Source organism: Ipomoea nil, unplaced genomic scaffold (genome assembly GCF_001879475.1).
Source record: "Ipomoea nil cultivar Tokyo-kokei standard unplaced genomic scaffold, Asagao_1.1 scaffold1421, whole genome shotgun sequence".
In the NCBI taxonomy this organism is placed as follows: domain Eukaryota; kingdom Viridiplantae; phylum Streptophyta; class Magnoliopsida; order Solanales; family Convolvulaceae; genus Ipomoea; species Ipomoea nil.
The window spans coordinates 4,898,767-5,035,439 of NW_017617849.1; the positions used below are offsets into that span (position 1 = coordinate 4,898,767).

Genomic DNA, 136,673 nt, shown 5'->3' on the forward strand with positions numbered 1-136,673 from the left:
AATGCCTCCCCTCAAACCTATCACCTCCCACATAAGAGAACAACATAGTACCATTGGACTACAAGTTCCTTGGTTATTATGGCTTATTTTACAGTACAACTATAAATTAGGGATTACAAATAGCGTTTCCACCTACAAGAACTAATTTCCAGTATAATTAAAAAAGAAAAACAGAAATGCGGTGGAAGTACTATTATTTGATATATGATTCCAAGTTTATTTGTGCTTGCGTGCCTAAAAAAAAAAAAAGCATATGACAATTAGTCAACCGGACTAACTCTCAAAAAAAAAAAAAAAAAAAAGTCAACCGGACTAATGATAATTGACGCAATCTGATCTTTTGCTCTAACATCAGGATCACTATGAGCGTCTCCATACTGGTACTGGCACAAAGCAATTCGAGCAAGATTTATAGCAGTTTCTGTGAAGGATTTCTCAAATGGTGAAGTTGAAGCCGCTATCAGCTGTTTGTTCATCTTCTTAAAGGACTCGTCAATTAGTTTACTAATGTGTTCCCGAGCTTGCTCCTCCGACAATCCAGTTTCGTTCATGTAGCAGGTAATCGAATTCACTGTTTCACCTCTCTCTATTTCAGCCTGCAGCAAATCATTCAAATCTTATCTTATTGATATTATATATTTTACATTACATATATGATATATATACCAAACCCAGAATATAATCTACCTTAGAGGAGCTCAAGTCGTTAGCCAGGCGGAAAACTATGGACGGCAATATTAAAAGGTCATGGTAGTTTTCCAAGGAATGAATTGCTTCCTTTGTGATGTTGTGGGTGGTGGAGAAGTAGGAGTGAACTAACATGACACAACCAGACACAGAAAAACGTGCATTGTTGAGGTATTCATCAAATGTAGGAGTGTATTTGTTATTCATCCATTCTGCTTCTTGCAAGAATGCTTTCAATAAATCTGCCCACTGCAGAAATCATCAATAATAAAATGCATGAATCCTCAGCTCAGATCAGATTTAATATTCAAGTTGACACACGTATAGTATACATGCACGTACCACTTTCTTCATGATAGGAATGACATTTTCTCCTTTGTCCTTTAAGGTATCATATGCTAAGTCATTGACAGTGTTGAAAAGAGAAAGATAGCACAACTTCATGTAGTCCGGAAGGTCTTTTATTGCATCAACATCCCATCTGAATTAGAATACTAAATTATTGATGAGGAACTGAAAACTTAATGGATTCCCAATTTGTTGCGTGGAGACCTGAAGGGCCAAGTCCAGCACAGGTGGCTAGATGACTGTTGGACTGTTACGTGGTCTGAATGATCAAGGCCAGTACCCTCACTAGTACAGAAATACACATCCGCTACCCTTGTAAATGACTATCCGCTACCCTTGTACAAGAGTAGCGGATGTTAGGGTCGCAGAAAGTCCTGGGCTTTCCGCTACCCTTTAAAAGGGTAGCGGAAAGTTGAGTATCCACTACCCTTCTAACTGTAGAAGGGTAGGGCATATTATTATTATTCTTTTTTTTTTCGTAATCTTCCACTACCCTTTCTGGGAAGAAAGGGTAGCGGATGGTTTACTTTTTTACAAAAAAAAAAATTATTTATTATTTTTAAAATTCCCAATTATTTTAAAAATCTTGTACACCGAATTCATAAACTACATATCAATACAATATTATGAACACAATATTATCAATGCACTTTCAATATAATACTATCAATACAATATTTTATATCAATCAATCTCAATACTTTCATCACAATAATAAATTATAAACACAAGATAATATTTAATCTAAAATAAAAGTTAAAAATAGACTCCACAAGACATTTTGATCACAACTGTGATGTCTGCTACTACCTGAAGTGTTCGCATATTATGCGAGCTTAAGGTAGTCTTAAAGGCACTTGAAAGAACATGTAAGGTTTTGATCATTTCAGGTTTCTTCTTCACATACATCCTTTTCAAGAAGTTAGCAGCAAAGCTCATGGCATATCTGCAGCAAAAGAACAGTGTTGATAAGCAATTTTCACTTAGAAGAGCAAGAAAAAGTCATAACAAAAACAGTGGTATGGCGAGGGCTTAGTTAGTTATTAACAACATCGGTTAACCAAGTATAGAATCAAAATTGTGACATAAAACGTGACACAAGTAGAAAGGAAAGGGCAATGAGGAGAAATGCAGACACAGCTACTTACGTCTTTGCAAGAAGAGGGAGTAGTTGTCTTTGATGGCTGGGGTAATCAAGCAATAAAACTTCAGGTCCATTTGGTGTGACTGAAAATGCTCCCATTGTCAATGAGTATCTTATTGCAATTGCTATGCCCACCTGATGAATATCCAAGTCTTATTACATAACAGTTCTAATTTTATACTTATAAATCTTTCAGAAATACTAAATCAGAGAAGAGTAATGTGTTTTACTTTTGCTGAGTAAGTTACAATGGATGGTATGCTTACATGCCCGGTCCAGTTGGTTCAATTCTCGCGGGAATATATAATGCATTCGATTCAATGGTGTCGGAACAATAATGCATTCAATTCAATATAATAAAAATGAAAAATGCAGATTGATGGTCAATAATTACCTCAGAAATTCGAAGAGCTGTTTGAACAACATAATTGGCATGTGGGTCCTGAAGCAGCTGCTCAAAGTGAGTTGCAGAGACCAGTTCATGGATTATCTTTGACTGGACCTTATAGTCGCATACGATAAGGCATTTTTAAACGACATGGTTGCTGAACTTCTGTGTTAAGAGATGCACAAAGTTACCCTCAAAGTGAGATATTAACTTGGATATCACAGATGGTATCTTAAGCTCCAATATGAACTGAACAACATAATTTCTGCACAGAAACAGATAAACAAAAAGTCTTAGTTAAGCCAGAAATGATGAACTAACAAATTAAAATATAATCCTCTGTCACAGTGATGAACATGGGTGCATCTATAAGACTAACAATGAAAAAAAAAAAAAGAAGAAGCTTTGATGGCTCAACTCTCAGAAGGTGGGTGGATCTCATCAGATGAATAATCTTATATATCAAGGACAAAGGTTGTATGAAAATGAATCTGTGAAATTGAAGTGTTCAGACGGTATCATGCATTAAGGAGAGCCAAAATAGTTGTAAAAAATATAGAATAAAAGGTGAGAGGCACGATATTCTAAACAAGCCCTTGATGGCAAATACATAGAAATTTAGAACTCAGCCCTCCATAGCATTTAAGATGTATACTACTGGTATAAAGAATCTTATATGTTATGCAAAAAAAAGGTTTGTCTTGAGTCTTTTCCATTGTGATTTATTACCCAAATACATCCTGAGCTAGAAGAAGTCCATTGGCAGAAATTTCTGCAACCAGGTTTTCCCGATATTCTCTAGTAGCATGGGCGATGCATCTTTGAATAACACAACACCCATGTTGATGTGTTGCAATATCAACGCAGTACTTTGCAGCTGCAACAAATATGAACTGCCAAATTTGGAATGAATTAGACAAGACAAACTAGGAACTAATTTTGTTATTCTCGAAGGAATAATTCTGATCATATAATAAGCCATCAATAATTATGAACTGTCATCTTCTAGGACATTTTTATGAAAATATTCAATTCTTTTCTTATTATAAAATTATAACTATGTTCAAAAAGACTAAGGGATACAGTAAACTATTTTATTTAGGCAATAAATGATGCAATCTGCAGCACAGAACTAAAGCATACCTTACTGTCTCCATTGGTAAGATACTGTAAGCATCTCTGGATAACATGATTACCATTAATATTATGTATATCAGAATCAATTAGTACAGGTATAAAAATATGGTCTCGCAAGAAACCATCCATGATCTTATCATAAAAGCTAAGAGCATTGTTATTCTGTGAAACATTGAGAAATCTATAATATGAGATACGGCATGTGTTAGAGAAGAATAAGGCATTGATCAGAAAGTTTTATTCTATAAGCAAGGACTACAAATAATTTGCAAAAAATATATTATAAAAAGTGGCTACAAAGTTGAAAATGAGAAAAATTAATATGCTAACTATTAAAGTTCTCTTATAATAAAACAGTTGAAATCGTGTAATAAGATAGATAAGAATACATAGGAGAGTAATGTTTTGGAAAAGGGAAAGAATCCATTCAAAAACCGGGTAAAGAGTAAGAGGAATAAGGCACAAAAGTGTTAATTTTTAATTTTCAACTCTGGGTGAAAGCATTCATAAACCTGTAAGGATACAACTACATTTCTGGCAGCTAATTTTGCAAGGTAGCAGAGTTCCCGCATTCTTCATTGGAGTCATTTGACTGGTGATTGAGAACTTCCTCCTCAATCACTTCTGTTTCACTTGTGATAACTGAAACATACTGATGTAGCTGCAACGGACTCAACTCAATTTCTTGAACTTGAATCAGTAATCTTGCAATGATGCTCCAAAGTGCACTTCTTGCTTCTGCATCAGCAGAAGCAAAAGGGAATAGACTAAATAGACCATGTAACAACAAAAGGTCTGAAGATCTCTGTGTTACCAAAAATTATCCTAGGTGGAGCAACTGAAGTCTAAACATGGAAAACTGATGACAAATATCATTTCTTTTAGCAGTAAATCAACTCACCTTGAAATATTTCTAATGCTAGATCATCTGCATCAGTTAGAATATTTGCTAGCAAACAGCAGCAGTAACTCAAGAATCAGCAACTTGTAGGAGATACATCATTTATGGAAAACTGCATCATCTGAGTTTTAAAATGTTTTGCAGCTTTCATATATCCTATTTTCTTATTCATTCCATCAACAGAGATATTTGCACACAATTTATTTACATAATCATGATGCTCATTTGTGTTGTAACAAGAAAATTTTGACAACAGATGAAATTATAGGACTAGTAGCAAAGTTTTGGGCCAAATCACGTGTTTAGAATGACAAGGACTAGTACAAGTTCAACATATGGTTGGCTTTTCCATTTTCAGTTTTTGTTATTTTCTTTAACTAATCTGTGGTAAGTTACATGCTATAACCTTGACTCACTAAGCAAAATTTTCAAAATCTACTGCATACCTCAACCTTTTCAGGAAGTTTGATTAGGTCAGTAATTTTAACAAAAAAAATAAAAAATTACCTGCACGTACAGTTCGGCGGACCAGCTGCTGGCGGTGGAAGTTGCAGAAGCAGCCGCGGCGGCGGCTGAGGAGAACTGTGGCGGTGGAGACGGTGGTGGCGGCGTCGTGGTTGGTTGATGAGAGAGGCGTTGGAGTCCTTATCTTGGTGGTGGCGGCGTTTGATCGAGGCTGAGGGAGTCGTGGTGAGAGAGGCGATGTCAGCGGCGTCGTGGGTGGCGGTGTCGACGGCGGAGTCGTGGTCTATGGTGAGGAGCGACGGTGGAGGTCTGTGATGAGGCGTTGAGGAGAGGTGAGATCTGAGAGCGAGTTGAGATCTGAGAGCTGAGATCTGAGAGCGAGATCTGTTTTTTTTTTTTTTGATCCACGAGTTTTTATTTATTTATTTATTTAGGATTTTCAGATCTAATTTTCGCTGCCTTTTCTTTTAGAAAGGGTAGTAGAGAGTTTTATTAATTAAAAATTAATATAATATCCGCTACCCTTTCTACAAGCAAAGGTAGCGGACAATATATCCGTTTTTTTTAAATAAAAAAACAGCTACCCTTTTTTCTAAAAGGGTAGTGGTTTCTTATCCATTTATTTACAATAATGCCACCGCCCTTTTTATTTTTAACAATACACTACCCTTGTTTAAAGAAGGGTAGTCTAAAGTCATAATTCTTTGCTCCATTTTGTACTAGTGCCTGTCTTTCAAAATGTAGCTAGCTTTGGGTTGCTGGATGCTTAAACATAAGAAATTTCTTATAATCGTGTCTTCTCTACTAACTATAACTTTTGACGTAGTAGTAAGCTAATAAGTGCTTTATTCTAATGCAATTAATTAAATCAAAACAAACCTTTCAGCAGCTGTAGTGAATTTCTCAAGTTCATCGAGAGAACCATACACATCGTACACATCATCGAGTACTGTGACAAGCTTGAATGTTTTTGTCACCGCTTCTCTACTTTTACTATGTTGAGGATCATAAGACATTCCAATTGCCCAAAATAAGCTCTCCATTAGCCTGTTCCTAGCAAAGCTCAACTTGTCTGCTAACGCTGTATCTTTCCACCACCTAGTATAGAATCCATCCATTATATATATTGCACACAAAATTATTAATAATTAAGAAAAAATAATCAATGGTTTGGATGTTAAACATATATACTTTGCAAGATGTTGTAGATCTGTTTGATACACAGCTTGAACGGTGTTGAAATCAATCTTTGCGAGTGCTAACAAGGCTTGATTTAGCTCTCCCGATTTGGAGTAGGATTGGATGTTCCTCCTTGCCTCTACCCTTTCCACTCTTCGGTGAAATGGAAGCTCCAATGCATGCTTCACTTCTTCTGCACTTCTTGGATCAATCCTATCCTTAATAATGCAGCTGTTTAGATGCATACTTGTCACTTCTCTCGCCTCTTCTAATATCTTCTCCCCTTCATATCCCAGAAACGAAGCTTCGTACAAACTCAACAACCCACGGACGTCTTCTTCACCAATGTTGTCCATGAATTGTTCAAAAACATCTGCCCAGAAATATATATTATTATGATGTAGTTTAAGATCGAATTTCCATACACTTATTATACCTAATAATTATTATACCTGGAGAAATGTCAAAACCATGCTCTCTCAGCAATCTAAAATACAAAGAACAAGAATGGAGGTTCATGTTTGTAGCTTCTTGTCCTTGAGACATCCTTAATTTAGTCAGTGCTCTACTGCAACTTTCTTTGAATTTGTAGCCTAGCCCTAAACGACGAATATCATCAATCAACTCAAGCAAGGTAACCACTTCCAGTTTCCCCTCATCAAGCACGTATCTCACTTCTCCCTCCAACTTCTTTCTAACCTCCTCTTCAACTCCCAACTAAAAAGATAATAATATACACAGAATTATTTTTACTTTCGAATACATTAAACGCCATTATATTATTTAATACCTTGTATGCACAAACACAAATATATATAATAGTACCTGTTTTAATGTATGGGAAATGCTAAGTATAGTTGTAGGGAATTATACTTCTATTACTCATCATCGATTGGATTGGATGAGGGAAAACAACAACAAAAAAAAGTTGTTTAGCAAACACTCATATTAATTGTTTGACTAGTCAAACAAGTTAAAGTTTGTTAAACATGCTAGGTTTTGGCGGATAATAAGTCATATTTCAAACACCCAATAGGAAATAAAATTAAGAAAACATAGGATAAAATTAAACTGTCTACCTCCAAATCATTGGTTGTGATGTTCACCAAATCATCGTAATTCCAAGAACTAGGTTGGTAGTTTGCGGAACGTCTAGTAATTTTGTGACTTTGTACATTACTTGTTTGACATCGAACTTGTCTGGCCAAGTTAACACCGTAACGAGTAAGAAGTAATGTTTTTGGCTTAGAATCTTTAGGGGGATTGTATTGAGTTAAGAAGCAACAACCCAAGTTTAGAAACTCAAGATGATTAGCCATTGGTTGAGTGTAGCAAATTGAGCAAAGGGCAGCTTTGTGTTTTTTTTTTGAAACCGGCAGCTTTGTGTTACTTGTGAACAATTTCATAATTGGAGATTTCTATCTATTTATGGATATCCCTGCTTATAGTAGTTTGGGGAGTCATGGGTATCCATTCGTTTTGACTTAGTGTGCTTTTTTGTTTGGTTTTGCTTTTATTATTGAGTGGGCTAATACAAGCGTAACTGTGTGTTGACTTTGTTATTCAATTCTCAACTTGTTATATTATTATTATTATTATTATTATTATTATTATCATTATTATCGTTATTATCGTTATTATCGCTATCGTTATTATCGTTATTACTGTTATTATTATTATTATTATTATTATTATTATTATTATTATTATTATTATTATTATTATTATTATCATTATTATCATTATTATTATTATTCTTATTACTGTTATTACTGTTATTATTATTATTATTATTATTATTATTATTATTATTATTATTATTATTTGTTTTAATGAATTGATACGGATCGGAGTATTATTTTTATATATAAGATAGTTACTTTTGTGTATAAGAGGCTAAAATAATTAGTACAGAAATTTAATCCTCATCTTATTTAGTCCTCATCTTATTACATAGAGTTCGATGAAGTCAAGGAAATCTAGGTTATTCCAAAAAAAAAAGTCAATCTACATTATAATATATTATTAATTAATAGGCATGCATGTATCTGAAATGCAACTTGTATGATTTTTAATAAAATTGGGTTGTTGAATGATGGTGGTGGTGATAAATAAGATTATTACATATTAATTAATAGAAACATTGTCTTTGTCGAACATTAGATGATAATGATCGATGATGATTTGAAAATTGAAAATTAATTTAAATTACTATATATTAAGTAATAAACATGAATTTAAAATGCAACTTAATTGAATGACTTAGTCTAATATTAGGTGAGATTTGAAACTCTTTTTTATATGCAACTTTATCTCAATATAATATAATATTCAAAGTTTATCCATACTAAAACCATCTGGAAAAAGCAAATATTTAAAAGTTACCCACATTTTGAGGCTAATCAATAGTAAATGATAAAAAGTATAAAAATAAGTGAAATGATGGATCTAGATTATGGCAAATGGTAATGTGGAAGTGTTGATTGTTGTTCGATCTTGTTCCACATTAAGGGGATGTTTGGTTGTGAATTTTTGTACCCAGAGTATTTATTACTATGTTTGTTTATTTTTGTTATTCTACCATTGAAATCAAAATTCTTAGTAATTACAAAACTCATCCATTACCCTTTTACTCATTTAATTTTGAATAATAGAATTAAAAATAAGGGAGAATTTTTTATAAAAAAAAAATAAGGAGAAAAAAATAAAAATAAAATAAAAAAGGTTATTCGCCATGCATTAAAAATGGAATTTTAATATATATATACACACACACACACACACACACACATAAGTATATATATGTATTATATATTTGTATATATTTATTTATTTTTATTTTTATTAATTAATTAAGTAATTATTTATTTATTTATTTTGATTCTAATTCCTAGACTAAACGTAACAAAGTGATTCCTCCTACTTAAACTCATTATCACTACCAAGTATTTGATTCGCATTACCATTCCAATTTCAATATTTGAACCAAACACATCCTAAAATTTTAATGAAACTTTTTCTATGTATATATAGGGTATGATCAAATGAGAGCATAATCTTTCTATAAAAAGTGACAACTGATCTTAGCCTTCATTAAGGTTCATCAATGGTTGAAAGTTCTAGTAAAAAAATACATGATCAATTTTATATTTTATATTTATAAAAAGGATATCATATCTTTTCCTTATTTTTAGTAGATCTACACATATCGATGTATAAGATTAGTCCTCACCTTTTTTTTTTTTTTTTGGGAGCATGTTCTCACATAAACTTTTCCCTATATATACAGGGGTGTGTTCAAATGAGAACAAACCCTTCATGTAAAAAGTAAGGACTGATATCTCAACTCTCTATCGAGTTTATCAATGGTTGAAAATTTTGGTAAAAATATACATGAGTCAATTTTATAATTATTGTTATAAACTTTCAAGTTTACAATATTTATAAAACTAACTACACCTATTTTCCTTTAAAAAAAAAAAAAAAAAAAAAAACTACACCTATTTTTCCTTATTTTTCAGCAGCTTTCAATCATTGATCCATCCAAATGGAGTCCATGTTTTTAGAGTTGACCATGTTTCTTATATTCTTCAATAGTAATAATATATTTAGACGCCAAGCACATTGTGCTCAAATGGCATGTAGTGATATCCCATATAGGAGGTCATGAAATCGAACCTCAGTGAAATTGTATGTTTGAACAAGTTGACAGATATTACAATGTAATAGAATCAGTAGCATTCAAAAATAATATATTTAGACATTATATATATTAGAGTAATATAATAATAAATAAATTTGATTTCATTTAGTAATTAAGAATTTATTTAAAATATAAATATCAAATTTATAAAAGAGTTGTACTATGCATACTCCAAAGTTATACTCCTTTACTTATATACTCCCTGAGTGTAAATAATGAAAGTACAAAAATGCATTTAAGTGGTGGATGTACGTAATTGTCAATAAATGGCAATTCAAAAGAGTTCTTGTGTGTTGTCTCACTTGTGTTGATTTTTACGTGATTTCCCCGTGTATCAAAATAAGATTAGGTATCCCTAAGATATCTTATGTTAACGTGTATGTGCATGCGTTGAAGAAAATCTAATTCTATCTCCAATTGTAAAAGCACAATGGATCTACAAGCTTGATATCTTATGTTAACGTGTGTGTTCAAGCACAATGCTTTTGTGTATTACGCAAGCTAAAATTGTAAAAGCAACCTTGATGATAATACATGCATGAGAGTATCTCATGTTACAAATTAAACACGCAAATTAAAGAAAATTAATTGATGCTTCCTATTTAATTTATTCTTTTCAAACCAAATATGTATTTATCTTAGAATTATTCAACCGGATTTATGATAACCGACACGATCCGATTTCTTGCTCTAACATCAGGATCAGTGTGAGCGTCACCATACTGATATTGGCAGAGAGCAATTCGAGCAAGATTTATTGCAGTCTCTATGAAGGATTTCTCAAATGGTGAAGTTGAAGCTATCATCTCTTTGTTCATCTTTTTAAAGCACTGGTCAATTAGTTTACTAATGTGTTGGCGAGCTTGCTCCTCCGACTGTCCAGTTTCATTCATGTAGCATGTAATAGAGTTTGCTGTTTCTCCTCTCTCTATTTCAGCCTGCAAATCACTCAAAAACTATAATCTTAATATGCATATATTATTTCACATACAATAATAATGTAATGTTGTTTACCTACCTTAGAGGAGCTCAAATCGTTAGAAAGGCGGAAAACTATAGACGGCCAGATTAAAAGGCCATGGTAGTTTTCCAAGGAATGAATTGCTTCCTTTGTGATGTTCTGAGTGGTGAAGTAGGAGTGAACTAACATGACACAACCAGACACAGAAAAACGTGCATTGTTGAGGTATTCGTCAAATGTAGGAGTGTATTTGTTATACATCCATTGTGCTTCTTGCAAGAATGCTTTCAATAAATCTGCCCACTACAGAAATCAATAAAATGAGGAGAGTCCTCAGATCAGATTTAATATTCAAGTTGACACATGTATACATGCACGTACCGCTTTCTTCATGATAGGAATGACAGTTTCTCCTTTGTCCTTTAAGGTATCATATGCTAAGTCGTTGACAGTGTTGAAAAGAGAAAGATAACACAACTTCATGTAGTCCGGAAGGTCATTTATTGCATCAACATCCCATCTGAATTAGAATAGAATAAAATTGTACTAAATTATTGATGAGGAAGTGAAAACAAACCTTTAAGACATGCATAAGGAATTAAATAAAGTTATGTCTTCTCTACTAGTTATAATTAATTTTGACTTAGTAGTAAGTGGTTGATTCTAATGCAATTAATTAAATCAAAACAAACCTTTCAGCAGCAGCAGTGAATTTCTCAAGTTCATCAAGAGAGCCATACACATCGTAAACATCATCGAGGACCGTGACAAGCTTGAATGTTTTTGTCACGGCTTCTCGACTTTTACTATGTTGAGGATCATAAGACATTCCAATTGCCCAAAAGAAGCTCTCCATTAGCCTGTCCCTAGCAAAGCTCAACTTATCTGCTAACGCTGTATCTTTCCACCACCTACAATTAATCCATTGCACACAAAATAATTAATAAGAAAAATCTACAGCACAGTTAGTTCAAAACTTGAGTTTGCAATATTTACTTTGTAAGATCTTGTAGATCTCTTTGATACACGGCTTGAACAGTGTTGAAATCGATCTTTGCTAGTGTTAATAACGCCTGATTTGTCTCTCCCGATTTGGAGTAGGATTGGATTCTACGCCTGGCCTCTAGCCTTTCCACTCTTCGGTGAAGTGGAAGCTCCAATGCGTGGTTCACTTCTTCTGCACTTCTGGGATCAACCTTATCCTTAATGTTGTTTAGATGCATAGTTGTGAATTCTCTTGCCTCGTCTAAGATGTTCTCCCCTTCAAATCCCAGAAAGGAAGCCTCGTACAAACTCAACAACCCACCAACGTCTTTAGCTATGCTGTCCTTGAATTTCCCATTTTCATCCTTGAATTTTTCAAAAACATCTGCAAATACAAGACTAATATAAGTTTTCATATAGTTATTGTATTTAATAAAAAGAGGAAATCATATATTAAATGTACCTGGAGTAATGTCAAAGCCATGCTCTCTTAATAATCTAAAATAGAGAGAACAAGAATGGAGGCTAGAGTTTAAGGCTTCTTGTCTAGCAGAAATCTTTAGTGTAGCAAGGGATGTACTAGTACTTTCTCTGAATTTGTAACCTAACCCTAAACGATGAATATCGTCGATGAGCTCAAGCATGGCTACCGGTTCCAATTTCCCATCATCAAGCACGTTTCTCACTTCTTCCTCCAACTTCTTTCTAGCCCCCTCTTGTATTCTCAACTAAGATAACAAAATGTAAAGAATATTTTTGCATTAGAATATAGTTAGACACCATTATTTAATACATGTTAGGACGAAAATCAGTAAATGCTAAGTCTAGCACCAGATTAATAATAATATGAAGTAGATCAGAACCCGTTCGTATATATATATATATATATATATATATATATATATATATATATAGTACCTTTGAGTCGTCATTGGTTGTAGTGTCCACCAGATCATTGTAACTCCAAGAACTAGGTTGGTAATTGGCGGAACGTCTAGCAGTTTCTTGATTGTGTTCACTGCTAGCAAGACATCGAAGTTGTGGTGGGCAGCTAACAGTGTTACGGTTAAGGAGTAATGTTAGTGGCGGCGGCTTAGCATCTTTAGGTTTAGGGAGATTGTTGTAGAAACCCATGTTTGGAAACTGAAGACGACTAGCCATTGGTTGAGTGTAGGACAGCGTAATCAACATTTCATATTTGGATTTTGGAGATCGTCTTTTAAGCTCTATTTATAGAGATTCCTGCGTAGGTAGGTAGTGATAGCATAAAGCAGGTAACAGTGTAAAAATAAGTTTGGTGAATAATAATGTAGTTACGTTGTTGAATTGGTAAATGGTAAAGTACATGAGTTGATTGTTGATAAGAAAATAAACAGAAAAATGCTCTACAATGGTTACCGGCGGCTTGCCGCCACCTGGACCGACCGGCATGGTTTCTTCTAGATTTCTCCAACCGGTAACAGTAGTAACGCCAACCCAACTTGGCTACGTGTTCTGTTGGTTTGTACTTCAATTTGTAGTTCCATTTTGATAAGTCAAATTTTTCCACTTCTTCCAACTATATTCTTTAACCATTTATCATCTCTAAGTTTTGTTTTTTAATAACAATTATTAATCATACCATAATTATTACCCAAATTATCAACTATACTTTTAATATAATATAATTCTACAATTATGAATTATTTAAAAAAAATTATATACTATTATATAAAAAATATTTCAATATAACTATGATTTTACTACTAACTACTAAGTATTAATATTGAACATATATTTTTGCACATCGCACATAAAAAAGACTAGTATAATTAATAGACATGAATATGATGAAATGCAACTTATTGCATGACTTTGTTTAACATGTGTTAGATGTGAGAAATTGCAACTCCATCTTTTTTTTTTTTTTTGTGGTTAATTATAATTTAAGATGAGTTTAAGAGTCGTATACAACTTTTAAAGGTAAAAGTTATATTTAACTTATGCGATCTTCTCTCATATAATATAGTCTTCATAGTTTAGGTGATGAAATAAACTTATCCAAGGAAGTGTTCATGATAAATTTATTCATGTGTAAAAATAGCTTATTCCTAACTCAGATAAAAGAGGTTAATCGCACTAAAAAAAAACCTTTGTCGCTTACTCAACCAAGAATATAATGTGTTGGCAACAATAAATTAAAATAGTTTTCATATATAGTTGGTCAATACAAACACCAACTAGTAAATGTAAATATTTAAAATGCCCACCTACTTTGGGTAGTTCTATTTTGTTTATAGTTTTTTTTTTTTTTTTTTTTTAAAGAAGAAGAAGAATCTATTTTGTTTATAGTTAGTCCTTAGATAGTAGAATAGTAGATTATGAATAAGAACATATAATTAAGTCTTAGCAGATGCAATATAATGTGAGTTTTTGTAGACAATAATAAATAGTGAAAGTATAAAAGAGATTGAGAATAACCTGATCCGCATGGATTGTTATGTTGTGCAACCGTGTGCACCATGCATGGTGCACATGGTCTGGATTCATAATTTCTATATTGTAGATTCATAATTTAAATACAATAGATTCATAATTTCTATACTGCAGATTCATAATATCTGTACTGTAGATTCATAATTTCTGTACTGTAGGTTCATAATTTTTAAATTGTATAGTTATCAAATTATGAACATATAATTATGTGATTTGTGAATACAGATCAGAGTTCAACAATTGGGAATATGAAATCGAAAATTATGAACATAACTTGGCCGCTGATAATTAGGTCATTATATCATTAATCATAATTTCTAAATTGTATAGTACAGTTATCAAATTATGAAAATTATTGATAACATAGCTTCGTTCAGATTTGGATCTCCATCCAACAATAGTTACGCCAACCTAACTTGACCTGTAACCATATATTCATAGTCCTTAGGCAATATATGCATTTGTCTACTTTTTATTACAAATGAAAAAATTGCAACTTAGATAATGACTGGCATGCATGGGATCTTGATCCGAATCACATGCATGCACTGCACTATGATGTCCGTCCAGATTTGATGGTTTAAACTGTACGTACCGAGAAAGAAATTTTGGGAAAGTTGATAGCTATACATATGGTCACTTATATGATCTCACATTGGCTCCGCAAGAAATTATGAAGTAGTATTTAAATTGGGACCAAACTTTTACTCATGACTTAATTATTTTTATGGTGAAATTAAGGTCTTAACATTAAATTGGGATCAAACTTCCACTCATAACCTAATTATTTTTATGGTGAAGTTAGGGTCTGGATCATTGCCAACCAATGGCGTATCATCACTGCACTCTCTAGAAATTTCCTGCTGGCTGCTGGCCAAGGGTTTGTCGGATTATTATATTGACACCAATTTTAGTCTAATTGGTGTCTTTTAATTCGCATGTCCCAATTAATCCATTTTCATTACCAATAAATGATGGTTTCATCACATCTAGTTTTCTTTACTAGTAGAAGTACTTTAAAGAGTAGGGTGAGCATAATTCAGATTATCCCAATTAATACTTGAAATTCAAATCAAATTTTAAATGTTGGGTTAATTTAAATAGTTATTAACTTGGATATTTTTAATTATAGTATATTCAAATATAAATTTAGTTGTTTTAAAAAATATATAAATTTAGTTTGAATATCGTGTTAATTTTTTTTTTTTTTTGGGAGTGCTACTGACTCTGTTACAATATAGTATCTGTTCATAATTATTGTAGCAAATTATGTTGTGCGTGCACACGGTTACAAAATGACGTCGTTTTGACTAAAAACGCGCGTCCCACTTAAAAAAAAAAATCAGTTTCCAGAATGAATGAACTAAATATCTAGAATGAATGAACTAAAAATCCAGAATGAATGAACTAAAAATCCAGAATGAATGAACAACATAATATTGTAGAGGGGAATCGAAACTGGATTTTTAAAAAAAAAATTGGGGTGCGCGTTTTTGTCAAAAAGACGTCGTTTTTGCAACCGTGTACACCATGTATAGCATAACCACCGGAGCTTAGGCCTAAGGCAGCACTTTGGGCTAGGCCTTCTTATGGGTGTAGCAGTTGTTATACCATGGACCAGGGTCAAGTGGACCCTAGTCCTAAATTGTATGTTTTTAATATTAGAATTGTGAACTTCTAGAATATAAATTTTATTTTTAAATTTTGAGAATTTGTGAATACAATATAGGGTCATCACAAATTATGAACTTTTAAAATGTAAATTGTGTATCTTTGAATCCGGGTCCACAAAATAATTTGCATGGGCGTAGACCTTCTGCTCAAGATGACAATGCATGGAGTGCAAGGTGGCAAATTATTCTGTGGACTCGGTCAAAAAATATACAATTTATATATTGAATGTTCACAATTTTATATACTAAATATTCACAATTTACTTACTGAATATTCACATTCAGTATATGAATTGTGTATTTTGAGCCAAAAAGTCTATGACATAACTGTTGGTGCAAGGTAGCAAGAACCCGCTTATGAAATCATGTTTAGAAAAGTTGTGTGCTTAAAGAAACTAGCCTAAAATCAACAGTATATATATATATTATATAGTACATCTTTAGGAATATGTTTACAAAAAAGTCTAAATTTACCAAATTTATATAGTAAATCTTCAAGAATCTGTTTACCATCAGCATTCTTCTTCACTCTTTCTTACAATTACCCCTCCTAATTAAGTTACGAATTTATGTTAATTTTCCCTTCGATTGCCAGACCATAAAACCATCCGTATTGTTTCTTTTTCAATACATTTGGAGTGAGCAATGTAATGGACAATTAATATAATACAATTTAACTTATGTCTATTATTTCTTTTTATTAATTATGTTATGTTTCAAATGACGGAGAGTGTGAATTATACAATATTTTACTTCGAAAATCATATTAATAATGCAGCAAAGTGGAACATCCCATCCGCTTTTGCAATTTGATCCTAAACAAATATTTTTTTTATTGGAATGACACCCAAACTACTAATTGCCTTTATTGAGACTCAAACCTATCACCTCCCACTTAAGGGAGCAACCGAATATCATTGGACCACAAAGTCCTTGGTTTGATCCTAAACAAATATAAACCAAGTTTTTTGATGAACTGGAATTTTAATTTCATCTAGAAGTCATTTTACTGTTTTATGAAAAATTTTTCAATTATATTCACCATCCTGACTTGTATTGCTACTTGACCGAAAATAAATAAACAATTAGGGATTTATAATATCACAATTATTATTATTAAAAAAAAAAAAGAATTGCAATAATTTTATGATTGCTGGCATTTCATTTTCAATATCCTGGGTAGACAGGTAGTTGGTAGAATGGTACTATGTTAGTTACTTTCGTAGGTATCATAGTTGACTTAATTGGAACTTGGTAGGGATGGACCAGCTATATGACAAAATATGGGACCAATATAATATGAAGTAATAAAATACAAATTCTCAAATAAATCATCTGATTATAATTATAATATAATAATAGTTGAAGATAATGAGGTGTTTGATAAATGGTTTTAGTTTAGTTGATTGGGTTAGTGGCTTTGACTAGCTGATAGTATTAGTTGATTATAAAAATAAAAATAAAAAAAAAAGTATTCGGTAAATTAGTTGTTAGCTGTTAACTGATTACATACAAAATGACTTTTTCAAAAAGTTGATTGAAAAAAATACTTTAAATAGTTGTTTGAATTTTAAAATAATAAATTGTTACAAAAAGTTAATTAATCAAACACTTTATATAGATTGTTTAACCAAATCAAACAGCTAATAATAATTAAATAAACTAAAATTGACTAATAAGTTAATTATTCTACCAAACAGCGCTCACAAGTATTTTATTAACACTAGACATAGGAAGATGAGTTGGAGATAAACATAAACAATTACTCCGTATCGATCTTTATCCAATTAATGGATAAGAAAAGGATTCCAATACTCAACACCATCCATTAATATCTAATTTCATGTCCAACCAGAATTATATCTTATTTAAGTAAATAATTTATAAATAAATTAGGTATAAAATTAAAAATTATACTCAATTATAATTAAACAAGTACTATCAAAAGAAGCCTATGTATACAGGGACAGCCCGGACAGGGTTACCAAAAGTAACGTCTTTCCTTCCTATAAAACATAGTAACTTTCTCAAGTCATCCTCTGAAATTTGCGTTACTATCCAATTATAGCGATAGCTCGTTGCTCTCTGTTTTCCGCTACGGTGAATCATATCTTCAAGGCATGAAGTTCTTGTCGGAACTCGGAGCTTGTTGGGGTGGCGCTACCATAACGCCGCCCCCGCAGACGCGGACTGCCGACAACCTCCCGCAACCGGAGACGGCCGCCGGGAGTCAGAACCGTGCCGCCACCAGGCAGGGACGAAGCATAAACGCAACAAAAGTAGTAGCCAACTGGAAACCGGAACTGCATGACATCTGCGAAGAAAAGGTGTTGTCTGATTCTGATTTGGATGGGAGGATTCACGGCGGCGCTGCTCGGATGGTTAAGAAATCGTCGCCCAAAATCAAACCTAGTTCTATGACGACTAAGGTTTCAATGCTCGGCGAGGGTTTCCGGTATTCAAATTAAACGCTCTTCCTCTTTTATTTTTTTTAATATGAAAAATATAATTTAATTATAACTAATTAATTTATAAATACCTAATAAATTTATTTATTGAATATCAATTTTTTTTTTTTTTGGGTGTTGCAGGAAATCATATCGAATTGCCATGAATGCTTTCGTTCCATCGCCATACATGATATGAATAGTATTGGATGCACATCAAGTAGTCTTCTGCTATTATATTTTTGAGAGCAGTTTTCTGCTATTATATATTCAGCTCATATGTATATGGATCTTTGAACAATTAACAGCCCCTCCTTTTGTAACCTTTACTTTTACTTTTATTGTAAACTGCAATATTTGGGAAGAGATTGAGTTGGAGACTTGGAGTTGGCAAGCCAAGCTTTTGATTATTGTGAATGCGATACATCATCATCCCAATTTCACTGCAAAAAATTCTATCTGAATTTCGCAAAAATGTTTACTGAATATTTGTGTTGCCACCAAGTAATTTTAAACATCATTAAGAGGGTCGGAATGTATTGAATGGAAAAGAAAATTAATTATGTTTGTTTCGCTTAAGCTTTTCTTGAATTTTTTTTTTTTAAATCTCTAATATATCATTATTATATTATATATAAACATTAAAAAAGCATACTCAGTAACAAATAATTGAGAGTTTAATAAATTATTTGTAAATTAATAAACTATATACAAAAGTAAAAATAAAAATTAAGCAATGTTGGTTGAATAGACAAATTTCTTATATTTATAAGAGACTCTCCACGACTTACCTCAATTACTTGGTGACGAGTAAATACACGTAAAGGACTAATCTGCTGTGGAGCTGGTCTCCACCTGGACGGTCCATCAAGAACCACCCAGCTGGTCTGTTACAACCATCAACGAAACTAAATCACTTGTGACCAATTCATTCTCGTATTAATCGGTCTCGTGATTGGTGAAGACACTCTCGGATCACTCGAGGAATCACCCCAATGGAGTGCCACCCGGTCAGTTTATATGCAAGGGGCAGGGTGACTGGTGACTTGCAGGAATGACAGCTCTCTTACCTCAAACAGTTAACCTACACGTAGTTACTAGGTGACCCCACGTCACGCCACTTGCAACGGAGCATTAAATGCTTAAATCGACTTGTGATTTACTCTACATAACAATCTACTTCACTTGTAATTGTTCGTTACTTGTAATATAACATAGTCTCGGATCGCTCAGTCGTCATCTGATAGACCGACCGACCCGCCAAGCGCCATCTTTTACTTGTTCATAACATTCGTATTCATAAAGTAGTCATAACTCCCGATTCTATTTACGTTATCACCCTAGAATATTATATTATCAATTTTATAATATGTAATTCATCAATACAGTTGTCAATACAGGCGGGCAGGGCGGACCAAAAAAGCCCACTCCTTGACAAGTTTGGGTTTTACTGGCCCAAACCACCTCATACCTGACCTGCAAGCTAGGCAAGCCCCAGCGGCAAATTATGCTGTACATCTGTATGCACCATGCATGGTGCATATGGATGAAAAACGTCGTCGTTTTATTAAAAACGCGCGTCTCCCCTTTGAAAAAAAAAACCAGGTTCGATTCCCATCAACAACATATGAACGAAAATTCCAGAATTGATGAACTATAATTCCAAAATCTATGAACTAAAATTACAGAATCTAATCTATGAACTAAAAATTTCAGAATGAATGAACTAAAATTCCATAATTTATGAACTAAAATTTCAGAATCGATGAACTACAATTTCAAAATCGATGAACTATAATTCCACAATCAATGAACTAAAATTTCATAATCTATGAACTAAAATTCCAAAATGAATGAACAACGTAATGTTGTTGTTGGGAATCGAACCTGAATTTTTTTTTAAGAGGAAACGCGCGTTTTTAATAAAACGACGTCGTTTTTGCATCCGTATGCACCATGCATGGTGCATACAGATGCACAACATAACTACTCAGCCCCAGCCACACCACTTTTTTTTTTTTTTTTTTTTTTTTTTTGGTTCTAACTCTAGAGTTTTTTGTTTGTTAAGTTTTACCATTTGTACTCTAAAAACAATTTTAAAAACTTGTTACATAACTAACATAAGAGATATATAGCTCATCAAACATTAGATATTACATAATACATAACAAGTATAAAGTCCATAGTCGAAAATTTTAAAATATTAAACTAAGGTTATGGTTATTACTTATTAGGTTATAGTTAGATTTTATAATATATATATATATATATATATATATATATATATATATATAATAAGTGGCAGGCGGACCAAAAAAGTCCGCTCCTTGGGAACTGCTAGTCTTGAAACCCATCTCCTACAACAATTTATATCGTGTACTACGTCGCACATAGCAATGTGCGTCCAGGCACAAAACGACGTCGTTTCAATTGCTGTTGACGGGGATTAACGTAACGGACGCCACTCCGTCCGTTCAAACGGACTAAACCCCATTATGTGTATTCAGTTAAAAGTTTCTCTGTTTTGTGTTATGAGTTTATGTGTATTATGTTAAGAGTTTATGTGTATTATGTTATGAGTTTATATGCATTATGTTAAGAGTTTATGTATATATATTATGTATTATGTTAGATTATGTGTATTCTATTATGAGTTTATGTGCATTCAAAACAGAGAATTTTTTTTTTTTTTTTTTTTTTTTTGACAATGCACCAAAATGACGTCGTTTTGGAAGGCGCAAAGCGCACATTGCTATGTGCACCGTGGTGCACGGTATAATGATTGATCCCTGGTAGGGAATATCCCGACCGACATAGCTTCACCACGACCGAGAAGCCTTTGTCCTTTTCTCTTTGTCTTTGCAGGTAACAGGTCGGGCTCCTTGAGAAGAACCCGGTCGGGGGCCGACCGGGAGTTGCCCGAGCGACGGTGTCGACTGCCGAGCGGTAGCCCTTTGGCGAGAGAGCTGACGAAAGACACGTGGTGGCTACGTGGAGGGCATGCCGAACGGCTGGAATCCTGTCCCCGGCATAGCGGCTATAAATACCCACAGTAGCTACAGTTTAAGGGACTTTTGGACGATCGATAGGTTGTTGTTGGAGAATCCCGACCGCAGTCAGTCGGTACTCAGAGCAACCAAGTAGATTGTACTTAGGGCCTTTACCGTGATCAATAAAGATTTTTACTTGCTTTAATTGATCTCGTGTTGTTATATATTGCTTACGTATAATTAGCAGTATCATTTTGGCGCCGTCTGTGGGGACCCGTGCAAGAAACCAACGTCTTGACGAGCACCCGATCGTTACATCGACATGTATCCGTGGGCACACAACAACTTTGCCGACGACCAGGCGGATGCGGCGAGCTCCTCCGACCACTATGCTACTCAACAGCAGGGTCAGACGATGGACCTCAACCTCAACCTCTCACCACCGCATCCATCAAATGCATACCCGGCCGCCCAACAGCCGGTGAATTACATACAACCGGGATACCCAACACCCGGTCTGCCATACCAACAGCAGCCGATGATGTATCCCGCCCAGTATCCGTACCCGGTCCCACCTCCGCCGTATGGGTATTGGCCAGGCCAACCGATGTGCTACACTCCCCCGGTTGGCTATCCACCATATACGCCTGCTTACACGGCTCCAGCCGCCGCCCCTCCAGTACAACCGACCGCACAGGTAGAGCCGCAGCGTCAGTCCGCATCCCGGGCTCGACGCTCGGCTCATTCGCGGTTGGGGTCGGGGGTGCTGATGCGATGGAGGCACCAGCTCAGGCCGTTCAAGCGGAGGACCCTGAAGAAGTTGCCCGAGCGGTAGCTTTTGATCGTCTTCGACCGGAGATGCGCCAGCGTTTGGGACCCCAAGACCCGAACCGCGGGCAAGAAGACGTACAAATGCAGGAGGCTAGTCAGGAGGCTTCATCTGGGTATAGCGGGTCGAGATCTCACCGACGGCGACGCGCTCGGGATACAGCCCAAGCCGCTCAAGCCGCCGAGCTCAACGAAACCCGAGGATTACTGTATAACCTCCAGGCGGAAGTTGCGCAGCTCAGGAATGCGTACCCTGCAACACCCCCGGTCAACCAATCGACCCTGCACCAGACGCCTTTCACAGCAGCGGTAATGGCCCAGCCTTACCCACTCGACTTAAAGGTCTCTGGGGAGAAGAGTTACGACGGACGGGCAGATCCTGAGGCCCATGTGAATGATTTTTTCAGCAACATGATGCTGAAGGGCGTTTCGGACGCCGTGATGTGCAGGGCCTTCTACTCGACCCTCACCGGTCGGGCGGCAGAGTGGTTCCGTACCCTGCCACCGGGGTCGATTGATAAATTTGAGACCCTGGCGATCAAATTCGTGAGGAAGTTCATCACTTCCAAAGTGGTGAGGAAGTCCTACATGTATCTCGAGAAGGCCAAGCAGCTAGAAGGGGAAAGCTTGACCGATTTCCTCATTAAATGGAAAGCAGCAGTCGGGGAGGTCGAGCCTATGGACGATGCGACCGCCACCCACATGCTTCACATATCTCTCCAGGCGGGATATTTGTATCAGGACTTCATCCTACACCCCCCGACCAGTTATGAGGAGGCCCTTCGGAGGGTCACAGACTACGCCAACGCCGGCGAGGCGAATGCCGTAAAGCGCTTGCAGGAGGTCGGCTCTTCGTCTCGTAAACCGGCCGTCCGGGCGGAGCATCGGTCGGGAGATGACAATCCCCGATCCCGCACCAGGCCTGGCGGGTTTACGGCCTTGAATCGATCCGCAGCGGAGGCCATGCAGTACGCCCAGTCCTGCAATCTCATCAAACTCCCCCATCCCGATCGAGACGGCCCTGACAAGAGTAAGCACTGTGCTTACCACCGATGTGCCGGGCATGACACCGAGGAGTGTACCCACTTACGCCAATTGTTGGAAGATCTGCTCAACCTGGGAAAATTGGACAAGTGTGTGGGGAAGAGAGAGGACAACAAGAAGAATGCCGATCGGAGAGATCATAGGCGTTCTCATCACCGCTCCGATCGGTCAGGTCAGGACCGAAGAGACGACCGAAGGGACGATCGTCATGATGACCGACGGGACCCTGACCCTCCGTCCGGTAGTCGCCCGTCCGGAAAGCCTACCATCCACGTCATTTTTGGTGGGCTGGAAGATGCTTCCCGACCGCGGACTAATTGCCCGGTCGCAATAGTGGATTCCCGGGAGACCGGGAAGAGGCAGAAGATGGAGCCCATAACCTTCACCCTCGAGGACCAACCTACCAGCAGCGACCACGGCATGGAGGCGCTCGTGGTCACGATTGACGTTAAGGGGACGGACGTCCAGAGGGTTATGGTTGACACGGGCAGCAGTGTGAACGTCTTATACTTGGACGTGTTTGAGAAGCTTGGCCTCGACAGGAAGGAGCTGACTCCGGTCGGGGTACCACTGTCAGGATTTACCGGGGCTCTTATTTACCCCGAGGGAAAAATAACGCTCCCGGTCGAGATCGGCACACCTCCAAAGTCGATCCAAACGGAGCTAGAATTTGTTGTGGTCAACCTCCACTGTGTCCACAACATTATCTTGGGTCGACCCGCCATCATGAAGATTGGTGGGATAATCTCTATGCCCCACCTGTGCATGAAATTTCCCACCCCTAGCGGGGTCGGCGTGGTCCGTGGCGATGTCCAATCCGCCCGGAAGTGTTACACCCGAGCGGTCAATAGACCTGACTCCGGTCCATCTTCCCGGGTGAACACCATAGCCAAAGAGGAGGCTAAGGATCGGAAGGAACAGCCTGAGCCTTCCGGAGAAATTGAAGAAGTTCCCCTGTCCGAGGACCGCCCGGACAGGAAGATAAAGATTGGTCGAGCCCTTACCCCCGAGATCCGAACGGAAGTTCTGGCCGTGCTCCGGGAGTATGCTGATATCTTCGCGTGGGGGCCCGAAGACATGCCAGGGATCGATCGATCGGTCATCTGTCACAAGTTGGCCGTCGATCCCGCAGCTAAACCGGTCGTGCAGAAAACACGACACCTTTCCTCCGATCGCCGCGAATTTGTCAGGGAGGAAGTCAAAAAGATGGCGGCGATCGAGCACATTCGTCCGGTGATCTATCCCGAGTGGGTGGCAAATATCGTTCTTGTTCCAAAACCCCCAGCATGGAGGATGTGCATCGATTTCACGGACCTCAACAAAGCCTGTCCGCTCGACCCGTATCCTTTACCAAGCATTCACCAGATGGTCGACGAGACGGCCGGGGCCGAATTAATGAGCTTCATGGATGCTTTTAAGGGGTACCATCAGATCATGATGCACCATGAAGACGAGAGCAAGACAGCCTTCGTGACCCCGGATGGGCTGTATTGTTACCGAGTGATGCCGTTCGGTCTCCGGAACGCAGGAGCCACCTACCAGAGGATGGTCAACATGCTCTTTGCCGATCTATTAGGCCGAACGATGGAAGCCTACATCGATGACATGCTGGTCAAGAGCCGGGACCGATCCGACCACACTCGGGACCTTCGGGAGTGCTTCCAGATCATGAGGAAGTACCAGTTGCGGCTGAACCCGACCAAGTTCCTCGGCTATATGATGACCAAGAGAGGAATCGAGCCTAACCCGGCCAAAGTAAAAGCGATTCTGGACATGCAGCCACCTTCCACCGTTCGGGAAGTCCAGCAATTGACCGGTCGGTTGGCAGCCCTCAGCCGGTTCCTCTCCAAGCTAGCCGAGCGCGCTTTACCTTTCTTCAAGGTATTGCGGAAGGTTAATGGATTCGTCTGGGACGAGGAGTGCCGAGCGGCTTTTGATGAGCTGAAGGAATATCTCATGTCACCGATCGTGCTCTTGAAGCCCGAGCTCGGAGAAGAGCTAGACGTGTACCTCGCCGTGTCCGATCGCGCAGTAAGCGCAGTGTTGTGCCGAACCGATCCGGAAGGGGTCCAGCGACCGGTGTATTATGTAAGCCACGCGCTACATGGTCCCGAGCTCCGGTACTCCCGGTTAGAGAAGGTCGTCTATGCCTTGTACATTGCCGCGAAGAAGTTGGCTCCCTACTTCCAAGGTCGAGCAATTCGCGTATTGACCGATCAGCCGATCGGGCCAGTCTTCCGAACTGCTTCATCATCAGGTCGCCTAGTCAAATGGGCTTTAATGCTGACCCAGTACGCGATCGAATACCGACCAAGACCGGCTATTAAAGGTCAAGCTCTTGCGGACTTCTTGGTTGAGTGCACCGCCCGGGATACCCGGCCTCCTGAGGTTGCGGATCCCGAGGCTGAGTGGTGGTCGCTGGCTACAGATGGGTCAAGTAGCAAGAGAGGGGCAGGAGGAGGAGTGGTGGTCACGAGCCCGGAAGGATTCAAGGTCTATTTTGCTCTCATGTACCAGTTCCACCCGACCAACAACGAAGCCGAGTACGAAGCGTTCGTTAACGGCTTACAGTGCGCTCGGGACTTGGGGGCTGAGTACATCCGAGCTCAGACAGATTCCGCGCTCGTGGTCGGGCAAGTTCTCGGGGACTATGAAATCAATGGAGAGCGTCTGCAGCTTTACCGAGATCTTGCCATGGAGAAGCTTGCTCAGTTCCGGGGGTATACCGTCCGACACATACCCCGATTGGATAATGCCGACGCAGATATTTTGTCTAAATTGGCTCAGGACGCCCCGGAACACATGTCGAAGATAGCTCGGATCTTGGTGATCCCGAGACACAGTATCCATCGCCTACCGGTTAATCCAATCCAACCGGTGGAAGACAACTGGATCACCGATCTGAAGGAGTACCTCGAGCACGGTCGCCTCCCAGACGACCCACAGCGTGCTCGGAAGGCCAAGCTTAGAGCCCCACGGTTCCAAGTCTTGGACGGTCGCCTATATCGACGATCGTATGGAGGCCCCCTCATGCGTTGCTTGACCGCCTTTGAGGCCGATATAGTTATGAAGGAACTGCACTCGGGAATTTGCTCTTCACATCAAGGAGGCCGATCCCTGGCCCGTCGTATCATGCTGATCGGGTACTATTGGCCGTCCCTCCAGCTAGACTGTGAAAAGTTAGCTCGGGAATGTGAGACGTGCCAACTGTACGCCTGGATGCCTGGACGACCGGCAACCTTTTATCAGCCGGTCACGACCGCAATTCCTTTCGCTAGGTGGGGAGTAGACATCCTGGGCCCCTTCCCTCGACTCTCTGGTCGGAGAAAGTTCGTGATCGTCGCCATTGATTACTTCTCCAAGTGGATAGAAGCCGAGCCCTTAGCCACGATTACCTCTCAGCAATGTGCTCGCTTCCTTTGGCGCAATGTGGTTTCCCGCTTTGGTGTGCCCGTGCATCTCATCAGCGACAACGGCCGTCAATTCGTAAGCCAATATTTCCAGAACTTCTTGGCCACGATCGGGACGACGCACGTCCGGTCGTCGGTGGCTTACCCTCAGGGAAACGGTCAAGTGGAGAACGCGAACCGGACGATTTTGGAAGGTCTGAAAAAGAAGTTACACTCGGCTGGTCGTAGTTGGGCCGATGAGTTGCCATATGTCTTATGGACTTATCGGACGACCCCGAGGGAAGCTACTTTGGAGACCCCTTTCGCCCTGGTTTATGGGGCAGAAGCCCGACTCCCGATCGAGGCTTGGATCCCGACCGATCGAGAGAGAACCTACAATGCCGAGGAGAATGAACATGCTATGGCGGTGGATCTCGATGGGGTCGAAGAAAAAAGAGAGCTAGCCGCTCGGCGCATGGCCGAGTACCAGAAGCGCGTTAAGAGTTCGAAAGACGTTCGAGTCAACCCTCGTTATTTTCAGGTCGGAGACTACGTTCTACGACGAAGGGAGGCCAGTCAACCTCTAGAGGGCGGAAAGCTAGCTCAGAACTGGGAAGGGTCGTACATCATTAGTGCGATCATACGGCCGGGTACATACCGACTGGAGACGACAACGGGTCGGGTAATCGAGGGGACTTGGAATTCCGAGCACCTCGTTATGTTTAGGCATTAAGCCTCTTTTTTGTAATCTTTGGACGAAGAGGGGGCTTGACCTGCGTGTGGGTCTCGGTCGTCGTTTGTAATTAAATTCCTATGTTTGTAAATATTTACTTAACCGCCTGCGAGCGGGAAGGTTTAATGTATATACGATCGGTGATTGCTCGACCGTTTGCATACGGCAGCCTGATCGGTTATTTTCTAAACCTTCAGTGCATGCAGATCAATTTATCTTCAAGCTACACCGACCGAGCGAATCTATCGACCGGTCAGATGCGCTCCATATCGGCGGACATTTGAGTCACGCCATTGTTCGGGGAAGCCAGGAGCCCTCAGCATAATTCCCCGATCCGTCCGACTTCTGTCCACTATCGCACCCACTCGTGCCTCGAAGGCACAATAGTGTGGGGGCTGGGATATATGAAGTGTTGATGGGCCCATATCGCTTGGTATAGCCCGACCGTGGGGCTTACTTCTTTTCAGAAAATTCGTCAAGACCTGGAGACCGGGTAAACTTGGTCGGGTAGGTCAATATTATGACGAATCTAGAGGCTTGCTTGGTTTCAAAATTTTTCGACAAGGCCCGGAGATCGGGTAAACCCGATCGGACGGCCAGTTTGACGTCGAAGTCTCGGAGGCGCGATCGGGCCGTAAGGCCGTAGGGTCGGGTGTCGAGTGGGTCGAAGCAGTGCAAGACCGGGCCATAAGGCCGCGAGGTCGAGCATTAAGGATCAGCATTTACACGACTAAAGATAAAAATGCGAAAAGAAAGAACGAACAGCATGAGTTAAACAAAAGAGAAATTTTATTTATCATCAGAAGGTGCCCGGTACAAAATCGGGACCGGGCTCCCGATCAGTGATCCTTTACAAAAAAAGAAGAAGAAGAAAAGAAGCCTACTCTACTTCTTCGTTTCCCGAGCTCCAGCAGCCGTCTCCTTCCCGCTCGGGGTGGCCGCAGATGTTCCACCGGGCTCAGCCGCTCTTTCTTTCGGAGCAAAGGGAGAGGGGCCAGGGTCAGCTAGGTCGGGTGGAAGGGCAGACAGTACGAGTTGGAGGTCGTCGCCTTCGAGGGCTTCCCCCAACCGTTTCTGTACCTTTTCTAACATCTTCCTTTGGCCGGCCTTGAAGGCCCACCGACCAAAGGAGAGAATCAGGTCCTCCCCGACCTTGGTCCTCCGAGCAGCTGTGAGGAAGGCCGAGCCGATCTGATCGTCCTTGAAGGCCGAATGGGCCAGCTCCTCCGGGCTCTCCAGGCGGGTCTTCAGTTCCTTGTTCTCGCCGATCGCCCGTTGGGCAACCTTCTCCGCCAGGGCCCGGTCCTCGTCGCTCTTCTTTAAGGCCTTTTGAGCCTTCTCGAGCTCGGCTTGGAGTTCTTTAATCTCCAGAAGGCGACGGGCGGCCGTCTTCTTATGGTGGTCGGCCTCCTCGGCCAGCATGGCCCGACCCTGTAGTAGTTGGGCCGCTCGGGAGATCTGCAAAGGCCAAACAGTCGGGGTTAGCCCGGTCGAAGGCACTTGCACAAAAAATGGATAGCTAAAAGGGCTTACCTCGGCCAGATCATAGCCGATCCTCTCGGCTACCTGTGTGGGGGTCATCTTCCCCAGATCTTCTTTGGCCCGCCCCGCATTGCCAATCCGGACCAATATGGACGAAGCATCCCTATCTCGCCCGACCGGAGGGCTCGGGCTGCGTTGTTCACGGCGGCGTTTCATGCCGCCCACCTCCTTCACGCCCTGCTCGGGCACCTTCTCTTTTCCCCGGGCGACTTCCACCCGGGTGATCAGGACGTCGGAGGGCTCGACGATAAAGCCCTCACCCGTCGTCACGGTCGAGGTACTTAATGGTCGGGCTGAGGGGATCTCCTTCTCCCCGGCTGGCTTCGCCTTGGTCTTCTTCTTGCCGCCGAGGGAGATCTTGGCAGGCGGGGGAAGGGGGGCCTCTTCATCACCGAAATCTGCCATAGCTGCAAACAAAGAGATCAAGTTAGTGTGATCGAGGCATAAAGTTAAGTCGGGAGGGTTAGCTCGAGTTAAAACCTTTCTTCGTTCGCCTCGATGGTTTGGCGACCGTCACGCCCATCGACACGGGCAGATATTTCTCCTGTAGCTCGTATGTGGGGGGCGGGAGTTTAGCCGCCTCGAGACTTTCAGCCGTCCGGAAGATTGTGTATTCGTGCAGCTCGCTCGAGATCCGAGCGACCGTCTCCCTAAGCGCTTGTGTCTTGTCCGGCACCACTTGTTTCCGGAAGTGGGTACTCCAAGCGCGGTCGACCGGGAGAATCCAGGGGTCGTATTTGAGGGAGAAAATCCTATTCTTCCACCCCCTGTTGTTCCCGGGCAGGCCTCTGATTGCACACATGTCGGCTCGGGACTGTAGCATCAAGAACCCGCCCCCGTAGCTACCCGGGAGAACTTTGACTTGGTAGATGAAGTTGAACAACTCCATCGTACAGGCGGCTTCATGCCGAGCGCATATCTGCGGAAAGCAGGCGATGATCCGGTGCGCGTTGGGGCAAATCTGAGCCGGGACGACCCGGTAGTAGGCCAAGAAGGCGTTCAGGAGGGGGGTGAAGGGAATGGCGATCGGGGCCATCAGGGAGTCGTAGTGCATCCCGATCCATTTGCCCCGATGCCGATCGATAACATTCCCTAGCTTCCGGCTCGTGTCGAATTCCACCCGATCTACGAGCCTTTCAGCAATCCTAACCGCCTCGCCTGTGGTCAATCAGCTCATTTGTTGTTCGACATTCTCGCTGTTCAAGAATTCGAACTCCGCTGCGGCTGGTGCGGCCGGCCCGGCCGTGCCTTCCTCGGCTTGCTCGGGGGTGTTTTCCCGGTCGCTTCCTCGAGCAACGGCTTCCGGGTGGTCCCCAACCACCCGGGTTGGCGTTTCCCTAGCGCCTTCGGTCGGGGATCCTTGTCTCCCCGACGTGGTTCCTTCTTCTTCTTCTTCTTCGCCGGAGCTCCCCGATCCGCTTGAGCTAGAGCTCGACGACCCGGATGAGCTGGACGACGTGTCTTGTTCGGCGGCCCGCTCGGGGGCTGGCGCCGGTCGGTAGATAACTTCGGGGGAGTAGGACATGATGTCCACCTCCTCGTCGCTGAGGTGCTCGACCTCCTCGTCGTAATCCGCGATCGATGCGTTTTGACTGTCAGAGTCCGTCATTTCGATCTACCTAAAGGTCGGTCGGGGTTAGTGAAGGACTTAAAGTGTCCGGGACAGTTAGTTGACCTAGCAGTTCTACCTAAGATGGAAGTGTAAAGAGAAGAGAAGGGTTGAGAACTTACCGAATGGGGGAACTTTGCGGATGAAAGCTCGAAGGTCCTTGCTCGATTGTCTTGCTGATCTGCTGCTCGGGACTCTCTGAGGGTACCGACTGAAGCAAAAGAGTGAGGAAAGTTCAAATGAGGGCCTCAAGGGCCTATTTATAGGAGGGCATTTAGGCGGGAAAGTCGTCCACTTGCGCGACACGACCAGCGCTGATTCCGAGGCAACGGTTGCAGTCGCAGAGGCCGGCAGTGGCCGACACGTGGCGGAGAAGGGAATGACAGCTGGCCGGTCGGTTTAGCGGCCGGCGGTTGGGTTTCTTCATCCCGGCCCATTTTTTCCCGGACGATCAAAAAGGCCCGAACTGGGGGCCTCTTGGTAGGGAATATCCCGACCGACATAGCTTCACCACGACCGAGAAGCCTTTGTCCTTTTCTCTTTGTCTTTGCAGGTAACAGGTCGGGCTCCTTGAGAAGAACCCGGTCGGGGGCCGACCGGGAGTTGCCCGAGCGACGGTGTCGACTGCCGAGCGGTAGCCCTTTGGCGAGAGAGCTGACGAAAGACACGTGGCGATTCTCTACGACGACAGACAGGGCACCCGGGAGGGCGACACGTGGTGGCTACGTGGAGGGCATGCCGAACGGCTGGAATCCTGTCCCCGGCATAGCGGCTATAAATACCCACAGTAGCTACAGTTTAAGGGACTTTTGGACGATCGATAGGTTGTTGTTGGAGAATCCCGACCGCAGTCAGTCGGTACTCAGAGCAACCAAGTAGATTGTACTTAGGGCCTTTACCGTGATCAATAAAGATTTTTACTTGCTTTAATTGATCTCGTGTTGTTATATATTGCTTACGTATAATTAGCAGTATCAATCCCCTACCTAAGTAGGTGGCGGGACAGGACCAGACCGCAAGCAAAGTCCATTTTGACGTCTCTATTCATCAACTAGAATAGTTGTGGGTAATTTATATCGTGCACCATAGCCCCGGGCACAAAACGCGCACGTTTCAATTGCTAACGTCACTCGTCCGTCCAAACGGCTCAAACCCCATTATGTGTATTCAGTTAAAAGTTTCTATGTTGTGTTATGAGTTTCTGTGTATTCTGTTAAAAATTTATGTGTATTCAGTTAAGAGTTTATGTGTACTATATTATGAGTTTATGTGTATTATGTTAAGAGTTTATGTGTATTATTATATATTATGTTAAATTATGTGTATTCTATTTTGAATTTATGTGTATTCTGTTATGAGTTTGTGTGTACTATGTTATGTGCATTTGAAACAGAGAATTTTTTTGTTTTCAAACAATGCACCAAAACGATATCGTTTTGGGAGGCACAAGGCGTACATTGCTATATGCACTGTGGTGCACGGTATAACGATTGGTAGTTGTGAAGCTTGCTTATTTCCAAGCCCTAATCAAAGCACATACAAACAGCAAATATAAAATGTTGCAAAAAGGTGGAATATGCTTCATTTGAAGTTACAGACTTCCAGTCAACAAGCTACAAGAATCATGTAAAAATTCCATCTTTACATATCCTTCTAATGTTATCAAATTCAGAATTGGCTAGCAACTTACATTCAATTCAAGGCAAAAATGTAATTTCATCAACTGAACCAAAAACAAAATAGCTTCCTGCTTAATAATACCACCAACATTAAGTTAATCCAAGATACTTTAGATGCTAAGTGTATGAGCATATCGAGAGAATTTTAGTCTCTAAGGATGACAAGTGAGCCAAAATTTTGAAGCCCCAAAATTACTTTCAAAACAAAATACAAAAGACAAAAATAGCCATAGCCATCCACAGTCAAAGATTACCTCTTTTTTGCCTTCTCGCCTCAAGCACCAACCCCATCTGCTGTTGTAACAAACCCGCCATCTTCCCACAAACTTCAGCCTGTTCTTCCAACAACTTAGTCCACTTCTCCTCAATCTCCTCAGCCTTGGAACTCCCAATCAAATTCAGTTTTTCCTTCAACATATTCAATGTCTCAGGAGAACCCGTGGGATAGTTCTTCACGCTGAAAGAATTAGCCAAATGTGGGTATTTCAAATTAAAATCCCCTTCCTCAGTCTCCACTTCACCATTAACTATGTCTTTGATAACTTGTTTATTTTTGTCCTCAAGAGCTATCTGCTTATCTCTTTCATCAATGGCAATTTGTTTATCACTTTGATCAAGAGCAATCTGTTTATCTGTTTCTTCAACCACAGTTGGATCATCTTTTTCCTCAAGAGCACTCTGTTCAACTCTTTCCTCTTTTTCCTCAAATGCAATCTGCTTATCTTTTTCCACCAAAGCAATCTTCTGCTTCTTCTTCTTCTTCTTTTCAATTTCTTCAGCCTTAGTTGCACTCTTCTTCCTCTTCTTTTCACTTTCTTCTTCATTAGGTATATTCATGTAGTTATCCACTTTAACACTGTTTCTTGACTCACTAATTTTCTTAACTTCAACAGGCTGTTCACTAAATTTGTTAACTTCAACAGGCTTTTCACTAATTTTGTTAACTTCAACAGGCTTTTCACTAATTTTCTTAGCTTCAACAGGCTTTTCACTACTTTTCTTAACTTCAGCAGGCTTTTTTACCTTCCCATTGGCAATTTTCACATTCAGTTCAACATTATTACTGATTGCATTCAGATTTTTACCATTAACACTACCCGAAGCAGTACCCCAAATCTGTTTTGAAAGCTCAAACGACATAGAATCATGAGGCTTAGGAAAATCAAGTTCATCCCCTTTCTCAGAAAGGGTCAAGAACTTTTTCTTAAGCCTCCTAATTTTTTCGGTCATCTGAACCTTAGAAACCTCAATGTGCAATTTATCCTTAATAAAATCATGAAACGCGGACATATCAGTATAAGATCCGTTTTGAGCCTTGTAATCAACCATACCTTGTAGAACAACAAGCTGATCCTCATCACTCCACAGCCGGTTCGACCCGGCAGAAGCCGCGGACTTCTTCTCCTCCGCATTGCCGTCTCCTTCTCCAGTTTTGCTCCTTTTCCTCTTTGAATCTTTCTCTATGGCCTCCGCGGCTCGCTTCGCCGATGATTTTGATGGAGCAGGAGGCTTCGGGGGAGAAGGCGGAGGAAGCTTGGAAGAGAGAATGGGCTTAATGGTGAAGTCGGAGGCGGACGGTGAGGGTAGAGTTGCGTGGGATTCGTCGCATTCAGAAACGGAGTCGTCTTGATTCAAAATTGGAGATGAAGGCGCCCTTTCGTCGGGTTCTGATTCGTACTCCGCTTCAGACTTGTCAGCTTCTTGCTCAGATAGTTCTTCTTGTTCAGACTGCCCCTCGTCTTCATGGGAAGAAGACGCAGAGGGAGGCTGGTCCACAAGGCGAATTTTGGATTTAGGAGCCATTGTTTCTCGGAGTGTTCTTTAAGGATGAACTGACGAGACAGGGTTGTGCTTTATGTAGGTTTAGGGTTTTTATTTGTGCGGGTAATCTTCTAATTTGGCATTTATTTAAAACAAAAAATCAATCTATACTTATTATTCCCGCTCAAAATAGTGTTATACTAACTGTAAAATTGTATAATCCAATCCAAAATAGAATATATTATATTATCTTTTCCTATTCGTATTATAATTTTACATTAGACTTTTTATATTGTAATATGTATGGTAAAATAGTGCAATATAATTTCTAATAAAATATATTATTTTTTACTTTCAAATTCATTGTACATTAAAATTTCATTTCATTAATGAAAAAAAAAAAGAAAAAGATATGTAATTCACTAAATAATACTGATAAAATTAGCAGTAAAAAGTAAAATAGAAAAATATCCGTAATTCACTTAATAATAATAAGATTTGCACCTGTGATTTAATAGAAACTCAATTGATTTAAATGGATTTAGTCAAAATTTTAAAATTAATATATAGTGTTATATAACTCTTTTTTGTCTGTTAAAATTAAATTATGTAAAAGTTGTTTTTTTCTTAGCATTAATTTGTGGAAGTGGTAAACCATAGTGGCTCAACCACCCATTAGGTGGAAGGAACATAAATCGTTATAATCGTGAATATGATTTTAATAGAGTTCAACAATTATATAACACCGGGGACTAAAAGTGTAATATTATGAACCATTAAACGACTAAATTTGTTTAAATTAATTTACAAGGACTAAATTTTCAAAAGTGAAACAATTCAAAGGCCAAAAACGTTGCGTTCTAATTCTCTATACAAATTAACAGTAGAATATACCAAATTTGTCGGAACAATTAATGGGTTTATTAGCCAAAGCCATAATAGAATTACAGATTCCTTTTTGTTTAATATATATACAGAGATGTATACAGCCAAACCAGGGGAATTTGGGGATACAATGAAGTACAAGGCCTGAATAATGCTAAGCTTACTCTCTTTTGTAGAACAAGTATGAAGAAGTGTTACAACTTACAGGGATGAGGGATAGATCATTCTGCAAAACACTACCCTGCTGTATCAATTCCCACATTTCTCATTCACCTAAACATGCAACACAGTGAATATGAATGTTGACGTTGGGTTAAGGATTCGATTAATTTAGCATCAGGTGGCAGCAGTGGAGGAAGATGTTCTGTCACAATGGCTTATAGTCCTTTTGCTCCCGAAAATATTTGTCTTCACACCATAAAAGCACACTGTGTGGATCGGATCGAAGCAGGAAAACTGAAAGCTTATGATGAATCAGTGCTCTCGTCATCTGAACTGAAATCATCGTCGTCCATCTGTCGTGCTTGGATTGCTGGAAACAGCCGTTGGCGCATATCAATCAGCGACTCGGGTTGTGGTTCTTGGGAGGAAGATGGTTGTTCTGGTTCTTGGGAGGAAGATGATTGTTCTGGTTCTTGGGAGGAAGATGGTGGTTGTGGTTCTTGGGAGGAAGATGGTGGTTGTGGTTCTTGGGAGGATCCGGAAGAAGGTAATGGGATTGGTGGTGTTTCCTTTTTTGGAGCCTTTACCTGCTGCTGCTGGGCCTTAGCTTCCTTCTCGACCTCTTTACATACCTTGTCCAACATGACCAAGAAATCACGAACGATGATAAAGAGACGCAAGCCTTCATCCTTCCCAGATTTCCCATGGAAGTAATCTCCGGTGCTCTTCACCAAAGCCATGATCCTATGCTCTTCTGTGAGCAGCGTTGGGATTTCCGCTTCCGCGTGCTCCACAAAGCTAGTAAGTGTTATGCCGAACTCATCTCCCTCTAAACTCGCCATATCTTTGTTTAGAAAATCCTTAGATTTCAAAAGTGAGTGCCCAAGTTTTGCTACAGTCTGTGTTAGGTTGTCACCTTCTATGACGGCTGCCTTTTTCACATGCTTGAGTTCATCACCGAGCTGAGAAACAACCTTAAGGCCAAGGTTCCGATGATACTCTACCGAATCATGTGGGGCATCCCTTACCAGATCTTCAGTCCTCACACTCGTCATACTGAAGCTCTCCTTTAATGCACGAGCAGCTCTTAGGCCTTCGGATCTAATAATTTCTTGAACAACAAAATGTAGGAGTGTGGTCTTGCCATCAGTTCCTTTCACATCCGAGAGTTTCAAGAGAGTATCGAGCTTAATAGCCTGGGCGCCACCACGGTAAGTCCCAGTATTCATGCGGTTCCCAGTTTTCAGAACAGCTTCAAGAAGTTTCAGGAAGAGTCTGCTGTTTTTAAGCTCGTTACATGCTACCTGCAAGGTTTAGTTTAGTGGAAAAAGTTGCTAAACTTGTAGAAATAGATCAAATATTCAATTTCAATGGAATGGAATAATAACCTCTAAGGTTGTAAAGGACTCTTTAATGTAAGCAATTTCTTCCTGAAGAATGCTCATGAACAACAATGATTCCATCCTTTTGAAGGCAAAGGGTATCTCAATAAGGATTTTGAGAAAGCGGTCAGCAGGGCCAAGAAGAGCAATGTCCCCAGTATATAACCGAAGTTTAAGTTCCTCATCTGCTGTTGGTGCCATCTTCAACAGAGTTTGAACGAGTTCATGTGGTAGCTCATTACCTGTGTCAAATTAAATTACGAAAGAATGAATATACAGTCAACTAACATTTAAAAGTAGAATGAAATCAACATTGTTGAGTATATAACCATTAATGTGCAATCCAACTATCAGCTTAAGCTTTTAGTTGAGATGGAGCATATGCTTCAATTTGGTATCAGAGCCAGACCAAAGGTCATGGGTCGGGGGCGTGTTGAGTATATAACCATTAATGTGCAATCCAACTATTAGCTTAAGCTTTTAGTTGAATTAACATCCATAATTAAAGCAAGAAAATCAGTAGCTATGACCTCTATGGAATCAACATCCATAATTAAAGCAAGAAACTTGTATATATACATACCCTCTTTGAGTGCATCGCAGACTTCCTCTGTTGTCACATTCAAGGCTTTAAGAAGAATAGCTAAGTTTTGTGCCTTCTTAGCATCAATGATCTGAATAAATTGCGAACTAGCCTTTGCAGATTCTTTCTTGCGGTCATTTTTGTTTTGATCTGCTGGAGAATATCCAAACAGTGACTCCATCAGATCCTCATTAAACCTGATCGAATTACACAACTTCAGGAATTTGCATGGCCAAAACAGAATCTTCTTTCAAATATATAGCAAAACAGTAATGTGATCCTTACTGGAATGAGCCCCCTCTTATCTCATGCCAAACCATCGAGGTATTAGGACTCGCATTAACTTTGTCCCAGAAAAATGGCTTTAGTTTGGCTTTCGGAGATTCTCCAGCTTCAGTTCCCTCACTCCCAGAATTATGTCCTTTGTGATTTGGTCCAGGAGGCGGTGCACACTTGGGTCCACCACCTAGCTTAGGTGGAGGAGGAGGGCGAGCCCCTTTTGGAGGTGGAGGGCAATTAGGAGCAGGGGGTTTAGGTGCTGGAGGTCCTGCAGGTACTGGAGGTACTGTAGGCACTGGAGGTCCTGATTGTGGTTCTGGGGGTCCTGATTGTGGTTCTGGTGGTTTTGATGGTTCTGGTGGAGGAGGACTTGGACTAGTGGGTGGAGAAGGAGGTGGAGATTTTCCCGGGGGAAGTGGTAATGCTGCCTGAGATATCACAGGTGCAACTTCTGTAGCTTCTGTAGCTTCGGTAGCCATAGTATTGGTTTCTGATGAAGTTTCGGTTTCAGTTGCAACTGGGAGATTATCAACAATAGGCAAACTCTGGGAATCATTGTTGCCAGGATCTTCTGTGCTCTCAGGATTCTCAGGATTCTCTGGAGAATCTAAACAAATGAAGTAAAAAAAAAAAAAAAAAAAAAAAAAGGTTATATGAGGCTATAAAACAATGTTTGTGAATTGTGATAACATAAAATTCAACCACCATCTTTAACTACCAGCCTCAGCAGCAGCAGGGATATCAGCAGGCGCAACGTTAATGAGAGGTTTTTCATCCTTTGACCCGTCATTGTCATCCATTTCCTTGACAGAGCAAACCAAGAATATAACCACGACGATGAGAAGTGCTGCGAAAGTGACCCCAGCAACAGCAACAACGATAAGTGTGCTGCCCTCATTTCCCGAAGAACTACTTGCAGCTTTCTTTGTCTTCCGAGCAGCAATTAATGAGTTTGGAGTCTCGTTTGGTTCTTCTTCAGACTCACTTTTAGGCTCGGATGAAGAAGAATCAGAGGAGTGAGAGCCAACATCAGCGGCTTCTTCGGATGATCCTTGATCAGAAACCGGTGACTCTGCAGCATGTTCTGGAGATGGAGCCGGGCTATGAGCTTGATCAGACTCTGTATCCACACGCTTGTACTTTTTAAATCTTAGGGATCTCCTCGGCACCCTGGACAAAGTGGAAAGAAAATCTTTGTACTTAATCATCCCAGCCCCGGATACATCATCATCTTTGAGAAGACCATGTAAAATAGAATTATCCATATGAATGTGCTGCTCTCGAGAAAACAAATAGGAAACTGCATCCCATAAACTTCTTTTTGCCAACAAAGTGTAATAAGACTGTATAAAGCTATGATTTCCTTGTGATGGGGTTGGGAAACGAACATCCAAATATGATGGCCCGTCTTCTGAAATCTCTAAGAATTCTTTCTTACACTGATTCCAGAGCTGTGCTGCCTGTATTCAGAAGAAGATAAATCACTAAGAGCGCTGAGTTAATGCAATTCAGACTACCACAACATATTATCTTTCCATCAAGTGTGCAGAAGAAGCACTTTTTTGCACCATATTTAACCCGCATTTCTTGTAACTACAGCAGTTAACTAGCAATTAAACATCGCACAATTGAACTCATAGAATTACGATAATATGATATGAACAGACCACATTTAATTTGCAGCATTGGCAATCATAAATATCAACTACAACAAAACATTGATTTGACCAGACATGTTTTCATCAGTAGTAATATAGAGCTAGTCCACAAAAATCACATACCTTATGTTTGAGTGTCTTTTGAAGATAGAAAGGACCAGCATTGCCCAAATGGCTGCTCGGAAGCTTACAATCTGAATCAATGGCTGCCAAAGCTGTAAGAAAAACTACAGAAACAACGAGCATTACCATGCCCATAGATTCCCAAATTTCTCTTACCCTCCATGTTCCCTTCCCCCTCATTTAATTTGACACGCACACTACAACCCAAAAATCATACGTGATACGTTTCTGGGCATTAACCAATTGTTTCTAGGCATTAACCAATTCTAAGAAACACCCACTGCAAAGAATGAAATTTCCAGCGAACCCAACTCAAAAATTTCTAAAGAAAACCCAGGGAAAACAAAGATTTCTAACGATACATTAAAATGTTTATCCTTAACAATACAAAAGCTGCGAAAATGCGTTTTTTCTTTCAGCCTCCGAGGAAATGTCACCAACAACTTTGGCCTATATTATACACCCAACGTCACAAAAATTCCCAGAATGAATATGCATGTAAATATTTCCCACCAAATCTGCACACATATACATATATTAACCCCAACCCAGGCCGTAAAGCCTTTCGAAGGAAGGGGTCGTTGGAAAAAATTCAAATTCCTTCGGAACTTTTATCAGAATTTGGTATTGGGAGGGAATTTTGCTCGCTGGAATGTATATATTCCTTTCGGAGGCAAAAGAGACAGAAACAGCCAGGGAGATGACAAAATATACGTGCAGAGAACTTAGGTTGTGATACGAGAGACTATGAGACTTTTGATTACTTTAATATCCGCTTTTTCCTTTCAAACATAAACTCACTATTGGGTATTGGCCCTTAAGAGTATTTTTATTTTTCTTCTTTTTTAAAAAATTAATAATTTAGCCGAACTAGCAATTCTTTTGACGATTTATTTTTAGAAGGCAAAAACTTATGTGAAATCGTCTAAGTAATAAAATTTTTATTACTAATTAGTATTACATTTGAACATATAAGTATGACATTTGAGCATATAAATACGACATTTGTGGATAAGTATGACATTTGCATGTTGATTCCATCGGACCCCTCTCACGAATAAACACCCGTGAGACGGTATCAAACAAGTGTGACCCTTTTGTCATAAACAATTAATGTAATGTTATATACAATGTCTATAACAACATGTTCTCAAATTAACTTATGTTATTCTCATTCTTCCTAAATTTTCATGTACAAATAAATATATAAATTAAAAGATGTTATGAAACAAAAGATAAAAGTGAATGTTCAAGATGGGTTTCGAATCCTTAACCTCTTGTACAAAAAGATGAGACTCTTCCCAAATCCCACTAAGCTATTCCAAGTCAAGAGGATGCTAGAGAGGAGCACGAGACCTCAAGCATGAGAAGACATGCTCTTTCTCCAACTCAAGCAACAAGACTAACTTTGAAATCTATCCACTCCATGCAAATTGTATATTTGTTTATTCCAAACCTGATACTATAAATACGTACCCCTCCTCACTCTCTCAGTAAAAGGCACGAATAAAATATATACAAGATTCATCTTCTCATTTCATCTACATTCTACTTTTGTATATATTATTATTAAATTCATAACAAAAGATATGTGATAGTGTATGATGAAGATATAAAGATTATCTTTAAATTTTTAATAGGTGCAAAGGGACTAGTGGATAAAATTATTTGGCATTAATGAATTGGGATGTATTTGAGTTTAAAAATTCAAAGAAAATTTACCTATCTATGATCATTTTAATCAGTGATAATAAAATTTTCAAAGAATTTAAACTAGTCTTTTAAATACGATAGAAAAAAGACAAAATTAAAAGAAACATGAGACAATGCCTTCAACCATGCCTAATTCTCCTAAGAGATCCATAATACTAAAATCACAATTTGCCATATTAAACTTCTAATCGATATGTTATATAAACTAATTTGTGCATTTATTAACCACTCTATAAATGTGAGAACGATAAAGAGCATTTCCAATTTATCTTCAAGAACAATTGCATTGCCTCCAGCCGTCCACCATATGGTGATGCAGCCCATTGCTACACCCCTCAACTTAAATTTTCATGATAGTCAACAACGAGTCATTTTCAACTTTCAACCTCCACTCCAACACACAACCAATTCTTAGTAGATGGTTGATAGCTCAACAATTAAATTTGTGGCAACTCCAAACTTAATTACACTTAAAATTATTGAGTCATTTTCTTTACACATCTCAAATAACTCTGTTCGCAATCATTATATCATGGACCATGGTTCATCTAACAAGTTGGGTCACTAACATAAAATTTATTTTTCATATACTGAGTATTAATTTTTTCATGTTCTAAATTTTATTTTTATGTATGTTACTTAAAAATAAACTTTCAATGTATTAAAATAAATATTTATCTTAGTCTATATTACAATGTGGACCATCAGATGATTCATAGTATAATTTGTTGCCCTTAGCAACAGAAACAATATAATAGTAGGCGTATATTCTAGAAGAACACTTTTCTCTAATTGCTAAGAGAACAAACAAGAACAGTAATAAGTCTTTGAAAGTCTTCAATCCAGTAGACTTATCTTTAATTTTCTACTCTGTATTATTGATCTAAAAATGTTAAATAACCTTGTGCCAATCTTTTGACTTTGTCATCCTATCATGTGAAATCAAATAAAATATTTTATTGCATTTATTTTTTTTTTTGAAAAATTATTGCATTTATTTCAATTCTCTTATTTTCCTTTAATTTGTTTAGTACGGAGTATTAAATTTTTATTTTCTAAAAAAAAATTGAATAAATATACAAATAAACATAGTTTCAATTTTTTAAATTTCTAATTTTTTAGAAAAATAAATCGGTTAGTAAACTCATACATCTATTGTTCTATTTATTCAATTAATCAAAAAATATGAAATATGGGCAGAGAAGGAGAAATAATAAGATTCATATTTTAATTTTTTTTCACACAAATAGAATCAACATAAATATATATCATCAATATTAAGAAGAGTAATACCATATGTATTCACTTTTTACTCCCCATTAGCGTGACATATTATGATTGATTCAAAAAAAGAGACTAACTTTTATATATGTTGTAAATACTGATTTTGCGGTCATTATTCCACTATCCTTTTTATTATTATATTGTTGGTTATATGCATTACTGATCTGATATATAAAGGTGTATGTGCAGTTATCCATAAAAGTTGTGTTCTGGATCTTCTCTTTTTATTTTCTTCATATCTTCGTTCTCTCTGTATTCCCCAGCCCCCTTCTTTATCTTCATATGTACTTTACTTTTGACGTATAATACTGGTAATCACAACGTTACCATCCGGGGAGTCAGAGTTAGAGTAGGCCGAACTTCAACAATTTCCTTAATTTTAATTGTATAATAAAATTAAAATAAATTTACTCCCTTGAAACTAACACTTATCATTTATCATTTTCTTGTCAAGAATAATTCAAAACAAACCGTGTATGGATAATTGCTTGCCGCACCTCCCACGTATTGACTAGGAATAGAATATTGTTTTGTCTCCGTTTACATTTCTTTCCACGGCTACCTTTTCTTTTTGGTTGCTTTTCAATTCGAACCACTAATTTTAAGTTCACACTAATAAATAATAATTCAGTACATAAATTAATTATAAATCCACTTGATCGTCTAGGTCAATAACGCATTCACTGAGACTTAAACACACAAATTCTCATGTAAATATTTAACTTGGTACCATGCATTGAACCACAAAGTCCTTATGGCACATGTTAATTGATGTGAGAAAATGTATTTTATTAACAAAAAAAAAAAAAAGTTGTCGGCATGCACTTAAAAATGAAATAACTAAGAAAGTATTATTATAAATTTATAATTATTATTATTAAGTTTAAATTAGGAGCTTCTTACACGCCGGTGTCGAACTCCACCTCAATCAATGGCGAAAAGGTTAAAAGTGGGTAGGCAATGTGTGTATATATATAGGCGGGTAGTATTATATATAGAAGGTAGTTAACTACAATTCAGAAGATAAGAAATGGAGCATAGCAGCAGCTGGTCGTCCGTCAACCTTTATTCAATCGCCATTCTCATCATTTCTTGCGCTTTCTTCCAATCATCTTACGCAGGTAACTCATTTCTCTTAAATAATACTAATTGTTAGTTCGAACCCGTGACCTAATTTTAATACCATTTGTTAAAATTAAGTGCGTTCACTATTACGTCAAAAGTTATAACTCGTAGTGAGTGCCTAACTTTTTCTTCTTTTACCCCACCACAACATTTTTGATAAACAGAATACTGAACTTGACTTTTTATATATACCTCTGCCCAACAATAACAATGTGCTGATCGACCTAATATGTCTATATATCATTCAACTTTGATCTACTAATCTTGCATTGCATGCATGCAGTGCAAACTTGCTACAGCCAAAGTGTGACCCAGGTTGGCTCTGAAGGTTGGTTCAATACCCTTTTTTTGTTGTTGTAATTACTCTATTAGCTAATATGTTACACGTATAGTACTGTCCACAAATCTTTAATAACACGTACATGGTATGTTACGTCGTTGCAGGTGAACGTGTTACTGAATATTACACGAGTTGTAGTACTGGTCATGGATCAGGCCCGGCTCCTCAATCGGGCGGTAACCCACCAACTCCATCTCATCGTCCAAACGGTCCAATAGTTCCACCCGCTCCGATACTTATTCAACCCCCTCCGATATTTCAACCTGCTCCATTATTTCCACCCGCTCCAATACTTCGACCCGGTCCGCTATTTCCATCTCCTCCAGTATTTCAACCCGGTCCAATATTTCCCCCGCCGACTCCAGCATTTTCAGGTCGCAATTAATCAAATTATATACGTGTATCTTGCATGCATGCATGCAGTGTGGTTGTAATCATGATGAATATGTTCTGTTTATCTTTAGCTATGGATATTATTACGTGCAAAGTATTTGGAAAAATATTGAAGTCTCCTGAAAGAACATTTTCAATTTCTTACGTTTTCATGTTCGATAGAATCTCAAATCATACTCAAGCTAAAAACCTTTCATATTTTGAACACATAATTCTATACAATAAATGTTAAATGTATAATCCAATTGATGGGGGAAATACAAAAGACCGGTCAAGAGGTTTAGTATTTGGCGTCGACCCAAGTGGTTGACCCAAGTCCATTTATATGTCTGAAACAACAAAAGCGTGTTGAATCACTCGTGGAAGGTACAATTGGAGTATCCGATCTAGTTTTGGGAGATTGCTCTGTTCTAGGTATTACTTTCCCTTAGGATCAATTTGTAATTAATGACCCATGATTTATAGGATTGACTTTCCTAATTTAATAATCTTAATGAGTGGAGGGAGCCATATAAATACACAGAAAAAGAATTTGCGATTGTTCGAACCTCGGCGACGGCAGTGTGGAAATTATGTTCAAAGTGGGCAGATTCTTTGTACGCATCGACATTTGGCCCTGTCTACTAACCCATTGAGTCACCGTGATTTACATCCTCCTACATACTCTGTCAGGTCAGAATGTGGGGGGCCCTTAAGGTTGGAGATTCAGCCTTTTGGGGTAAGAAAAAGAGTTTGTCAAGGGTTCACATTCTAAATTCCTATTTTAAAAGAACAATAACATCCGTTATCTAATTCTTGCTAAATTAAAGCTTCTTGATTCTATTTCCAATATGGTGTTTTAGCATTCCATGCATCAACTGCTACATATAGGCCTTGTTTGGTAAAAATGGATTATTTGACCACTATTAATTGTTTGATTTACTTAAAATATTAATATAAGTATTTGGTTAATTAGCTTTTTTCAATTCCAAAATGTTAAAATTCAAAAAGTTATTCCTAGCAACTTTTTCAATTAGCTTTTTGAGAAAAGAAATTATACCAAACAGCTATCAGCTAACAACAAATTTACCAAACACTTTTCTACGTACAACAGCAAATGTTATCAACTAGTTATACCATCTAATTAACACAATCAGCTAATAGCTAATAGCCATTTACCAAATAGGGCCATAATCGTAAAACCAACACCAACAACTATTCTTTCCTTACATTTATGTTGATAGCTAGCTTGATGAGTTTGGATTATATTATCTAGGGGTGGGCGTTTCGGGTTTCGGTTCGTTTTTTTTCGGTTTTAAAAAAGTTAAACCATTCGGTTTAACATTACGGTTCGATTCGGTTTCGGTTTGGTTTGAAACGGTTCGGTGTTCGGTTCTGTTTAAGATCCCCAAATTTCAATATTCCCTAATGTTTCGAACATACTACCAAACAATAAATATTCACATAATTCAAATTCAAACTCTAAGCATTATATAACAAAATAGCAATCCAAAGTTCAAACACAATACTAAGTACTAATTACCAAACATCAGTTAATGTTTTTGCACAACCGACTCTTCAGTTGGTTCAGTTGGAATATTTTTATTGATAAGATGAATAATCATCTATCTGTATAATTGATATTAAAAGAACAAGTGTCAATTACTATATAGTTAATTTTTGGACACAATCTGTCATTGTTAGTGCACTCGAAATATATTCCAGTACTAGAAAGTAATTATAGTGCACTGAAAATCAAAATTAGAATGATTGTAAAGCACATTAAATTTATAGAAAAACACAAAACTAAGAAAAATACTGAATATTGCAAATATAACTCAAGTTATATATATTTTTTTTGAAAATAACTCAAGTTATATATAATTGTGAGGTAAAGAACAATTGCGACAAACAACAAAAGTGCAATGTAGAAAACAAGTTATTAAGAAATCAAATAAAAAATTTAAGGTTCGGTACCAGTAAGAATGAGAACTGAACGGCGGAGCAGGCATCAAGGAACTTGGATTTACTTCTTTATTATTATTATTATTATTATTATTATTATTATTATTATTATTATTATTATTATAACATTCGGTCCGGTTCGGTTTTTGCCAAACCGTTCGGTTTCGGTTCGATTCGGTACTAAACTGTTCGGGTTACAAAATTCCGAACCATTCGATTTTCTATTACTAGTTCGGTTTGATTTGGTTCGGTTCAGATCGATTTGGTTCGGATAAATCGAACCAAAATGCCCACCCCTATTATTATCAATTCCATTCACATTAAGCTGCTTCATTTACAAGATTATGAGCCCTTGCTACAAATTAAACGAAATATGAATGAATAGAGTAAATGATGAAAATGAGTATGTCACAGTGTCACACTCAGTCTTCTTTATTTTAGCCTTTCCACAATTCGAAACGACTTTGGCACCGGCCGAAAAGTTAACAGTGCATATTGGTTGGCTTCACTCTGGCCTGGTAGGGACGCAACTGGCATTTTGGATTCATGCAATGCGCCATGCGCCCGGTGACGGACTGGTTCTTGCCGGGTCTCCCACGCCGCCACGCATTATCCTTTGAAGTAAACTCGGTGAAATTACAAAAGTTCATGGAAGAAAAAAAAATTATTTCATTAACATATAAGCATTTTCTTTAATTTTTATCCTAAATTTATAAGAATTTATTTACAACTTTTTGTTAAAAATAATAAAAAAAAGAATTAGTTCCTAGCTTAGTTTAGTCTTTAACAGTGATACTCAGACAAAAGGGCAAAGTGCTGGGAGGTGTCCTGAGCAGACCCTAACTGTAGGAGGCACCTTTAAGTCCGTACCATACTCAGACAATAGTTATGCCGTGCAACCGAATGTACCATGCGCATGGTGCATACGATGCAAAACGACGCCGTTTTGACTAAAAACGCGCGTCCCACTTTTTTTTAAAAAAATTCAGGTTCGATTCTCTGCAATAGTATTATTGTGGATATATAGTTATGAATTTTCGGATATATAATTATAAATTTGTGGATATATAGTTATGAATTTATGGATATTTAGTTCATTCATTGTGGATATTTAGTTCATTCATTGTAGATATTTACTTCATTCATTCACTGTGGATATATAGTTATGAATTTATGGATATATAGTTATGAATTTATGGATATTTAGTTCAATCATTGTGGATATTTAGTTCAATCATTGTGGATATTTAGTTCATTCATTTATTGTGGATTTTTACTTCATTCATTAATTCATTCACTATGGATATATAGTTATGAATTTGTTGATATATAGTTATGAATTTCTGAATATATAGTTATGAATTTCTGGATATATAAAAATGCTATTGCCGGGAATCGAACCTGATTTCTTCTTTAAGTGGGACGCGCGTTTTTTTAACCAAAACGGCGTCGTTTTGCAACCGTATGCACCTAGCAAGATGCATTCGGTTGCACAACATAATTTGCGATACTCAGAGTAATCTATGTTCGCATCAGGCCGGCCCAATTAAGGGACAAAGTGTTGGTCAGATTGGTCGATTTCTCTTTAAGGGACAAGAGTGCACGGTCACTCACACCAATCAAGCTGGTTAAAAAACATGTTAATTGAATAACTTGAACGTGTCAAACGACTATACAGTGCTATACTTAGACCGCAATGTCACTTATTACAAACACTCTAATTGTCTCTAGCAGAAATACATTATTTATTAGTTATGGATCGTTGAAAATTAAGACAATAACAATAAATGAACTACACTGGCAGATCTCAGAAGCATTGCATCAATTCTAACCCAAACAACAATTACACAACAGTACAAACAAATCTAAAGTTGCAGTGTTACATTTTTCATACGGACATTTTAATCATTTATTGTAAGAAATTGACTGTACTGTAGGAACTTTAATTACGAAATAAATAAATTCCTCAAAATAATTTGTAGAAAAAAAGACATAAATAATTCATTGAATTTATGCTAGGAAATTCTCTCAAAAAGGGTTAACCAAAGCACATGTAACACAAACTTGCCTTAAAATTGGTTTGCTTTTCCCAATGATGTTAGGAGCCTTGAAGCATCAATTTCGCAGAATATAATTTTCACTACGAAAATATTTGACCACTCAAAAGTTAAGAGTTTAATGTGTTCGAACAAACACTTGGGGAGCCCGAATCGCGGGTGCACACAAATTCAAGTTTTTGAAACTTATTTTGGAATTTAATTTTCACCCAATATTATCTTAATATGACAACTTTATGTGTTATTTTTGTTAAATTTTTTCAACATTAACGAGAACTAAATTTAGCCCCATTCGAGAATCCAATGACTTATGTTTTATTATGTGTAATATTACAATTGTAAAATAAGTATGCAATATAATTACCAACCAATCATATATGTGTGTTTACTCAAGAATTTTCTATTCTTCAACCCCCCACCCCAAAAAAAAAAAAAAAAAAATTAAAAAAAAATTAAAAAAAAAATTAAAAAAAAAAAGAAAAATAAATGAAGTAAATTATACTTCTCGTTAGTCATATACAGTTCAATCTAGGCACTTCTTGTATGCTTCGCTGGAGTACGTCAATCTCCGCCACAATCAGTGGGGGAGAGGTGGAAAAGTACAACTGTTTAGGCAATGTGTGTCGTATATATATACCTACAAACATTATATCACACATCGAACATATATAGTTTAATGAAGCAGAAGAGAAATGGAGCATAACGGCATATCATCATCGTTGGTGGTTCTACGCAGAATCCTGTTGTGTGCCATCATCGTCCTCATCGTTACTTGTAGTTTTCTCCAATCATCCTATGCAGGTAAGTGTTGTCGTTGTTCAACCATATTTAATTAACCATTTAACCTTAATTCTAAAAGGCAATAATATATTAAATTGGGACACCAAACCCATCCAAATTGGTCAAATTATTGGCTAATAACCACAAGATTCTAATTGTGGTCTTGACTAAGATCACAAGACAGAATTTAGTAGTTGCAGCCTGGATTTCCTGGTCACTGAAAAAAAATCTAATTAAATTTTATGATCATCATCGGCCTTCAACTTTATACTAGCTAGTGCTCTTGCATGCAGTACGTCCATGCTACTCCAAACAAATGTCGACGACGACGGTGACCGTTTGTAATGACGATTATGGTTGGTATCAATTAATAGTTTGTGGTTAATTTTTGAATGATTATAGATAGGTAGGTCGTTGGTTTGTGGTGTTATGTGTGCATGGATATGTTTATTTTGCAGGTGAGGATTGCCGCACTGAATACTACTACACAAGCTGTAATCATAGATCAGATCCATCTCCTCGTGCGGGTGCTCCGCCTACTCCTTTTTGGCGAGGCAATAATGTTCCAATATTTCGACTTCCGCCACCAATATTTCTTCGCGGTCCAATGTTTCCCCATGCTCCAGAATTTCCAGGCGGTAATTAATTCATAAAGGAAGCTACGAACGAAGCAACTCCTTTAGCTCTTACCCCACTCCTAGGAGGACGAGAAGAAGAAGAAAAATCAGGTGTTACTATCATGTGATTGTGATAAGTATGATCTAGATGCCTCTTCTATCTATGGCTATCACATTAATTATTTAATTTAACAAATGAATAATCCCATATGTTAGTTTGAGTTTGAATTGGTAATGAATGCTTATATATTTCATCTGTTGGAAAAATCTTGTCACTACACTTTCAACATACCATTATAAGTTGAACGGTCAAAAGATACTTGGAGAATGAAAGTAGAAAAACCTAACAACAAAATAAATACAAAGAAGGCTTTGAGTAGCTTAGGACTACTAAAGATAAGAATAATATGAAATTCAAATTATTCGTTCCGGTTCAAGGTGTACTAAGTCAGGTATTTGTTACAACACAGATCAGAATCAAACTGTCATAACCAACTGTGATGTTATCTTGACCGTTGAAGCTATGAGTAGGTTTTGCTAAGCTTTTGACTTAGTAAACAGATTTTTTTTTTTTTTTTTTAATTCAACACAATTGTTATTGTGTGACTAAACTAATTGGTCATTCCATCGACTTCCAAGCTTTAAGAGTTGATATCATTTTCCTTAATAATCATACTTCAAAAAAAGTGATGAGTTTGATTGAGTATAAATGCAATCGCTCTTAAAGTAATGCTTCATTTCACCAAACAATGGCATTTGTTATCCCTTTCACTTACTTCACATGCGATTTCTTTGAAAACAAATTGCTACAATTGGTTGTTGTCGGGGATGTAGCTCAGACGGTAGAGCGCTCGCTTAGCATGCGAGAGGTATGGGGATCAATACCTCACATCTCCAATTCTCCTTTGTGTTTAATGCTCATTGTAGAGCACTCACATAGCATGCAAGAACTAGGGGGATTGATACCCCGCATTTGTAATTCTCTTTTTAAAAGTTTCGTTTAGCATGCGAGAAGTACGGGGATTGATACCCCGCACTTGTAAGCAGTTTGCAATTCATTGTCCGGCTACTGTTTGAGTTTTGCTCATGTTCTTCGCAATTATAATTGTTTTGGGGATGTAGCTCATATGAAAGAACGCTCGCTTAGCATGTGAGAGGTACGGGGTACGGGGATCAATACCCTGCATTGCACTTTTCTTTTTAAAAATTTTTATTGGTAGCTTAAATGTACTTTTCTTTTTAAAATTTTTTATTGGTTGCTATTTGTTGAAATTAGCCGGGGTTTATTGTGATTTGAGGGGATATGATATATTTTTCTTGCATTCTCAAAATAATATGCATCATTTATACTTCCACAATTGCGATGTTATCCAATCCTTAATTGCAATCTGCAACTCATTTAATGTGATGGGATCACTGTCCGAATACTATTTGAATTTTTTTGTTTTTTCGCAATCATGATTGATATGGGGATGTAGCTCAGATGGTAGAGCGCTCGCTTAGCATGCGAGAGGTACGGGGATCGATACCCCGCATCTCCAAATTTTGAAATCCGGAACTTTGAGTTTTGGTGTTTGGTGTTCGGTTTCTTCAAATCATGGCAACAAGGACTAACCCAGGCAGAGATAATAATGAAAAATGGAGCTTTTCTAGTGTATACTACTTCTACTTTGATGCCAAGGTGGGGAAACCTTTGTTTCATTCACAATAGTGGAATTTAGTTATATACATTGACACATGAAAACTGTGTGTACCACATCCTAATTCTCACAAAGTTGATGGCTTTCCATGCTATTCAGCTTTGTCTAAAGAATAAATTCTGAAGCAGATTGTCCAGCAAATCAGCCAATGCACCACCCACACTCATATCTGTTTGAGCATCCCATTTGAATGGCTTTGTTGGTTTGGTTGCTTCAACTAATTCATCAATCGAAATCTCCGGTTTTGATCTCTTCAGGGGAGTGGGCTTCACATACTCTGGACAGTAATCCTGCAAATTAAATTCCAACATCAAAGCTACCTTTTTGTTCCCATTTTCTTCATGAAATCCTTGACAGAAATCACGAGACTGGGGCTTACCAGATCAGCATGCATTTTGTTCACAAACGTTTTAAAGATTCTGAAGTTGCTCCGGTGAAGAAGTTCATCAGATAAACGAAGGTAAGTCACTCCAGACAACTTCAGCTTTGGTGGACCATTTTTGTTAACACCATTTGGCCGAGAATTAAGAAGGATTTGGTTATATGCTGGGCGATCGTATCTGGACAATGCATTTTCACCTGCAACCTCAATGCATTCTTTCCAGCCAGCACTCAGAACCTGCAAATAAGTAGGCAAAAAGGTGAAAACAATTAAGACTGATATGGTAAAGTGAAAACATATATGCTTTGGTTAACCTGCTGAACTAGTTGTTGTGGCCCGCTCTTGGCATTTTCTGGATGTTCGTCGTTTCTCATCTCAAGACAAGTGAAATTCAAAATGGCATAATGCCTTGCCATCATCCTTGCTATGGGATGATACCCATCTCTTCCATCCAAGTTGTAGTATCCTGCAGTGAGCTCTGCAGCATGGGTGCCATCTTTATACCACCAATGGATACCTGATACCTGAACAATAATCTAATCATCATTTATGGAAACATGGTAATCAAATTGTGGTAATCAAATTAAAGATTTACTTTGGCTGCTAGCTTGGTTCTGCAGCCTAAGAAGGCTTTGTTGGCTTCATCGAGTATTTGATCACCGTGAAGCAGTATCTTGTTAGAGTACCAGGTCAAGAAGAACTTCCCTTTCTCTGTAAGGTATGTCCCATTTGCTCCAAAAAACCCCGTTTTTACTGGTGTGTCGTTATACGTTCCTGCATCATCTGGAACATCCCATTCCGGATGCCCTGCTTCCATTGCAGCCTCTTTAAAATCTGCTCTCAGATACTTATCATAGCACTGCAATGCATTGCATATCAAGTAAATCATCTACAGACTACACTTAGCTGCAAATTAAGCAATTAACTAACCTGAAATTCTCCGATACCAGGGAATTCCCAACCTTGATTCTCTTGGTAGGATGGATATCTAAGCTCTCCAGCAGGACCAAGCCCTACCTCAATATCTATTATGCTTCCACTTTCCAGAAAGTCTGCCATGGTTTCTCGGAAGCTCTTCATAAAGTCACTATACACCTAATTAAGCATGTCCAAAAATTATTATAATTCAAACCTACGAGTATATATAGCAGGAAGGATTAATAATTACCTGTACAGCAGTTCGAGCTTGGAAGAGAGGCAGGTTATCGACACCGAGTGATAGGTACTCCTTATCTCGGTTACCTGCCCGGTTAGTATAGAAGATATCTGGATCTTTTTCTCCAACTGCAAGTACCCATTTGGGAAGTGGAATGAAAACAGAATCTCCTATGTTGCCACCACATTGGTGGAATGACATAATAGCTTGAATTTTAAGTCCACATTTTTGAACTAGTTTGAACAGTGTCCTATAGGCTGACCAATTATAGTTCTTGGGGCCAAGCCCCTCTACAATTCCCCACCAGACATCCACCATTACCCCATCAACTCCACCTGCTCTTAACTCCTTCAGTTGCATTACAATCTTGTTTTGGTTCGGGAAGACGTTGTCAACAGTAATGATGTCCAACTGTTAAGTTTATCACCGCCACAGTTCAGGATGAGAGAATGAAAAACGTGGAATTAAGAAGCATAGTTTATGAAAATTTTCATTTAAATCGACTTAATTACCTGAAGCATTACATAAACAGGCACATAGTTCTCCAGTGGGAGCTTGCTGCTGCCTCTTGTAGCCATTCTCTGAGTAAAAAGAGTGATCAAAAGGAAGTCTTTAGTCTTGGTCTTGTTAGAAAAATGATTGGTAACACAAAAATTGGAACATTGCAGCAATATGCACAGAAACAAGGAACAACTAACAACTTAAAAGAACAGAAAAAAGAAGGGCAATATAATGTTACCTCTTCTGTAGTTGAAGCTTTGGCTCCAGCCAATATTGAGGTTCTGCGAGAACTTAGGCTAGTGTTAGGCCAGAGAAGAAGGTTGTATCTTTCAGGCATGGTTGGGGGGAAGGGGCAGTACTGCTTAAATAGCATGTTCTTGTTAGGGAAAGAGTTGAGCTCTGAGAAAACAATACTTGACATGGTGGATTATATTATTGTTTAAGAAAAGCTGATTGTAAAGTGGTGTGTTGAGGCCATGCATGAATATATATAGAGCATTGCAAAATGAAGAAGACGAACCAAAGTTTAGAGTAAAGACAGGCATGATGATGTAGAAATAATAAAATAATTTGTTGTTGTGCTACTTATAATTTATGGATCGAGAGATTTAGTGATGGAGAAATGGAGTGATCTAGCCGCCACTGGAAGAGATGACAGCGAGTTCTGAAACTCACGGTGGCTTCTTATTTTGCTGAGGATTGAAGCTTTCATGTACACAAATAATTTATCACCCAAAAAATAAAAATAAAATTCGTATTTGTTTTCTTGGATTGTGACTTGTTGGGGAGATTGTATGCAAATTATGCTCTGGACCCGTGTCCACAACACGGGCCCAAAACGACGTCGTTTTAAAAAAAAAAAAACGCGTCATTTAGTTAAAAATAAAAAATAAAAAAGTTTGCGTGCGTTTTGCCGTTAACGGTGTTATTTTTTTTTGGATTATGAATGTACAGTTATGCCGTTATGAATGTACAGTTATGCAATTATGAAATTATGAACACAAAGCTCTAACATTATGAACTTACAATTATGAACATATATAGTGATAAAATTATGACCATGGAGCTTTAAAATTGTGAATATAGAGCTTCGAAGATTATGAATGTACAGTTATGGAGTTATGAATGTACAGTTATAGAGTTATGAATCTACAGTTATGGAGTTATGAATCTACAGTTATGAGATTATGAATCTACAGTATGGAATTATAATGTACAGTTATTGATCGAATTATGAACAAAGAGCTCTAACATTATGAACTTACAATTATGAACATATAGTGATAAAATTATGAACATAGAGCTCTAAAATTGTGAACATAGAGCTTCGAAAATTATGAATGTACAGTTATGGAGTTATGAATGTACAGTTATGGAGTTATGAATGTACAATTATAGAGTTATGAACGTACAGTTATGGAGTTATGAATGTACAGTTATTAACATATAGTAATAAAATTATGAACATATACTCCTATAACGAAGCGGTCTGAAATTTTTTTTTTTAAAAAAAAAGAGGAAATAACAGTGCCTAACGGCACTGTTATCCGTGTCCAGCAAGCATGCTGGACACGGGTCCAACGCATAACGATTGGAGATTGTAGATGTGGGTTTTTTTGAGTTTAGCCAACTCAAGCCCATCCAAAACTTGGGCTTCAATTCTGGCTTGCCTATTTGATAATTGTTCAATTTATTAATTTCAGAAAATAAAGATGTTGCATTTTTTACATGAGGAATTATATATGTTAGCATTAGAAATACAACAAAGAAAATAAAAAAGATGAGTACCAATTTATAGGGGTAATACTACTCCATTTTGTACTCCTTACTTACGTTTGATTCATTCCTTAAAAAAATCAAAATTTTTATTACTTTTTTTTATAAATAAAATCATGACATGTGACAGTAGTTTTATTCAATGGAATCTGTATATCATTTTCCTTATAAAAGTATATTGAAGAAAAATATAGTCAAATAAGACTTTGTCATTTATTAGATGACTTACGTTAATTGGATGAAAGATTTTTTTTTTTTTTTATAAGAAAAGTGAAATTGAACCAAAAATAAATTAATAGAGAGTGAGAACAAAAATAGAGGTACAGGTGGGTACGTGTACATCTACTAATAATATTGAATGAAACGACCGAATGACTGACAAAGCCATTTGCCAGCTTCATACCTTCATAGGATGGACCATTAATATTGCCATGGCAGACAACACTGTCAGCCTAGCTTTTCTATTACCCGTACCCTCTCAACACCACAGTTATTCCCCAATCATTTTGCTTTTTTTTTTTTATACCAAAATTATATAATCTGATCAAGAATAAATCAGTGACAAAATAAGTAAAACATTATTCTTCTTTTCAAATAAATTTGATTGTATTAACACTTTTTCGGTTGAGTAATTAAGGATAATGGGCACAATTTGGGATAAGAAGTAAAAAGATTTTAACTTTTTTCCCGGATAGTGTTCACATGCTACATTGCGTGATTGCCACCTTCGCCAACCAACCAGAAAAGAAGCCCACTCATTTCCCCCATACCTCACCCACACTAACCATGAGATGAAAAAGAAAGAGTGAAAGGAAGAGCATATCAACACAGAGACAAAAAGCAGAAACAGAAGATACTATAGATCAGTGAGCTGGAAAACCCGTCATTTCTGAACCCCGTCCGTTGGTACTTCTCTCAGATTTTTTTTTTTTTTTTTTTTTAAAGAAAGTGTAACGATGATGTGTTACATAGGGAAAGCGACGAAGATCTTCATCTTCATAGTCACGGTTCTGGTGGTTACTGGGCTTGTCTTGGGATTCGGGCTCCTTCGCCATCGTACTCACAAGGAAAGCAACAAAACTTGCTACGGCGATTCCTGCAATCCGGACCCCCAAGCTTCTCCCATTGTTATCCCCAATCCAAGCCCTACTGCCCCACCAACCACCGTCTCCCCCAATCCCATTACGCAGCTGCCGCCGCCGCCGCCGCCTAGCCCGGACATTCCTAATTCACCTCCTCCTCCGCCGCCTCAGTTACCGGATACCCAACCGCCGCCGCCTCAACCGCAGGACACGCAACCGCCGCCGCCCCTGCCTCCTGCCGTATCGGCTCCGCCGCCAACATTGAGTCCTCCCAGCGCAGCACTGGTGGCCTCAGGTCCGGTCCATTCTTAGCTAGCTAGTCCTTGGAATATTGCAATTTTTTCTATTGATCCATTGGTTTTTTGCATTTTTTTCAATTTTCCCCCTTTCATGTTTTCCCTATTGTAATTTGGATGAGCCTCTCCAGGATCTGTATAGAGAAATTGCAAATCTCTAAACTTTGATTTCCCCTTTTTTTTTTTTTTTTAATTCTTCTATTTTTCAATTACAATTTACAAGTATCCCATTCGAATTATATAAATTTTGCATTATTAATAATTAATAATATTATTAAATCCTAAAATCAATGCATTAGTATATTTATTTATTAGTAGGAAAAATACCAAAAGCACAAGGGGATTTTAATTTAGAAAAAAAAATGAATTCTCACAAATTTCAGTTTGATACCAACCACTATTAAATTTAACACTCACATTTTTATTAAAAATTGGTTCATTTTTAAAAATTTGTTTTAGGGTGCTAAGAGCCTTAAAATGTCAATTTTTCATAATATAATAGATTCCGACCAGTATATTTTAGTATTCAAATATATTATTTTTAAATAACTTGAACAAAGAAACACTCCGTAATTTATATATGAAATGTTTGCAGAATTTCGTTTAAGAAAAAATAGAGAGATTTTGTATGGAGAAGAAAATCATAATTTGAGGCATGAGAAAACATTTTGTCCAACCTAAGGTATTTATATGAGAACTGAAATTCATTAATTATAATGGCATTGACAATTGAATTGTCAATTTTTAAAAATTTCAATGTTAATAATCAGTTTCAAAATTAATTCTGATTAAATTAAAAATTAGACATAAGTATATATGTAAACATGTTGTGTATATATTAACACATTGTGATGTATCACCATAAGGTGTTGATTTTGACATGAATATAATAACTGAGTGTAATATGATTTTCAGAATTTTTTTGAGTTATAATGTTTGCATTATTAAGTAGTGATTGCAAAAAAAAATTCATCACTCAAAAAATATATATGAAATTAATCCAAGAGTAATAAAAGAAAATAAAAAAAAATTAATCAAAAGAGATAGTACTTTTAATATAATTTATTTATGTCTTTAAACTTAATTCGACATCAATAGTTTCGGAGAGAGGAGTACAAAAACTTTTTTGGTGATACTGGGAATGTGTAGTGCAGGACTGGGAAAGACGTAGTCAAACGTTGGGAAACGTAGTCAAACATCCACGTAGGAATAGCCAAGCACTGGTCACGGGTCATTTGGATCCCCATTTTAACGTTTTTAATAACACATTAACGTTTAGAGAATGTAGTGTGCAACCCATTTCCAGACCACCAAGGACTGCTCTATCTCACTACTAACATTTTTTTGTATCTGTTACAGCTTTTTACCTTTTTAAAGGTTTAAAAAGGATTAGTGTAAAGTAAAATATATTTAAAATATTAGAGATTGTAGTCACCCAATGATAGACTTCATTTCTTTAACTAACCCTTAATTATACTAAGAGGACATTTAAGAATATCGCTCGGGGCCAATAGCTAACATGTTGTGTATGAGAAGGAAAAACGTTTTGTATATTCAACATGTTTACACAAAACAAATTAAAGTAGTTATTTTTATATTTTATTTTTGCCAACTACTCTATCCGTCACTTTTATGGATTTAGAGTAATTGAGACTTCCTTGTCATCTCTTTCATAGATTCTTCAAGACGATTTTATACACAGTTCAAACCTAAGAAGAAGATTTTATTGCTTTGTTGGTTTCACAGCTACATAGTAATCGGTCGGCGGGCCAACACAACCGTAAAAAAAAATAAAGAAACGTTGGGACAGCAAATGAGCAATTGTTGCTAGAAGATCATAATTGGAACCCCTTACATTGTGACTCCAGGGGTATTTATATATGCTTAAGTTGTAGAGAGAGCTTAATAAATTTGAGCTTTGAAAACTTACTTAAACTAATTTAAGCCTTGTTAGGAATTAGACATTTCTGACGCTGGGAATCGTGATTCACCCGCCTTCTGCCAACTGCCTACCATCTTCACTCGACCGCCTAGTTAGGACTCCTGATTGGATAGCCTATTTGAGCAGCCCGACTGGGTACCCTACCTGAGTATCCAACATCTATCTCTTCAATCCTTTTATTCTTATTTATGTCAAAATAGGAAACCAAACTCCTATCCTATTTTCGGTACACATTGGGAAACAATACAGCCGGTGCACTCAACACTCAACATTTATTTTCTTATTCTTTTTTCCAACTAGGCATCTTTTATTCATACGGATTACGGAGTGTATAATTATTTTTTATTCATTAAACAATTTTTCTAATGAATAAATCTATTTTATTTTTGTGGCTATTTTCTTGGATCGAAGATGAATATGACGTCCTCGGCTATATAAAATTTCCAGAAACGGCATGGAGCAGGCTGCCTCTGTGTTTATAAAGACGGAGTAATTAAGAAAATAAAATTTAAAAAGAAAATGCTGATGTAAGCACTATATTCTACTCCAGAGCGTTTACTTTTGGACCGCCACTCTTATTAATGTGGCCGTCAAATTTCCGCCGGCCATTTCAAACACACCGTACATCTCAGTACCCCGGAGAAAGAATTCAAGAAACGCCATGGAAACCGATTCCAACTGGCTTATTGACTATGAAATGATGGACGATATCTCCTCCGCCGTCTCCGCCACCGCTAGCTTCCCGTCGTCGGCCACCATTGACTTCAGCTGGGTTTCTCAAACCGTCAACTATTCCTCCACTGCAACGTGAGTGTTATTACTTGCACTGCCTCTTAGAAACCATTTTCTTTCTCAAGTATCTATCTAAGCGATCACAGAAATATATGAACTCGTAAATTAGTAACTTGCTTCAGTTGATATTAAAGAGTCAGTAAAGCTGACAACTTTAGGTGGTATTGTGAATTGGGCTGCCAAAAGTTTCATCTTTTTATAGATTTTGTTAAAGGGGTACGGTGTTCTTTTCTGATGACTCTGCAATCTATTTCAGAGGGTCAACTGCCTGCCAATTTGAGGATACTGAAGTGTGTAAAGAGGCAGGGTCACGAAAACGGTATTTAAATTAATAAAGTACCTTCAATTCTTTTGAGTCTGTCTTAGGTAATTAACAGCTGAATATATCATATCGTCTGTAATTGCATAGTACGTACTATGATGTTCTTCGATCTTGCAAGAAATAGGAAAAAGAACAAGATTGAAAGATTGTAGCTTCTAATTGGTTTTTATCACACTGAGTTCTATCATCATTAATATTGTGGCCGGGCTGGATTGTTGGCCTGGTGTCTCTTTTATGCTTTCTTATATATATATTCAGGTTAAAGTTAGAGACATGCATCCCATCTGGAAGCAAGGCATGTCGGGAGAAAATGCGGAGGGACCTAATTAATGAGAGGTAGGTACGTATGGTACAATATAATCTCTGTCTCTGATCTGATCTTAGATTGTATCTTGCAAACTAACATGCACAGACTACACATACATAATGCTCTCTAATGCCATATATATATATGCTTCAATAATCCATATCTCATTTATGTATGTGGTGAATAAATTTAAGGTTCCTAGAATTGAGTTCCATCCTTGAGCCTACAAGGCCGCCAAAAACAGACAAGATTGCCATACTGAGTGGGGCTGTTCGCGTTGTGACTTCACTACGAACTGAAATCGAGAAGCTGAAGGAGTCGAATTTGGAGCTGGTGGAGAAAATTCATGAATTAAAGGTGGACTACTTAGCTTGTTATCCAACTACATATCAGATGATCAGATTTGTAGGGAAACATATATATCATAGTCTTTTGCATTTTGGATCAGGCAGAGAAAATGGAGCTCCGTGATGAGAAGCAAAAGCTGAAGGAAGATAAGATGAAACTGGAGCAGCAAGTTAATGGCGCCGCCATGTTTGCAAAGCCTGCAAGCTTCTCTCATCCAATCTTAAACTTGGAAGGGCAAGTCGCGGCTGGGAAGAAGATGATGCCTGTTGTTGGGTACCCTGGCTTTGCCATGTGGCAGTTTATGCAACCCACCATTGTTGACACTTCCCAGGATCATGTGCTCCATCCTCCAGTTGCATAAGTCTTTGGAGTCCCGGCCTATCCATCTTGCGCTCGATGGAATATATATGTTTTAAGTTATTTTAAATACTCCGTATAGTAATAATATCACCATCTATTGAGAACAAACTATTTGATGGTGTGGTGTTTGTGTGAACGTACTACTTGATCCCGTGGATCTGTTTGTCAGGCCTGTGGTTTTTTGTTTTTCTGGCTTTCTGCAGTGATGAGTTATGGATGGAGACTCATATCTTTTATCTTCTGATTTTAATTTGAGCAATCTTAGCTTATGTTTTCTCAACGTTATATTTTTGGGTATGCATAATAATCCGGATCTATCTGTAGGAAATTAATTAAGTGGATAGGGAAGATCAGATCAGATGAGATGAATGTGGAATTAAAATGGAAGCAAAAGTTTAAACCATCACTCAGGATAAGCAGTCATGCATAATCGAGAATGAACAGTACAACATTCATCTGTAATGGAGACCAATTAATTTGTGTATAGTAAAATTAAATTAAAGCCTAAGGATCGGAGCCAGCATGAAGAAGATAAAGGCGAAGGCCGCAGCAACGACATTGACTTTGTTGGCCGATGACGGTAGAGGAGGCGGCAGCTGAGATTCACGATCACCGCCGGCAGGAGCAGGAGAAATCGTCCCTGGGAAATCCAGAGCCGGCGGTGATGCTGCTGCAGCAGCGGTTGAAGGGTCTTCCGCTACCGGTGACAGGGCAGCTGGGCTTTCTGCAGTTGCCTTGGACGGTGCTGCCGCAGGCAGTGCAGGGGCTATTTCCAGCGCCGGAGAATTAACCGGAGCAGCGACAGGGGCGGTGGCGGAAGGCGTTGATGGTGATGGAGCGGGTGATGATGGGGTTGTAGAAACTGCTGCTGGCGGCGGAGCAGCCGCGGCGAGGACATTGACTTGGAGTTTCATTCCCATGGAACAATGTCCCATCGTTCCACATATGAAGTATCTCTTGCCGGCGGCGGTAAGAGGCACAACGGAATTACCGCCGGAATTAGTTGACAGCGGGTTTGCTGACGTGCAGGAATCGTAGTCAGCCTTGGAAACTTCATTCACATCATGCATCGGTGAATACGTAAAGACTTCAATTTGATCAAGACAACAAAACACCAACAAAAAAAAAAAAAAACATTCATTTTAGTACAGTTGCCAATGCAACAACATACATGTTAAAGAACGAACGAAAGAACTTACTGAGATTATCTCCGACCATAAATGTTTCCGATGATGCCCAAGATTGGAGATTGGTAGATGTATCCCATCCACCATTTGGACCACCCACAGTGTGATTTGCTGCCATGGCTGATCCAACCACCATGCTTATTAAAGCCACACTCATCATCAATGTTCTCACCATTAATGCCATTTTAGGATCTGTATGTATGTTTTCTAGACCGCAAAATATCTCTAAATTTGCTTCTTAATTAGGCTCTGATCTCTTTTAGACTTAGGTTTGGTTTATGGCAATGTCTCCTATTTATATGTACGCCAAAGAATATTGTATGTGTATAAAAATTGTATATTTCCATGGGAGTTGCAGAGTATTATAGAAATATGCATATTGCATAGGTTTTGGTTGGTTCATGGAAGGCATGTCCTGGAGAAGACTTTTTCGTGGAGATGGTCACCATAACTCACCTAATCATTATAGCCAACCACAACTACTTGAATATATTTAAATAAAAAAAGGGGGGAAATTTTAATGCCACTTGAAAAGTCCTCCGTATCATGCATGTGACTCTGTGATTAATATTTACTAATCACATGGCTGAGACTAATTAGAAGGGTTAAAATATCTCAATTCCAACTATCTGTTTTTTTTTTTTTTTTCAACAATTAGTTTTGTAATTACAAGATTTCAAGGTTAACTCTGTGTAAGAGTTGTTTATTGACCTTCTTGATTTGAATTAGTCAACTATAAACCACTTATGCTGGTTTACCCCATTGTAATCCTTTCTCAACTAGGGTCAGAAGGCAAACTTCACAAAAACACACATTTAGATAAAGGTTGTGGGCTTTACCATAAATCAAAAGAATATCTCATTTTTATTATTTGGACCAAGAGTCACCATCGGTTATTAAAAAAAAAAAAAAAAAAAAAAACTTAAATTTGTCCCAAAATGGGTGGCTGAGTGGAGGCATCATGATTCTTGTACCCGACAATCACAACTTCAATTATTGCAAACACACTCTTTGTTGAACCCGCCACACTACTCGAACAAGCTAGGTCTCTGTCGTACAAGATCTTCATAGGGGCCTGGGCTTATCCAGCACATATCTTCGGATGTAATTTCTCTCGTTTTCAAAAAAAAAAAAAAAAAAAACTTTTGGATATACCGAAAGATTTGTTAAAATTGATATGATAATAAGTATATATAGTTGCGGTAGTTGGGACTGAAATATTGCAGTTGATAGTAGTTAGAAATGAAGTTCATCGAAGTATGTTTTCCATCTTATAATTTTGTAAATCCTGGTGGAATGGGAATGGGTGGGTTTGGTGTTTTAGTTGAGCATCATCATATATGTATTCCATCTTCAATTGGCCTTGGGTTCTTAGTAGGTTATCTTAATATTTGCACCACTTTTTTTTGCTTTAAAAAAAAAAAAAAAAAGAGTGATACAAATTTTTTGTCCTGAGCAGACCCTATATGTAGGAGGCACACCATACTCACGGGTTTGGCCAGATTGATTTTTCCATACAAAAGGTTTCAAACTCCCAACATCTCTAAGGGACAATAGTGCATGATCATTCACGCCAATCAAGCTGATTATGTATCCAAAATTCGAATGCATTGTATATTTATCTAACAATGTCTTTGGTAGAATTGTCTTAAATAAGATATGATTAAAATTTGATTGAATTAATTTATTTCACAAAATACAAATACCAATACCAATATAGTATAAAAGAAAAGTTAATTAAAGTCGTAATTAAATTTGCATCGAATACATACCACATTTTCTAAGTTGGTATTACAAAATACTCCGTAACAAACAATTACAGTAAGTAATAAATTTACAACCCCTAAAAATTCGTTAAAAATATTACATTTCTTTTATAAATACTCCCTAACAAACAATTTATTATTGATTGTTATTATATTTTTCAGTATATATATTACATTATCATATTACTTAGATCTGTCCCACAAATTCATAAGATGATTTCACATGAGACTCACTCTTCAATTTGATATTATGATAATACCTATCAAAATGAATATAACTAATTAATGGACGATTAGCCAAGACTTAGTCAGTTTCCTAATGACCCAACTTGCTTTAATAATTTGCGTTAATGCGAAATCGTGTTGCCGAATGCACATGGAAGCAAATCAAATTAATATTTCATAAAATCTTATTTTGAAAATATATAGTGCAAATTTTCTTTGGGGAAAAACTAATTAATTCGTACTTTCGTAGGAAAGCAGTTCATCCTAATGTATAGTTGCCAGTTTGCCACAATCATTAGTCAAACAAATTAAAGATTAAACTGATAATTTTTTTTTTTTTTAAAACGCCCCAAAATATATAAAGGTTTAGTAAAATTAGAGTTAATTATTGAAATGGTCAATTAACTAAAACAAAATTATCAATTTGGTCATTGATTTTTTTTTTTTTGTCTAATTAAGTCCTCAATTTTAAAAATCTTAACCAATTTGGTCATCTGTTTGTTTAGATATTAGATATCTGTTTACTCGGAACCAAATTGATAATTTCGCTATAGTCAATGGAATATTTCGGTCATCACATGCACCATTTATTCTCTTATTAAACTAAAGAGTTAATTACTAAAATGGTCCATTGACTATAGCAAAATTATCAATTTGATCTCGAGTAAATAGACGTTTGACGATTAAACAAACGGAGGACCAAATTAATTAAGATTTTAAAAATTAAGAACTTAAGCAACAAAAAAAAAAGTCAAATATTGAATTGATAATTTCGTTATAGTCAGAAAATCATTTAAGTAATTAACTCGTAAAATTATGCGTTTAAACTTTTAATTAGATCAATGTTAAGCCCAAACAGTGTAATGTCCTACCGACATATCAACATATTGAACATATAATATATAAATATCTAACTATTAACTTAAATTTTTAATTAAAACAAAACCTATTATCCTTTACGTACGCACTACGCACCTGAGTCCATTTAAGCTTCCGTCGGAATAAGAGGCGTGCAGTGCAATCGGTGTTCACTTCTTTGGCTTCTGTCCTATACTAGCTTGTTCCAGCGGCCCATTATATATAAATGGATTTGTGAAATGAGATTTTATATGCAAGTGCATGCTAAGTACGTTCGTGTACTGGAAGTACTAAAAACAGCATCTATGTACTTCAGATTTAGCCATCACAAATTAAACCTACCTAATTGAAATAATAATAAAAAACTACATGATAGAATATATTATAAGTCGACTCAAACTGATCCGAGAGCACGAAGTAAGAACGGAGCTCCGGGATGATGCTACGTGTCTAAGCTGGTCGCCTCGGCCGCATTGCCCGGTCTCCAGATCAGGCGCGGTCAAAGCGGGAATAACCGCTTTCCCGGATTCAGGAGGGCAGTTAGAAGGCCAGTGGCTTGTATAAAAAAGTCCTTCCTTTGTCCAATTAAGACACGTTCACCTTCTACTCATTATTGTCCTAATCAAGCGTTGTAATAGCTTATTAGCGATATTCAATACAATATTCGGTCCTCGCGACTTTGCAACGACATCGTTTTATTCTTTTACTACCTACGTTCTTAACCGGGTTTGATAATTCGGGTCCATCCCGGGTAATTATAATTAAATCCATCACTACCCGTTGGTTTTTATCACTACCTAGTGTAGTCCGTCAGCGGGCCAATATGACCGAACGGATGAGAACTTCAAATAATTGAGATGGAAAAATAAATTGAACACCATATTTTTTTTACATGAAAATCACGGGCCTTTTTGGACAGTGTCAAGCTACGACCAACTATTTTTGTATGTAGTTTTATACATGAGCAAGTCGGATCTCTCTTCCTCAGCTCCCCCTTTCTTGCTAGAAAGTAGAAGTCCAACCTTCCTCTTAGAAAATAGCCATTCTAAAACCTGTGCAATGTGACTCCTAGCGGGTTTTATATATAAAGAATTTACTGAAAATAAAAAAAGTCTTACAAATTTAACTTTAGAAAATCTTCCTTACTTGAGTTTTGATTCCTTCCTTAAGGGTGAGATTCAAGTGAGAAATATGGTAACAAATTTTCTAATATTTCTAGGGTGCCAATTCGGACTCTTGCTTCACGACTGGCCATTGGGATGACCACTTGCTGGTGGTCGACGACGAGCTGGTCACCTTCTCATCTTGACTACTTAGCGAAGCTGACTAGGTATCCATCACTACCTTTTTATATTAATTGTGACAGATACTCTAATAAATGAAAGACACATAAATGGTCTAGTTAATGAGATTGACTAGATTAAAATAATCATAGAAATAATTATTACAGGCAAAGTTAAAAAAAAAAAAAAAAAAAAAAAAAAAAAAAACATTAAGGAATATTTCATCTCCATGAAGGGCCACTGCTCCTTTATGAAGGAGTGACCATGAATAAACACCACTCATCGGGAAGAATGGGGCTGAAACAAAGCAATATTCATTACTATTCCTTTTCCCTCCGGTCCTTCCTGCAATAAAAAATGATTTCTAGCTTCCTGTACACTTAATTAAGATTGGTAAACCCAAGTGTAAGACAAGAATTTTTATTTACTACTTTTCTTCTATTCCTTTCTAGCTGGAAAGCTTTCAATTCCCATTTAATCGAGACACGTGTTCTAGGCTCTTCATCTTGTTCTAGTCTCAGAAAAAGATCGAGTTTATATAGATCAGATAGTGAAGACTTGTCCATCCAGTTGAGAATTATATTGAAAATGGTGTCTTGAGCCATTTCTCAGTCCCTCCGATCCAAAGTCTTCATCAAGTCTGTTCTTTAATTTAGAATTTTACATTGAAGTATAGATGAAGTCTAGAATTTGGTTCCATTGCCTTTATTCAACAAACTTTGGGCTTAAAAGAAACCATGACAAACTGGGAACTATAGTCTAGCTAGCTTCAATTCACATTATATTTTTCATACAACAATTCAAAAAACTCCCACCCCCATGTCGAATGCAGGCGACCAAAAAGATGGCTGCCAGCGCGGAGTCGTCTTACCCCTTCTAGACAATGCGGTGCTCGACAGAATTCTGGACATTCACGGCCCAGAAAACATTGAATTCAATATGTCGCCTATGATCAAAGTCATTCAGGATATCGTGTACAAATCCAATCACTTCCCAGATACTATTGTAAGTATAGTAGTAGTCATTTATATATACTAGACTAGATTGCTAGGATGGTGCAATTTTAATGGCGTCGAGTCACATAATAAACTCTACTGTTACGTTGCTTTTATGTATGTAGTCTGAGAAACCAACGTTCAGATATGAAGACGTTATGAAGACGATGCACGAAAGTCTTGCATTTAAAATAAGTGTCATTTCATGCGAGGTAATTAATTAACAATATCTCATCATTAGCCAAGCATAAACCTTTTTTTTTTTTTAAGTTTTGACGTGGAATTATATATATTTTATATATATATATATATATATATGCGTGCAGATATTGGGAAGCTGTTACAGGACAGAAGACATACTGGAAACAACGTTGTCCATGTTTACTGCACTGTCTAGCTATTCATGGATGGCGAAAGGAGTGGTCGCCTTGGCAGCTTTTGCCGTAAACTATGGACAATTCCGGCTGGTTGTCGAGCCGCGTTCCACCGGCGGCGATGATACAGCTACGGTGGTGGCGTTTCTGGAGCAAGTGCCTGTGGAAATGTGTGAAACGGATTTGTATAAAGATATTACGGACTTAGCCGACGCCTTGCTGCTTCTGATTAGGACCACTTGGAAGCTGCTCTGTTTTTACACCAAATTCATCAAGCCTGGTGCAGAGGCAATAAAAAGGCTTAATCATCAACTCCCCACCATTATCAGTTGGATAATTCAGAGTATCGTCGTCTGCCAATCGCTAATCACAAACCTCGCCCACACCGGATACGAGTATGTATATATCTGCGTTTACTTCAATTCTCTGTTTTTTAAAAAGAATTGAGAATTGTGTTTAGTTAGTTCATGGGTAGTACTGCAAAGACATCGGATCTAGTCCTGATAGTCACAGTATGGGAATTACCGGGCACTGGTCCTCCTATTTTTTGTGGGTATCAGACATTTATCCTTCTACTTAATGGACCACTGAGTCAGATTAGGGTAAAAAATGGGGAATTTTACATAACCATATGATGATAGGGTATGAATTTATAGGTACATGTCATCAAGTGCAGAGGAGTGGGAGCTATCATGTCTAAAGCAGAAAGTGACCTCTTATTTCAATGAATTTGGTTAGTCCAATATTTTTGTTTGTTCTGATCAATTTTTATACTAAAGAATTCTGGAAATTCTAACCACATTAACTCTGAAGAAATTAGTGCGGCTGAGGAGCTAGCCAACCTTTTTCCTAAGGATAACATCACCGTTCTAAAACAAGTGATTTGCTCGGAGGAAATCATGAATATGGCACTGTCTGTTGGTGCCAGGACAAAACATGTAGGTTTAATTTAATTTGCAGATACTAATAAGTTGAACATATATTATGTTATCCTAACTTTCTTCACATTAATTAAAAAGCCCGGATTAGCCAAAGTTGATACTCTGGAGAAGAAGCGAGTGCTGCTATACCTCTCAACCCTTGATCTAGATGATGCTGAGATCAAAGCCGTGGAAAGGATACACGAAATCATCAAGAAATCCAACATGGTGTTGGTGTGGTTGCCTGTTCTGGATAAGCCTGAGGACTGGAAGGAATTTGAAGACAACATAGGATTATTCGAACAGAAACGAGGTTTAATGCCATGGCATGTGGTACGGAAGCCTCAATTTCTTGATCCCACCATTATTGCATTCATCAAGAATAGCTGGGAGCTGGAGAAGAAGTCCAAGATCATGGTATTTGACTCAGAAGGCAGACTGGAGAAGGAAAACGCCTTGCCCATGATTCTGGTTTGGGGAAGCTTGGCTTCTCCTTTCACTACATCCAAGGAAGATGAGCTCTGGAGATCTGAGAAACAATGGAACTTAGAGTTACTCCTCACGGTTCCTATGCGAGCCGATCTCAAGCTAAATGTAAGCTAAGCTCAATCTTTAATTTGACACTGGTAACAAGATTATATATTCTGGAATTGTTTTTTTTTTTTTTTTCAGATTGAAGAAGACAAATATATCTGCCTGTTTGGAGGAGAAGAAGTGAACTGGATCGAGCAATTCACGGAGCTAACAGAGCACGCCGTGAAAGATTCAGGAGTTTCCATGGAGATGCGTTACATAGGCGGAAGCATCCCGAGGAACACGGAGGAAATCCACAAAGCTAAAGTTGCGGAGAGTTGGAATAACATATTCATAGACAGGAGTTTGAGTTGGCTATTCTGGGCGAGGATCGAGGTTATGTTCGACTACTGTCTGAAACGAGGAATCAATTGGGACAAAGATTCCGGCAATCCAATCCTGGAGGGACTGGTGACAATGCGCAGCTTCGACAAAAGCCGGCGAGGATGGGCGATGATATGCAAAGGGGCAGACAAAATTACTAGGGCTTTTTCCGATGTTATGCTCAAGTGCTTCGAGGAGTACGATGAGAAATGGAAGAGAGAGGTGAAGGGAGGGGAATATTTTCTTGAAGCACTCAAGTCACGTATTGAACAGAACTGTGAGACGCTGTACTTTCCCCAGTCGTCTGAAGGAATACCGGAGAAGAAGATCTGCGTTGTGTGTAGGCGCGTGATGAGGAAATCATTCACGTTTAGTTGCTGGGGCGAGGATGATGCCGGCGACGGAAAACAAGAGACTCCGGCCAAGACAAAGGATGCAGGCCCTGCAATGGCGGACAGTGCTGAATCGTCCCATTCAAATCAAAGTTCAGATACTTCAACAACACAGAAATAGTGTAAAACGTACTTATTGCCTTATATTCATCATATAATAACTGTTTTTTCTATGAACTCTGTTTCTCCACATTACTGTATTTTAATTTGTTTCTTCTTTCTCCGGATTGTGTTGAATTGGTCCATTCCCTCCAATGTAAAAATGTGTGTATTTTTTTTTTTTTTTTAAGAATTACCCCATAAATGACATAAAGTAGATCACACGTTTTATTTTTATTTTTTCTCTCAATAAAATCTGAACAAGTGACTAAAATAATACTCTATCAATGAGAAAGTTCACTTATCAGTTTCCTTGAAAAATTTGTATGTATAAGTATAAAGCTATCGATACCACCTTGACTTGTACCTTAATTGCTTCAAATTTAATATCAAGTTCGACTCCTTCTAAGGAGTCACCGATTGACTTTCTTAGCCGATTAATCATGTGTAACTTAAGTTAATTTGCCTGCTTGTAATCTACGATCAAAAGTGTTATGCTCATATGCATTACATCCTAATGCACTCATACATGCATCAACATTAATCCTGGTCTATGTGTTGCATTTTATACATGCATTATGGTTATTTAGTGCACAATTGATTAATAAATTAAAGTTGAGGATTATTACTTTCTTTAATCTTTATTTTGATTTCTTTTTATTAATTAATTTATTGTATCCAAACAAAAATGATAATTTATTCTCAAATGTACACATACATATATAATATGGTAGTCGCTTCAAATTCAATATCAGCGTGTATATTGAAACCATATAATATAATATAATATAATATATGAATTACATAGCATACAATGAAGTGAACAATTCAAATCAACATTCATCGATCATACGACCGGATCCTATGGTTGCAGTATATATATAGTAAAAAATAACAAACACTAGTACAAAGATGCACATCAGCTATACCTGTACAGGTGTAGCAAATGAGGGTAATTGAAAAAATGTAGGCTTTGGTGTGGCGAAAAGCATATGAATTTTTATTTTTTACTTTTGTTTAAGAAAGACTTTCCGCGACACCTTCTACAGGGATGGTGTGTTGAGCAGCATTTGTGCGTTGAGCAGTTGCCCAATGGTTGGACGTCTTCTTCACCGTCTCGGTGAGGAGATTGAGTTTCAAGGCATGTGCTGTAAAGAGGCTGCACCCATCCAAATCGAGAATAATTAATTAATTACTTAATTATATTGGTGAATTTCAATATGTTATATTATTGATGAGTATATAAGTGGTGAGGATCGGATGAGACATACTTTTGACGATTGGACAGTAACAGAAGGTGAGCGAGCGTGATCTGGGACGAACAAACTACTGCACTTTTAATTATCCATTGAATGTCGGCCTCAGGAATTTGATCCAGTTTTTCATACAATATGAATCGAGTTAGCTTCATCATATGTTGCACAAAATCTTTAAGTGCCTTTAGCCACTGCTCCAGAGGCTGCTGCGCTTCATTTTTAGTTTGAAGATGATCAGAAATGATGTGGAGCCGCTGGAGGAGCCAAATAGACTTAATCATCTGGTTTTCCTCCCAGGATTTACGACGCTGCAGATCCCATCCAACCATGCAAATATTATATTAATCAATTCAAGGAGCTAGCATGGTTAGTGAAGCTTAATTAATTACCTTCTCCAAGTCTGGCAATTCAGAAGGGATTATGAGGTGTTTCCCACACTTCAAGGCAAGAGCCGCCACGGCTATCACCATTTTGGCCTTCCATGAATGTTTTCTTAGCGTTCCCTTCAGTATCTTGCATGTTTTCTCGTCTTCGCTTTCATTCAGCTTGCACGTCATCTGCATATACATATAAATTAAATTTCAGTAGAGTCATATATATATATATATATATATAGAGAGAGAGAGAGAGAGAGAGAGAGAAATAAAGAAAGATTTATATATATAAACCTGGCGGCTGACGTCTGATATGGTGCTTCCGTATTGATCCATGGTACCAGTGAAGAAACCTGGATTATTGTCAGCGCGGCAATACTCTTCGGGTCTTCCTCTACTTACCAATATTTGTTGGGCAACTTGGAAAATATGCTTCAGATCGTAATCTTCATAGGCAGCTTTTGCAGCAGCAGCAGCGTTGCCATTGCTATCATCGGAGTTTGACATCATCATATATATATAGATCAGATGATATGATGCGGCCGCACCCAACTCTGATAAAATTGTTTTAATTGGTAGTGGAAGTGGAAGTATATATGAGTGTATGTATAGTAGTCGATCTGCAGGCAGGCAGGCATAAATTGAAAACAAATCCACTAGCTTCTTTAATAATACCACAAATTAAAGTTGATTATTCTTTTCTCACTTCTACTCAAGGTATAAATTAAAGCTCACCCTATCCATTCCACGTACCTTTAATTTGCTTCAATTTTAAGTTTTATATATATTGTTGTGTATGTCCCCAAGTAAAATACATGAATAGTTTTGTAAATACACATTAAGGTGGTGATAAATATAATACGGAGTATATGCTACTCTACTGATAAATTACTACTACTATAGTACGCGTACTATTATATATAGAGATTACACATAACTGATTAACTCAAATTAAAAAGATTTATTATAAGTGGCTTCCATTAAGCCGGGATCAGAATTACATGTAAATAACCTGTGGTTGGGGTTGCCCTCCACACTCTTCCTCATGATTTCATTAACAAGGGATTTCAAGCCACAAAACTTCTTGGCCGGATAGATTATATTATCCAAGAATCTCCAAATTCTTTCCCTACCTTTTGTTTGAAACCATTAATAGCCTTCTTTTACTTCGATCAGTCCCTTTCGTATGTCTTCGTTTTAAAGTTAATGAACTACTCAGGAATCATTGGACGTAATAGTAATATAAACAAATATAATAAGTTTAATTTATTATGACATAACGAACACAATCAAAAAGTATTTGTCACTTTTATAATTATTATTGAAAATTTTTAAGAACGGAGTTTAGTTTATAATTATTACAAATTTAAAAGTTTAGTAATGATATAGTAAGATATTAACACTTAATTCTTCAAAATGGAAAGTGTGAATGGAAAGTGTGAATGTTTTCATACTTTTTATTAGGAGAGTTATTCTCACCTTAACCCTCCCCTATTTATATAACACAAATAAGCTCTTGTTTACATTCTGAATTTCAAATTTCAAATCTGAGGGTTAATTATTTAAAATTTAGACTCATAAAGCATAAGCATGTATTTGATGAAACAAGCATTATGATAAATTAATAAAACATCTTGATCATAATTCACAACCTCCCTTGTTATATAGGGGGTGTTTGGCAAATAGTTGATGGAGTGTGTTAGCAAGTTTGACTAGCTGATAATATTAGTTGGTTGTAAAAAAATATTTGGTAAATTACCTGATAGCAGGAGGTATAATTTATTTTCTCAAAACTGATCAAAAAGGTTGTTTTGGAGCAATAAACTGTTACAATCAAGGTCAAACAGCTAATAGTGGTAAAACAAATTAAAATTGGTTGATATTAACAAACAAGGCCATTATATTAATTAATTTCCAAACAACACACTATAACACACAGTACACGGACCGACGGATCATGAATGGATGCTTAATTCTCCAATCTTCTGGAAATAAATATACAGAAAGGTGCACACAAAGAAAAACTGAATGCATATATATGAAATTACAAGATGGAAGCAATCCGATCGAGGCGCTTAGCTTCTTGAATTGTCAGTCAGTACAGTACAGTTGTTCTTCAATTCGATCAGCTTGATGCAATAATACATTTGTTTAATTTGTGTCTCGATCACCATTAACAGCAAATGTTGGCAGGTTTCACCCTACTGCTGGAACGCCCTTTAGATTTCCCCTGATTTTTCTCTTTATTCCCAGCAGCTGTTTCCTTTTGGACATGAGGTTCTGCAAGACATACATATATGTGAATCAAATTAGCCAAACATATTATTATACCTCCTGAAACCCATTCAATTCACTCAGAAATAAAGACTTACTACTTGTAGAAGAACCACGATCTTCGGCAACCTGATCTGATCCAGTTTGATCACCTTTGTTTTCTCCGAGCATGGTTTTAAGTGCATTCTCCAAAACGCAAAGATTCCATCTGTACGGTTCTGGTAATTTACTGCCCAATTATGTAAACACATCAGAAATTTACGAGCTGTGCTAATGAGATCCAATGCAAAAACCAAATAATCATATTAAATCAATACATACTCAGGGACGCGATTATGAGCATCCGGTGTCAGAATTGCCATCATCTGCGACGAGCACACAATCGCGCATTGGATTATCAATTGCACCGCATCGTTGAGACTTTTTCCACCGCCGATCTGGGAGTCCTTCAGTATGAGATCGGATACGTCTTGCATTTGCTTTATGATTCCGGCGACTTTGCCGTGCCACAGCGTCAAATACTCGGCTCGATCTAGCACGCTCTGCTGCCGCCTCAGCGACACCACGGCTCTGGCCACCGGATTCACGGGATACAGCCCGGCGCTCAGACACACCTTCCCGTACTTCACCGCGAAGGCGGCTAAGACCATAACCACCTTCGCCTTCAACGAGTAGTTTGACAGAGCTTTCAGAATTCTGGTAACCTTCTCCCCTTCGTCATCTGTCTTCGCCTTGGATGTCAACTGTACGTGTTCATGTTCAAATTACACCACCATTTTTTATTTTTTTTTGTACTTTTTTTATTCATTCAAGCTCTTATTATTGCGTCAAAAGTTATAGCAGGTAGCCAGGGACGGAGCCAGAAAAATAATTGAACGGGGGCGAAGTTTAAATGACGGTTAGAAATATCAATTACGAAATATCTAACAGTCATAAGGTTAAAATACAAAATATATTATAATAGATTGCAATAGAATATTTTTGATAGATTAAACGATAGTTATAGTCGGAGCAAAAAATATACTTGAGTGAGGTGAAAATGTAAAAATATTTATGACAAAATATGAAACATAATCAATTCGATAAAATAATTTGAATAAAATGAAGTATAATATAAACGTGTATACTACATTACTACATTAATTAAATGATTCATAAAAAATAAACTAAAAGAACATTTAATTTGTTAATTAAATGATTCATAAAAGTAAGCTAAAAAATATTTATCTTGAGAAGGAATGAGATATAAAATAAATAAGTGAAGATAAGGAAAAGTGTTTGTAATGAGATTTGAACCTATGACCATACACTTTTTTAAAAATCAAATTTAAAATTTAACCAACTAAGCTATTCTAACTATTAATACATTAAACATAAATATAAATTTTATATAACATTTAATGCTATATATGTCTATATATACATACATATATATAAAGGGGTGGGGTGGGGGGAGTGGGGGCAGCTGCCCTCACTGCCCCCATACTGCCTCCGTCTCTGCAGGTAGTAAAAGTGCAACTTTATTTTCCTATCACATTCTTTAGAGGCAGGGTGATGGCCATTAGGACTTCGCCCAACAATTTTCTAACCACTTGGTGCTGAATTTAGTCTTTCACTGTCTTCACTCAACAATTGATATCAGAGTTGAGTCACAGATTCGAGCCCCAACAAGAATAAATTGTGCCATTAAAATTGACGGATGGCTGATGGAAATGTTGGATGGAGGGAAAGGGCCACCAAGTCACTAGGGAATTGTTAGACGGAACTGGGAAGCTTAGCTTGAAGGGCCAAGTCTAATAGAGCATATAAGAAAATAAATTTGAGCCTTTAACTACTTAGTTATATCTTTTGACACAGTGGTAAACACTTTCTTTTAACACTTTTAGATGCAATATGTAATTAATTACTTATTCTGTCTCATTTTTATCTGTCCTATTTACTATTCATTTATCAAACCAATTCTTTTTTTCTTTGCCTGTTTTCATATATTTTGTGTTTAATAGTATTTATAATATAGTTTCTAAATATATAAATTTCACATACAAATTATAAACTTAATATTATAAATAACTTCATTCAAGACTCTTTAACGTAACCCAATACATGAAATGCGACATAGTAATTACCTCGCTACTGATTTTGTTTAATGTGCTTCCAAAAATTTGCATCCATCCCTGTGGAGGGGATAGATCTCCTTTTTGCAATAATGACTCTACCTGGTTTTCCTATTTATGAAAAATCACAACAAAAATGTTTATACTGCTTCTGTTTGAGTTGAATATCTGCCGAAAGGAAAGAAGAAGAAAACAAAAATACTACCTTTGCAGCTTCATCAGGGTTAATGGTTGGGACATTAAATGTGGTGCGTTTGGTAATGTCCTTCATAGCCTTGAGAATCAAATCGAATTCACCTTTATAATCATCGTAAATGTATCTCTCGAACACTAGTTCATATTCGTTATTTGAGGAGGTTGAATTTCGTCTTGCATCTATGGCAGGCTCGGACATTATATCCTTAATTTTCTTGGAAAATAGAGCGAGCCTGGATGGGTTTTCTTGAATAATGTCTGACTGGGGAAATTAAAATGGTTCTGTTGCTTCAATTCGTGTTGAATATAATGTAGAAGTGTATGCTTGGGGGGACTGATTCAAATATTCTTTTCTTTGTTGTTAAACTGTTTTGGTGGATTGAATCAGATACTTTAATTATAATATAATCAAAGTTATTTGGAAAAGGAAAATTCTTGAAGTGACACAGCACCCCAAGATATCCACTGCATGCCATATTTAGGCAATTGATATATCCTGCACCACAGTGCACATAGCATTGTGCACTTCGTGCATCCTAAAATGACGTTGTTTTGTTAAGTTGGGTTGGAAGTCGATGTGACAAAGTGTATGTGTATTATGTTATATAATTATGTACATTTTGTTATACAATTATGTATATTCTGGTATATACAATTATGTATATTTGAACACGCGATTTTTTTTAATAGTTAAAAATTTATTTGTATTTTGCTATACAATTATGTACATTCTCATATACAATTATGTACATTTTAGTATATAATTATGTACATTTTCAAACATGATTTTTTTTTTTTTTAACAAGTTAACAGCAAACACGGAAAAACGAAATTTTTTTAAAAAAAAGTACAAAATGATATCGTTTTGCACCTGGGGCACAATGCAATGTGCGTCCTAGTGCACGATATAAAGGGGAAACATGTGGCCACTATTAGTAAAGTGTATTAGGAAAAGTTTATGCGATGAACCGGTTGAAAGAATATTAACAAAAATTAAATTTGTGAGCTACGGATACAAAAATTATACTCCACCTACTTAGATATCCCTTTTGAGACCTTTGTTGTTCTTTCTCGTTAAGCTATATATGTTGGAACTAGATAATTGTTAAACTAGATAATTGTTATCTTTTTTATTGAAATTAAATCATATCCCTCGCCAACTACTATGTACTGTGATGACACATTTGTTATCCTTCTAAATGAATGATTACATAATCGAACCCGGTGGTAGGGGCATTGTAGAATTATGAGTCAGTATAAAACATGTACTATAACAACTTTAGTCAAGCCTTGTTAACCAAGCTAGACAAACAAAATGGGATAAAGAAAGTACATATTATTTACATTTGTGATGAGTCGAGTATGACATTATAAATTATATGAATTGTAAGCTAAGGCCATACATTCTATACAAAAATCATTCATTAATATTATTTGTTACATATGTATCATTATTGTATTATGATAAGTGTATAAATGTTTATATTTTCATTCAGTTAAGAAGAAATTGAAGCCATTCTAGTCAAGAATAGATTGAAGCCATTCTAGTCAAGAATAGAGACAAAATCCATTGGAGCCCTTGAAGGTTCTTAGGGTTGGGGATTCAACATTTGAGAAGAATGGTCAGAATTCAAATTCAAATTCAAATTCAAACGCAGATTTACAATTTAGAAAGAAAGGGGTGTAACTTCAATTCCTGCAAAGTTACATCTCGATTATCCCTACAAACAAACAAGGTATATATATAACAAACAGAAGTAATTAAACTATGACCAAACTACTTCAATTCTCTATTGTTCGATCTTACAAAAGTAACTAAACATCCTCAATCTGAGGTTGAAAAATGACAAGTGTTGCCGTTTCTTCCGCTAATTTGTCAGTTTTCACGTTGATGATGATGGCAGATAATGTATGTTTCAACTGGATCTAATGTAGTAAGACGACGACTATGATATCATCAGCGCCGTATGAAAGTTAGTTCATCTCCTCGACATTCCCTAATGTTGATGTCCATAACTTTTTCAGATGTAGAAGCTAATACTTCACTGCATTGCCTTCTTGGTGATATCAGCTGCAATTTCCAAAATGAAAATGAAGAACAACTCAGGAAACTAGTTTAAGCATGACCTTTGGTCTGGCTCTGATACCAAATTGAAGCATGTGCTCCATCACAACTAAAAGTTTAAGCTAATAGTTAGATTGCATATTAGTATATGCTTCAACAGGACTAGGCAAAAGACTAACTAACACAAACTAAGTCTACCTGTTTTTTGTCAAGGACCAACTTTTTGGAATACACTCTGATTTCATCAATCTTCCTGGGAGAAGCCAGGTCAAATCTGCATCTCTCACGGCCCATTTTCTTGTAAATGCTGAGCACGGTTCCATTCCCTTCCGAAGAAGCATTCACGAAGAAGAATATGGGCTGCCGGCGGCAAGGATCAGGGTGAAATCCCCAGGTATCAAAGTCGTAAAACATTCCCTTCCCGCCCTTCTGCCATGGTATGTAACTCTGCTGCACCCGCAGAACCTCCGGCACGCGAATATGGTTTCCGAATATCTGAACAGCGTAGCCCCAAGACACCGACACCGTCCAGGAGAACCACCGGTCGTAGCACACCGTTTGCTGCAAAATCCGGTGAGGATCAAAGCTGGCGGCGTAGTACAAATGATTCAGCGCCCTGAGTATTGACATTTGCGGAAAAATTGGGTGCAGAACTTCCATGTGATGCAGAGATACCAGAGGCCTTATCGGATGCGCACTCAATAATCCAAACGCGTTCCCTTTAACATCCAGCTAATATATATTCAACAACATCAAAACATAGTTAATGAATTAAACCTACAAATTTAAATTTTGATTTGATCAAATCCTGATTTGATTTTGTTGAGATTAAAAAGAACAAGAAACAATAACAATGGCAGAAAGGGTGAAGAAGACAAGATTTACGTGGTTCGGCAATGTGCCTACGTACACGGGAGTCTTATATTCATAGTAGTAATGGTGATAGTAGTGACAGTGGTGACACAACCCTTAGGGATACAACCAATATATTTATAGGCAATCTAATCCTTGTACACTGAATAGATTTTGATCTGAGTATATATATATATATATATATATATATATATATATATATATATATAATGAAAGAAATGTTTAAGAACCTGATGAAATCCAGGCTCGCGTGTTAATGATACGCCGAGCTCTGATACGCAGGCATGGATTCTGGCATCGCTTCCATAAAGATGGGGGTATCGTTCTAGGCAGGAATCCAATACCTTAGACAGGACTTTGGCGAGAGGATAGCTTATGGCGAATCCGGCACCGCCGAACGCCATTTCGTAAGAGAAGAATTTGTTCTGGCCGTGGCTCTCCGAATTGGTGCCGATGTAGTACCAGAGGGCGTGATCGTATTTGGAGAGCGTCTTCACGAGATTCTCCGGGAAGAAGGCGGTGTCGTCGTCCCCGAACACGAACCACCTGACGTCGGAGTGGTTGAGCGCCACCGTCTCCGACACCACACGCGCGACGCGGATGGCCGACGGCGTCCCCTTCCCGTACCGATACGTGTAGCGAAACCGCGAGGTGTCCTCGGAAACACATATCGGAGGAAGCAAGTCGGTGTCGTTGTCGAACCACGTGGTGTAGCGTTCCAGAAACACGCACCCCCTCATCTTCTCCGGGCGCCACCATAGCTTAACGTATTCTTTCCGTTTACGCCAGGCGTTCTCATTGGAGGCGATCCCGAAGACGATCTGGTTGATAGTTGTTGTGGCGGATGAGGAAGAAGAGTTATGGGAAGAAGAGTTATGGGAAGAGGAGTTATGGTGGAGGGCGACGGAGTCATGGATGAGGATGGTGTTGGGGATGAGGACGAAGAAACAGAGGAAGTAGATGATGCAGAGAGAAGATGAGATTAGAAAGAAAGTCCTGGTGCCGTATTGAGGTTTGGGCGGAGCCTTGAAGAGCTGCATTTTGTTTCTTTTGAACGGTAAACATTAATTAAAGATTGGTATAGGATCGAGGAAGATGAAGCAAGCTAGGGGTTTAGACGAAGATTTTAAGGTTCACTGGCATATAATGTTTTTCGCAGCTTCTGAACATGTATAACCACGCTTTGAAACCGCAATCCTCGCTCCAAGCAATGTAGAAAATTTTGGACAATTTCTTTTTTCCTTACAAATTCAGTTACATCTGCCTGCCTGCCTGCATGCATGTAAGGAAATTAACGTATTACTAGGTTATACAAGGTGGGTTCATTAACGGCCTACCTAGCCAAGTTAGTCAGGTTAATTGTTAACTCGGTAATCACAATGTTACAAGATTAACTTTCAATAGGAGCACGTTGTACTCGTCTCTTCCATGTGGGAGGTCATGAGATCGAGCCTCAGTGAATGCGTTGTTGACTTTGTGTGCTTCATTAGGTTGAGAAAGTATGTTTAAACAAATACTACAATGTAATAGAGTCAATCTAAACAACCTAGATTGATTTACCTCATTGTGAATGATAGTGATTGCGCATTTTTCTCACAATGCAAAGTTTAATTTACTAATGCACATTCTCGAATAATTGTTACGGGTTTCCCTCGTCACCAAAGTTATATTAAAAAGGTAGTTTCATCATATATTTTTTTTTCTTAATTTAAGTGTAAATAATGCATATATATGTATACATGCATGTGAATCTCATTTAATTTTTACAAATCAAGAAATGGATGGCTTTTTTATTCCGCAACGGAAGTTAGTATTCCAAGTCAGCATACTATATTAGTATCCGCTTCTTGCACGATGATATCCCAATAGTAGAATACAGTGTAAATGATATTTCTTGAAAATTTTCACACCCCCCCCCCCCCCAAAAAAAACATATTAAATTATACGTACTAGGTTTCACAGCAGAAATTGAATAATCCTAGCTAGCTAGGTTGATCTGATGAATCTAATGTAAGTACTGATCTATATATATGTATTAGATCGAACAATTTGAGGTAGCATGCATGGCTAATAATTTACTTTACGTGAACATTGTCGTTAGTTCATCTATCCCACGAGGTCTAATCCTAATATCCATTGTCGTTCTATCCGAAGACCATGTAATATCGCAACACTGCCGTCGCGGAGCTTTGACCTGAAATATATAATATCTCCAACAATAATTAACAATAATGGTTAATTGTCAAATCCAAGATTACATTGAACTGAATAATAAATTAAAAATATTAATTACCTGTCTAATAGTATCATCAACATTATCCAACCTTTTAGAAATTACTTTGATCTCCTTCAAACCCATTAGTAACTTGGAATGTGTGGAGCAGCGTTCTACCAGACCGTGCCGAGAATACCTTGTCGAAACAACATTAGTGGTTCCATTAGAATGAACAGTGTCGAGGAAGAAGAGGAGCGGTCTTTTGCAGGGATCAGCCGGAACCGGTCTTGTGTTGAACATGAACCGGGGGTGTCCCCTGTCCTTATCCCATGGGAGGAAGGTTCTGAGCGCTGGAAGAAGGTCGGGGAGAGGATAGTAGCCCTGGTAAACTTGAACAACGTATCCCCAGGAGACGGAGACGGAGAGGGAGTTGTTTTGGTCGTAGCAGATGGTTTGCTGGGAGATTCTGGGCGGATCGGCGTGGACGGCGGCGAAGAAATGTTTGAGAGCTTGGGGCCTTGACATGTTGGGGAAAAGTGGCTGCACTTCGTCCAAGTGATGCAGAGATAGTAGAAGGGACTGTGGGTGTGATGCCAGAAATCCAAACAGGTTTCCCCACACATCTGTCTGCAATTCGATCAAACACTTTTTCTACAATCAGTTAATGTTATCAACTATTTATACCATCTAATTAACACAATCCGCTAATAACTATCAGCTAACAGCCATTTTACCAAACAGAGTCATTATCTTTTCAAAATTTTAGTTTATTAAATTAGTTTATTACTTACTAATTATTATTCACTTATTAATTATTTGTTTTCTAATTATAAACCCCTCCATCTGGGTTGTGGGCTAAGTTAGACCAGCCCAACCCATGACCTGAAATCCCTTGACTCAACAAAAAAAATAGAAAAAAAAAGATAAAAATAAAAATTATTCTTATCCAATGTGGTAATGCAACCTAAATTTCACAAAATCTTGCTCTAGTATTTAAATGTATAGATAGTAGATAATATAAAGGTATCAATATAAAAATATATGCCAAGCTTCAATTTGTCATCTTTAATTTTTATGTAATTAGAGTACAATTTAAATATTTAATCCGATGTGAATATTTATCATCCTAAATAATGTCTTTGACCAACAAGTCATAACTATTATATTACATGTGCATTTAATTATGCTTTAAATTTGAAACGAATTAGTAATGTATTACGGTAGGGATTTACTCTATCTCGTATTCAAAATACACAAAACTCCAAGATAATGGAAGTGGACCCTCTCTAAGGTCAAAATATATCTCTTTCTCCATTCCAAGAAATAACCACATTATCTCCCTCTCTTTTGCCCCCTTCTTGGCAATAAAGCTACATTAATAGCTTTGACTTAATAAAAAGTGTATATACTTTTTTTTTTTTTTCATATTGTTGTTCCTAAAAGGTTGAATATGAAAAAATGTAAATTATGATAACTCGGTGGCTAGACCTTTATTTACTATGCACAAAGAGTCCCTTCACTTTGAAAGTTTGTCCTCGCTAGTAAAACGACTCGATCTCGAGTGAGTTATTGTTCTCAAACTTCACCTTTGTGACCGACTGAGCTGCCTAGTTACTTTTTCTCTTTTAATTTCAAACAAACTGGTTGTCTATTGATTTTATTTAGATAAAATTACTTATGAATGTCCTTAAAAAGTTAGGTTAAACTCTAGAAGTTTTTAACCTTACACAAAAAGCAAAATTCAGTTACTCCAGGTTCAATCGGTATAATCCAGGGTAAATAAATCATATTGACTCAATTGTCATTGGTGTCTCTGATGTATACAAGGAATTCCACCACATTAAATGTAATTTTCACATTATTTTTTCAGGCTGAATTTTGTATCTTTGTTTATAATTTATTATTCAGAAACCAATTGAGAAGTTTTTAAGAATGTATACGTACTTGGTGAAATCCAGGTTCATGTGTTAAGCTGATGCCCAGCTCCGCCAAGCAAGCGAAAATCCTGGCATCGCTGCCGTAGAGATGCGGGTAACGTACGATGCAAGAATCCAAAACCGAACCTAAAACCTTAGCCAAACCGTGGCTTAGAGCGAAACCTCCGCCGCCGAATCCCATGTGGAACGAGAAATAAGCATTCTGTTCGTAACTCTCCGAGTTCGCCCCAACGTAGTACCACTGCTCGTGATCATACTTTGACAAAGTGCTGACCACATTCTCCACGAAAAACACCGTGTCGTCGTCCCCGAACACGTACCACCTCACGTCCGACTCGTTGCGCATCGCCACCGCTTTCACCATCCGCGCTATGGCCACCGCGGAGCGGTGCCCTTTGCTGTTATTGTAGGGGAACCCGGCGGTGCTTTCGTGGATGAGAAGCGGCGGCAGGGTCGTCGGATCGGAGGCGTTATTGGCTCCCGGCGGAAGCCGGTCTAAGAACACATACGCCCTTGTGGAATTCGGCCTGTACCACAGCCCGATGTAATCTTTCCGTCCGGGGAAAGTCTTGGCGGAGGAAGCGATTGCGAACAAGAGGTGGTGGGCGGCGGTTGGCGTGGTGTCTCCGGCGGCGGCGCTCAAGGACGACAGGCTGTAGAAAACCGGGGGTGGAGTAGTGTGGTAATTGAGAACCAAGAAAAAGATTAAGGCAAAGGTGACAATTATGAAAACTTGTTTGAAGTAAAAAATGGGTTTGGTCATTCTGAGGAAGGAGCGACTAAAACTCATCAGTTTTCAGATGCCAAAACCACACTTCAAATAAATTAAAGAATAATACTACATAATCTCACATACACGAGATTTCAAGAATGGGAACAAAAATCTCCAAGAGTTACTACTTCTCCCATTAATATACCACCATTGTTATTAATAAGGCAGTGGATTATATTGCATCAAACTTTAACGGATCAGGAAAAATGTATATATGCAAAAACATAATAAATAAATAAAAAATGAAATTACTATCTTTTATATTAAAGGGAGAATTTATTAGAATTAGAGTAACATTATAATAAGAGTTATTATATTACTAGAATTACAGGATGACATTAGAATAAGAGTTGTTATATCATTAGAATTAGTTAGAATTTAGGAATACAATCTTATAAATAATAAGTTCCATGTATTGTAAAAAGATAATCAATAAACCAGAAAAATAATATAGTCTTTTGATATTTCTCCATTCAATCTATATCTCCCTATTAGACCTCGATATTTTCTTCCTTCCTATCTTCTCTTTATCTTATATCTTTTAATATTGTAACCCCCTCTCGTTCTTCTTCTTTCTTTCTCTTGTTGGAGTCAACATCCCCTCGAAGTGGTGTTTGCTTGGGATTGTATCAATCTATAAGTAATATATAGTATTGATAATGTCGAAGTCAATGTCGTGGTTTCACACCAAAAAATAATAATAATATAACATTTAAATTAAATTTGATAATGTGTCATCATGTTATATATGGTGTGATAGAATTGAGTCAAATGGGTACCATTAATTATTTGGGGTAGAACAACATCAAAAGTCAAAACAGAATGAAGACAATACAACATTTATTTTCCAAAATAATTTTTTTTTTGATTTTTAGTGTAATTATAGGGGCTTGGTGCTAAATGTGATCAATGAGATTTAATTGAGTTCGGCAAATTACAGTGGGTCATGGCCCATATTACGAGGTGAATCACTAATATAAATTCATTTTAAATATATTGCAGGCTATTTTTGATATATTATATTACAAATTTACAAGTTTACTTTTAAGTAGTATATTAAAAATGAACCTATTATAAATGAACATGTGATATACTAAAAATGAACTTTTTATGTCATGATTTACCTTGCAATGTGAATTATGCTCCACAATATAATAGTTAATTGAGTTCTAATGTAGCTAGGAAATTATTAAGCTTTTTCATTTTACTAAACCAGGCTAGTAAGTGAGTGATACATATACGTACACAAGAATGAACAATTTATGTTACAATTCGATATGATTCTGGTATAAATTGTAACGGGTTAAATTAATGTCTAATCAATTTGATTTTTTCGAGGCCATTTTCACTTTATAAATTGACCCAATTCAAATGAACCAAATTAGATACGTTGATATCAAACCGCTCTTTAATTACTTGGTAGGCCAAGGGGCAACATAGTTCAATATTGGGGCTAAATAATTAAATTTGAAAAAAGAAATTCGAGAAAATATGAGTAGCATTTCTGTAATTTTAATTTGTAGCCCAACTTCAACTTCTAAGTAGATTTGGACTCTCGTAACTTCAAATTTTAACTTTGTGATATTCACAAGAGTGGTATCCCTCTCAGTTGGTTTTTCAATTCTGTTGAAACCATCCCAATTGAACCTCCTGAGTGGAGATTATTTTGAACAAAAATATATATTATTTTATAATATTTTGTTTTGCATTTGCATTGGTTTTCCAGCTTCTAAAGGACCATCTAAAACACATTAGAAGCCCTTCAATGCTATTTTTCAATTAAAATATAAGAAATTTAATTATTTAAACTTTCCAAAATAATTAAGACAAGTAAAAAATGAATCAACAAATTAAATATGAGTAAAAAATGTGCTCATTTTGTTGACCTTATCATTATTGTCCAACAACTCGCAAATCTTATTAATTCGGAGCCAAAATTCGTTATTTCATTCCAACAACACCATACTAAAATTACATCAAGATCGAATAAAAATAAAATACTTTCAATACGGGTTGAATAGAAATCAAAGCATAACTTCCCTTACATGGGAAACTTATTAAACGAGCCGAGCATATATATATATATATATATATATATATATATATATATATATATAGAATCCCGGCACGCTGGAACTTATTGCCTGCAGGGAATGAAGAAAAAGACAACACTTCAAACTGGAAGAAACCTATATTTTTTTATTCTGCAGATGGGAATGAATTCCTAGCTTCCATATATAGCTGCAGTGATGACAATGGCGGCGCGGTGGCGGCAGCAATCTAAGGATAGATAGATATTTGATAAATTCCGTTCATGTGTATATATATATATATCTTCGCAATGCAGTCCTTCAAAAATCAAGAATATAATGGTATATGTATGTAGTTTTTGTCCTTGAATTGGTTGAACTCAAGGATTACCAGTGTCTATAATGGCATGGTACTGGTAATTGTAGTGTGATGAAACATCTATTTAATAACCTTAAGATGAATTAGCCAATTAATGGAAGCACTGCTGAGCCCATCTCCCAAAATCATAAGACGACGACATAACCTGCCTTGATTATTGAACCAATTCAACATCTATCCATGCAATAATCTACCTTAAACATGCATGCATTTCAATCATGCCTGCTTGGTAATTTGTGGATCATAATCATACTCTTCGCCAGCTTTAACAAATCTACCTTTTACGCGTCTTCTAGTGTCAGCTCTGGCTTTACGAGATGCATATCTTATTTGCTTCTCAAACCTGCAACAAAACATGAATATAATAGGCTAGCTAGCTATTATATTATTGTTGAATTTGAAAATATATATGTATAGATTTCACATACGTTCTTGTTTTCTTCTTCTCGTGGTATCGCATCATGGCTATGTCCCTTGCCTGTGGACAGCTGACTTCCAGGTTGGACTCGCATTTGGTTTCGCCGCCGCCGCCGTTGAGAAGAGCCGCCGGCGACAATCCGCAATCTTGATAATCTGCAACGCTACTATCGCCGTTAGTGATGTTGGATATGGCGGCGGCGGAATGAGGTGCAGCTTGCTGTCCTGTTGGGAGTCCTAAGCCGCCGCCATTGTTTTTGTTGCAGGTGCTAGGAGGAGGATTCATAAGCGTGCAGTTCATCGCAACGTTATTCATGTTGCTGGGTACCAAATCAATTCCAGAACTTCCTATATCTAACCACTCTAAACCAATGCACTCTTGCCGTCCTGGAGACGAAGTCTGCGCGTACAATAAAGTAACCATTTAATGAAAATCATTGAAATTATATATATATAGGGTCAGGTTCCTATGAGAACAGGTCTTCGTGCAGTATTAGGTATGCATAAAATACACCATTATATGTGGTGTATTTTTTGTTGTGGTGCATTTTTTGGCATTTCATTCTGGTGTATTCTTCAACACTGTATGTTGCATTTATGCTGGTGTATGCCGCACTGACCACACGGAAAGACCTGTTCTCACTGGAGTCATATATATATATATATGCTAAGGCAGAATGAATGAAGGTGAAGATGAGAGCACTTACAACATGGCTGCTGGATTCAGTGCCGGAGAAGTTCTTCTCCATTGTCGTCAGGCAACCCATTCCTTCATCTTCGCCGTTGTATCTTGGCTGACCTTGTTGCAGACCGTTGAACATCTCGTAGCCGCCATTCAAATTCAGTGAAAGGTCTCCGGCGGCGTCCATGCCATCACCTTCAGGAAGCTCCAGATCCTTAGCATTGGCACAGCCCTAAAGACAAATTAAATTAAAACCAAACATGTTTATAATTAAATTATAAACATGTTAAACAAGGTAGAAATTAAATTAAGCAATAATGCCTCCGCTGACATTTAGTCAACATATATATATATATATATATATATATATATATATATATATAATTAATTAATGATGTTTCATTGACCTTATTTTTCAGCAGGCTGGATTCGGCGGCGTGATCTCTTCCAAATGGCGGGATCATAAGAGAGGGATCGAACTTGAGACACGAAGCCAACTCGTTGAGCCTGCTGGCAACTAGCCCAGCTGAAAATCCTTGATGATCATCATTGCCTTTATTCAAGTCAGCCGAGCAGGGAACTGAATTTGAATTACCATTATTCTCATTATTGTTATTATTGTTATTATTCATCATATCAAAGCGGCGGGCCGGCACATTATTCTCCACCGGAGCTTCAAGAACCGAAGCCCACATCCTGGCGAAGTCAGCCGGAGAAGGACAGCCGGTGTAGGCACTCAACATCTTGCGCCGGTGGCCCAGCTGCCCGGAACACCCATTTCCGCCCCAATCACAGGCCTGACATATGCAAATGTCGTCGTCCATACATCGGACCATTGCCGGCTCCGAATTACAGTTGTCGCAAATTAAAGATCGCTGGTGCCGGCGCGACAAGCCATTTGCAGAGTGCACACAACCGTCGCAATGTAGGCATAGCTTCGCTGAATCCGCTTTACAATACACCACTGCCCTCACCACCCCACAAAACTCACATAAAGGTTCCATATGTATATCTATTATATTATTTCCCCCCAGAAATCTATCTTATCAACAATTCTGGCAAATAATTAACTAAACATCAAGAAACCATAGAAACGAACCAGAAAAAAGGATAACCCATTGATCAAACCAACGTAACACAGCCTCGCTTGATGATTATATTGAATCACTGGCAAAGAATGGAGTTTTCTTGTGATGGAAGGAATTGTTCATGGCATGCATGCAACTAAGCATTGAAGCGCCCTTGTACGTTTTGGATTGAACGTTGAGTTTTGTTTTTGTTGGCTGTCCGATCCTTCGCCACTAATATGAGCGGGAGTTCTAATGGAGAAAGTTCTTGGTTGATATTTTACCGCACGCGGTCTGGGGCACGGAGAGGCCGCCACGTGGGTAAAGCTCAGCACTAGAAAATGATTCGTTTGCTGAGCTGGCTATTGGACGGTCATCTTGCATCATCACAAAGATATGCAAATATTTTAAGTTGGTGGCCACGGGACTCGCTCTCGCCTTTCGCGCTGGGGACTTGGGGTGCCGGGGAGAATCACGGTATCTGTAATTTAGGATTAAAAATAAATTATTTTTCTTATTTTAATATTTAAAATGCTAGTAAAATTATAATGTCATTGACTCATTGGTCTTTAATTACTAGCATAACGTCAAAATTTTAGTAAACAGGAAGTCAATTAAATTGAAAAAAACATGTACTCCTATTTATATGGCATCAAATCTAGCTGATGGATAATGTTTTTTTTTTGTTCTTTTTTCAACCAAAAGTCTTAACTTTATTTGTTTTAATGGTTTAAATTGTATTTCTGTACAATGTGTGAAGAAAATATCACTTTCTTTAATTTAATTATTATGGAAAGCTGGATTATTATTTTAAAAATAAAAGGAATTGACACCTAAAGAAAAATATCCATTAGAGTATAGACATGTGCGTGGTAAGATAAGGATGCACGTGACTCTTGGCAATCATCAATTAGTACATGGGAGAAGAAGGCAAGAACTAGAGTTTAGTGACTCCAGTCCAGTTTTATTAGTAACTTATATTTGGAGGAAGAAAAAAATACTCCTTAAAACGCAGCGTTTAATTCCTATGTACGGGAAAGTGCCACGTCACAAGCAAACAGGATAGCGTGCGAACAAACGTAAATTTTAAACCACCGGTTGATTCTAGCCATCTAAATCATCATCGGCATGTAGTCTCAGATCGACAATAATGGTGTGGTGTAGATGTTAGAGGAAGGCGACAACCACTTCCCCGCCCTGCCGGGGCCGAGCCAGCCGGAGACGGCGACGCCCCGAGTCCTCACCATCCTGTCCTCCGTCCTGGAGAAGCTGGTGGCTCGTAACGACCGCCTTGCACTGCTCTGCCTCGACGGCGGCACGCCAAATAATACCGACGGGGGGTCCTCGTCGTCGTCGTCATCAGCAGGTTTCCGGCTAGGGAAAAGTCTGAGCGCATTTCACGGCGTGAGAGCGCCGAGCATCAGCATTCCAAAGTACATCGAGAGGATTTACAAGTACACAAATTGCAGCCCGTCCTGCTTCGTGGTAGGGTACGTTTACATGGATCGATTGGCTCATAAGTACCCCAACTCCCTCGTCATCTCCCTAAATGTTCATAGGTTGCTTGTCACGTGTGTCATGGTGGCTTCCAAGATTCTAGACGACGAGTAAGCGGTTAAGAACATCATTAATATATATAATCTCTGCTCTGATCTGCAGCTCTATCTGTCTGTGGTAAAGCTTAATTATGATATTGTATATATATATATATATATGGTTTGTGGGCGCAGGCACTACAACAATGCGTTCTTTGCTAGGGTTGGGGGAGTAAGCAACGCAGAGCTAAACAAGCTGGAGATAGAGCTGCTTTTCTTGCTGGATTTTGGGGTCTCTGTAAGCTCTCAAGTTTTTGAGTGCTATTGCCAGCACTTAGACAAGGAAATATTGCAGTGCAATGGCATTGGCGCCGACGCCACAATTATCAATATTATTCAAAGAGGAGTTGAAGCACTTGACGATGATATTACACTCGCTTCTTCGCCCCCGCCGCCGCCGCCTAACTTTGCAGATTAATCATCTTGCCATTGTTTTTTTTTTTTTAAGGGAAATTTGCAGCAACTATTTGGAAGTGGACACGGGATAATCTCATTAGACCCAGCTTAGGTTGTCCAGAATTGATGAGCTCAAATCAAGAAAGTTAATACTGTACATGAAATTTGTAATTTTGTGATTATCAAGTCAACATTTTGACTAACTTGGTTAGAGTTGACTCTAATGTTGCTTTCTTTATACTTTTTGGTCTCTATGGTTAATTATTTGGTTAATCGTTCATCTTTACTAATCTTTTTTATTTTAAAATTTTGATGAATTAATTCAACTTTAACGGTACCAGGACTATGTGGTCTAATGGTATCCGGGTTGGACTTCCATTTGGAAGGTTGTAAGTTCGAGCCTCAGTGGAGGCGTTATTAGCTCTCTGTGTTTCTGTGTTTCACGTATATTAACTCTACGTGATATTTATTTATTCTTGTTAAGGAAAATTCTTACAATGTTACAACAAATGTAGCATTCTAAAAATAAAAATGACAAAAAATATATTTATAATTTTTTTCTATAAATTACTAAACATGCACCACATGTATATGTCTTAAATTACCTATGCAGTCTATCACAATTATTATTTATGTAATACGAGGAACTATATTAGTGCACAATACTAGAGTTTTTTGCACTTTTAGTCCCACGATAATAGTGGCACTGGCAAAATTGATCCATGATTTTTGAACCTTGCAATTTTAGTCCACGACTATTGATTTTTTTTGCAAAAATGGTCCTTCCGGCCACTTTTCCGTCAAAATTTCACCGGAAAAAAAAAATCTCTATTTTAGTCGTGTTAAAATTGACATTTTACTTATCTCAAAAAATTAAAAGAAAAAAATTGAAATTTGACTACATACAATATTACTGGGCTACATACTACTGCCCCAGGCAGCGGAGTACATGTACCACTCCAATGCTGCTGCCAGATAACCCAACTAGCCCGGGGAACGCCACGGCCGCTCCGCCGCTTACTGACAGCCCTGCCTGCTCCAGGAACTCCGCCGCCTGGGGCAGTAGTATGTAGCCCAGTAATATTGTATGTAGTCAAATATCAATTTTTTTCTTTTAATTTTTTGAGATAAGTAAAATGTCAATTTTAACTCGGCTAAAAATGGAGAATTTTTTTTCCCGGTGAAATTTTGACGGAAAAGTGGCCGGAAGGACCATTTTTGCAAAAAAATCAATAGTCGTGGACTAAAATTGCAAAGTTCAAAAGTCGTGAATCAATTCTGTCAGTGCCACTATAGTCGTGGGACTAAAAGTGCAAAAAACTCCACAATACTACAATCTACTATATATATATATATATATATATATATATATATATATATATATATATATATATATACTAATAAGAGCCCAAGAGAGTTAGGCCTATAATGGGTAGAAAAAATGGCGGTCAAAATTTTTAATCAAATGAATGGCTCAGATTGATCAGATTTTAATTTTTCCTTAAGATTTACTAATTTATCCTTAATGAATATGATTTTCCGTTAACTTTTCCGTTAAATATTATCTTTTCCGTTAATTTCTGTTAGTTCACCGTTGACTTACTCATTGATTTCAATAAGAAAGGTCTTAGGTTCGAACCTCATCTCAATCAAAGTTGACATAATTAGTACTCTATTTTACTCTTATTAAATTAAAATAATAATAATTTAGTAGCTACAACAAAAAATAATACATGAATATGCATTTCTTTAATTTAGAATTATGTGTCTACAATGTCTTTATTCAAAAAAAAATTATTCATTATCAATAAATTAAATAAGATAAATAATTTCATTAGTTATATTGTCTTTATTTTTCTCTAATATAAAAATTCTTTACATTCAATTTCATCAATTGATTATATTCGCTACATTATCCCTACAATGTCTTTATTAAAAAAAATTATTCATTATCAATAAATTAATTAAGAGAAATAATTTTATTAGTTATATTGTCTTTATATTTCTCGAAATGTAAAAATTCTTTACATTCAAATTCATCAATTATATTGATTATTTTTACTACATTGTCTATTATCTTTTTTGTGCACTATTTTAAAATTAAATATCAAAGTTATAATACAAAATAATGTTATATATTTATTTACCAAGTATTTTATTAATACCATGAAAAAATTAAAAATATAATTAATAAAGTCAATCATATTAACTATTTGAGGGATTTGTTGAAAAAGAGAGTATTCAAATCACACAACAAAAAGTGAGAACTATCTCGCAATGTCCTTGTTTGAAAATCAGCAGTTAGCGGTTAGCGTTAGCGAATTATATTAACGGATTTGACCAGCGAATTATATTAACGGTTGGTAAAAAGATATTTGAAAAAATTAGCTGTTTAGATTACCATATGTAAAATGACCTAAGGGTATACATAATAATAATAATAATAATAATAATAATAATAATAATAATAATAATAATAATTATTATTATTATTATTATTATTATTATTATTATTATTATAATAATTGTTTATATATATATAATATTAAACCAATCATATTAACTACCTTGGGGATTTATTGATAAAAAGAGTATTGAAATCATTCACACAACAAATTGAAGTGAGAAACTACTTTGCAATGTCCTTGTTTGTCAATCAGCAGTTAGCTCTTCAATATTAATATATATTTAATATTTTATGCCTTAATTTTTATTTGCTCTCCCTTATCTCCCATATTTGGTTTAAACCATACTTATACAATTATTTTATAGACAATTATAATCAATCTTGACTATATTATATTGCATTTGTAAACTTAGAATTACCTATTTAAATACGCAAATTCAACATTCAAGTATCTATGTATGAACAATTCCAATATAATCTTATATTTATATACTTTAGAGTACTTATTTAAAAAAATATTGGGCATTATCCCAATCGCGCAATGCGCGTAAAAAACTAGTAGCATTAATAAATGGTGTCTAAAATGCTGTGCAGAGCAACTATGCAACAGTTAAGAATTGAAAAAGTGGTTAATGTGTTAATTTTATTGTATTTCTTAAAAAAAAAAAAAAAAAAAAGAATAATTCAGATGCAATTGAAATTGAAAGAATTGCATAGGTGCTATTAGCCTTAGACTTTATTTAGCACGCCTAGCTGAAAAGTTAGTAGTTAATAAGTTAATTAATTGAAATTAAGTGTTTAATAAAATTAATTATTGAAGTAGTTATAAGTGTAAAAGGACATAAAAATATAAACTAAAATATTATGATTTTTATTAATGAATGATAGATCATATTATTTTTGTATATATATATATATATATATATATATATATATATATATATATAAAGAAAAAAGTTTAAAAATCATGAACTTAATTTGAAATGTTATTTGAATAACATTTCAAAATAAATTAAGTTCTCTATATTTTACAAACTCTCTAAAATAAGTTCTACCCAAAACTACCTAACTAATATTTAGTTCGTTACATGTATAAATAAATATAAAGGAATAAGGGTCAAATGAGCCATCAAACTGCACACAATAATGCAATTAGGCCATCGAACCTAAAAAAGCTACAATTAGATTCATAAACTAATCATTTTCTTATAATTTGTCTATTTTGTAAGTTTTCTAGGTTGCTAGCAGGTCACCTTTAATTTAAAATATTTTTTAAAATATTTATTATTTAAATAATTATTTTAAATTTTTTAAAAAAAGATACAGATCGTCTCCGGCCAATTGTTCGTTTCCATGGCCGGAGACGTCTTCGTCTCTGGCCGGAGGCGAAGATAACTTCTTCGTCTCCGGCCATGGATTCGGCCATGGAGACGAATCCATGTGGTGTAGCAAAAATAAGATGTGAGCTCGGGTGTGTAATGTTGTCCTCAGGGGATTGGTGGTTATGGCACGCAATATGCAATCACAAGAAACTAGTCACTAGCATAAGGAAATCAACAAGAAGCTAAGCAAACTACAAGTTTAAGGAAATGATAAGACTAACACATATACACAAAGATAAACACAAAAATAAAGAGATAGGACTCAAGCTAGGGAGCATTATCATCTAGATGCTTTAACAACCTAAGGGATTAGGGAGAACAAGTAACCAAGGAAACAAGCGGGAATGCACGTAGGTATCCTAGTCTACGAACCATTCTCATGATTAATAAACAAGGATTAGAACAAGGAATTGCCCCACTTTCGTGGTGAATCAATTCCAAGTCCATCAAGCACACAAAGCATCTAAAGCCCCCAATTTCCCCTATTTTCGTAGGAAGAAATCGGGTCTATGCAAGGGGTGGCTTGGATTCATCACCCAACTCTCGTTGAGGCAAGGAATCCTCCAAAAACAAGCTAATGAATGTGTACATCAAACATTAACAAGATATAAATACAAAACCTTCACAAACACATGAACCCTAGGTTGGAGTTCTTCCCCTTTTTTGCAATAATCACAAATCAAGCATCAAGATAGATAATACAACCCTAACTCAAGTCCAAAAACTAACTACTCATGATTAAATAGCATAAAGAATACAAGAACACAAGTAATAAACATAAATCTTGCAAAGTAAAGAGATAAAAGGAAAAAGAACTTATGTATTGAAAATGGAAGAACAATCTTGAAATGTTGAAATCCAATCTCCAAATCCAAGATTACAAGCTTCAAAAGTGTTAAGAAACATAAATCTAAGTCTAATCTAACCTAAAAATATGAAAGGAAGTGAAAGGAAATGTCTAGGGTTGGAACAAGGTCCAAAACCGAGTTGAAATGATACAAAACGCGCCTAAATAGAGCAGAGCAGATTGGGACGCCCTCAGGGATGGGAGTACGTCAGGGGGTACGATTTTTGGTGCATTTCCAGTGAAAAATGGATCAGGGAGAAGAGATGCGTACTGGCATGCGTATGGGCGTACGGCAGGGCGTACGAGGCTGCTGAAAACAGAATTCTGTGCACTTGTCTTGACTTCTAGGCTATTTTTCTCATCTAAAACCATTTTATTGACACTTATGATCTTCAGCAAAGTTGTATCCCTTTACGTTAGGTTTCCAATGGTTCAAGAATCACTTCATTTGGACATTTATAGGCTGAGATATGGTCCAAAAACCAAATAGTGGTCAGTTTTGAATTGTAAGTTTGGAACTTCAACTTCAAGGATAATTTCGACCACCGTGGCTTCCTTTTTAGGCTTTGATGTTTGAATATTAGTTGTAGCTCTTTGAATCTTCTATCCAATGGGACAAGAATCACATAAATTGGATATTTCTAGACCGAGATATGTCCCAAAAACAGAACAGTGGCCAATCCATGTGAGAATTTCAGCTTGTTGACACTTGTTCCACTTTTGCCTTGGTTTAATTTGTCCATATGATCAACACCATTGAAAACATCACTCTTTGGCTCCTTTGGAAGTGTTGCATCCATCTCCTTAGCTTCACCTTGGCTCCCCTTGACTCCAAATGCATCCAACATGATCTAAAATCCTTCATTTCTACTCAAAGATAATGAATTGTGCATAATGGATCAAATGAGCAAAATAAAGATCATTTTGAACAACATTGTGACACTTCATAAACAAAACAAGGTTAAATATGGGGTATAAATATGAACAATTATGCACTTATCACCATGGCCGGAGACAGTCTGTTTATCCATGGTCGGAGACGGTCTGTATTTTTTTTTTAAATAATAAATATTTTAAATTAAAGGTGACTTGCTAATAACCTAGAAAACTTACAAATTAGATAAATTGTAAAAAAAAATGGTTAGTTTATGATCTAATTGTAGCTTTTTTAAGTTTAATGACCTAATTGCATTATTGTGTGCAGTTCGATGACATATTTGACCCTTATTCCATAAATAAATAAAAGGAATAAGGATCAAATAGGTCATCGAACTGCACACGATAATTCAATTAGGCCACTGAACCTAAAAAACCAACAATTGGGTCCCTAAACCAACCAATTTCAAAGAATTATTCCAATTTGAAGGTTTCCAACAGGTCAACAGGTCATCATTCCAAATTAATTATTTTTTAAAGAGTAAATACCCAAAATAGTCCCTCGACTATAGCTAAATTCACAAATTGATCCTCGACTTTGAATTTTAACAAATTAAGTCCTTAACTTTTCAATTTTAACACGATTTGGTCCTCCGTCTATTTGACCGTTTGTTGACTGTGATTTTTGAGGATATATGTGTAATTTCATGGTCCATCGTCGGTTTTTTAAGGTTCCGGTTGCATTTTCAGACCGCACTGTTACATTGACGAAAGCAATCTGCCAAATCCTGTCGCCTTTTTTCATCCTCTATTTGGATTCAATGTAGTTGAGTTTGTACCAGAGCGAAGAATACGACGTGTTTTCGAATAGGTGCAACGTCATCCTAGACTGTGTCACGACAGCGGATGAGGGCGGGCGGCGATGAAATTACATATATATCCTCAAAGATCACGGTCAACAAATGGTCAAATAGATGGAGGACCAAATCGTGTTAAAATTGCAAATTAAGGACTTAATTGGTTAAAATTAAAAGTCAAGGACCAATTTGTAAATTTAACTATAGTTGAGGAACCATTTTAGGTATTTACTCTTTTTAAAAAAATAGATTTTAAAAATTAATTATTAATTATTTAAATAAATAAATAAATAACAGGACTCCACCGGAGTGCTGTTTGTTTTTTTTTTTCTTTTTAATTTAAAAATAATTAATTTTTAAAATTTATTTTTTAAAGGAATAAGGTTCAAATTAGCTACTGAACGTAACCTGAAAATGCAATTAGGCCACTGAACGAAAATAAAGTGCAATTAGGCCACTGAACACTCAAAAAACGTGCAATTAGGTCACTGAACTCTCCAAACGTATGCAATTTCACCGGATAGCAGGTTACCATCAATTTTAGCAGGTTACCTGATTACGTGGCAGCTGAGTTGACATTTTTAATAAGTTTTAAATAATTTTTAATAATTAATTTTAATAATAAATTTGATAAAAAATTGAAAAAAATTAAATAAAAAATAAAATAAAGTCGTTTTTATTTTTTTAAAAAAAAATTAAATAAAAATTTATTATTAAAATTTATTAAAAAATATTTAAAATTTATTAAAAATGACAACTCAGCTGCCACGTAAGCAGATAACCTGCTAAAATTGAGGGTAACCTGCTATCAGGTGAAATTGCACATTTTTGGAGTGTTCAGTGGCCTAATTGCACTTTTTTTTCGTTCAATGGCCTAATTGCATTTTCAGGTTACGTTCAGTGGCCAATTTGAACCTTATTCCTTTTTTAAAAAATAATTAATTTGGGAGGATGACATGTTGACATGTTGGAAACCTTTAAATTGAAAGATTTGTTTGAAATTGGTTAGTTTAGGGATCTAATTGTTGATTTTTTAAGTTCAGTGACCTAATTGCATTATCGTGTGCAGTTCAATGGTCTATTTGACCCTTATTCCTAAATAAAATTTGACCCGCAAGTTACAAGCAGCCTTGGAAATTGGAATCATATTTCCTTATTTCTTCATGTCGCAATTCCTAGTACTAGAAAAAGATTAAAAAGTGGGAGAGGAGAAGAAAAAGATTAATTAAAAAGAAAATAAGATATATGGCCTCGAAGTAAAGCTGTTTTTCTTTCTGGGTCTTCGACATCGTCGACGGCGAGATCTATCGTGTTTGTTAAGCCTCTTATCGTCTCTCTCTAAAACCAGCCAAATTGGAGAACATTCAGCATGGAGCAGCTCAACTGTTGAGAGGGCTTATCAATTGATTGATCTTCTTCATTGGGAAAGACTCGGTCTTCCAAACGACGTCGCGTGTGCCTGCCTCCGCGCTGAATTGTAACAATTGAATCTCAATTTGGCATGGCAGATTACCCCAAAGACGATTTTAATCAGCTCATTAAGCGTTTCGGCGCTTTTCTCACTGTCAAGATATCCAATGTCTTTCATTCCCTGGTTCGCCCCCTCTTTCTTTATACCTCTCTTCCTAGTATAAGTTTCCTATTTGATGTTGAGAAAAAGGTTTTGATCCTCACATTATTATGTGATTTTGTAAGTAATGTTTTTATTCAGGTATTTAAGAACAAATGATTGGTTTTTCTAGGAAAAAAATTGGTACTTTATTAGTTTGAGAACTGCATTTTAGGGCCTGTAGACAGGTAAATTGGCTTACTGATGGAATGGGTTTCAGTTGTGGACAAGTTTAGGTTGTTGTGTTCAATGCTATTTTTATAATACTGTAAGGCTTGATTCTCAAACTAATGTCGTATCACACTTGATTATGGAATTTTGCTTTAAATTTTTACTACTAAGTACTATGCTAGGTTCTTTGGTACTTTGTTTTTTTTTTTTGGTGACTTTGCTTCTAGACAAATTCTTGACTTGTAATACATTTTTGTGGACCATGAAACTGCCCTTTCCCTTTTTTCCCTTATGATGATAATACTGCTGAAATTTGCTGATCAAAATGTATATTGCCTAATTTCAGGATTCTAGATCAATTGGTGCTTTGGCAGGTCTTGCATTTGCAGTAGTGTTTACCTGGAGAGTATTGAGATCACCCAGTCAAAGAAGACGGCCTAAGCGGCTAACTGGTGCACCTAGTAGTTCTAGTGCAAGCAGTAACACAAATGCAAATGTAACAACATCTGCAAGTAACCCTTCGCCAGAGAATTCAAGAGCACAAAATGTTGTTGATGAGTTTTTTCAGCCAGAAAAGGCGAGTGACATTTTTTCCAAACTAAAAGAAAATTCTTTTTATGTGTAAAACATATTAACTAAATCAATCCTTCTACCCTTGCTTTTGCAGCCAACACTTGGGCAAATAGTTAGGCAAAGGTTGAGTGAAGGGAGGAAGGTAAACTTCTATAATCTTTTCATTCATTGTTCCATACAACTATGGTCTAGTTTGGATAAGGAACTTAAAATATGCACTTTCTAATCAGTGTACAATAGTGTATAAGGTCTTGCCATTTTAAGTTGCCTCAATTTAGTTTTAGCTTTTTTCTGATAAAACCTGGGAACAGCTTATAAAAATAATCCAACTTTTCATAACCCATAAACTCTCCTTAAGCATATCCATATATAGTAAAAAGTACTAGATAAGCTGAAAATAAGCTCAACCAAATTTGGCCTTTTTCTTTTGAGCAAGATCCTCCGTTGTCCTCTAATGGATTGGAACAATTATCATCTTTTGCAACTTGATTTTGCTTGGAACAGCACAAACATGATTATAGTAGGCCTCCTTTCTTTGCGTTGTTAGACTGATATCATTGCTTATCATACTAATCATATCTCTGTGAATATTTGTTGAAATTACATGCCTATTTTAAAAATGTTCTTGAGCTTCTTATAATAAAAATTTACCAGGCATATGAGGGCATTTATATCTCCTTGACTTGGTTTTTCTGTCAGCACAGTGTTACTGTATCGTTGGTGATAGTGTACCAATTTTGAAAATTTGTGGATTACTTGGAGAGTGAACATATAACCAGTATTGGGTATAGAGATGACTCCCCCAAAATAGATAAATAAATAAACCAAAGTAAATGCTATTTCATTGCATAGTATATCACAAGTCAGCTGACACATTTACTTATTTTACTGTGCAGGTAACCTGTCAGTTACTTGGCGTGATCCTCGAGGAAACTAGCCCAGAGGAGCTTCAGGTTATTTCTGTTTTTCATTTCTTCACCATTTGTTAGTGTCTTTAGTGACAGTTGTTAATCATGCATTTAACAAAGTGCACCTTTGTTTGTAGAAACAAGCAACAGTAAAACCCTCTGTGCTGAAAGTGTTGCTTGAAATCACCAAATGTTGTGATCTTTATCTAATGGAGAGAGTTCTGGATGATGAAAGTGAAGTAAGTGCTCGTTCTTAGCTTATTATAATGAGCAAGAAAGCTCAAGTGGGAATGTTTAATATTCTAAAGAAAATTTCCTCCTTAATTATGTGATGAGGTGTTATTTGCAGAAAAAGGTCCTCCTGGCTTTAGAAGATGCCGGAGTATTTACATCTGGTGGCTTGGTGAAGGACAAGGTATTTAGATCTTCTAACTTCTCCTTTTCTTTAATCTCTATTATTATTATTTTCAATTCAAGGCTCTTAATGGATTTCTTCATTACCAAAGAAGTTTATCTCTTGTTGCCCCCCATCTCATCAGAAAATTATCTTGTTAGACTTGCTACTGAAAATCCTTCAGGTGAAAAAGGCTGATTGAGTGATTGTCCATAGTCCATATTATGAATGAATTGGATCTCACAAGTCTTTAGAATTTAGATAACCTTGAAACCGTTCTGCTATTTATTTATTTTATTACTGCTTGTGCAGGTTCTCTTTTGTAGCGCTGAAAATGGTCGGACGTCTTTTGTTAGGCAACTGGAACCGGATTGGCATATTGACACAAATCCAGAAATTGTAACCCAGTTAGCGGTACATTTTTATTCTTTTTAGCAATATAATATTCTTTAGATGCTATTCTCTCTTACAAAATGGCATAGAGATACTATAAATATGGTGAAGTTAGATATGTGCAGACCTGTTTTAGGAGACAATGTACTGTTTTATATGTTTCTGCAGACTCCAGAAAAATTCATATTTGGTAAACAAAAATGGCATTGACTAATGCACGAAAATGAGAGTGTAGAGACTAGAGAGGAGAGCAAAAAAAAATAAAAATGATTAATACTATTACTCAAATTAGTTCTTGGGCTTCATTGGCGTATATGCAAATTGCAAATGCATTGCAAGTTAGTCATTCTAGATCTTAGTTTACGGAACTTCAATTGATGCCAAACCCAATATTTTTTGTTAGTTATGTGTAATGTATTTTTGTATTTACTTGTGGTAATGGGTGCAGAGATTCATCAAGTACGAGCTTCACATTTCACCAACTAAGCCAGAGCGAGCTGCTTCGAACGTGTTCAGCTCAACTTCCTTGGAGCAGTTCTTTGGTTGTGTTTAAAATGCAAATAAGTAAAAAGGATTTAGATACATCTGTCATTTGTTTTTTTTTTTTTTTTGATTTGTTTTGCTTAATGCCCTTTTTAGAGTAGCTGCTGGCCTGCAGCTGTAACATTGTTAGGAAACAGGGATACATTACTTGATTCTGCTAGTTTGGTACTCAAAACTACTCTACGCTGGAAATTCTTCTATGTGCCAATTTGGTGCTTGTTTATAATAGCTCTACTTTCCATGATTGCTAAATTTGATCTTACTCGTTCATTGATTTAGCGGATGAGAAGTTTCACTTAAGATTTGCTTCCAGAGTTCCAGTAATAAGGTAACGTCCAATTTTTGTCTGCGTGCAGAAGTGTATAATTTGGTATTAAGTCTCGAAACTAGATTATTAGCAAAATAGAAAATTTTGGGTTATCAAAAAAGAATTTGACTCTATTCACTAAATTTTAAAAAACGTAAATTGTCAGTTATTTGCGAATGCACTGTTAAATATTAATTGTAATTATAAAAATGTTATAATATTTTGGGAGAATGCAGTTACCGAAATTTGAACTTATACAGCTACCGAAGTTCAAACTTGATTTTTTTTTTCTCCCAAATATTATCTACTGCATCATTGAGCTAAGTCTGTGCGGACATTTTATTACGAACCTAGTTCTCTTGGAGTTGATATATATATATATATATATATATATATATATATATATATATATCAGCTCTTGGGCGTTAAATGCTATCCAAATAGACGAGAAGATAAGACTTTGGAGTTGAAACGAAAAGAAGGCAATGGAGTGTATGGCAAACTATAACGTCACTTCCCTCTCCCCTCCTCCAACTCTGCATCATCTCCGTTCTCTCCTTCGAAGATCTCTCAGAGCCCATCAAAGCCACCACCATGCTTTCAAGACCAAAGCATCATCGTCTACAATTGATCTTAGTCCTCAGAAACATTCCAACAAGAAAAGAGCGAAACCGACAACGCGAAGAAAATTCCGGGAGCAGGACGCTTTCCCGGACTCCATACCTATTCACAGCAAAAACCCACATTCCGTTTACAAAGATATTCGGAGCTTCGCCCGCCAGAACAGGCTAAAAGAAGTCCTTTCTATTCTTGATTACTTGGACCATCGCGGTATTCCTGTAAATGTCACCACTTTCGCTTCCATTATCGAGGCTTGCGTCCGGAGGAGGGCCCTGAACGAAGCTAAGACTGTGCATACACATATCCGGATCAATGGGCTTGAAAATAATGAGTTTTTGCAGACGAAGCTTGTCAACATGTACGCGGCTTGTGGGGCGGTTGAGGAAGCAAAGAGGGTGTTCGATGGAATGCCTGTGAGAAGTGTGTACCCGTGGAATGCGCTGCTTAGAGGAAATGTCGTGCTGGGTGGTCGTAAATACCACGAGGCTCTAGATACGTTTTCAGAAATGCGGGCTCAGGGAGTGGAGTTGAATGTATATAGCTTCTCTTGTATGATCAAGAGTCTTGCTGGGGCTTCTGCATTTTCCCAAGGTTTGAAGACTCATGCACTTTTGGTAAAGAATGGCTTTCTGGGCAGTAATATAATCAGAACTAGTCTGATTGATATGTACTTCAAGTGTGGGAAGATCAATCTTGCTTGCCGGGTTTTCGAGGAGATTGAAAACAGGGATGTTGTTGCTTGGGGTGCAATGATTGCTGGTTTCGCTCATAATCGCCTGCAAAGGGAGGCATTGGAGTGTGCAAGACAAATGATAGAAGAAGGATTGGAAGTGAATTCAGTTATTCTGACTACAATTCTTCCAGTTATTGGAGAAGTGTGGGCATGGAGAATTGGGCAGGAGGCCCATGCTTATGTACTCAAGACAAAGGACTACAGCAAGCAATTGTTTATCCAGTCTGCTCTGATAGATATGTACTGCAAGTGTGGAGATTTGGCCTCAGGAAGGAAGGTGTTTTACAGTTCAAAGGAGAGAAATGCAGTCTCCTGGACTGCTCTCTTGGCAGGTTATGTCGAAAATGGGAGGTTGGATCAAGCTTTAAGGTCTATTACATGGATGCAACAGGAAGGTTTCAAGCCTGATATTGTCACACTTGCTACAGTCCTGCCAGTTTGTGGGAAACTAAAGGCACTGGTGCAAGGTAAGGAAATCCATGGATATGCAGTGAAAAATGGCTTTTTGCCCAATGTTTCTGTTGCCACTTCCCTGATGATGATGTATGCAAAGTGCGATCTGCTCGAGTATTCAGTGAGAGTGTTCGAGGGGATGGAGAAGAGGAACGTAATCGCGTGGACAGCCATGATATCATCCTACATCGAATCTGGAAGCCTGCACGAAGCGCTTGATGTTTTCCGGGCAATGCAGCTGTCAAAGCACAGGCCAGACTCGGTTGCAATGGCAAGAATGTTGGAAATATGTGGTGAGCTCAGAGATCTGAAGCTTGGAAGAGAACTACACGCCCAAGTTCTGAAGAAAGACCTTGCCTGTGTGCCCTTTGTTTCTGCAGAAACCATTAGAATGTATGGCAGCTGTGGTGCCATTGATGAAGCCAGATTTTCCTTTGATGCAGTGTCAGTTAAAGGACCGATAACATGGACTGCCATCATTGAGGCTTATGGACTCACTGGCCAATATGTTGAAGCATTACAGACTTTTAAGCAGATGATATCAAAGGGCTCTTCTCCAAATGCCTTTACCTTCAAGGCAATCCTGCATATTTGTGAGCAAGCTGGATTTGCAGATGATGCCTGTAGATTTTTTTCTTTGATGACCAAACGATATAAAATTGATGCATCCAAAGAACATTATGACAGCATTATTAGCCTCCTCAATAGTGTAGGTCAATTTGAGAAGGCTGACAAATTTGTACATTTGAGATCATTATTGGAATGAAGATATTAAGAATGTTCAACAGGTTTCAAGTTCGAGTCTCATCCCAATCAGGGTTGACATTATGTTGAACAGATATTACTAGTAGATTAGAGTGTATAAAAAAAATGCTCAATTTTTTTTTTTCACACATTCAGACTAGTTTTATTTACAATATTCAAATCTGAGACTTTTTTCAAGGAAAAAAAATATCAAATTTAATGTTATACAAGGACATATTATCTTCAACATAAAACAATGGAAAAGAGAATTGGTTCAGATTCTAAGAAGCTGTGTTTTACTATGGTTCTAATGCTATCATCATATGAAGTAACAAGAAATCGAAGAGTGAATAAACTGACTACACAAAATTGGGATATAGTTGCATTTGATCCATATCAAAGTTAAAATAAAGCTAGAATTACGCCTTCAATTGCTCTTCTTCAAGGCATCTGGGGCATTTACATCTGAAACCATAGTCTGCAAGCGATGCCTGTCTCTCCTCAACCGGAAGGTCCTCGTCTACATATGAAATAGTGATCTGGAAATGTAGACACGAAATATTTATGATCAGCGTTGAAACAAGCAAAAAAGATTAAATTATCAAAGATTACCTCTTCTCCCTTTTGTATCGGTTGGAGAGCAATTATTGTTGCCTGGCCATCCAAATCCTACGTACAAGGGAAAATAAAAGATTCATAATCATAAAACACTGAGGTCTTTAAATTTGAAAACATGAAAATGCAAAGATGAAAATATCCTCAGGCAATCAGGCATTAGGGTTTCAGTATTAGTTTTACGCCTTCAATTGCTCTTCCATAACAGGGTAACTGCTGCAATCTAAACATAGCATAATGACAAATAAATATGAAGCTCTACACAAGTGTTCTGAATGTACGGACCTCTTCTCGTTTGAAAGCTTTCGCATTAGGTTTACAGGAATGGTTCATGCAACTCTGTAAGGGGAAAAATGCAGTACCTAACACCAAAATTACAATAATCTGTCAAACTTCAGAATCAACGAACCCCATAATAAAGAGAGATAAAATCTTCTAATTTGAGGTGGCAGAAAAGTTAATCAACATCCCCCCTTCTCTAATCTCTCCTGGACTAGAGTTGCAAAAGATATCGAATCAAATTCAGAAGGTTTGCAAAATCCAAAACAATGATTAGCACAGTTAACCAGAGCTTCACTGATATTATAACTCACTCTTGCAAGGTTGCAAGTGACCTTAACTTCTCACTAATTTGACATAAATTTCAAAATATTTCATCAAGTTATGAAATTTTTATCCCCCAAACTTAACTCTTGAAGGAAGAAGAAAAACAAAAAAGGAAAAACTTTTTTTTTTTTATAACATCCACATTTAATTTACTAGATGATTGCAAGATTAGTAATTTATGGAAACTATCAAACGGGTACAAAAAGAAATGCATAATGCTGAATCTGCAATTTTGGGCCATGAGAATCAGAAAGAACTGAAAAAAGGGAAAGGAACATTGTAATGCACAGGACATTCCCAATAAGATTTATCTACATATTTTGCAAGATCAAACTAACCTTGACAGCAAATTGAATAGTCATCACCAAGAGCATCCAAAAGAGGCCGTGTTATTTGCTCAGCTTCTCTCTGCAACATACAATATAAGTGATCCAATTAAAGCTCATCAATATATGAACTGCTAAGTAGTTATAATTTACTTATGGATTGAACACTAACCTTTTCAGAGTTTGGAAGATCATCAATGTGAAGAAAATAATTCTCCAATGGCGACTCTACAACTAAATCACTGTCACATCCAAGGTTTAAGGCATGATGAGAGACAGATTCTGTTAAGTAAAAACCCAAAAATGGCTCAATTTCGCCCCATTTTTGGATCATATCATTTGTCTATGCTTCAAAGCGTTTAGGAATAAAAATAAAAATAAACCAAAACCAAGCATCATTCTTCTCATGGTCTCACATGCACTACACGTGCTTCACCTTAAAGTACATTTGAAATTCATAAAGAATCTTTCTGGAATAGAATTCACAGATAACAACTTACAGGTTATTCAGTTCAAACATTCCAATAATATGGCCATAAATTTCAAGAGAGAACACTGGAAATAGTCAAGGATATTCATTTTAGTATACTAATAGAATCATGTAGAAAAGAAGATTTGTCTGTTCATTAAGAACTACTCCGTAATAAGGATACATGGCTTGCATTCTTGGTCAAAGATGGCTGCCTTCAGGAGCTGCAGAGACTGAACAATCGAAACTTATAAATCAAATTTCAGTATCAAATAAATAATTAAAATATTTGAGTAGCAAAAGAACAGCAAAATACACCAACATTAACTTGAAAATAAAAATTGGAGCTAGAATAGTAGAGCACCCAATCCTTGCTGTATTTGCTTGAGTTTTTTGTTTTCTTTGGGGCTAGGTTACCTTGTTAGCGAGCTCCTTTATTTGCAGTCTAAATGCAGCTTCATCACTATGGTGAACATCATCAGGCAAAGCAATGCAATCCCACCACCTGCCAATTAATTTGGAAATTCATCCAAAAAAAAAAAAAAACAGAAGTTCAAGTAATTAAAGCACACCTCCTTGACTCCTCAGTCACTTATCATATTATCAGAAATAGTTTATAACAACTCAAGTGGAACAGAAACAGATCAATCGAATAAACAACACAGTTACAGCCTTACAGGACCATCCATTGTGTCATCAGGATATTGCATGTAAAAATTATGGTTTGATTACCTCAAATTGAAGCATGTGCTCCATTTCAACTAAAAGCCTAAGCTTATAGTTGGATTGCACATTAATGGCTACATGCTCACACGCCCTCTCACGTGTGCGGTGGGTTCCAAGCAACACGTGGACCGGTAAACCGTAGTCGCTTATGAGTGGCGCTGAGATTCGAACCTATGACCTTTGGTCTGGCTTTGATACCAAATTGAAGCATGTGCTCCATTTCAACTAAAAGCCTAAGCTTATAGTTGGATTGCACAATTAATGGCTACATGCTCACACCTCAAAATTTTAAATTAGTCGGCATGGAAATATATCTGATTATAATTTCAATAGTTAATTATTCTCAAATTTGCTATCAAAATCACAAGTATGAAGAATGTGTTAAATAACAAACTATAATGATTACTCATAGTACATGCAAGTTCATGTAATGCAACATAAAGCATGTGAATTGCTCAAGATTTGCTTGCAGCAAATAGCAAAGACTGGGGAGAAAAAAAAAAAAAAAAAAAAAAAAAAAAGTACCTTTTCTTATATCCCATTGATACAGGCTTCCAAGCCTCCAACAGAAAAGAAAAATCACACTTGCCTGAAGTATCATATTTTCCTTTTCCAGAAAGCCAATCTTCTTTGAACTTCCTGTACCTCAAGATGGTAAAGGAAATCACCTGAAGCACAAGCAATGATATTAAGTTCATTCAGTAACTAACTTTTCTAATAATGTATTCATGTGAGTGTCTGTGTATGAGGCCTTGGTTAAAAACATCTAATTCAACTAAAAGAAATAGAAATACCTATTCTCCACAGTTATGAAAATAAAAGGTTGTTTCTGATGGTTTATGAATGTAAAATTGACTTGAAAGATTAATTTAATAAGTACCTTGGCAGCAGGGAGGAAAATATCATTTGTTTCTGAAATGAAAAAGAAACATAATAAAAAAGCATAACAACTAGCAAAGGAAAAAAAATAAGAAGAAATGAAAAGGTTATGTGCCGGAGATTGTAGTGACACTTGAGTACTAGACCATAACTATACCATTAGCATGTTGTATGAATTTCAAAAGTGCCTCCGTGCTTAATGCTTTTGACCCCTTTCCAGTACAAAGCAAAGAATGGAACTCCTCCCAATCAGCATAGGCACATGATGGGCTGCCAAAGTGTTGAGACATGATTAAAGAAAATTCACTGAGGCTTTCTGTAAGCTTTAATAGCATTTTCAAAATAATGTTCACTTTGAATCATGAAATGGATGCTTAATATGGTTGGAACGAAGAAAAGATTATGAGAAAATATAAAAATGTTTACCTGCAATAATAGGCTTCTTTGCATCCCCCGGGACATGAAACAATTGAGGGCAAGGGGAACTCTTTTGAATAAGGTAACCGTAAGTCACCATTCATTAATGATTCAATCACAACCTTAGGGATGCTTATTTTAGATTTGGAACTGCTGGAAGAACATCCACCTATGTCCTTCCGATCTTCTGCATCAGAATAATCTTCTTCATCAGATGGATCAGAGTTATAGTAGTCTCTTTGTATATGTGAAAATTCTTTCCTTTCACATTCATCTGTGGAAACACCTAAATCTCGCCAATAAAGTTTTCTTCCAATTTGAAGTTCAATTGAGCCAATAAACCGGAAACAATAACTACATACAAGACAGTCAATCTGCAAAACAAAGACAATCATAAGAAGCGTGGGAAGGGAATGAAAATATTGTATCAAGTAATACAAACAACTTTATGGAAGCAAATGATATTTCAAAACCTTATTTGAAGAATGTTGGGCACCAACAAGCATTTTGTCTTTTAAAACAAGGTCTCCTTCTTTGAAATTCTTTTCAGCATAAACTCCTGCAGTTCAATAGTTCATAAAGGTGATGCAAAAACTGCTAGTTTGGAACAGATGCTTCAAAATTTTCAAGGTTTGATTTTGGATTTTTCATTAGATGTCAACATTAGATGAAAAGCATTTGAAACCATAAAGCCTATAATCAGCAATATGCATATGAATCAATCAATAAACCATACAATCAGCTAACTGAACATATTGCAAACAGCATAAGAAACTTACCCTCTAACACAAGTTCAGTTCTTTATGAAATTCGTTACTTCAGCATTCTTAATTAAATCATAATTCAGTAACAGGAAATAAAGAACAAAAAAAAAAAAAAAAAAAAAAGTGAAATTACCCTTTCCATACTCGCCATTGGGCTTCACTTTGAGGGCATCACATTGCCTGGTTTCTGTAAGCTCGTCAAAGTATTTCTGAATACATTCAAGAAAGAGGAATAAACTGAAACACATATAACAACTATATACATGTAGAGATAGAGAGGGTAGTGAGTACCTGAACTTGAAGAGGCGGAGGAGGGTTGAGGAGAGAGGGAATTTGATCGGAGAACTCATCGTCGAATGCGTTATAGGTTTCCATTCAACCTTCGACCAACAGCTGCTTCTACACTTCCACTGGACTTGCGCCGCCGCGGCAGTATGACTCTATCGCTGCTCTCCTAGAATGAGTTTTCAAAGTACGATGTCGTATTACGGGAAACTTACTGAAGCAATTAAATTACTATTTATATTTTTTAAATAAGAGTTAAATATGTAATCCAACTAGACACAAATTTGCAAATGAGCCATTCAATTTAAAAATTTATAATTGGATCCTTGAAAAAGTAAGGGCATCCTCAATAGTGTGAATATTTTGAGGGAAATAGAAAATGGGAGAAAAAAGAAAAACAAAATAAAATTAAAAAATAGAAAAAATAAAATAAAGTTTAACGCGCCCGCTAGGTGCTCTGTTTCTGCCCAACACGCAAGAGATGCGCAAATAAGAAAACAGATGGGACCCACATTATTGATAAAATCCTTATTTTACTGTCAGCCCTCTCTCTCCCATCTTCTCCACTTTGCCATTTGTTTCTTAAATCTTGTGCACAACCCCCTTATTGGGGTTGCTATAAGAAATGCACGTCTTGAGGTCACATGCAAGTAGACTGAGCAAATGTCTTGAAGGATCAAACAACGAGCGACACAACACGTGCGGTAGGACTAACTTGGCATGGACATACTCATAATTAATATAAATAGCCTAGCCAACCCTGCTTACATGATCATCTTGTACTCACTAATCCAACCATACTCTACTGAAACTCTGTATTCAGTCACTTTCTTGGGTAACTCTAATTCCTATTAGACTGCCTGGTCGACAAAGTGAGACATCCTATCATATGCTCAACTTGAATCCCCTTTTCCAATAACATTTAGTAAACCACAACCTATTTTACACTATCAATGACATCCACCAAACTCAGTCTAATCACAATCTAACTCAGAAAAGTTAAATTGTAAATGCAACACTATTGAGTTAATACATAAAATGGTCCCTCGACTATGTCATAATTACCAATTTGGTCCTCAACTACCATTCTTACCCAATTAAGTCCTCAACTATGTAACTTTTACTCAATTAAGTCCTCAACTATACAATTCTTACCCAATTTAGTCCTCTGTATTAATTTGACTGTTTGTTGACTGTCAAAAGTCGGGATAAAATTATAATTTTACAAGATTTCTCCTTCCCCTCCATTTAGCAGCGCCAAACCATGCAGCAATACACTCCGATCAGATTTCGATCGTAAAAAAATCGTTGGAAATCAAATTCATGGGCTATCCGATGCATAACCACTACTTCGATACTGACAGGTTTAGAACCCAACCGGAGCTTATTGCTACATGGTTTGGCGCTGCTAAATGAGGAGGAAGGAGAAAACTTGTAAAATTACAACTTTATTTCCACTTTTGACAGTCAACAAACAGTCAAATTGACAAAGGACTAAATTGGGTAAAAAATTGTATAATTGAGGACTTAATTGGGTAAGAATGATAGTCGAGGACCAAATTGATAATTACGACATAGTCGAGGGACTATTTTGGGTATTAACTCAATTTTATTCATATACTCTACTAAATGTACTTACTTTTTATTTTTTATTCATTTAGTAGACAAATAACCGATTAGTGTTTGAGTCAAAACTCTCAACATTTTCTTTGAGTATATTGTAATTCTACTATTTTATAAATGACAAAATTATTCTGTGAATATGGTATAAGACTTAAATAAATGTTGTATATCTTGGGTATAAGACTTAATTGAATCCAGCTATATACTTTCCTACTTGCCTGGCATTTGAATGCGATGGGATAGATTACTCCCCAAATTGAATGGTATTTAGCTATTTAGCTGCCATTAATTATCAATGTTTTAATTTTGTACTCAACAGCAAATTAAACTGATAATAGTAAAAGGTTGCGTCAAAGAAGAGGATGAAAAAAGACTAGTTTTGGGACCCATATGCCACATGCCTATGAACTTCATACTGAAGTTAGCTAAAAACAATTGGCCACAACCCCAAGTTCACCTTCGTTATCTTTCTAATTTGAGAACAAAATATTAAACATATATTTTTACTATAAACTTTGTTCATTGGATAATTGTCTTGATAATCACAAACTTTAAAGTTTGACTTCCCGTGAGAGCTGTCAAATAGTCTTCTTAATTTGACCTGATCAACTATTATGATTTACTGGAATTTCATAAATAGGACTAAAGCAAGACACAATGATAATCAAATTACATAATTTACGTGCGATGAAGACAAAACAATTTTTGATATCAAAGAAAAAAGCAAAAGTCCCATCGTTGTCTTCTTCAACTGTTCACAACCGCACAGTTTCTCCTGATCTCGCCGGCGCTCCCCGTCTTCACCTGAATCCTCCCCATTTTCTCCATGGACGTGGCAAACTGAGCATTGAAATTTGCCAGCGATCCTTCAGCTAGCTGGTTGACCAACGATCTTGTTGTTGGGTTGGTTAATAAGGCTGCGTCGGACTGGAACAATCCTCTTCTCTTGAGCACGAGTTTATAGTAACTGAGATCAAACGTCTTGAAGCTCCCAGGATCCATTTCTACTATGGTTGTGTTGTCGTTAACCGACCGGCATTTCCTCGTCCTCAGATTTGTCGCGTACTCGCTGTCCAACGATGGGTCTTGGGTCCCAAACACCCCGGTGAAGTTGTATAAACGAGAGGAAAACGACGAGCAATGGGATACTCCGATTGTATGAGCTCCTGAAAAAATTATTATTATTCCACAAAAAAACACCATTAATGAATTGCAGAAATCAATAGTCACTACAATACTCGAGGGTTTTTGCATACCAGATAGTAAGACCAAGTCTGTAAGATCAAGACCCTGGTTGCCAAAGAGCCTCTGCAGGTTAGTGAAGTTACTGGTCGGCGCCGGAATGCTTCTGGCTTCTGAGGCGTTGGAAATCCGGCCGTCTCTCCGGCCGGTCGGGACATTCCAGAAAGGCCCTCCCTGTGACACCAATTAACTAATTAATTCAAGAAATGTTCTTTATTTCCCGACTAATTATAAGTTATAACTAGTATTCTTACAATGGTGACAACAGAGTCTCTTGCAACCAGAGCAACAATATCCGCACAGGACACAACTCCAGGGCACTCTTTCTCCACCACGCTCTTCACTCTGTCAATAAAGTCGAACCCTCTGAGCGACACATTCGGCGGCGCCACCTTCTCCGTTTGGTTTCCGGTGCTCGACGTGAAATTCAGAAGCACCGATGCATCGCAACCCTGCACAGAATGTATACCACTATATATATCAGCCAACTAAAACCAAACCCACAGGGAAGAGAATTTGCAGATTTGTAATGATCAATTACCCTGACAAAGCAATCATGGAAATGCATTCTTAACAAGGTAGCCGACAGAGAAGGAGCATTTGGAATGTGTTGTTTGACATAATCCTGGATGAGTTTCTCGGCTTTGGGACAGGATTTTTCATAGAAATTCATCTGCAACTGAGCATACCCAGAGCCCACGATTCCCAGAATACATAAAACAAGAAACCCATAATTGCCCACCATAGCCATTGCAGTGAGTATTGGAACTTGGAACTTGGAACCCAGAAACTATTTAATTTTCTTGGACTATGCCAAACAATCAAGAAACCTGCAGATTTATAGGCACATAAATAACATCAATTATTAGACAGTGTCACAACACGCAACCACACTGTACGGAGCTGAGGCAACGCGCTCTCTACACTCTAGGCAACATGTGAATGGTTCTATATTTAGTACGAGGCATCTTTCAGAATTACTATGGTTTGACATAGTCGTAAATTAAACAATTAGAAAAGCCATTGGTCACAACTCACAAGACAGTATGTTCTTGGGGTTATTGACCGACAGGCAGCGTATTGGATAAATAATGAATATTTGCAGAAAAAGAACAAAAAAACAATACGGTGGTTTCAAAAAGCATATCATATCATTTTACCTGCTCCCCTCAAAATTTAAGTTGACAATATGCCAATGGATGTTACCTGCTCCCGTTCCTAACTTCCTATGATAATTTAGCAGCTACATATATACTCCAGCTCACTCGTATTTATGTTTTGGCATGTAACTGAGACATTATTAGCGGAAAGGGACAGCAGCGGCTACGACTATTCAAACGTGACTCTATTTCTTAATTTCAAACAACTTATAATATAGTATAGAGTTTTGGCCAACAAATTTACCGAAGTGACCAAAATTGATAATAATTGAATAATTAAGGTACTAAAATTGACAATTTCAAAAGTCGTTGATTGAAATTAACAAGACTCAATAGTCATATGACAAAAAGTGAAATTAACATTATAGTATATGATCTTTCAAAACTGTGAGTATATAACTACTATATACAACTAATTAGTAGACTTTAGCACTTTCGATAAGTCAATCCCATCATGAGTCTCCTCCATAGCCCCATTGGCAATTAGCTAGCTCTACATAGTATGTACTAAGACTGCCCCATCATGTTTTTTTGTTTGTTTGTTTTTTTTTTTTTTTATTCACAGGGTGTTGCAAGCTTGCATCAAGTACAAATGTTGTTAAAATGATAACTTTTGTACTTATTTTTAATCATGGGGATGTGAAAGTGGAACCTACTTTTAAAAGTGAGTCGGAATTACATATACGTAAAAAAAAAAAAAAATACAGTGAGAAAATTACAAATTTTATGATATTAAAATAAGATATATAATTCACTCTTGAAAATGCTAGAGTTTTTCATAAATAAGGATAATCTAATTTTGAGTTTAGTATTTTTGTTAACACGCACGGAGCAGTCTTTACCCAAGAACTCTTGGAGAGTTGTAGACTTGGAGTTAGCTACTTTGCTATTTTTTTTTTAATGAGATATAATAACTATATAAGTGATATTTGCCTGTGATTGGATAGGATAAAAGGCTGGGTAGGGGCCAAATTGGAAATTAATTATATCGTTGGTGTTTAGTCAAACAGGATAAGGAGGTAATTTTGTTGAGAAATTGAAGACGAGTATGCATGTAGTATACTGTGGGTAGCAATTTACAAGAAACCACCTAACCTTGACTGGTCTCAAAAAACTAAGGATTTATATATGTTCCAAATGAAGCTTATTGGTGTCTTTTTGTCTCAAAGATGTTGTTCCTTACTTAAAGCGCTGAAAATCAGGATTCTTGCTTTTATAAAGGGTTTAATCTCAACCTAAGGGCAACAATTTACTACTTTGTGGTCGATCAGATAGCATGTAGTGATCTCTCCTATGTAAGAGGTCATAAGATTGAGCCTTAATTGAGGTATTGTTGACTCTCTGTATGTTTGAACAGATAATTAAGAGTCAGTAATATTCAAAATATATATTATTACAGAGTTTATTTTATATTTTATTTTATTTTATTTTAATAATAAGCTTTGTGCATAACTTAGTAAAAATGTTATTTTTAAATATTTATTGATTATTCATACATTGATTACTCCCCACTGCTCCAAAAGTTCGTTTGGAAATCTGAAGAATATTTTCCAATAAATTATTTTTTTAAAAAAAATAACTCATTTTCAGAAAAATATTTTAATTGTTTAGTGTTTGGATGAAAGTCAATTTTTTTTCTATTTTTCTTGTAGCTACTGGCTCTATTACATCATTGTAGTATCTGTTCATATACTTTCTCAACCTACTGAAACACAAAGAACCAATAACGCCTCCACTGAGGCTTGAACTCATAATCTTCCAAATGGAAGTCCAACCCGGATACCATTAGACCACATAGTCCTGGTTTTTTTCTATTTAGTTGAAAATTGAGAAATTGTATTTTCTCTATTTTGTTTATAGAAAATGAATATATTAATAATAATAATAATAATAATAATAATAATAATAATAATAATAAGTGGGGTGGTAATAATAATCCAGAAACTAGTCTAAAGAGAGATGAGAAAGAAGACATATAAGAAAATAAAGAATTTGAAAAATACTTTCCAATTAAAATTTAGAAAGACATTTTTTTATCAAATTGGACTCTTTTTCCGTTAACCATAATAAATATTTTTCTATAACTCTATTTTTTTTTAAATACCTAAACACAAAAAAATTAGAAAATAACTTTTGAAAATCATTTTTTGAGTTTTTAAAGGACCCTAAATTAATCAAGCCACATCAAATAATATAAGATTTAAAAGTCGTGGTGTGGTTGATGGGGATTGTGGATGATGGGCTGGCCTTGATTTAGTAGAACCATGCAAGTGGGAACTATCTTGGAACTAATAAATCTGAATATGACATTTATAGAGAGCATACTAAATTATAGACTTTTTGGCGAAGACTTCACTTCATTATCGGGAGGCTGTAATTGGTGGATTTCCCTCACTTTTACTTTCTAAGATTTCGTTTAAAGATAGACTTAGTGTCTCACAGCAAAGAGTGCTTCTACGCTCAAATTGAGCTTCCTTTTCTAAGACTTCCATCATTACACTAATTGTTTTTTATTTTTATTTTAACTAGAACCACACACTAAAACTAATCATGTTTGTACCTGAATAAAACTTCGAATTAAATTGAAAATAGACTCGAATTATTTAATAGTTTTTTTTTTTTTTTAACTACTAAATAAGTGGTAGGTCTATTGTTAAATAAAACAACTTCGAAGGCAATAGGTAACTAACAAATGCATTGATGGCTTGATGCTAAGCCATTATTCATTTAATTAAAAATGTGTTGAGAATTCAAATCTCAATAATTCACGGGGTAATTTTAATATGATTATTTGTGAGTTATTTAGTCTTTATTATTTAATATCAAGTTATTGTGATTATTTCATATATTATAATTATTAAATGTATCCATCAATCATCATGTGTTTATGTTTATGATTTCAATAAAGGCCCAATTTTGGACCACCACATACCAACTCGTAATGGATTGATATTGACACTTGACAGGTATATTTAAAATGAGACTAATATTGTCAAGTTAATTGCTTATCACCTAGGATTATTATTAATATAGTCACAACATTGAAAAAGTCCATTGCCACTCATCATGTTCCTTTATTTCTCCTAAGTCTTTTTCCTTTTTAATAGACATTAAAAAAAAATCTTTTCTATATGCTAGATAGAAGAAATATCAAGTTTTAGTAAATTGTAGTTCCGGTTGGTTAAAGTGACGCCAAAAAGACATTGCGATTGGGTTGAGTTTATTAGCCCCCGGAAGAAATTACTGACATCCTTAAGACAGACCGTGGGTTGTTGGCCTCTTGAGAGAGTAGAGGTTAGAGTATCTGGATACCACTCTCCCCCCACCTAAAAAATAAAAAAGTGTCACTTAATTTTGAGTATACTAAATTTTATATTTTAATTATCAATTATAATAATGTTTTTATAATTTGTTTAACATTTGACTTTGAAATTAGACATAATTTCAAAATTAACAAAGTAGAGTAGGGTAGGTAAACACAATAGCATAATTTGGTATTTGATTGAATTTTAAAAAATTAAATCGAGAAACAACTATAAGTCAACTAGAGCCAATTAACCAAGGACCTTGTGATCCATTGGTACCCAGTTGCTCCCCTAAGTGGGAGGTGAAAGGTTTGAACGTCACTTGAGGCAAATAGTGTGTATATGTAAGGTATCCCACTCTCTTATAATAATAAAAAAAAAAATTAGAGCCAATTAAAAATTAGTTATTATTTTTTGGTTTTAAATAGCAAATCATTTTGCAGTATTATTTTCTAAAAAAGAATATCTAAAAGGAAATTTGCAGAACATGGTAAAAGGAGGAAAAACACAAGATTCACTTTTGGGTCGTACCTATTGCGTATAATTTTTTTAGTATGACTTACTTTTCTTGTATAATTTGTATTTTGTAAGTTACTACATAAGAGTCAAATTTATTTAGTATACATATATGGGTAGTAAATACAGGTTTTAATTTGCTCATCACTCAAAATATTCTTTTATATAGAAATATAAAATCAAGTAGGGAGTAATAATCAACTAATGATAGGCGTTTGAATATTCAAATTATTATTTGAAATTTAAGGGTACGATCGAAATTTAATTGAATTACTTTTATCTCATAAAATAGAAATATAATGTACCATAACATCCCGGCGTCTCTATCATTATACTGTTTGGCATTAAATGGTCAATACCGGTCTCCATGCTTCACTGCTCATCGGTGGAATGGTTGGTTAGACAAACTTTGGCACTACTTTATAATTACATGTATCTTAATTACGCAACTATATGCAATCATGTATAATCTTAATACAGTATTAATATTTCATTAACGTTCTTTGTTTAAACCATTAGCTATGAAATATCAAAACTGACTTATTTCTTTGTTGTCTTTTATCGGTTACAATAATCACCTTAGTTGCAGGTTTTCCCGTAAATCAAAATACATTATTAATATTTATAACTTCACATATAATAATTGATAATTAACATTATTTGTCTAACAATTTATGTTTTTATTTAACATGATTTTATTCATGATGTGCTGAACTAATAATCCTATACGTGACAGTTAATCACCACATTATTTTAGCATATATAGGTGTACCTAAATTGACAAAGAGTCCCTGCATATATTTTGTTCCATGTATTTAGCCTGGATTAACGTCAATTATAGCAAACGTCAATGGTGCATGTTCTATTTTTTATTCTTCTTTTTTTTAATAATTTTTTTCCCCATACAATCAAAATAAAATACACAAAAGAAAACTACATACATATATCTAGATAAGAAAAAATAATGACTTTGGATTCCAGCAACTTAATCAGTGCATTGGTTAATATTAGAACTTCTCAAGACTACAATCACCATCGATTTATAACATGTTTTTAAAAAATATATATATTTTAAGAGCGACGCTATCTGATTTCTTCTTAAATTTACCTTATGATATTATATTCACAAATGTGTCACTATTTTATGGACATTGATTCGTTAATGATTCAAGAAATTTCTTTAAAAAGCAAAGCAAAATTGAATTGAATTAGTTAGTAGGATAGCGACCAACAATGGTGTTATTACTTACAACATCGGAATGAAGTGATAAGTATCAAATAATTAATTATTACAAACAAAGAAAGCACATTTATTTTGGGAATGAATATATAGCTTCAAATGTAAGTATTTAATTGTGTCAATCCTAAGCAACATTATATTAAACTTCCAAGGATTAACATCCTTTCCTTCTGAAGTTGTTGCCTCAAATGGGTGGCAACTTAACCAACATATCATAATTATATTCCTTTTCTTTTACTTCTATTTGTCGTCAATTCACAAATCATGCATAATTATAATTATAATAACTATATATAAACTGTATAATGCTCGGAAGTCGTATCGTAATTCAATCACTTAAATATGCATATTTTATTATAGCCTAATGTGTATGTATCGATATTAAAGTCTGCATATTATTTTTAGAAATATCTGTACGTAATGTATTGATATATACAAATTTAATAATTAAAAGTGTTAAGCTGTCTAGCATAAAAGGCATTCATGTGATCCTTTAGCTCTACTTATTACAAGAGACGGAAATGCATGAACAAAAAGATAGATATGCATGTGATGTTGGTTGTAGGCCGGTTTATTAAATACTACGGAGTACATAGTAGTAAAGTGCCTTCAAACAAATGGAGTACCTTTGACTTTTCAATAAAATTTAATGGATAAATTTAGTTTGGACCCTTATAGTTTCAAATATTATAGTCACGAATAAGACTTGTGTGAGACGTGTAATACTTTTTAGTTAACATGTAATTTTTTTTTTATGAGTATAAAAAATATTACATTTTAACTAAAAAAAAAAAAAACATGTTTCACATGAGACAATCTCACACAAGACTTACTCTACATTGTAGTAAATTTTTTGTTTCACCTATTTTACTGTCCACTATAAAAAATTGATCTATGTATGTGAACTATTGTGTTGATATATAAAAGTGAAATATAAAATGGAAGTTTAGCTTTATTTCAAAAAATAAATAAAAATGGAAGTTTAGTGTTGTTGGAGTGTAACCTTTGAAAGATGAAGGATCTGAGTTCAATAGTTCATGCATGTGTTGCAATCAAGTTAAAATTAAAACCTTAAAGTCCAAGCAATACTATTATCATCCCAAGACATTATATGGAGTTGTACATACAAACTTTGGCAAAAAAAAAAAAAAAAAAAAAAAATACCTGGACCCCCACCCCCTCTCTGCAGGGTAATGGCATTCTTATAAGCTTAATATAGACGGGGAGTACTCTAAAAATAACATGCATTTGGCTAGCTAGTTTGGGAGGTTTAATTATGGACTATAACTTAGTGATCGCACAAATAGCTGTACAATATAATTCAGCTTTGTTGTGGACTCCAAACACACTATAATTTAGTTATTGAAAAATTCGTAAGTAGTAAATTATTAAAATTTATATGTATTTAATTTATTAATAGATTTTTATAAATAAATTATTAAAATCAGTAAGTATTTAACAAAAAATTCATACTCCGTAATTACATAACTGTAAATTCATAATCTCATAACAGAAAATTTATAATTTAATAAATATAAATTCATAATCTGAACATAGAATGCAAAACGTTGTTAACAACACATTAACTAATTTTATTTTATTTTATTTTTCGTAAAAACGACGCCGTTTTAAAATGTGTTCACAAAGCATGGTGAACACGTTTCCACGGCATAATTTGCAGAAAGATACATAATTTGTGGAGAAACAAGGGCCGGCCCATTGCGTTCTAATCCGGTGAAATGAATTGTTGATTTGTTGTCCATCCCAACAAGTTAGAAGAAATTGATAATCCACAAAATGAAAATCGCAATTTATTTATTGTGTTAATAAGAAAAATATTCAGATTACAATAACAATGAATTTATATAACAAATCCCAAACCCAATTAAATTTAAACCCATAAAAAAAACAACTTTTAACCAAAATAAATAATCAAACCCAACCAAAAAAAAGAAAAAAAAAAAGAAAAGGTTTTGTATGTTTAGTTAATCCGGGAACAAATCTTCCTGATTTCCCCAGCTTTGCCAGTGAGGACACCGATCTTTCCCATCTTCACCATTGAATCTGCAAAATCCTCGAAGAAGGTAGCCGTGCTGGGATTCAGCTGTTGCTGCACGTAAGCCTTGGTGACGCTGTTGGTGAGAAGAGCCGCATCCGACTCGAACAGCCCTCTCCTTTTGCTCACAAGACTATAGTAACTGGTGTCAAAGATTTTGGCACTCCCAGGATCCATCTCCACTATGCTTGTCGTGTCTCCCGCCGACGTGCACTTATTCTTCTTCAGTTCCGCGATGTACTTCTGATCCATGTTCGGGTCTGTGTCGCCCTTTCCGGTGAAGTTGTAAAGACGGCTCGAGAACGGAGGGCAATGAGAAATCCCGATGGTGTGTCCGCCTGATAGAACGGCGAGGTCTTTTACATTCAATCCAACGGCTGCGAAGCTAGTTTGCAGATCAGTAAAGTTGGAGAAAGGCGCTGGGAGATTGTTGTTAGCATCTGAGGCGAGTGATACCTTTCCATCTCTACGTCCCAAGGGGACTGCCCATGATGGTCCATTTATCTAAACACAAAAAATATTGTCATGTATTAATTAAATATTATGGATCAATCAGTTTGGTTGACAAGAGTGGCCGTGCATTCTTGTCCGTTAAGAGAGGTGGGAGTCTGAACCCCTCTTGTATGGAAAAATCAATCTAGTCAGCATTTTGCCTTTTAATTGGACTGATCCCGTGCAAACGGGAATTATTCTGATGCCCGCCTATATATTTTTTTATCATTTCCTATACTAAATTTTTATTGATCACGATAAGTGTATGTAGTTACCATTGTGACAGCGTCTCGGGCGACGAGAGCTAGAATGTCAGCACAAGAAACAACACCCTTGCATTCTTTTTCTAAAGCTGATTTTACAGCATCGATTACTTGGAAGCCTCTTAGGGATAGATTAGGGATCGCATCTTTCTCAGCTTGGTTGCCATTTCTGGAGTTTATCAGCACAGAACCATCGCATCCCTGCATGCATGCAATACGTTAAATATAATTAATCTCCACACCATCAATCTAGAATACAATTCTCATAATTGAAACATACATGCAAGCTAAGAATTGTACGTTAAGCTAAGCTCGCTGCATCTAATATAAGATAGCTTACCCTAACAAAGCAATCATGAAAATGCATTCTCAACAAGGCAGCTGCAAGGCTTGGTGCGCGAGATATGAAACTAGCCGTCGTGCGTTTAACAATGTCTTCCATTTTCGGGCATTTGTTCTTGTAAAAGTTCGGACTCAGGTTTTGTGCACTGCCAACTTCAACCACGAAAAGGACGAACACCAAATGAAGAAGAAAAAACGAGAGAGTTTTGGGATTAACCATTTTCTCAATCATTCAGAAGGGTATAGTATGGTGGAATAATGGGTTTTGCTTTGTTTGGTGCAGGTTGGAAGTGGTGGAGAAGATGGCAGGTATTAGTCCTTTAAATAGGAGTGGAAGCCATGCAGGAATCCTTTGAATTTGTCAACAGAGAGCTGGCATTAATGCATTGTTAAGAGCTCAATATTCGTTTAGCACAAGTCTTCAACGCATAAAATAATAAGAAAGGCAGCTACTTGTCCCATAATGAGCAACGAACACGATTTCTTAAACAACATATATTGCACATAAAAATCTCACTCACACACACACACACACATATATATATAAAATATACCATAGTCAACGTACAACAATGATAAGAACCAATAAAATGCAGGTGAACTTGACAGAGCAGACATTTTAAATAATGCACGACAGCCCACAGACTCTACAGAATTTAAAAGCCAACATGTTGTAAACATTCCCTTCAAGGTATTGGATTCTCCACGACGCCATATTATTAATAATACAACATTTAGGGATAAACTCCCAAGTTGGTCATACTATTGACTTGATAACCACAAAGTTACAAATTCCACTCTTAACAGGAGAATAACCTATTAATTAAGTTTTCCAAAAAAAAAAAAAAACATATTAATTAAGTTTCTTGATTTAATTTGAGTCAGTCAGATATGGACAACCTATTTTGGTTTACCTATTTGTGGTCCAGGCCGCTTAAAAAAAAAAAACAATACAACATTTCGAGGCTGAGCATTAACACAACACCGCCAAAAGTACGTGTTAAAAAAAGAAAAGAAAATTTCAAGAAAAAGATGGTCAAACCAAAAAATGCGCCATTTGTAGTTTAGTGCTCTGGAAATGGAGAGGATGGAGTTGGCATGATAGATTGGTTGGTAAGCCTTCCACATGCAGCATGGAACGTCGTCTAGGTCAATTCTGAGGTAAATAAGAAACACCTAGTAAACACAACCATAGTGTTTGGTGGTTGTATGTAGATATATATAGTAGTCTGCATGGTGTATGTAGTTAGATTTGAGATTTTGAGGTATCATACATATATTCGTTGTTAGGGGTATATAGTCACATACTCACATTATGATAGGTGAAATTAAAGAAACTAAAGTTATAATTGTAATGGTGGTAGTTATAATTGTGGGTTTTATGATTAATAGGTAGTGGATGACGTGCTAACAATACGGTGAAAATAACGAATATAAAGAATAATTAGATAGAGAATATATATAGTGTTTTATTATGAAAAAGTGGATCCATTATTATCAATAAATAAACTCTTCTTAATTTTTTTTTTCTCAAAGTGAATTCATTTTACTTCTGGAGAGGAGATATTTATACAAGTCCTGAAACAAAACTATTCCTAAGAAAAAAAATCAATTTTAATAAATTAATGATGGAGGGATGTCAATGAGCCATGTGCGATACAGTCAGGGGAATCATCATTCACCTATCAAATTAAACCTTGTGCAATGGGAAATTGAGAACCAATAAGGGAATCGTAAATAAATTTTGTGTATATACACAAGCACAAAATTTTTCATAGTTTAATGTTACGCAAAAAACTTTTATCATTATTCTTTAGTGTGATTACAAGACAATCAAGTTAATTGGTTCAATAATCTGACTAGTAGGCAGAGTTTCTTAGATAAAAGATTGACTTTCTGGACTACATGTGTAAGAGCATCTCTATTTGTATGAGTTTTTATTATATTTTTGAAAATTAAAATAAAAAGGGTGGTCGTCAGTTGGCGACCACACTCAACACGCTCAGTGGGTACGTGTAATACACGCACCCACTGAGCGCTGCTGGTGCGTTTAACCAGAGAAATTGACAATAGATTTATTTTTAAAGTATCTGTGAATATTTGCTATGTGATTCATGATTTTGTGAATTTTGAGATATCTATGTTGTATGTAAAGAAAGATTTTACGCATTGTAGTCACTGTCTAAGAAAATTCTGCCTGGTTCAGTTTGAAAATTAAATTCGTAAAAAATACTTATTAGACTCCTTTTTGCTTGTTTTTTTTTTTTTTTTGAAGAACCTATACTTGTAGCATTTGATTTCCCCATAAAAATTTTGGATTGAAAATATGCTCCAGTAATCACAAAAAATTTCTTAAAGTTCTTGACTGCTGTTTGTAAAATTTATATCTGGAGCAGTTTTGGAAACAAATTCGAGAAACATACTTTCAAACCTTAGATTGATGTGAAAATTTTTGTGAATATTCTAGACTTTTTAACCTTCATATCTCATGTGTTACAGATTGTCCAAAGCCTAAACCGTACTATTGATGACTCTTCTTATGATCTTGTCGACTTGTCATCCTTGATGTTAAAGATATTCTACTTTCATTCACTCAAGTAGATATCTCTCATGTTTACCGCACTGCGAATAGGGTTTCCCATAGCCTAGCTAGGGAAGCCTGTTCTATGTCTGTGTGTCAGGAGTGGGTTACAGCCCCTCCATCTTTTATTGTCAACGATTTGTACTTTGATTTGAATTAATAAAGTTATGTTTTTCTAAAAAAAAAAAAAAAAAAAAAAAACCTTCATATCTTTAAAAATGTGTTGTCAATTTCTTCCCAGAAAATTTTGCAATCCAGGTCAAAATTCTAAAAGGTTCTGCCAATTTCAGTTTCTTGAGCATCTTGCTATTTTGAGTTGTTTTGTGCTTGATACGTAGTTGGTTGTTATAACTTGGTGAAGTTTTGGTTGGCCATGATGCCTATTTTACTTTGAAAAATTACTTAGGGAAGCACACTAACAGTAACTTTTTTTTTTTAATTCATTTTTGTGGGACCCACCTTTATGACAAAAAACAATCTTCGTGCAACACTTTTTTTTTCCTTCTCCTTTTGTTCTTTTGTTCACCTCAGTCACAAATTCTGCAAAAACCAAACAAAATTTACAATTGGTGATGCCATAATAGATTAAGAAAATTACCAAATAGCCTACTAAAGATTGCAATAATTGATTAGACTAGCCAATCTGGCTTGCATGACTTCAATCGTAGGCCATTATAGCTGTTTGACGCATTGATATATACACCGCTTGACAGAATGACCATATCAGCCAATCAAGGAATACTAAGGGTGTGTTTGGTTCGCATATGGGAATCAGAATTCAGGAATAAGTATCAAATACTTCGTAATGGTAATGAATTTTGGTGAAAGTATTTAGGGTGTGTTTGGTTCGCACATAGGAATCGAAATCGGAATGGGTATCAAATACTTGGTAATGGTAATGCGTTTTGGTGAAAGTATTTAACATGTTTGGTAGTAGAGTGGAATGAGAATGATTAGTAATAGTAGTGCTTGAGAATGAATAAGGGAATGAAACCCTTATTGTATTTGGGTATGGGTTTTTCAATTGATGGGGTATTCGAAACCCATAGTAGTGTTCTAAAAACCTATCAACCAAACAACAACAATCACTTTCATACCCATTCCCATGGACAAAACCCACCAACCAAACACACCCTTAATATGTTTGGTAGTAGGGTGGAATGTGAATGGTTACTAATAATAGTGCTTGAGAATGAATAAGGGAATGAAACCCTTATTTTATTTGGATATGAGTTTTTCAATTGATGGGGTATTTGAAACTCATAGTAGTGTTCTAAAAACCTATCAACAAAACAATAACAATCAATTTCATACACATTCCTATGGGCAAAACCCATCAACCAAACACACCCTAAGTACATGTTTTGTTCGCACAAAATATTTAAGGGGAATGTAATTAAAATTTCATGAAAAAATAAGTAATATGAAGATTGATTATATTTCTGGTTTGCAAAAAATAATAATAATAATAATAATAATAATAATAATAAATTACTGAAAATATTGTTCTATAATTTGATTAGATTTGAAATTGTAAAGAATAATGTAATAATTTAGAACATTATTTTTATATGTCCCTACACAATAATAATGATAATAAAAGTAATAATACTAATTTATAAATTAAAATATTATAATTTTAAAAATGCATTATCATAATTACATATTTTATTATAATAATGTTATAAATATCATTACAAATATTTGGTGTTATAAATAATAGTGATTTAATATTTGTACGTACATAATTAAGAAAGAATCACAAGAACAAAATAGTCATGCTAGTTCATTTTTTATTCTTAATTACCATGAAAAAATACTAGACCTGGCAATTCGTGTATACGGGTTCGTTAACGGGTCGACACGATAATGACACGAACACGATAAGGCTAAACACGAACACGACACGATAAGGTTAACGGGTTCAAATTTGTAACACGTACACGAACACGATTTGTTAACGGGTTGACACGATAGATACGTTTTGTTAATAGGTTTCGGGTGGTGTCGACACGATATGACACGAAACACGTTTAAACCCACTAAACCTATTAATATATTAAAAAAAAACTAAAATTTAAAGTTAAGTTATATAAAAAAGAAATAAAACCTACAATTCAATTCATCAAACAAACTAAAAAAATAATTCAATTTATAACATTCATAAAATAATAAAATAACATCCAAAAATCATAATTAAAGAAGTCCATGCTAGTTTTAGAATAAAATTGAACACAATAAAAATTCAAACTTCATATTGTTGAACATTAATAATTGGTGTAGGATTTTAGCCTAATGTAGTAAATTCATCCTTAGTCATGTACTCATGTTCGTGATATCTTTTGTAATCTCATTCATGACAATGGTTCTTAGCGGGTTCTAAACAGGTTTGTGTAAACGGGTTAACACGATAATATTAACGGGTTAAACGGGTTCTTAATAGGTTTAAGAGGTTGACCCGTTAAGACACGAAATATAACGGGTCCTTAACAGGTCAACCCGTTAACGACCCGGGACATGTTAAGGCTAAACACTAACCCGTTATTTTCGTGTCCGGTTTCGTGTCGTGTTAACGGGTCGTGTCCATAATTGCCAGGTCTAAAAAATACCATTTTATTTTTGTTTAAATGTGAGAAATTCATTTTTTAATAGATTTTATTTTCTTCAAATATGAGGAATTCAGTTTTCATTAAAAAATGAATTTTATGAACCAAATTAAACAAAAATAAAAAAACATTTAATTTCCTCAATTTTTAGGATAACTTTTTTCTTAAATTTTTTTGCCATCTAACCAAACACCCTAACTAAGAATATTTCACGTCGTTCAGGCGAAAATGAAAACATTTTGAGACATGGACAAAAATGGGACGAAATTATTTTTAAAATGCTTTATAGTCATAGGTGTTAGAAACACACATGTCATATATGTGTTTGACAACATTTTAAATTATTTTCAAAAATTAAATTTTAGGTTAAACGTATATTCTAAATGCATTTAACAATATAATTAAATTTATGATGGAATGCATGCATTTGATTTTATTTATTTTTTTTAGGAAAAGGAAATATTTCATTAGATAAGATCATGATACAGACTGTCCAAAATGACATAAGGCGGTTCAAGTAACTAGGGGTGTTAGAGAACAGAGCTTTCGGCAAACTACTCGTGTTCGTGTTTGGTAAGTGTTCGTTTATGTTTGTTTGTTAAGGTAAACGAACCATTAACAAACAAAATTTAGAGCTCAGTTAATAAACGAATAGAGCTTAAACAGTTGTATGCTCGTTTGCTAAGTGATATTGTGATCATGAACGTTGATTATTTCTTGAACGTAGATTATTTGTTGTTCACGAACGAATTGTGATCATGAACATGTGCAGGTGTTTGGTTATTAAAGGTTCACGAACGTGTTCATGAACGTAAATCAACATGTTCGTGAACGTGCTTGTTAACGAACATGTTTGTTAACGTTAACGAACACGTTCATGAACATGTTCGCGAACATTAACAAAACATTAACAAAACGTTCGCGAACATGTTTGTTAACGTAAACGAACATGTTCGTGAACGTTAACAAACACAAACAGAATTTTCAAAAACCTTAACAAACCAACACAAACACTCCAAAATTCTTAACAAACGAACATGAACAACCTTCGTTCGTTTATGTTCGGTTCGTTAACAGCACTACAAGTAACCATTGTTTACATTCACACATAAAATTAGCAGCCCTATTAAACACATGAACTACATTGTTCGTTGAGCGTTTGACTCAAAAAGAAATGTCTGTGAGAGAATTGCCTCGTGATTTCTTTAATGCCATCCCGGCCCCATCCATAATAACTCCATTAACTCCAGAAGGGGAATAAATCTTCTCAAAATACACTCATGGAAAACCAACTTCGCGTCCATTTTCAAAATAACATGATCCATTCCAAGTTGTTCTGTGGACTTGAGAGCCTCTTGATCCGAATTTAAGTGAATTAAAGAGTTAAAGATTTTAGATTGTCGTCCTCTAGAGATGGACTCTATAGAGTGACCTTTGAAGAAACAATACTAGTCACAAGGATGGAGAAACAAGTGAAAGCTAAGCAATGGTTAACTTTAAGGGATAAGGCAATTATTGCAAATAAAAAATTCAATAATGATAAGAAAAGATTTGGGGTGAGGAAGCATGTGATTCTAAAGTCAAACCAAATAATTTAGGAGAGACATTACCACAATCTCAGGTTCCAAGATTACTAACACAAATTTGGGGATTAAAAGCTACTTTCTTGGTGGAATAAAGCTTAAATTGAAGACAGAATTGTCCCACTTTCGTGATGCAACAATTCCTTACAGTAAAATCTAAGCAATTCAAAATCCTTAAACTCTGTACTTTCATTGAGGAACAAGTAAGGATTTGCTAGAGAGGGCTATAGAATGTTAATCCAACTTTCGTTGTTATTAATCGAATTTCCTACAAGGTTAATGCTAAGAATGTTGTGCACCACACCTTCACACAGTAATACATAAAATCTCTCACAACATTAGGAACCCTAAATTGAGATTTTTCCCGTTTATGCAATCAACATTAAATAAGCATTAGAATCTCATATCATCTTTAGTCCAAATCCCAAATAGAACTACTTACTCATGATCATAGCAAATAAAGCAAAAAACTTAAAAGGAAGGACATTATTATCATGTAAAAGTTTAAATTAGTATTTCAATAAATGAGATGCAATGGTTTAAATAACCACCATACATTAGAAATCTAGGAAGCCAGTAAACCAAATTTACAACCTATTCTGATCTATAGAGACTAACAAAGAAAGAATAGCACAAGAAACAAATAAACAAATATGAATTCATCCTTAATTAATATATACCGACTAACTTTTAAATATTTTCAATAAAGTGTACGGAGTATTTATTTATTTTTTTTGACAAAATAATTTTTTATTGAATAATAGTAAATTTGTACGATTTATATTATATCTTTTTCATAAATATTTTAGTACGGAGTATTAATTAATAGATTGAATATTATAATCATAGGCTACTCTAATTAATTTAGTCAAGAAATGAAACTAAAAACTCATAAAATAATTCAATTAACTTACAAATAACTCTAATTAAGAGTCTTTGATTTATGAAAAAATTCACAGTTGTTATTAAAGATGTATACCGATAAAGAACCACACGGAACTAAATTAGTTTACTAGGTTGTCATAATTGATCTACTCAAACCGAAAAAGTAAATAGGCACTTCCTAATGAGTCAAACTTAGAACATTAGGTCTTAACTCTTTGATTTACGAAAAAGCTCACAACCGTTATTAAAGGTGTGCATCGACAAAGAACCACAATAAGCTAGACCTGGCAATTCGTGTATACGGGTCCGTTAACGGGTCGACACGATAACGACACGAACACGATAAGGCTAAACACGGACACGACACGTTAAGGTTAACGGGTTCAAAATTTTAACACGAACACGATTTGTTAACGGGTTAAACGGGTTGACACGATAGACACGTTTTGTTAACAGGTTTCAAGTCGTGTCAACACGATATGACACGAACCCCGTTTAAACCCGCTATCTCTATTAATATATTTAAAAAAAAAAGTAAAATTTAAAGTTAAGTTCTATAAAAAAATATAAATAAAAAAAACGACCATTCAATTCATCAAACAAACTAAAAATATTCAATTCATAACATTCATAAAAAGATAAAATAACATCCAAAAATCATAATTAAAGGAGTCTATACAAGTTTTTATAATAAAATTGAACACAATAAAAATTCAAATTTCAAATTGATGAACATCAATTAATTGGTGTAGGATCTTGGCCTAATGTAGTAATTTCATCCTTAGTCATGTTTATAATATCTTTTGTAATCTCAATAATGACAATGGTTCTTACCTAAATGACAATGATTCTTAGCGGGTTATAAATATGTTTGGTAAACGGGTTCGTGTTAACGAGTTAACACGGTAATATTAACTGGTTAAACGGGTTCTTAATAGGTTTAACGGGTTAACCCGTTAAGACACGAAACATAACGGGTCCTTAACGGGTCAACCCGTTAATGACCCGAGACTCGTTAAGGCTAAACACTAACCCATTATTTTCGTGTCTGGTTTCGTGTCGTGTTAACGGGTCGTGTCCATAATTACCAGGTCTACAATAAGCTAAACTAATCTAGGTTGTCATAATTGATGAATTAAAAATAAATAAAAAAATAAAAAATCAACAGACAATCACCAAGGAGTCAATATTGGAACATTGTGTTTTCCACCCAGGTTTTTATAATTTATGTTATACGTATACAAATTTTATCATAAAATAACTAACTTATTTATGGTAATCTATTTGCTTTCCACAATTTAACATTTTTTCTTAAAACCAAATCTTTTTCGTTATTACATGTCAATCACTACAATAGAACAACAAAACACCCATACATGAGAAGATTATGAGTTCAAGCCTCAGTGGAGGCGTTATTGGTTCTTTGTGTTTCAGTAAGTTGAGAAAGTATATAAACAGATACTACAATGTAATAGAGCCAGTAACTTTCTCAAAAAAAACACCCATACATGTAACAACAATGAAATAGTTACAACTTAAAAATACTTATGTTGTAATATTATACCTATAAAAATCTGTTGATAATTAAATACCTCATAATTTTAGTAATATACTTATATTACATTTTTTTTTGGTAAATTTAATTTTTCTTATAGTGAATGAATAATTATCTAAAAAAAGTTTTTAAAATTAAAATTTTGTCAATGGACAATTGATCGATAATAAGATTTTTTCTTTTCACTTTTTAGATTAATTGCCCATTCATATCAATCGTTGTGAATTATGATCTATGATCTATCATGTATGTTATGGACCCCGGTTTATATTATGTGCTGCTAACATATACATTAAAATTATTTACCTATAGTTTATATATTATATATTTTCAAGATGCACATAATATATTAATATGTTAATTGAATATATAAAATAGGTTAAATGTAAATACATAATCTGATCTATGGGTCACAATTTGTTATGGTGGACTTGCTCCACGGTATAATTTGTACCCGCATCCATCAATTAAAAAATGCATACAATTTAATGAAAGGCAAACGGGTTGTTAACTGTCAAACGAATTTAATGAAATTAATACTGAATATAAGATAAATTTTTTAAAAAAATTCCCCTCCCGTCACGGTAGCTGGCTTGGAAATTTAATGTTGGTCCATACTTAAAGTTAATGATCGAACTCTTTACCTTTGATTAAGCATGAATGAGTCCCTTCCACTCAACCACACCTTCCAACTCTTCAAGTAAAGATAATTATTGGGAGAAGAAGTAAAGATAATTAAATTAAAATTGACTATAAAGAAGATAGACAAATAAAATTGATTTAACTACCAAAATCAATAAAAAAAAATTGTTTTTTTTTTAATAAGTAAAACATGCCACCACTATAATTAGAGCTGTCGAAACGGGTTTGCGGGGCGGAGCCCGCCATATGATAGGAGATGGCTAAAAAGTCCGTCAAAATATAGGCCTAAAGGAGGTCGACACAGCTCGGCGCGCCTTAAGCCCCGCGCCTTGGCAGGGGCTCGCTAAATTTTAAAAATTTTAAATTTAAATAAAATTAATAAAAAAGGTAATAAGTGCATATTTAAATAATTTGGATAGTTTAAACATATATTAATGCATTTGTAATTTTTTAAACACAATAATATCTAATAAATAATCAAATACATAATGTGTTAATCCATAAGTCAATAACAAATTATTTATATAATGCACTAATTATTTTGAACTTGATTATATATATATATATATATATATATATTAATGTTATAAATTTACTATTATAGCATTTATTTATTTTAATATTTTTTATTATACATTTGGAGAGTCCCTGTTGGCCCGGCCCGGCAAAGCCTACGGGTTACGCGGAACGGGCAAAAATGCCCTTTAAAATACGGGCTCAAAATATCAAAGCCCGCCCTGCTCTTTTCGCGGGACAGGACGGGTTAACCCCGTTTTGACGACTCTAACTATAATATATGCGCTAGATAAAATATTATTCTGCAATAACTCATGAGTTACATATAAGAAATAAATCATACTAAAATAATTTTATACAATAAATTCAATTATAAAGATATTAACATAATTAAACTAGTTAGCTTAGGAAGGAATTAGGGGGGAATTGAATTTTGTAATTCGGTGAAAAAAAGAATAAGATTGGAATAAATTAGGAATTCAAATTACATTGTTTAGTAGGGAGGAATAGAATTATTGAGAATTAGACCGAAAGAAGTTGTATAAAGAATAAAATGTACTTGTGTAATAATATTACTAATAATAATCAAAGGTAAAAGTGTCATTTTCTTCATTTTTCCCTTTCATTTCTCCATTGAATTACAATTCATATAGGGAGGGTACGAATTGCAATTAACAAAATGAGAGAAATTGTAATCCCTCCAATAAAATATTGTACTTCGAGTGGTCAAAAAATTATACTTTATTGAATTGCAACTACACCCGAACACGTTTACCATTTTCTTTGAGCAAATTAATAACGTAGTGAGCGGGTAGGGCCCCGCGGCCAACTACTACTTACCCACTGGCCACTATGAAAAGCTTGACAACTACAAGTCTACAACTACCATTAATATATTACTGTACCGTACACTTCAAAAAGAAAAAGGCACATGTTTAATTTATCACTCCCATCTTCTTGTAAGGCCCCAATCCCGAGGAATAAATATCAAGAATTGTAGATTTGTAGATCGCCACTAATTTTCTCCCCACTGTGTAGTACTAGTACTTACGTAGTACAGCTCAGGCTGTTGGCATTTCGCACGTTGTTTGGGCTTCCTTCGATCTATCTGTTCGATCCTTTTTAGGATTTCTACTGCAACTTCCTTCCATGGCAGATTTGGATAATTCCAGTACCTGTGGAGAAGCAGAAGCTTGTGTGGAAATTACAGGTAACGCCTCCATCACTCATCTAACTATTCCATGCACTCCATTATTGTTATTTGACCTTAGAGAGATCAATTTTTCTTTTTTCTTTTCCCCACATGATTGATGCATATATACCTACCTAATCAAGTGGTAGTTACATTCTCCATCATATATTTTCCATTGATAATATCTTTTGAGTATGTGTGTAGGGATTGATCTGATCTCCTTCGTTCAATTATATATATCCTCCTCACATTTAAACTTTTCAAGTATCATCAATTTGTATATTTTGATTGTATGCACAGTACAAGTCTTAATTTTGAACGTTCCAAAACCAATTCAATCTTAACCTTTCTTTAATTTGTTCGTTTAGTTTTAGTTAAATCACATTATATGTATGGTTCATTAAATTTAAGAATTATTATTATGATGAGCATTTAATCTTGAGATTGATGACTTATATGGTATTTCTTAGAAGTGGAGGTCACTAGCCAAGATTCAAATAAGCTAGTTTTCTCGGTGGATGAGGAAGCTCTGGTAGTCAGAATGTATAACTTGGTGGGAGAGAGGTAATAAGTGTATTACTTCTATTTGTGTGTATATGTATGTATAGATAAATTCTTACTTTAAAAAAAAATGGATAATTTTATATGTGAATATGTTAAAAACTGTATAATACGGAGTAATAATAATAACTGAAATGTATTTGTTACTGATGATTTAGTGGATGAATAATTAGGTGGTCACTAATTGCTGGGAGAATCCCAGGAAGAAGTGCGGAGGAAATTGAGAAGTACTGGAACTCAACACACTCAACTAGTCATCAATGAGAAAATAAGGTTTGATCTAGATTGTGGGCAAGAATAAAAGGTTTGCAAGTTAAAATTAATTAATATTAGTAAAATGTTGGCGATGGCCACCGAAAGCAAAATAATGTTATGCCTGGGGCTATGTATGTACAGTTAAGAGGATTGCGTATTTATTATGATAAGTTTCATGGGATAATGTATTTGTTATTTATCATTTTTATTTCTCAAGTTTAGAGAAATATTAGAATCGTGTATAAATTAGTAGAGATGGCTATTGAGCATTATGAAATTAAGTAGCCAAACTGCCTAAGATGGATTAGTTATCCTCGTGTTTTCTTGTCTAAGATTTTAAGAGAGGATAAGGTTGGTCTGAACATATGAGTTAGTCTAGATTTCTGTCTAGAGTGAAAATCTAAGTTTTATCGTGTCATGTAAATTTAATTTTATGCGTGGGCATTGAAATTTTACACTTTCTTGACTTTGGTCATTTGGACTGCATTGACTACCCAAGTTAAAATAATTAAACTGTCCACAGTCAACATATTCTGAGCCCAAGTACATACTCATGGAGTGGATATAACTTTAATACTTATTGCGAGGGTCTAAAAACGACGTCGTTTTACGTTTTTTTTTTTTTACGTAACTCACTGCAATATATATTTTTATAACACATTATCTTCATTATTCTAAAGCATAATGTACATTATTCTAACTTATAAAGTACATTATCTTATTCCAGAAGTTTTATTATTCTTACACATAACATATAAAGTATATTATTATAACTCATAAAATTCAACGACGTCATTTTGAATTGTGGTCTACGCAATAATTTGCCACATAATTTACTATTAGCAATATATATAGTTTATATATACAAGTTGGGAGTGTAATTTTTTGTTTGATAAGAAGTTTTCTTCGTATTTTCGGTATTCTCCAAATTAAACGTGAAAAAGAAAATCAAAAGCAAGAGATATCTTTCTGATATCCCTCTGGCGACGTCGTTTCTGTGGTCTGCACCATGCTCACTTAGAGGCAGGGACATCTACATACCCATCTAGGTCTTAGGAAAAAAAATGATACTCCAATCGCTAGCATCCTCAACATCATTAGTTTTTGTAAGGGTTTTTTTGCCACATAAGAGTTTTCGGCAATACCACAAAGTCAAAATTGAAGATTAAAATTAAAAAAAAAAAAAAAAAAAAAAAAAAATATATATATATATATATATATATATATATATAAAATTAAAATCAAGAATTATAAATGAAACTATTACTGTAAACTAGCCACGTAAAAAAAAAAAAAAAAAAAAAAAACATTTTTGTTCTAAATTTCTAGTGTTCGCACAATCCCACCCACTTGATGTAGTAAACCTTCTAGTTTCAATTTTCAAATATTGAAGATTCCAAGCTAATTAAACCAATAAACTAATGCTTTCAAAAAAAAAAAAAAAAAACTAAAAATAGAATTTAACCACTCTTAATATGTAAAAGCCTCAAGTGTGATTTAGTCCGCAGTGACGACCCAAGTTAAAATTGTTTTTGAGCCCAAGCTGTCAATCGTTATGCGTTGGACCGTGTCCAGCATGCTTGCTGGACACGAGTAACAGTGCCGTTAGACACTGTTATCTCCTTTTTTTTTTTTTTTTTTTTTTTAAACAAAAATTTCAGACCGCTTCGTTATAGGAGTATATGTTCATAATTTTATTACTATATTATTAATAGCTGTACATTCATAACTTCATAACTGTACGTTCATAACTCTATAACTATACATTCATAACTCCATAACTGTACATTCATAACTCCATAACTGTACATTCATAACTCTATAATTGTACATTCATAATTTTCGAAGCTCTATGTTCACAATTTTAGAGCTCTATGTTCATAATTTTATCACTATATGTTCATAATTGTAAGTTCATAATGTTTGAGCTCTTTGTTCATAATTCGATCAATAACTGTACATTCATAATTCCATAACTGTAGATTCATAATCTCATAACTGTAGATTCATAACTCCATAACTGTACATTCATAATCTTCGAAGCTCTATATTCACAATTTTAAAGCTCCATGGTCATAATTTTATCACTATATATGTTCATAATTGTAAGTTCATAATGTTAGAGCTCTGTGTTCATAATTTCATAATTGCATAACTGTACATTCATAACGGCATAACTGTACATTCATAATCAAAAAAAAAAAATAACGCCGTTAACACCGTTAACGACAAAATGCGCGCGAATTTTTTTTTAAAAACTAAATGACGCGTTTTTTTTGAAAAACGACGTTGTTTTGGGTCCGTGGACACGGGTCCAGGGCATAATTTGCCCCCTGCTGCGAAGTGGGCTAGGGTCACTAAAAATAGGGATCGCAAAAATGCGAGGCTAATGAGTCTAGCCCAATCTGGCCCGCGGGCCAAACTATGTTCATTTAAAAAAAAAAAAAAAGTTTTACTTTTCACCTACAGCTCGACAAGCTCTCACAGTGCATAAAATTGTTATGTAAAATTAGTGCTACTAGCCGCTAGCCTAGATCGTGTAAGCGTACTGCAAATCCCAATCTCTACAGCTTAGCAATTTGCAAATCCCAATTCCCAATCTCTAATGTTCTTTATAGTTAGTGTTTTTTGTCATAACTTTAATTATTATTTATAATTTTTTCTTAACAAAAAAAAAAAAAAAAAGCTCAACCTGTGGGCTCCGTCAACTCGTGTGGTACAGGCAAGCCGACCACAAAAGTCTACGAAATCTCGCAGTGGGTTGATCCGACCCGCTTTGATAGTACTAGATAATACTCCGTAGTATTTTTGAAAATGAGTTAATCTCAATGCAAAGAGAATAATTATTTCAATGAGGCCTGATATTAAGCTATTCCTTAGTTAATAGTAATTTTATTGCTGAGGGCGCTAGACTCAAAATAATATGTACAAAGCCCAAGAAAACGGTCCAAATAATAAAGGTTATAGCTCATATCAAACCCAGACGCCCTTGCAAGAAGTCAAGACCACTAGCCACCAAGCGCCGAATTAAAGCTAAGAGGGATGTTTTCTTTTGACAACTTAATGTCCAAAGGAGGCAAGCCACTCCCCTTTTATAGTGTGAAATACCTTCTAGATGCTTGACAAGTGTATGACATTATATTGGTTTACCTTCCATATA

At 36.2% G+C, this 136,673-nt stretch overlaps 24 protein-coding genes and 1 non-coding gene across 37 annotated transcripts; 11 read left to right on the plus strand and 14 right to left on the minus strand.

Annotated features, from left to right (window-relative positions):
• Positions 1-197: 197 nt before the first annotated feature.
• Positions 198-13,087, minus strand: LOC109188031 (isoprene synthase, chloroplastic-like). Of its 2 annotated transcripts, XM_019338504.1 has the most exons (8): positions 12,816-13,087; positions 12,361-12,625; positions 11,910-12,282; positions 11,606-11,824; positions 1,030-1,168; positions 688-936; positions 303-596; positions 198-263 (listed from the first exon to the last, which is right to left on the minus strand). In XM_019338504.1, exons 1-8 carry the CDS (start codon positions 13,056-13,058, stop codon positions 261-263), a joined length of 1,785 nt encoding a protein of 594 aa, XP_019194049.1. In that variant the 5' UTR covers positions 13,059-13,087; the 3' UTR covers positions 198-260. The 2 variants fall into 2 exon arrangements, with proteins under 2 accessions (XP_019194049.1, XP_019194050.1); XM_019338505.1 differs by lacking the exons at positions 198-263; positions 303-596; positions 688-936; positions 1,030-1,168 and adding exons at positions 10,586-10,890; positions 10,971-11,216; positions 11,295-11,433.
• LOC109188033 (putative pumilio homolog 7, chloroplastic) lies at positions 1,760-5,205 on the minus strand. 7 transcript variants are annotated; one of them, XR_002055349.1, is made up of 7 exons: positions 5,113-5,205; positions 4,606-4,726; positions 4,217-4,499; positions 3,297-3,460; positions 2,574-2,832; positions 2,184-2,314; positions 1,760-1,981 (listed from the first exon to the last, which is right to left on the minus strand). XR_002055349.1 is itself a non-coding variant. In XM_019338510.1 (7 exons), the coding sequence occupies exons 2-5, from the start codon at positions 4,274-4,276 to the stop codon at positions 2,709-2,711; spliced, it is 384 nt and encodes a 127-aa protein (XP_019194055.1). In that variant the 5' UTR covers positions 4,277-4,442; positions 5,113-5,199; the 3' UTR covers positions 1,760-1,981; positions 2,184-2,314; positions 2,574-2,708. The 7 variants fall into 7 exon arrangements, 4 of the variants coding, with proteins under 4 accessions (XP_019194055.1, XP_019194054.1, XP_019194053.1 ...); XM_019338510.1 differs by lacking the exon at positions 4,606-4,726 and adding an exon at positions 3,711-3,746 and having other exon boundaries at positions 4,217-4,442; positions 5,113-5,199; XM_019338509.1 differs by lacking the exon at positions 5,113-5,205 and adding an exon at positions 3,711-3,746 and having other exon boundaries at positions 4,217-4,442; positions 4,606-5,100.
• A 4,941-nt stretch (positions 13,088-18,028) lies between the features above and the next one.
• Positions 18,029-18,734, plus strand: LOC109187552. The gene is made up of 2 exons (XM_019337778.1): positions 18,029-18,500; positions 18,637-18,734. Exons 1-2 carry the CDS (start codon positions 18,166-18,168, stop codon positions 18,689-18,691), a joined length of 390 nt encoding a protein of 129 aa, XP_019193323.1. The 5' UTR covers positions 18,029-18,165; the 3' UTR covers positions 18,692-18,734.
• A 13,507-nt stretch (positions 18,735-32,241) lies between these two features.
• Positions 32,242-34,171, minus strand: LOC109187219 (STOREKEEPER protein-like). Of its 2 annotated transcripts, XM_019337362.1 has the most exons (2): positions 33,251-34,171; positions 32,242-33,190 (listed from the first exon to the last, which is right to left on the minus strand). In XM_019337362.1, exons 1-2 carry the CDS (start codon positions 34,107-34,109, stop codon positions 32,550-32,552), a joined length of 1,500 nt encoding a protein of 499 aa, XP_019192907.1. In that variant the 5' UTR covers positions 34,110-34,171; the 3' UTR covers positions 32,242-32,549. The 2 variants fall into 2 exon arrangements, with proteins under 2 accessions (XP_019192907.1, XP_019192906.1); XM_019337361.1 differs by having other exon boundaries at positions 32,242-34,171.
• An 832-nt stretch (positions 34,172-35,003) lies between these two features.
• On the minus strand, positions 35,004-39,817 carry LOC109187340 (formin-like protein 3). Its single transcript, XM_019337529.1, has 6 exons — positions 39,140-39,817; positions 38,077-38,818; positions 37,365-37,965; positions 37,080-37,276; positions 36,503-36,738; positions 35,004-36,418 (listed from the first exon to the last, which is right to left on the minus strand). Exons 1-6 carry the CDS (start codon positions 39,317-39,319, stop codon positions 35,417-35,419), a joined length of 2,958 nt encoding a protein of 985 aa, XP_019193074.1. The 5' UTR covers positions 39,320-39,817; the 3' UTR covers positions 35,004-35,416.
• Positions 39,818-43,048: 3,231 nt separating this feature from the next.
• Positions 43,049-44,135, plus strand: LOC109187568 (pollen-specific leucine-rich repeat extensin-like protein 4). The gene is made up of 3 exons (XM_019337795.1): positions 43,049-43,257; positions 43,545-43,589; positions 43,706-44,135. Exons 1-3 carry the CDS (start codon positions 43,167-43,169, stop codon positions 43,984-43,986), a joined length of 417 nt encoding a protein of 138 aa, XP_019193340.1. The 5' UTR covers positions 43,049-43,166; the 3' UTR covers positions 43,987-44,135.
• Positions 44,136-48,672: 4,537 nt separating this feature from the next.
• LOC109187614 lies at positions 48,673-49,620 on the plus strand. Its single transcript, XM_019337845.1, has 3 exons — positions 48,673-48,796; positions 49,069-49,131; positions 49,234-49,620. Exons 1-3 carry the CDS (start codon positions 48,688-48,690, stop codon positions 49,419-49,421), a joined length of 360 nt encoding a protein of 119 aa, XP_019193390.1. The 5' UTR covers positions 48,673-48,687; the 3' UTR covers positions 49,422-49,620.
• A 1,240-nt stretch (positions 49,621-50,860) lies between these two features.
• TRNAA-AGC lies at positions 50,861-50,933 on the plus strand. Its single transcript has one exon. It is a non-coding gene; the product is annotated as a tRNA-Ala (tRNA).
• Positions 50,934-51,074: 141 nt separating this feature from the next.
• Positions 51,075-53,836, minus strand: LOC109187211 (beta-amylase-like). Its single transcript, XM_019337351.1, has 8 exons — positions 53,370-53,836; positions 53,143-53,211; positions 52,643-53,041; positions 52,405-52,569; positions 52,070-52,333; positions 51,789-51,998; positions 51,472-51,711; positions 51,075-51,382 (listed from the first exon to the last, which is right to left on the minus strand). Exons 1-8 carry the CDS (start codon positions 53,550-53,552, stop codon positions 51,188-51,190), a joined length of 1,725 nt encoding a protein of 574 aa, XP_019192896.1. The 5' UTR covers positions 53,553-53,836; the 3' UTR covers positions 51,075-51,187.
• Positions 53,837-55,863: 2,027 nt separating this feature from the next.
• Positions 55,864-56,301, plus strand: LOC109187409 (vegetative cell wall protein gp1). The gene has a single exon (XM_019337594.1). It carries the CDS (start codon positions 55,864-55,866, stop codon positions 56,299-56,301), a length of 438 nt encoding a protein of 145 aa, XP_019193139.1.
• A 2,085-nt stretch (positions 56,302-58,386) lies between these two features.
• Positions 58,387-60,604, plus strand: LOC109187244 (transcription factor bHLH115-like). Of its 2 annotated transcripts, XM_019337404.1 has the most exons (6): positions 58,387-58,843; positions 58,875-59,034; positions 59,276-59,338; positions 59,600-59,677; positions 59,843-60,005; positions 60,097-60,604. In XM_019337404.1, the coding sequence occupies exons 2-6, from the start codon at positions 58,889-58,891 to the stop codon at positions 60,355-60,357; spliced, it is 711 nt and encodes a 236-aa protein (XP_019192949.1). In that variant the 5' UTR covers positions 58,387-58,843; positions 58,875-58,888; the 3' UTR covers positions 60,358-60,604. The 2 variants fall into 2 exon arrangements, with proteins under 2 accessions (XP_019192949.1, XP_019192948.1); XM_019337403.1 differs by having other exon boundaries at positions 58,387-59,034.
• A 107-nt stretch (positions 60,605-60,711) lies between these two features.
• Positions 60,712-61,835, minus strand: LOC109187243 (uclacyanin 1-like). Of its 2 annotated transcripts, XM_019337402.1 has the most exons (3): positions 61,556-61,835; positions 61,070-61,443; positions 60,712-61,027 (listed from the first exon to the last, which is right to left on the minus strand). In XM_019337402.1, the coding sequence occupies exons 1-3, from the start codon at positions 61,725-61,727 to the stop codon at positions 60,854-60,856; spliced, it is 720 nt and encodes a 239-aa protein (XP_019192947.1). In that variant the 5' UTR covers positions 61,728-61,835; the 3' UTR covers positions 60,712-60,853. The 2 variants fall into 2 exon arrangements, with proteins under 2 accessions (XP_019192947.1, XP_019192946.1); XM_019337401.1 differs by having other exon boundaries at positions 60,712-61,443.
• Positions 61,836-66,287: 4,452 nt separating this feature from the next.
• LOC109187302 (protein SIEVE ELEMENT OCCLUSION B-like) lies at positions 66,288-69,564 on the plus strand. Its single transcript, XM_019337482.1, has 7 exons — positions 66,288-66,680; positions 66,796-66,882; positions 66,997-67,439; positions 67,701-67,777; positions 67,858-67,982; positions 68,064-68,558; positions 68,637-69,564. Exons 1-7 carry the CDS (start codon positions 66,495-66,497, stop codon positions 69,372-69,374), a joined length of 2,151 nt encoding a protein of 716 aa, XP_019193027.1. The 5' UTR covers positions 66,288-66,494; the 3' UTR covers positions 69,375-69,564.
• A 524-nt stretch (positions 69,565-70,088) lies between these two features.
• On the minus strand, positions 70,089-71,603 carry LOC109187550. The gene is made up of 4 exons (XM_019337777.1): positions 71,277-71,603; positions 70,998-71,165; positions 70,624-70,916; positions 70,089-70,511 (listed from the first exon to the last, which is right to left on the minus strand). The coding sequence occupies exons 1-4, from the start codon at positions 71,493-71,495 to the stop codon at positions 70,370-70,372; spliced, it is 822 nt and encodes a 273-aa protein (XP_019193322.1). The 5' UTR covers positions 71,496-71,603; the 3' UTR covers positions 70,089-70,369.
• Positions 71,604-72,858: 1,255 nt separating this feature from the next.
• Positions 72,859-75,859, minus strand: LOC109187329. 2 transcript variants are annotated; one of them, XM_019337516.1, is made up of 5 exons: positions 75,576-75,859; positions 75,383-75,481; positions 73,578-73,999; positions 73,358-73,485; positions 72,859-73,262 (listed from the first exon to the last, which is right to left on the minus strand). In XM_019337516.1, exons 1-5 carry the CDS (start codon positions 75,762-75,764, stop codon positions 73,156-73,158), a joined length of 945 nt encoding a protein of 314 aa, XP_019193061.1. In that variant the 5' UTR covers positions 75,765-75,859; the 3' UTR covers positions 72,859-73,155. The 2 variants fall into 2 exon arrangements, with proteins under 2 accessions (XP_019193061.1, XP_019193059.1); XM_019337514.1 differs by having other exon boundaries at positions 73,355-73,485.
• Positions 75,860-77,258: 1,399 nt separating this feature from the next.
• On the minus strand, positions 77,259-79,597 carry LOC109187589. The gene is made up of 3 exons (XM_019337818.1): positions 78,734-79,597; positions 77,829-78,362; positions 77,259-77,636 (listed from the first exon to the last, which is right to left on the minus strand). The coding sequence occupies exons 1-3, from the start codon at positions 79,541-79,543 to the stop codon at positions 77,523-77,525; spliced, it is 1,458 nt and encodes a 485-aa protein (XP_019193363.1). The 5' UTR covers positions 79,544-79,597; the 3' UTR covers positions 77,259-77,522.
• Positions 79,598-80,583: 986 nt separating this feature from the next.
• LOC109187410 lies at positions 80,584-83,418 on the minus strand. Its single transcript, XM_019337595.1, has 3 exons — positions 82,663-83,418; positions 80,797-81,345; positions 80,584-80,697 (listed from the first exon to the last, which is right to left on the minus strand). Exons 1-3 carry the CDS (start codon positions 83,416-83,418, stop codon positions 80,584-80,586), a joined length of 1,419 nt encoding a protein of 472 aa, XP_019193140.1.
• A 2,634-nt stretch (positions 83,419-86,052) lies between these two features.
• LOC109187411 (putative zinc finger protein CONSTANS-LIKE 11) lies at positions 86,053-87,939 on the minus strand. Its single transcript, XM_019337596.1, has 5 exons — positions 87,604-87,939; positions 87,343-87,537; positions 86,922-87,167; positions 86,265-86,653; positions 86,053-86,179 (listed from the first exon to the last, which is right to left on the minus strand). Exons 1-5 carry the CDS (start codon positions 87,937-87,939, stop codon positions 86,053-86,055), a joined length of 1,293 nt encoding a protein of 430 aa, XP_019193141.1.
• Positions 87,940-89,090: 1,151 nt separating this feature from the next.
• Positions 89,091-90,279, plus strand: LOC109187319 (cyclin-U1-1). 2 transcript variants are annotated; one of them, XM_019337504.1, is made up of 3 exons: positions 89,091-89,609; positions 89,733-90,021; positions 90,062-90,279. In XM_019337504.1, the coding sequence occupies exons 1-2, from the start codon at positions 89,167-89,169 to the stop codon at positions 90,013-90,015; spliced, it is 726 nt and encodes a 241-aa protein (XP_019193049.1). In that variant the 5' UTR covers positions 89,091-89,166; the 3' UTR covers positions 90,016-90,021; positions 90,062-90,279. The 2 variants fall into 2 exon arrangements, with proteins under 2 accessions (XP_019193049.1, XP_019193048.1); XM_019337503.1 differs by having other exon boundaries at positions 89,733-90,279.
• A 7,292-nt stretch (positions 90,280-97,571) lies between these two features.
• On the plus strand, positions 97,572-101,205 carry LOC109187191 (peroxisome biogenesis protein 22-like). Its single transcript, XM_019337315.1, has 8 exons — positions 97,572-97,956; positions 98,489-98,719; positions 98,810-98,857; positions 99,612-99,668; positions 99,761-99,862; positions 99,973-100,038; positions 100,330-100,431; positions 100,859-101,205. The coding sequence occupies exons 1-8, from the start codon at positions 97,864-97,866 to the stop codon at positions 100,961-100,963; spliced, it is 804 nt and encodes a 267-aa protein (XP_019192860.1). The 5' UTR covers positions 97,572-97,863; the 3' UTR covers positions 100,964-101,205.
• A 466-nt stretch (positions 101,206-101,671) lies between these two features.
• Positions 101,672-103,868, plus strand: LOC109188231 (pentatricopeptide repeat-containing protein At1g71460, chloroplastic). Its single transcript, XM_019338819.1, has one exon. The coding sequence runs from the start codon at positions 101,746-101,748 to the stop codon at positions 103,831-103,833; it is 2,088 nt and encodes a 695-aa protein (XP_019194364.1). The 5' UTR covers positions 101,672-101,745; the 3' UTR covers positions 103,834-103,868.
• A 165-nt stretch (positions 103,869-104,033) lies between these two features.
• LOC109188232 (histone-lysine N-methyltransferase ATXR2) lies at positions 104,034-109,094 on the minus strand. Its single transcript, XM_019338820.1, has 15 exons — positions 108,905-109,094; positions 108,747-108,822; positions 108,323-108,408; positions 107,859-108,223; positions 107,590-107,702; positions 107,434-107,465; positions 107,079-107,221; positions 106,245-106,332; positions 106,012-106,060; positions 105,859-105,913; positions 105,531-105,600; positions 105,371-105,440; positions 104,712-104,788; positions 104,424-104,480; positions 104,034-104,350 (listed from the first exon to the last, which is right to left on the minus strand). Exons 1-15 carry the CDS (start codon positions 108,986-108,988, stop codon positions 104,231-104,233), a joined length of 1,485 nt encoding a protein of 494 aa, XP_019194365.1. The 5' UTR covers positions 108,989-109,094; the 3' UTR covers positions 104,034-104,230.
• A 2,058-nt stretch (positions 109,095-111,152) lies between these two features.
• Positions 111,153-112,706, minus strand: LOC109188234 (peroxidase 3-like). The gene is made up of 4 exons (XM_019338822.1): positions 112,305-112,706; positions 112,018-112,215; positions 111,778-111,937; positions 111,153-111,687 (listed from the first exon to the last, which is right to left on the minus strand). The coding sequence occupies exons 1-4, from the start codon at positions 112,512-112,514 to the stop codon at positions 111,269-111,271; spliced, it is 987 nt and encodes a 328-aa protein (XP_019194367.1). The 5' UTR covers positions 112,515-112,706; the 3' UTR covers positions 111,153-111,268.
• A 7,060-nt stretch (positions 112,707-119,766) lies between these two features.
• LOC109188233 (peroxidase 27-like) lies at positions 119,767-121,417 on the minus strand. Its single transcript, XM_019338821.1, has 3 exons — positions 121,136-121,417; positions 120,808-120,996; positions 119,767-120,544 (listed from the first exon to the last, which is right to left on the minus strand). The coding sequence occupies exons 1-3, from the start codon at positions 121,367-121,369 to the stop codon at positions 119,966-119,968; spliced, it is 1,002 nt and encodes a 333-aa protein (XP_019194366.1). The 5' UTR covers positions 121,370-121,417; the 3' UTR covers positions 119,767-119,965.
• Positions 121,418-132,445: 11,028 nt separating this feature from the next.
• On the plus strand, positions 132,446-133,824 carry LOC109187560 (MYB-like transcription factor ETC1). Its single transcript, XM_019337786.1, has 3 exons — positions 132,446-132,715; positions 133,168-133,261; positions 133,432-133,824. Exons 1-3 carry the CDS (start codon positions 132,655-132,657, stop codon positions 133,520-133,522), a joined length of 246 nt encoding a protein of 81 aa, XP_019193331.1. The 5' UTR covers positions 132,446-132,654; the 3' UTR covers positions 133,523-133,824.
• The last annotated feature ends 2,849 nt before the right edge of the window (positions 133,825-136,673 follow it).

Bases quoted from the DNA above. Each gene is read 5' to 3' on its own strand.
- LOC109187329 (XM_019337514.1), bottom strand. From the start codon at position 75,764: ATGTCCGAGCCTGCCATAGATGCAAGACGAAATTCAACCTCCTCAAAT. The intron at 73,486-73,577 runs GTATGTATTGAT...ATAATTGGGCAG, and splicing joins GCTCATAATCGCGTCCCTGA to TAAATTACCAGAACCGTACA. The intron at 73,263-73,354 runs GTAAGTCTTTAT...TATGTCTTGCAG, and splicing joins TCGTGGTTCTTCTACAAGTA to AACCTCATGTCCAAAAGGAA.
- LOC109187219 (XM_019337361.1), bottom strand. From the start codon at position 34,109: ATGGCTCCTAAATCCAAAATTCGCCTTGTGGACCAGCCTCCCTCTGCG.
- LOC109187550 (XM_019337777.1), bottom strand. From the start codon at position 71,495: ATGATGATGTCAAACTCCGATGATAGCAATGGCAACGCTGCTGCTGCT. The intron at 71,166-71,276 runs GTTTATATATAT...ATGTATATGCAG, and splicing joins TATCAGACGTCAGCCGCCAG to ATGACGTGCAAGCTGAATGA. The intron at 70,512-70,623 runs GTATGTCTCATC...GGATGGGTGCAG, and splicing joins TTACTGTCCAATCGTCAAAA to CCTCTTTACAGCACATGCCT.
- LOC109187244 (XM_019337403.1), top strand. From the start codon at position 58,889: ATGGAAACCGATTCCAACTGGCTTATTGACTATGAAATGATGGACGAT. The intron at 59,035-59,275 runs GTGAGTGTTATT...AATCTATTTCAG, and splicing joins AACTATTCCTCCACTGCAAC to AGGGTCAACTGCCTGCCAAT. The intron at 60,006-60,096 runs GTGGACTACTTA...ATTTTGGATCAG, and splicing joins AGAAAATTCATGAATTAAAG to GCAGAGAAAATGGAGCTCCG.
- LOC109188232 (XM_019338820.1), bottom strand. From the start codon at position 108,988: ATGGAAACCTATAACGCATTCGACGATGAGTTCTCCGATCAAATTCCC. The intron at 107,703-107,858 runs GTAAACATTTTT...ACACTTTGGCAG, and splicing joins AAAGAAGCCTATTATTGCAG to CCCATCATGTGCCTATGCTG. The intron at 104,481-104,711 runs GTCCGTACATTC...CCTTGTACGTAG, and splicing joins AAGCTTTCAAACGAGAAGAG to GATTTGGATGGCCAGGCAAC.
- LOC109187243 (XM_019337401.1), bottom strand. From the start codon at position 61,727: ATGGCATTAATGGTGAGAACATTGATGATGAGTGTGGCTTTAATAAGC. The intron at 61,444-61,555 runs GTAAGTTCTTTC...ATCAAATTGAAG, and splicing joins TATGGTCGGAGATAATCTCA to TCTTTACGTATTCACCGATG.
- LOC109188231 (XM_019338819.1), top strand. From the start codon at position 101,746: ATGGAGTGTATGGCAAACTATAACGTCACTTCCCTCTCCCCTCCTCCA.
- LOC109187409 (XM_019337594.1), top strand. From the start codon at position 55,864: ATGATGTGTTACATAGGGAAAGCGACGAAGATCTTCATCTTCATAGTC.
- LOC109187614 (XM_019337845.1), top strand. From the start codon at position 48,688: ATGGAGCATAACGGCATATCATCATCGTTGGTGGTTCTACGCAGAATC. The intron at 48,797-49,068 runs GTAAGTGTTGTC...TCTTGCATGCAG, and splicing joins TCTCCAATCATCCTATGCAG to TACGTCCATGCTACTCCAAA. The intron at 49,132-49,233 runs GTTGGTATCAAT...TTTATTTTGCAG, and splicing joins CGTTTGTAATGACGATTATG to GTGAGGATTGCCGCACTGAA.
- LOC109187568 (XM_019337795.1), top strand. From the start codon at position 43,167: ATGGAGCATAGCAGCAGCTGGTCGTCCGTCAACCTTTATTCAATCGCC. The intron at 43,258-43,544 runs GTAACTCATTTC...GCATGCATGCAG, and splicing joins CTTCCAATCATCTTACGCAG to TGCAAACTTGCTACAGCCAA. The intron at 43,590-43,705 runs GTTGGTTCAATA...ACGTCGTTGCAG, and splicing joins GACCCAGGTTGGCTCTGAAG to GTGAACGTGTTACTGAATAT.
- LOC109187552 (XM_019337778.1), top strand. From the start codon at position 18,166: ATGAAGTTCTTGTCGGAACTCGGAGCTTGTTGGGGTGGCGCTACCATA. The intron at 18,501-18,636 runs GTATTCAAATTA...TGGGTGTTGCAG, and splicing joins ATGCTCGGCGAGGGTTTCCG to GAAATCATATCGAATTGCCA.
- LOC109187410 (XM_019337595.1), bottom strand. From the start codon at position 83,418: ATGACCAAACCCATTTTTTACTTCAAACAAGTTTTCATAATTGTCACC. The intron at 81,346-82,662 runs GTACGTATACAT...ATCGAATTGCAG, and splicing joins ATGAACCTGGATTTCACCAA to ACAGATGTGTGGGGAAACCT. The intron at 80,698-80,796 runs GTAATTAATATT...TATATATTTCAG, and splicing joins TTGATGATACTATTAGACAG to GTCAAAGCTCCGCGACGGCA.
- LOC109187191 (XM_019337315.1), top strand. From the start codon at position 97,864: ATGGCAGATTACCCCAAAGACGATTTTAATCAGCTCATTAAGCGTTTC. The intron at 97,957-98,488 runs GTTCGCCCCCTC...GCCTAATTTCAG, and splicing joins CCAATGTCTTTCATTCCCTG to GATTCTAGATCAATTGGTGC. The intron at 99,863-99,972 runs GTAAGTGCTCGT...TGTTATTTGCAG, and splicing joins TTCTGGATGATGAAAGTGAA to AAAAAGGTCCTCCTGGCTTT.
- LOC109187560 (XM_019337786.1), top strand. From the start codon at position 132,655: ATGGCAGATTTGGATAATTCCAGTACCTGTGGAGAAGCAGAAGCTTGT. The intron at 132,716-133,167 runs GTAACGCCTCCA...GGTATTTCTTAG, and splicing joins AGCTTGTGTGGAAATTACAG to AAGTGGAGGTCACTAGCCAA. The intron at 133,262-133,431 runs GTAATAAGTGTA...ATGAATAATTAG, and splicing joins TATAACTTGGTGGGAGAGAG to GTGGTCACTAATTGCTGGGA.
- LOC109187319 (XM_019337503.1), top strand. From the start codon at position 89,167: ATGTTAGAGGAAGGCGACAACCACTTCCCCGCCCTGCCGGGGCCGAGC. The intron at 89,610-89,732 runs GTAAGCGGTTAA...TTGTGGGCGCAG, and splicing joins TCCAAGATTCTAGACGACGA to GCACTACAACAATGCGTTCT.
- LOC109188033 (XM_019338507.1), bottom strand. From the start codon at position 3,833: ATGGATGGTTTCTTGCGAGACCATATTTTTATACCTGTACTAATTGAT. The intron at 3,461-3,710 runs GTATGCTTTAGT...CAAATTTGGCAG, and splicing joins TTACCAATGGAGACAGTAAG to TTCATATTTGTTGCAGCTGC. The intron at 2,833-3,296 runs GTAATAAATCAC...GTTTCTGTGCAG, and splicing joins CTAGCTCAGGATGTATTTGG to AAATTATGTTGTTCAGTTCA.
- LOC109187211 (XM_019337351.1), bottom strand. From the start codon at position 53,552: ATGTCAAGTATTGTTTTCTCAGAGCTCAACTCTTTCCCTAACAAGAAC. The intron at 52,570-52,642 runs GTAATTATTAAT...ATGCTTAATTAG, and splicing joins AAGCTCGAACTGCTGTACAG to GTGTATAGTGACTTTATGAA. The intron at 51,999-52,069 runs GTAAATCTTTAA...ATTATTGTTCAG, and splicing joins GAACCAAGCTAGCAGCCAAA to GTATCAGGTATCCATTGGTG.
- LOC109187340 (XM_019337529.1), bottom strand. From the start codon at position 39,319: ATGAGGGGGAAGGGAACATGGAGGGTAAGAGAAATTTGGGAATCTATG. The intron at 38,819-39,139 runs GTATGTGATTTT...TTCTGAATACAG, and splicing joins AAAAGACACTCAAACATAAG to GCAGCACAGCTCTGGAATCA. The intron at 36,419-36,502 runs GTTATTATTCCA...TAAACCTTGCAG, and splicing joins AGTCCTTTACAACCTTAGAG to GTAGCATGTAACGAGCTTAA.
- LOC109188233 (XM_019338821.1), bottom strand. From the start codon at position 121,369: ATGATTGAGAAAATGGTTAATCCCAAAACTCTCTCGTTTTTTCTTCTT. The intron at 120,997-121,135 runs GTAAGCTATCTT...GCATGCATGCAG, and splicing joins TTCATGATTGCTTTGTTAGG to GGATGCGATGGTTCTGTGCT. The intron at 120,545-120,807 runs GTAACTACATAC...TTTTGTGTTTAG, and splicing joins CCCGAGACGCTGTCACAATG to ATAAATGGACCATCATGGGC.
- LOC109188031 (XM_019338504.1), bottom strand. From the start codon at position 13,058: ATGGCTAGTCGTCTTCAGTTTCCAAACATGGGTTTCTACAACAATCTC. The intron at 1,169-11,605 runs GTTTGTTTTGAT...ATTCTAATTCAG, and splicing joins TTCACTGCTGCTGCTGAAAG to ATGGGATGTTGATGCAATAA. The intron at 937-1,029 runs GTACGTGCATGT...TGATTTCTGCAG, and splicing joins TTCCTATCATGAAGAAAGTG to TGGGCAGATTTATTGAAAGC.
- LOC109188234 (XM_019338822.1), bottom strand. From the start codon at position 112,514: ATGGCTATGGTGGGCAATTATGGGTTTCTTGTTTTATGTATTCTGGGA. The intron at 112,216-112,304 runs GTAATTGATCAT...CATTCTGTGCAG, and splicing joins TCCATGATTGCTTTGTCAGG to GGTTGCGATGCATCGGTGCT. The intron at 111,688-111,777 runs GTATGCAAAAAC...TAATTTTTTCAG, and splicing joins AGACTTGGTCTTACTATCTG to GAGCTCATACAATCGGAGTA.
- LOC109187302 (XM_019337482.1), top strand. From the start codon at position 66,495: ATGTCGAATGCAGGCGACCAAAAAGATGGCTGCCAGCGCGGAGTCGTC. The intron at 66,681-66,795 runs GTAAGTATAGTA...TTATGTATGTAG, and splicing joins ATCACTTCCCAGATACTATT to TCTGAGAAACCAACGTTCAG. The intron at 68,559-68,636 runs GTAAGCTAAGCT...TTTTTTTTTCAG, and splicing joins GAGCCGATCTCAAGCTAAAT to ATTGAAGAAGACAAATATAT.
- LOC109187411 (XM_019337596.1), bottom strand. From the start codon at position 87,939: ATGGAACCTTTATGTGAGTTTTGTGGGGTGGTGAGGGCAGTGGTGTAT. The intron at 87,538-87,603 runs GTGGAGAATAAT...AACAATAATGAG, and splicing joins CTTCGGTTCTTGAAGCTCCG to AATAATGGTAATTCAAATTC. The intron at 86,180-86,264 runs GTATGTGAAATC...GTTTTGTTGCAG, and splicing joins GAGAAGAAGAAAACAAGAAC to GTTTGAGAAGCAAATAAGAT.
- LOC109187589 (XM_019337818.1), bottom strand. From the start codon at position 79,543: ATGCAGCTCTTCAAGGCTCCGCCCAAACCTCAATACGGCACCAGGACT. The intron at 78,363-78,733 runs GTTCTTAAACAT...AATATATATTAG, and splicing joins GCGAGCCTGGATTTCATCAG to CTGGATGTTAAAGGGAACGC. The intron at 77,637-77,828 runs GTAGACTTAGTT...TGGAAATTGCAG, and splicing joins TGGTCCTTGACAAAAAACAG to CTGATATCACCAAGAAGGCA.